Raw genomic sequence first — 144,179 nt, 5'->3', positions numbered from 1 at the left:
TTTGAGTTAATTTTATACCCAGCCACTTTGCTGAAGTTGTTTATCAGCTTTAGTATTCTCTGGTGGAACTTTTGGGATCACTTAAATATACTATCATATCATCTGCAAATAGTGATATTTTGACTTCTTCTTTTCCGATCTGTATCCCCTTGACCTCCTTTTGTTGTCTGATTGCTCTGGTTAGAACTTCAAGAACTATATTGAATAAGTAGGGAGAGAGTGGGCAGCCTTGTCTAGTCCCTGATTTTAGTGGGATTGCTTCAAGTTTCTCTCCATTTAGTTTAATGTTAGCAACTGGTTTGCTGTATATGGCTTTTACTATGTTCAGGTATGGGCCTTGAATTCCTATTCTTTCCAGGACTTTTATCATGAAGGGGTGTTGAATTTTGTCAAATGCTTTCTCAGCGTCTAATGAAATGATCCTGTGGTTTTGTTCTTTCAGTTTGTTTATATAATGGATCATGTTGATGGTTTTCCGTATATTAAACATCCCTGCATGCCTGGGATGAAGCCTACCTGGTCATGGTGGATGATTGTTTTGATGTGCTCTTGGATTCGGTTTGCCAGAATTTTGTTGAGTATTTTTGCGTCGATATTCATAAGGGAAATTGGTCTGAAGTTCTCTTTCTTTGTTGTGTCTTTGTGTGGTTTACGTATAAGAGTAATTGTGGCTTCGTAGAAGGTATTCGGTAGTGATCCATCTGTTTCAATTTTGTGGAATAGTTTGGATAATATTGGTATGAGGTCTTCTATGAAGGTTTGATAGAATTCTGCACTAAACCCGTCTGGACCTGGGCTCTTTTTGGTTGGGAGACCTTTAATGACTGCTTCTATTTCCTTAGGAGTTATGGGGTTGTTTAACTGGTTTATCTGTTCCTGATTTAACTTCGGTACCTGGTATCTGTCTAGGAAATTGTCCATTTCCTGAAGATTTTCAAGTTTTGTTGAATATAGGTTTTTATAGTAAGATCTGATGATTTTTTGAATTTCCTCTGAATCTGTTGTTATGTCTCCCTTTTCATTTCTGATTTTGTTAATTTGGACGCACTCTCTGTGTCCTCTCGTTAGTCTGGCTAAGGGTTTATCTATCTTGTTGATTTTCTCAAAGAACCAACTTTTGGTTCTGTTGATTGTTTCTATGGTCCTTTTTGTTTCTACTTGGTTGATTTCAGCTCTGAGTTTGATTATTTCCTGCCTTCTACTCCTCCTGGGTGTATTTGCTTCTTTTTGTTCTAGAGCTTTTAGGTGTGCTGTCAAGCTGCTGACATATGCTCTTTCCTGTTTCTTTCTGCAGGCACTCAGCGCTATGAGTTTTCCTCTTAGCACAGCTTTCATTGTGTCCCATAAGTTTGGGTATGTTGTACCTTCATTTTCATTAAATTCTAAAAAGTTTTTAATTTCTTTCTTTATTTCTTCCTTGACCAGGTTATCATTGAGTAGAGCATTGTTCAATTTCCAAGTATATGTGGGCATTCTTCCTTGATTGTTATTGAAGACCAGTTTTAGGCCGTGGTGGTCTGATAGCACGCATGGGATTATTTCTATCTTTCTGTACCTGTTGAGGCCCGTTTTTTGACCAATTATATGGTCAATTTTGGAGAAAGTACCATGAGGAGCTGAGAAGAAGGTATATCCTTTTGCTTTAGGATTGAATGTTCTATAAATATCCGTTAAGTCCATTTGGCTCATGACTTCTCTTAGTCTGTCTACATCTCTGTTTAATTTCTGTTTCCATGATCTGTCCATTGATGAGAGTGGGGTGTTGAAATCTCCCACTATTATTGTATGAGGTGCAATGTGTGTTTTGAGCTTTAGTAAGGTTTCTTTTACATATGTAGGTGCCCTTGTATTTGGGGCATAGATATTTAGGATTGAGAGTTCATCTTGGTGGATTTTTCCTTTGATGAATATGAAGTGTCCTTCCTTATCTTTTTTGATGACTTTTAGTTGAAAATTGATTTTATTTGATATTAGAATGGCTACTCCAGCTTGCTTCTTCTGACCATTTGCTTGGAAAATTGTTTTCCAGCCTTTCACTCTGAGGTAATGTCTGTCTTTGTCTCTGAGGTGTGTTTCCTGTAGGCAGCAGAATGCAGGGTCCTCGTTGCGTATCCAGTTTGTTAATCTATGTCTTTTTATTGGTGAGTAGAGGCCATTGATGTTGAGAGATATTAAGGAATAGTGATTATTGCTTCCCGTTATATTCATATTTGGATGTGAGGTTATGTTTGTGTGCTTTCATTCTCTTTCTTTTGTTGCCAAGACGATTAGTTTCTTGCTTCTTCTAGGGTATAGCTTGCCTCCTTATGTTGGGCTTTACCATTTATTATCCTTTGTAGTGCTGGATTTGTAGAAAGATATTGTGTAAATTGGTTTTGTCATGGAATATCTTGGTTTCTCCATCTATGTTAATTGAGAGTTTTGCAGGATACAGTAACCTGGGCTGGCATTTGTGTTCTCTTAGGGTCTGTATGACATCAGTCCAGGATCTTCTGGCCTTCATAGTTTCTGGCGAGAAGTCTGGTGTGATTCTGATAGGTCTCCCTTTACATGTTACTTGACCTTTTTCCCTTACTGCTTTTAATATTCTTTCTTTATTTTGTGCGTTTGGTGTTTTGACTATTATGTGACGGGAGGTGTTTCTTTTCTGGTCCAATCTATTTGGAGTTCTGTAGGCTTCTTGTATGTCTATGGGTATCTCTTTTTTTAGGTTAGGGAAGTTTTCTTCTATGATTTTGTTGAAGATATTTACTGGTCCTTTGAGCTGGGAGTCTTCACTCTCTTCTATACCTATTATCCTTAGGTTTGATCTTCTCATTGAGTCCTGGATTTCCTGTATGTTTTGGACCAGTAGCTTTTTCCGCTTTACATTATCTTTGACAGTTGAGTCAATGATTTCTATGGAATCTTCTGCTCCTGAGATTCTCTCTTCCATCTCTTGTATTCTGTTGGTGAAGCTTGTATCTACAGCTCCTTGTCTCTTCTTTTGGTTTTCTATATCCAGGGTTGTTTCCATGTGTTCTTTCTTGATTGCTTCTATTTCCATTTTTAGTTCCTTCAACTGTTTGATTGTGTTTTCCTGGAATTCTTTCAGGGATTTTTGCGATTCTTTCAGGGATTTTTGCGATTCCTCTCTGTAGGCTTCTACTTGTTTATTAATGTTTTCCTGTGTTTCCCTAAGGGAGTTCTTCATGTCTTTCTTGAAGTCCTCCAGCATCATGATCAAATATGATTTTGAAACTAGATCTTGCTTTTCTGGTGTGTTTGGATATTCCATGTTTGTTTTGATGGGAGAATTGGGCTCCGATGGTGCCATGTAGTCTTGGTTTCTGTTGCTTGGGTTCCTGCGCTTGCCTCTCGCCATCAGATTATCTCTAGTGTTACTTTGTTCTGCTATTTCTGACAGTGGCTAGACTGTCCTATAAGCCTGTGTGTCAGGAGTGCTGTAGACCTGTTTTCCTCTCTTTCAGTCAGTTATGGGGACAGAGTGTTCTGCTTTCGGGCGTGTAGTTTTCCTCTCTATAGGTCTTCAGCTGTTCCTGTGGGCCTGTGTCTTGAGTTCACCAGGCAGCTTTCTTGCAGCAGAAGGGTTGGTCTTACCTGTGGTCCCGAGGCTCAAGTTCGCTCGCGGGGTGCTGCCCACGGGCTCTCTGTGGCGGCAGCAACCAGGAATACCTGCGCCGCCCCTTCCGGGAGCTTCAGTGCACCAGGGTTCCAGATGGCCTTTGGTGTTTTCCTCTGGCGTCCGAGGTGTGTATGCAGAGTGCAGTCTCTTCTGGTTTCCCAGGCGTGTCTGCCTCTCTGAGGGTTTAGCTCTCCCTCCCATGGGATTTGGGGGCAGAGAACTGTTTATCCAGTCTGTTTCCTTCAGGTTCCAGCGGTGTCTCAGGCAGGTGTCCTGCCGCTCCCGGGCCCTCCCCCACGGGAGCCCAGAGGCCTTATACAGTTTCCTCTTGGGCCAGGGATGTGGGCAGGGGTGGGCAGTGTTGGTGGTCTCTTCCGCTCTGCAGCCTTAGGAGTGCCCACCTGACCAGGCGGTGAGGTCTCTTTCCCACAGGGTCTGGGAGCAGAGAGCTGCTGCGGGCCGGGATCCGCGGGTGTGGGACTTCCGGTAAACACAGGACGTGCCCGGTCCTAGAGGAATTCTGCCTCTGTGTCCCGATTTCACCAGGCAGCTTTCTTGCCGCAGACAAGTTGGTCTTACCTGTGGTCCCGAGGCTCAAGTTTGCTCGCGGGGTGCTGCCCACGGGCTCTCTGTGGCGGCAGCAACCAGGAATACCAGCCGAGTATTTCTTATATACATTTCAAGTGTTATTCCCTTTCCTGGTTTCCTCCCCCCTCCCCTTCTTTATGGGCGTTCCCCTCCCCATCCTCCCCCCCTTGCCGCCCTCCCCCCAACAATCTAGTTCACTGGGGGTTCAGTCATAGCAGGACCTAGGGCTTCCCCTTCCACTGGTGCTCTTACTAGGATATTCATTGCTACCTATGAGGTCAGAGTCCAGGGTCAGTCCATGTATAGTCTTTAGGTAGTGGCTTAGTCCCTGGAAGCTCTGGTTGCTTGGCATTGTTGTACCTATGGGGTCTCAAGCCCCTTCAAGCTCTTCCAGTTCTTTCTCTGATTCCTTAACGGGGGTCCTATTCTCAATTCAGTGGTTTGCTGCTGCCATACGCCTCTGTGTTTGCTGTATTCTGGCTGTGTCTCTCAGGAGCGATCTACATCCGGCTCCTGTCGGCCTGCACTTCTTTGCTTCATCCATCTTGTCTAATTGGATGACTGTATATGCATGGGCCACATGTGGGGCAGGCTCTAAATGGGTGTTCCTTCTGTGTCTGTTTTAATCTTTGCCTCTCTATTCCCTGCCAAGGGTATTCTTGTTCCCCTTTTTAAAGAAGGAGTGAAGCATTCACATTTTGATCATCCGTCTTGAGTTTCATTTGTTCTAGGCATCTAGGGTAATTCAAGCATTTGGGCTAATAGCCACTTATCAATGTGTGCATACCATGTGTGTTTTTCTGTGATTGGGTTACCTCACTCAGGATGATATTTTCCAGTTCGGACCATTTGCCTACGAATTTCATAAAGTCATTGTTTTTGATACTGAGTAATATTCCATTGTGTAGATGTACCTCATTTTCTGTATCCATTCCTCTGTTGAAGCGCATCTGGGTTCTTTCCAGCTTCTGGCTATTATAAATAAGGCTGCTATGAACATAGTGGAGCACGTGTCTTTTTTATATGTTGGGGCATCTTTTGGGTATATGCCCAAGATAGGTATAGCTGGATCCTCAGGCAGTTCAATGTCCAATTTTCTGAGGAACCTCCAGACTGATTTCCAGAATGGTTGTACCAGTTTGCAATGCCACCAACAATGGAGGAGTGTTCCTCTTTCTCCACATCCTCGCCAGCATCTGCTGTCACCTGAGTTTTTGATCTTAGCCATTCTCACTGGTGTGAGGTGAAATCTCAGGGTTGTTTTGATTTGCATTTCCCTTATGACTAAAGATGTTGAACATTTCTTTAGGTGTTTCTCAGCCATTCGACATTCCTCAGCTGTGAATTCTTTGTTTAGCTCTGAACCCCATTTTTTAATAGGGTTATTTGTCTGCCTGCGGTCTAACTTCTTGAGTTCTTTGTATATTTTGGATATAAGGCCTCTATCTGTTGTAGGATTGGTAAAGATCTTTTCCCAATCTGTTGGTTGCCGTTTTGTCCTAACCACAGTTTTGTCCTAACCAAAGCTTTGCAGTTTTATGAGATCCCATTTGTCGATTCTTGATCTTAGAGCATAAGCCATTGGTGTTTTGTTCAGGAAATTTTTTCCAGTGCCCATGTGTTCCAGATCCTTCCCTAGTTTTTCTTCTATTAGTTTGTCCACTCTAAAATTTTAAACATTACAAAGATTTACTACCAAGAATGTTGAAATTATTAAATTTGCAGATGAAAATGCTTCCAATTTTTGTTATATCTCATGGAATTTTTTATGGAGATAAAATCCACACAACATAAAATTTATAATTTAAACCATTTTAAGTGAAGAATTGGGTGTTTGGGCATTCATGATATTGTCCAACCATTACTTCAATCTATCCCTAAAGCATTCGCATCATCCCAAAGGAAGCCATGTCTATGAGCAGCCGTTCGAGGGAACTATTTATCTTCTTTCTTTCTCTTTGAGTTTGTCTGTTCTGGACAGTTTATAAAAGTAAACCATACAATTGGTGTTTTGTGACTATTTTATTTCACTGGACATAGGGTTGTCAAGGTTTATCCAAATTGTACTAATATGTTAATATATTAACACCTCGGTTTTTTATATAGCTGAATAATATTCCATTGTATACCAAATTTTATCTGCTCACCAGTTGATGGACAGTTAGGTCATTTTCACATTTTCATTACTAATAATTCAGCCACAAATGTTTATGTCAAAGTTTGAAGAGTATGTTTTCAGTCCTTTGGGTGGGATCACTGGGACATACATGGAGGTCCAGTGGTTCTTTGTTGATTAAATGTTCCCCAGGCTAGTTTAAGCTCTTGCTTAAATACCAGATTTATAAAACATTTATTTTCTCCGTTTTCACAGCTTGTCGACTGCCTTTTGTTTGTGGCGAGATTAGTACTTGGATCCATCCTTCACACTGACAGTTCCCTAGCTGTGGTGACTTAATTTCTTCTCCTTTTTTAAAATAAGAAACATTTTTTTTTAAAAGTTCAGGAAAGGGCAAGGCCTATAACTCAGTGGTGGAGAACTTGTCTAACACATTCAAAGACTAGGTTCAATACCAGTATCAACAGCATCACCCCTCAAAAAAAGGAACATGGTAAGACTCTTCCAGGGAGTGAGATGGCTCAGAAGTTAAGAGCCCTGGGGAACCCAGGTTCAGTTCCCAGCACTCAAATCAAATGGCCAACCACCATCTGTAGTTCCAGCTCTAGGGGATTCAACTCCTTCTGTCTTCTGTAGACACATGCACATGGCGTGTAAAAACTCATGCAAGTGTGCTCGTGTGTGCAAACACACCACAAATAAAAAGTGAATAACACTAAAAAAGTTTTATAAAGCTCACATAATTCAGCATTTTACACCTTTTAAAGATAATTAAAAATAATCTTAATGATTAAAAGTTTTATTAACACCTGGTTTCCCTCTGAATACGAATAAACTTAGTAAGAATTTCTTGTTGCCAATACACTCCTGGTTTTGAGAAATTTCCTCTGTTTCAGACTGTAGTTATGACCCCTGTGGCTCACCATTGCTTTAAGCCTCATACCCAGCAAATGTTTAACAACTCCAGGCACATCTGGGGAAAGCACACGCGAAATGAGTGGGGTGTCCGTTTTCTCCCTCAGGGAGTCTTCCTTCAGATGAACCACTTCTGCTGAAACCAATCCAGGCTCAGACGGAGAGGATCTTGTTCGCATGAATTGGCAAACAGAGTTGAGTTTAGTTAGAGGACTGCCACTTGGTGGTTTGAATTCCAAGCATGTGTGTAATGAAAATGATCTTATTTCCATTTTCTATGAATGGGATCCTAAACTCCTACTGACATTATCTTCCTCTGCCTTACTTCCTGCCTCTGCTGATTCCCATGGACACAAGAGTGTGATTGGTTTTCAGCATCTACTAGAGACCAAAGGCAGAAAAATGTTATTACTAAAGAGATCATTACAGACACAGACACGTAAGTGATCCTGAAATGAAGACTCGACCTCCTGTTATCCAAGAGACCTGAACTTGGTGAGAAGCTGTTCTAAGAGGCACACAGAGAGAAGAAAAGGTCATGTGATGATGCATAAACCAGAGTGCCCACAGTCACCAGAAGCTAGCTCACAAAACAGCCATTTCAAAGAGAGGTAACTCCGCACACACCACATCCTTCTGAGAATGTTCTGGAAACTTTCCTTCTTTGTGTTGCTTGATGATCATAAATAATGACTTTCTGCTACCACTCAGGGTGCTCACCATCATCATACTGTCTTTCTGTCCTGAGCATATTTACAAACAATCCAGTCACTAAATTCCCTGGATCTAGTAACTCAACTGAGAATGTCATATGTTTTCTGCCACATGGTGATATGTGATCACTGTGACTAATTCAGTCTACCCCACCTATTGGAGATTGAGTTCTTCAACTCTATACATGTAAAAGTTATATGCCACCTAACTTGGAAAAGAAATTGGTTAAGGATGTACCCTTCAATACAGTAGCCACTAGTCACATTTCATTAAATCTATCTATCTATCATCTATCACTCTATCACTCTATCACTCTATCATTCTATCTATCTATCTATCTATCTATCTATCTATCTATCTATCTATCTATCTCTCCATCATTTTTCAGTGCTAGGCACTGAACCCAAAACATTATACATGATGTAACTGAATTTAAATTAAATTAAATGATGTGCAACTTAAAAGGCAATCCCTCAGTCACATAAACTATCTTTCAGGTGTGTACTGCTCACATTTGCCCAGTGGCTACAATGCTGGACAAGGCACAGATAGAATAAAATATTTGTGTAACTGTATATTTATGTATGTGTGTATGTATGTATGCATGTATAGTCACAGAAAGAAGCATATCAGATTCTACTGTGAACATCTGGTAAAACATCTGTAGCGGGATCTAGTAGTCATCGAAATATTATAAGGTTAAGATTATCTTTATTATGTTTATTAACCTATAAAACCATTCAATTAAAAACTAATTTCAGAATTAATTATTTTCTAATTATAATGATTGTATTTAATTTATTTATAGTAATAAAAACACTTAAAGGTTTGATAGTAACTAGTCAAACATTAAAAATAATATAGGCATAATATATTAAATTTACTTCAGAATTTCTACATCAGTTTTCTGTGATGACTATAACATTGACCATACACATCTTGGTTAAAATAACAGAAATGAATTTTTTCATAGCAGAGGCCGATGATACAGAGTTTTTATATACACACTAGGAAAGATCCTGTACCTTGCATAGTCTAGCTTCGAAAGACTGAATGCTGGCACTCATGGCTGCATCTGCCTCCCTCTTTATGAAGACCTTTCTCCACCAGCCTGCATATTTGTAGAAGGACTGGAGGAATGGTTCATAGGTTAAGAGCACTTGTGGCTCTTCCAGAGGATCCAGGTTCATTTCCCATGAACTCAGATTTAGCTCCGAGCACACACATCAGCTCACAACTATTTGTAACTCTAGTTCTAGTTCCAGGGGACCTTATACCCTCTTCTAACCTCCTCAGGCACCCACATGCTTGTGGTGCACCATACATAAATCCAATCCCAAATTAATAAGATTATAGACAAAAAGGGAGACATTGATGAAATTCAGAAGATCATAAGGTCATACCTCAAAAACCTATATCCTTAATAATAAAATCTTAAATAAAAGATTTATAAATACCTATGATCTTCCAGAGCTAAATGAAAAAAGATATAAGATTCACAATTGTCTATGAGATTGACACAGTAAAACCATCAAGCAACAAACTCCTCCAGATTAAATCCAGGCCCAGGTGAATTCACTATGGAATTTGACCTGACCTTTAAGGAAGACCCAAACTTAAGACTCCTCAAGCTCATCCATAAAATGGAAGAGGAAGATGTACTTCTAAACCTGAGCTAGCGTTATACCAATGCCTAAGCCAAACAAACAAACAAACAAAAACAACCCACAACAAAAGACAAAAACAATTACAAAAGCAAAAACCCATCAAGGAGAACAATGACCTTGATGAACACAAATGTAGAAGTTCTCAACAGACTATTAGTAAACTAAACTTAAGATCGTATCAAAAAGATCATCCACCATAACCACATTAACTTCATTCCAGAGATGCAAGGATAGTTCAATACGAGTAAATTAATGAATGTCATCCACTGTGTAAATGAACTCAAGGACCAAAACCACGTCATCATCACAATAGATGCAAAGAAAGAGCCTGTGATGGAAATACAATATCCCTTCATGATAGAAGCCTTAGTGAGAAATGGACAGACGGGACATGTCTCAATTAATAATGACTACATAAAACAAGTCTGTAAAGCATGATAAATGGGAAAAACAATTCCACCAAAATCAGGCACAAGACAGGGATGCCCACTATTCTGCTCATATTCAATATATTGCTTGTAGTTTTAGTTAGAATAAAAAGATAAACAAACAAACAAACAAACAAATGGGATACAAATAGGAAAGGAAGAAGTTAAAATACCCTTATATAAATGTTGCTTTTATTTCCTCAGAGAGAGCCGTTACCCAAGCTTTACAAATACATAACTTGGGTCCAGCCAGAACATTTCTATCTACTTCTAGGCCTAGCTCTAGAAGCTGGTTCAACTCAGCCGTTCTGGTTTAAACTCCTCTCCAAGTTGATGGATTGAAATTGACTTCTCTCAACTTCTGACTGTATTGCTCTGTTTGGAAAGATTGATTTTTAATTCAACTATTCCAAACTGAACTCAACCGAACTGAATTGAATTCACCATCTCTCTTATCGTTCTTTAATTAACCTCTCTTTCCTGCCCTTCTGAGAGTGGGTTTATGCTATCTCTGACTCATTCTGTAAAATCTTTCTCTGATTCATCACTTTTTTCTGCCCCTCAATTAGACCTCATCTTTGGGATTAAAGGTGTGTACTAAGGTCATGTCTGTATTCCAGTCAAAGGACAAAAAGGTGTGTGGCCTGCCTGCATTCCAGCTAGATCATATCTTTGGATGTGATCCCTTGTCAGAGTACATGTTGCTGGATTAAAATTCCTCTACGTCCTTATGTGTAGACGATATGAGTCTATACATAAGAAAACCCTAAATACTCCATCAGAAAACTCCTAGAGCTGATAAATATTTTAAATAAAGTTGCAGGATATAAAATGAATATCCAAAAATCAACAGCCTTCCTGTATACCAATGATGAACATACTGAGAAAGAAATTAAGGAAATAATCCCAGTTGCAATAGATGTGCATGTCTGCTCAAACACTTTGGATTCAGGACCCAGACTCCCCTGAGCTGGAATTTCCCTGAAAGCGTCCTTCTTGAGGATTAGCTTCCATGGCACTAGAAGGCGCCATGCAAGGTTCCAGAGGAAGGACATAACCCATGGTCCCATGAAGCTATGATGCCTATGGACCACAATGGCCACTAGCCTGGCACAATAGCTTTAGGAGTTCAATAGTGGAACAAGTACCTTAGTGGTAGTAAGTAGCCCTTTAATTTGAGCTAGGGCCAATTTAACAAAAGGAAAAATCATGCCTGGTATTGGAGACCTAGCCGACACCCAAGGATAGTAAAGTCATGGACCTTGGAAGACTTAAAACTACCACTTTAGTAAACCGACCCAAATCCTAACTCCATTTTAAATATTTGTTCTTATATCCACAGATAAGTGTCATCCTCAGCCTTCATTGAAGGCTTCATTCCCTCTGAGGCAAATGGAGACCACTACAGAAAGCCACAACCAATGAGAATTCAGAGTTGTGCATCCCAATTCCAACTGATATGTCTACAACCCAGCTCCTGCACTTAAGGCTCATGGGCCATTGTGAATAGAATCTCTGTTGTGGGTTGGAGTCCTTTGAGTATATGTCTAAGAATGGCGTAGCTACAGCATATGGGACTCTTATTTTTAGCTTTGAATTTTTCTCAATCTTTTGAGACCATAATGTAAGTATATCATTTCCTCTTCCCCATTCCTTCCTCCAAACCTTCCAATACAGAACCCCTCCTCTCACCCTCTCAAATTCATAGCCTCTTTCTCTTCAATTACTGTTACATGGATATATTTATTTATTACTGTATACATAGATATAGCCTGCTCAATGCATATAATGTTACTTGTATGTATATGATTTCAAGGCAACAGCGATACTTGCGTGTCCATATACGTTGCAGCTCTAGACACAGTAGGGTAGGAAGTGGAATCAGCCTCGTTCACAAACTTATGAATGAATGCTGAAAATATGAATCATATGTACAGTAGGATTCTATTTCATTGTTAAAGAGTGACGCTATGAGATTTTTCAGGAAAATGATGGCACTGGGAAATAGTATACTGAGGGAAGAAACCCAGGCCTGGAAAGACAAACACCATATGTTCTCTCTCATATGCAGATTCTAGCTTTGAATTTTAAGATTTCTGTGTTTAAATATGAGTGAGGATCTATAGAGGTCAGGCACCAAGAAGGGAGCCTTGTGAAGTGGAGATAGTAAAACACAGAAGGCATGAAGATAGTAGGGTTCCTAATAATGAAGTCTTAGACAGGAGTGAGGTGGGGAAATGGGGGAGAAGGATGAGGGGAAATGGTTTTTTAATAGTTGGATATGTATTTAAACAGTCATATAGAACCCTAAATAAATAATTTTAAAAATTATGTTGAAAAAAAAAGGTTTGGAAGGGAGGTACCATTCATTGTGGAAACTGCTCCACTTCTAAATGACACAGTTTTAAATAAGAACCTAGCACCAGAAGAGATAGTACCCTAAGAGTTGTTGGCCAGAACGTTCTCAGAAAACTGCAAAGTATATGGGTCTTGCCATTGCTCTTGCTTGCCCACTAGAACTAGGTGTATAAGACTCTCTTGCTGGAGACACCACACACATTTTGGCTACGGGACCTAGAAGAGTCAAGAATGGACGTGATCTGAAAAATCCCTCCTTGGTGGCCAGCACTCACGGTGCCTGGAGGGCTATGCATCTTCCTAAAGATTTCATGGTTTCATCTCTTCTTTCCCAGCTGAATAGACTGTCACTGTTTTGTGTGATGCATTGTCAATATCTATTCATCCACTGGTACACATGTGTGCTAATGGGTAACAAAGCTCCTCAGTGGTGTCACCCAGCTGTATACCGTGTGTGGTATAATACTAACCCATCACACACGTACCCACTACATTAGCATGAGAATACTGGGGATAATAAACAACTTTGTGATTGGATTTGAGGCTCACTCCATGAGGGGAAATGCATACCTAATGCTATAAACCTGGTTAAAAGCCTATGGAGGGAAAATGCCCAAGGGAGGAAAATATTACTCTTATTTCCCTAAGTGAGCATATTGCCAACCTGACTTTAAGCATTTGTGTTTATAGCCATAGACTACTGGTTCAGCTGTCATCCTGGGGGGAAAGCTAATACAGAAACTTATGTCCAGTCAAAGGGCTAAGGACAATTGACTGGTGAGGGCTCAGTCTTAAATGGGACTCTACTCCCACTTGATGGAGTAGATCTAGAGAGTGTCACAGAAGAGACATTGGAAAGAATTTAGGACCTGAGGCTGGGGAAGAATGTCATCTGGATGAGCCATTGCACGTCAACTGTGAACCCACAGCAGCTAGGAATGCCTGTACAAGTTGGGCATCCTGACTTTCCACCATGGAGGAAGGAAGTACCCATGAGCATCCAACTCTTCTTGAGGAACTGCCAACCATTCAGAGTGCTGGAGGAGGGGCTGCTATATTCTCTAATGGTGTATATAGGTGGTACAACCACTGAAGGACTGTGGGAAGGAGTTCAGAGGGAAAGGGAGAGGGATAGCAAATGATAATGGGAAATGGCAAAACCCACAAATGTATGTGTGTTCAAAAATAACAGAAAAAATAGTCCTGGGCACTGTGAAACATCTCTGTACTCACCACATTTAGTAAAGGCAGGAGGGGGGCACTAGTTCAAGCCCAGCCTGTCTTCATAGTAAGTTCCAACCCAGTGGAGGCTACATAGTGAGACCCTGTCTTAACGACAAGAGTCAAAACAACAACCAAGTGACTAGGAAATGGCTCATTGAGTAGTGCTCCTGGGCAAGTGTGAAGACTTCAGTTTGAATGCCCAGAACCTACCTAAAAGTGGATTTTCTATCACATGTCTACAATACCACCATTCTTGTAGAGAGATGGGAGGCAGAAAGAGAAGCATCCCCAGATGTTTGTAGGCTGGATAGCCTGGCTGTATATGAAACACAAATAAACAAAAGACCCTGTCTTAAACAATGTGGAAGAAAAGGCACGCTCTATAGCAAGTCCATACCCTCATTCACACACAGAAATGAGTGCAGACATACACATGCAGAGAGAGAGAGAGAGAGAGAGAGAGAGAGAGGGTGAGAGAGGGAGGGAAGGGGGAGAGAGAGACAGAGAGACAGAGAGAGACAAAGGGAAAGAGTCAGAGAGAGAGAGACACAGAGAGAGAAGGTGAGAGAGGGAGGGAGGAAGGGAGAGACAGACAGAAAGAGAGAGAGAGAGAGAGAGAGAGAGAGAGAGAGAGAGAATAAATTCTTAAAGTGAAAGATTTTAAAAGGCTTGCAAATTAAGTGGCAGTTCATTACGCCTGCCATCTTTCTCACAGAAGCATCTCAATTGTGACACTAGAGTTGGACAAAAATCTAGTATGGAAACTACTTATGAGCTACAAATTTCAAGAATCATCCCCCTACATCCATGAACAAAGACCCATTTAATGTCAGTGTCAATATTGAAACTTGACTTAAAAGGCCTTGAAAAGACATGGCAGATGGCTTCACAGACAGACACTTAAGAATTACTACAGACGGGATGCTTAGTGATTTCATTTCATGCTTGAAAATGATTAAGTTTATAATTACACATTTGACAGTGTTAAAATATCAACATCTGAGTGGAAGAAATTAATCCTAATTAAATGAGGATGACTTCTAAATTTTAGAATATTATATCGTAGATTTCATCTCGAGTACATTTTGTTAGATACTCATAGATGAGGAGGTGTCTTTTGGAAAAGTAGTGTTTTGTTGTGCGGTAACAACAGAGAGGAGCAGACGTCAAGCCCTTAACCATTGGGGAATTAATGTGAGTCATGCTCAGGGGAGTATTATAGCACAGTGATGTGAAAAGCATGACTGAAAAGACATGCGCACTGATGAGTCACAGTAAGCAGGGGATTGCGTGTGAGCGTACGGAGACGGCACACACAGTGTTTGATCATACAGCAATCTCTTTGGAAAGACCTGATGCCATTGTTCTTGTACATTTCCATCTCTTTCTCTTTGAAACCATGCAACTGAAACGCAGGCCACCATGCAGGCAAAGACAAGGCAGTCATCCAGCTCATTCTCTCTACTGAGGACCACAAGCACAGAGGGACAACACGGCTAACTTAAAAGCCTGCTTTTCACAGCCGAATATTCTAATTGTGTGATGAATAGCAAGCTTGTGATGAAGAGGTCATGTTTTACATTGTCACTCGATCAACAGAAAGTAGCTAAGCCTTTCATAGTTCTTACTGGTCAGCTCCAATGCCAATATTGTATATGCTACTTTGTCCCTTTGGTTGGACGAGAGATTTATCTACAATTAGAAATTGTGTGAAGTTTACAATCAAAGGGTAAAGGTTTAGTTTCCTTGTGTAAAGTAGGAGACCTACCAGTGAGAGAGACATCTGTAGGCTGATTACTTACTTTCCTCATTGTTATCATAAAATGCCCAACAAATACAACTGTGTTGCATAGTTTTATGTCAACTTGATACAAGCTAAAGGAATCCGAGAGACCACCACACACTAGTAGGAAACTAATAATATTTCAGACTTTATATCAGAACTTACCTATATTACATTACAATTTCCCAGCTATAAAAGGCTACTTTGGTGACGTCTTGGGCAGGGAAATATAAGAATCTAATTCTACAAACCAAAGTAAATCTGTAGATCTTTCGTGTCACAAAATGTCATGTTTCAAGAGGTGAAGACTGATACCTTTTACTTTAGCTTTCCCCACCAATATCTCTCCCTCTTTCCCTTCCTGCCTTCCCCTCTTCCTCCCTCTATCCCTGCCTTCTTCCTTCCCTTTCATCTTTCCCTCCTTCCCTCTCTCCTCCCTTCCTCTCTCTTCCTTCCTTTCTCTTTCTTCCTTTCTCTCTTTTCCTGTCTCTATTTCTCTGCCACTGTCTCTCTGTCTCTGTCTCTCTGTGTGTCTCTGTCTCTGTGTGTCTCTGTCTCTGTGTGTCTCTGTCTCTCTGTGTGTCTCTGTCTCTGTGTGTCTCTGTCTCTGTGTGTCTGTCTCTCTATCTCTGTCTCTCTCTCTGTCTCTATCTCTGTCTCTCTGTCTCTCTCTATGTCTCTATCTCTGTCTCTGTCTCTGTCTCTCTCTTTCTCTCTCTGTGCCTCTCCTGTATGCACTCTATTCTAATTGCTTTCTGTCTGTTCATGGGGGACTGTTTTCATATCCATCACTCTATCTGTCATCCCAGGGTCTAAGAAGGAACTGATGGACAAAACTGTGACCACTTATGTAGCTTTTTAAAAGTGCTTTAGCACCATGCCTAACTTTAAGATGTGTGCATATGCATGTGTATGTCTATGTATATAAATGTGTGTGTACATGTGTCAATATAAGTGTTTTAAAAATATTTTGTTGACTACAACTACTTTTAGGAAAAACATATTCAACTCTTAAAAATTTGGAGTTAAAGAGGAAAACAAATGTCCTTTTCTGTGTACTGGTTTAAAGGCGCACAAAGAGGCTGGCAAAGCATGTTTCATTAGAGTATCACTGTAATTTATCTCTTACAATGCATCTGGGGGAACAGCTCATCTCTGTGCTTTCATAGCTTTAAAGAAAGACAACATAATGTAGGCAAAGAGCTGCTAACAGCCAGCACGCCACGGCAGAGACAAGTGGGTGACTCACAAGGTTAAACAAAGTAGAAGTGCCTGGTTTTCATCCTTTGTTTGGTTGGCTTGTGAACCTAAATGAGATATTAATTAAAAATAAAACAATTCCCCATGTATATTATTAGAAGACTCTTGGGCAAACAGCTAGCACATTTGTTAAGAAAGTCAGAACCATTAACATGTTTTGCCTGTATTGATAGTTGTTTGATATTTAAGGTGTCATATACATTGTTTTCTGTGTTTCACAGGCAGTGTCTTGGGGTTCATTTAAGATATAGTTGCTTTATACAGAAAAGAGCATTTTCTGATTTTTCTAAGGAAAACTAAGACAGAAAGAACTGTTAAGATAAAGAGATATAAATACATCTGTGATGTATGTTTTAAAAAGGATTGAAGAAAAGGGTAATGCTTTTAGATGAATGTTTTTACACGAAGAGGTCACCCTTTATGCAAAGGATTGATAATACAGATAGGTGAGGGCAGAACCAGAAAGTTGAGGCATGTCTTGAAAAGATCATGAGAGTCAAAACTTAAAGAAGGATAAAATGGATGCAAATAAATTGATTATAATTGAAGTTCACTAAGCTTTTTGAAGTTCAAAATCCAGTTCCCTGAGACCAATGACTGCCCTATTTTCTCAATAGAAAATTCCCAGATATGTTTAGGTTTGTGTGTAGTTGACAAGACTTAACCAGGGATATAGGATGGCTTAGCACCAACCAAGCAAAGACATGAGATATCAAAGAAATCAAGCACAAACTTATAATCCTATCAACAAATACCAAAAAACATGTGCTGAATTGGAGTTCCTTTCAGGATAAGAATTTCTCTACAGCTTAGGCATACAAGGAATACACCTCAAGATATGAAAGTTGTATATTTAAAACAAAAGCCACTCTCCTCCTTAATGGTATGTGATCTCAGCTTTTCCCTAAATTAGAAACAAGGTTGGGATGTCCATTTTCACTACTCCTGTTTAATAGAGAACTGGAAGTCTTAGGAGAAACAGCAGAAGAAGAGAAAAAATACAGCGATCCTAAATTGGAAAAAGAAGACATTAATTGTCTATGTTGGTAGATGAAAAATCTCTGCACTTAGAAGAATCCAAACTTTGGACAAAATACAAAGTTGACATACCAAAAAATCGGTGGCATTTCGTAGGGGGAGGAGCTGATAACTAAACTCTGGTTGCCCAATTGTTTCTTGACTATGTCAATAAAGACAGGGGAAGCCAATTTCTGGGAGGAAATATAGAGGCCGATTTTCCAGGTCCCAAGAGGAAGAGGAGGTGACAAGACAGAAAAAGGACTTTGGGGCCAGGTTGTGGAGGGAGAAGCATAGACACCATGTAGACCTGGGGTCTATTAGAATCTGGGGCAGCCTCCTCCACCGGATGAATTCTAATATAGACTAGCCAATTAGTTTAGGACAATAGGTTCCGAGCCCAGCAGTTGTGTCATCTGGCTGATTTTAAAATATTGAGACTGTCTGGTGCTTTCCATTCATGATGACTCAGGTGGGCAAGAGAGAGGGCGCAGCTGTGGGGCAGTTGTTGGTGGTTGGTGAAGCCAGTCACGGGGTGCTTGGTTGGTGTAGAGAGATCGCAGCTCCTCCAGAGTTTATGGGAAAGCTTTAGTCAGTCGGCAGGCAGAGCCTAGCTGGAGCGAGGGTGTTTTTAAAATTACCTGCAACACTAATTGTAAAAATTACTCAAAAAGAAATTAAGCAAACAGCCCTACTCTCAATAGCTATAAGATTAGCAGTAAACAAGGCAGTAAAACATGCACCATGAAAATTGTGGAACCCAGATTAAGGAAATTATGGAGGATGTAGAAACGCAAGCATGGTAGGTGTTGGTAGATCAGAATACATGTTTTTAAGCAAGGCTGGAGAGATCGTTCAGCATTTACTGTGCATTCGCTGTTCTTGAAGAGGGCCCAGATTTGGTTCCCGGCACCAGCCTCAGACAGCTCACAACCACTGTTACTTTAGTTTCAAACAACTTGCCACCCTTTTTCTGGTCTCCGTGGGAACCTATGTGGTATATATGCATGTACTCGGGCTCTCTCACACATATAAACTAAAAATAATACAATAAAATCTTAACTGTGTTGTTAAAATGACCATTCTACTCAAAGAGATACAGAGAATCAATACAATTTCCACCAAAAATATAATGTGCTGGGGCTGGCGTGATGGCGCTGCAGTTAAGAGCGTAGGCATCGTCACACACAGGCAGACACGTAAGTGATACTAAAATGAAGCAAACAGGTTAGTAAAAATGGCTTTCGCAATAGAAAAACAATGCTGTAAGTCCTATGAAACCACAAAGGATCCAGACAGCTGACATTATACTGAGAAAAAAATAAATAAATAAACACCAAACACGTGACCGGAATGCAAGGTGATAAGGAAGGGCATGGCACAGGGGGAGGACTTGAGCCATGAAAGGAAATAGAAAGAGGTTTTTCTATCGTCAACTCTTCTGTGGCTTATGGGAACGTGTGAGTGCAAAACAGTGTAAGCAGCAGTGGACGTGTAAAACCCCAGGAGCAGTGTCGCAGCCGCCGCAAACAGATCTTCTAACCGGGTAGAAGCTCACTGGAATAGAAAGAAAGAAATAGAAAGTTTGAGACTGGACGAATGCTTGAATGACTATGTTAATTTAGCTGTGTGATGTTTGGTTGGTGAATTTATTATACCAAAATGACTTTTGTATTACACACACACACACACACACACACACACACACACGTCGGTGCCAGGACACCTGATAAAACTGTAGTAAGCACACTGCTGGTTGTAAGTGCTACACTACCCTTTGGACCATACTGAACAGTTCTTTCTTTCTTTTTTTTGGAGCTGGGGACCGAACCCAGGGCCTTGCGCTTCCTAGGCAAGCGCTCTACCACTGAGCTAAATCCCCAACCCTGAACAGTTCTTTCAACATCACACGCCGAACATGGACTGTGGAAATGGAAAGTCTGAAACACACCAGTGTTTTCAGTAGCCTACAGATTCGCATCACAATGAAGGTTCATCGTCAGAATTCTTTAAAGACGATTTTGAAAAATATTGTATTTTATTTTAATTTTATCGCAGAAACTTCTTGACAACCTGGTGTACAGAAAATAAAGGACCAGGACGAGAAGAATAAAGCTTGAGCATTAGTTCATGACATCACTTGGAGACATGAGGTCCCCGGTGTACTTCACCGCCATAAACAACCAGGCAGGCGGGTGGGTGGGCAGGCACACTTCGCCAGTCATTGTATCAGTGTGAGATGCGGAGAACAGATGTTGCTTTACTACTTTGTTTCCACCAGTTGTCAGACAATACTCTCTGAAACCCTTTCTCATGGCAGACAGCTTTAGTAGCCACAACAGACTTTTCAAGCTCTATAATTTTATCAATTCACTTTTTTTAGCACTCAAATTCCAGTTCTCTGTTCAAATCGTGAGTCTTGGCAAGCAAAATGATGAGAAACACATGGAGTCAGAGATTAATCGAATGAACTCAGGAGTATCAACGGCATTTGTAAAAGTGGAATTATAAAAAAGAAGTCAAAATGTCACCATTTGCAGATGATATGATAGTATACTTAAGTGACCCTCAAAATTCCACCAGAGAACTCCTACAGCTGGTAAACAACTTCATCAAAGTGGCTGGATATAGAATTAACTCGAAAAATCACTAGCCTTCCTCTACTCAAAGGATAAACAGGCTGAGAAAGAAATTAGGGAAACAACACCCTTCACAATAGTCACAAATAACATAAAATACCTTGGTGTGACTCTAATCAAGCAAGTGAAAGATCTGTACAATAAGAACTTCAAGTCTCTGAAGAAAGAAATCAAAGATCTCAGAAGATGGAAAGATCTCCCATGCTCATGGATTGGCAGGATTAATATAGTAAAAATGGCCATCTGGCCAAAAGCAATCTACAGATTCAGTACCATCCCCATCAAAATCCCAAGTCAATTCTTCACAGAGTTAGAAAGAGCAATTTGCAAATTCATTTGGAATAACAAAAAACCCAGGATAGCAAAAACTATTCTCAACAGTAAAAGAACTTCTGGGGGAATAATCATCCTTAACGTACAGCTGTATTACAGAGCAATCCTGATAAAAACTGCGCGGTATTGGTACAGAGACAGACAGATAGACCAGTGGAATAGAGTTGAAGACACAGAAATGAACCCACACACCTATGGTCACTTGATCTTTGACAAGAGTTAAAACCTTCCAATGGGAAAAAGACAGCATTTTCAACAAATGGAGCTGGTTCAGCTGGAGGTCAGCATGTAGAAGAATGCAGATCGATCCATTCTTATCTCCTTGTACAAAGATCAAGTCCAAGTGCATCTTGGACCTCCACATAAAACCAGATGCACTGAAACTAGTAGAAGAGAAAGTGGGGAAGAGCCTTGAACACATGGGCACAGGGGAAAAATCTCCTGAACAGAACACCAATGACTTATGCTCTAAGATCAAGAATCAACAAATGGGACCTCATAAAACTGCAATGCTTCTGTAAGGCAAAGGACACTGTCATTAGGACAAAATGGCAACCAACAGATTGGAAAAGATCTTTACCAATCCTACACCTGATAGAGGGCTAATATCCAATATATGCAAATAACTCAAGAAGTTAGACTCCAGAGAATCAAATAACTCTTTAAAAATATGTGGGGCTGGGGATTTAGCTCAGTGGTAGAGCGCTTACCTAGGAAGCGCAAGGCCCTGGGTTCAGTCTCCAGCTCCGAAAAAAAGAACCAAAAAAAATATGCTACAGAGCTAAACAAAGAATTCTCAACTGAGGAATATCAAATGGCCAAGAAGCAACTAAAGAAATGTTCAACATCTTTAGTCATCAGGGAAATGCAAATCAAAGGAACCCTGAGATTCCACCTCATATCAGTCAGAATTGCTAAAATCAAAGTCAGGTGACAGCAGATGCTGGTGAGGATGTGGAGAAAGAGGAACACTCCTCCATTGTTGGTGGGATTGCAAGCTGGTATGACCACTCTGAAAAATCTCTGGAGGTTCCTCAGAAACATAGTTGGACATAGTACTACCTGAGGACCCAGCTATTCCACTCCTGGGCATATCCAAAAGATGCTCCAACATATAACAAGGACATGTGCTCCACTATGTTCATAGCAGCCTTATTTATAATACCAGAAGCTGGAAAGAACCTAGATGTCCCTCAACAGAGGAATGGATCTAGAAAATGTGGTACATTTATACAATGGAGTACTACTCAGCTATTAAAAACAATGACTTCATGATATTCTTAGGTAAATGGATGGAACTTGAAAATATTCTGAGTGATCTAACCCAATCACAAAAGAACACACATGGTATGCACTTACTGATAAGTGGATATTTGTCCAAAAGCTGAAATACCCAAGATACAATTCACAAATCATGTGAAGCTCAAGGAGAAGGAAGACCAAAGTGTTCATGCTTCAGACCATTTTAGAAAGGGTAACATAAATACTTATAGGAGGATATACAGAAACAAAGTGTGGAGCAGAGTCTGAAAGGCCATCCAGAGACTGCCTACCTGGGGACCCATCCCATATACAGCCACCAAACTAAGAAAATATTGTGGATGCCAGGAAGTGCACGTTGACAAGAGCATGTTGATATAGCTGTCTGCTGAGAGGCTCTGCCAGAGCCTTACAAATACAGAGGCGAATGCTCGCAGCCAACCATTGAACTGAGAACAGGGTCTCCAATGGAGGAGCTAGAAAAAGGACTGAAGGAACTGAAGGAGTTTGCAACCCCATAAGAAGAACACAATATCAATCAACCAGAGCTCCCAGGAACTAAACCACCATCCCAAGAGAACACAGGGATGAACCTATGGCTCCATCTGGCTATTTTGTAGCAGAGGATGGCCTTGTCTGGCATCAATGGGAGGAGACGTCCTTGGTAGGGGAATGTCAGGGCAGGGAGGTGGGAAGGGATGGGTGGGTGAACATCCTCATAGAAGCAGAGGGGGAGGTGGGATAGTGGGTTTCTGGAGGGGAAACCCGGAAATGGGATAACATTTATAATTAATACATATATACATTTATAAAATAAAATTACATTACTACATATATTTTTATATAAAAATAAAGTCTCTCTCTCTTCTCTCTCTCTCTCTCTCTCTCTCTCTCTCTCTCTCTCTCTCTCTCTCTCTCTCTCTGTGTGTTTGTACACATGAAAATGTGCAAGTTTGAGGAGCCCAGTCCTCAATTCCCGAGTCTGGCTCTGGTGGAGAGCAATAGAAGTGCAGAGGTGACGGGCAGTGGAGGTAGAGAGCGTCTGTGGGCACCTCTGCTCTCAGCTTGCTCAGCCTTCCATGGCAGACCTGTTGCTTACAGCCTGTCCTAGAGTTTAGGACCTGGCCTGCCAACTAAGAAGCAAAGGAGAGGAAAACCCAGTCCCCAAACCACTTTCAGAACAGTAGATGAGCAACCAGCAGATATGGAATTTTCCGGTGGAAACTTAATTGTCAAGTTAAGAACGAGTTTTTGCGTCCTCCTATGTCAGATGTGGAAGTCAAGAAGGGAGGCTAATTAAAATTCTAATGCATGCAGAAGTTAGTGAAATAGTAAAGTAAAACCCACTGAGATTTCACAGTTCCCTAAATCTTTCCATTCTCACCTGTCTTTCTTGATGTTCAAGAGATACTGAAAAGCAGACCACAGACCCGCGGCATTAACTTTCCATCTGTGCTTCTATGTGCACCTCCTCAAAAATCAAGAAAATGTGCCTTTATAACTGCTGTGTTATAAATTTCTGAATAATAATTAATGACTTAAAGAAAATAGATGAGGCAGGAGGATCAGGAGTTCAAGGCTATCCTCAGCCACTTATAGAATTTGAGACTAGCTTGGAATACAGAAGATCCCGAGATTTTGCTTCTCCCCTGAAAGAAAATACTTCCTGCTTCTATAGTATCTATATGCATATGAAAAAATATATTAACAGATAAAAATGACATAAAGCTAAACTTGAAGTAAAAATTAAGATGACAAATTAAGTCAGCGACAAAAGCATTAAGCACCAATATACCCTGGAGGTCTTAGTCTGACTTTCCATTCAACCAATTGCTTCACTAGAGCTAAGCAGGCAGAACACCCTGCCAGTCACAAGATTCAGTGTCTATACAGGAGAAATAACATCAATTCTCTGGAGAATATAGCTTTCTCTGTCCCTAAAGTCTGTGTGGAATTTCTCCTTGATATCTTCATGAAGAAGACAGTGTGAGATTTATTAGACAATACACTTTCAAAATCCCTACAATAAATACAAAAGCCATTTTACGCTGCTTCAGTTAACGTGCCCCAGTGGTGGGCTTCAACAGAGAGCCATGGTTCAGTTGAGTAAAAGTCCTCCAGTAAGGGCCAGAGCCTCCCCTCACATCCACCTGCCGCCACCCTCCCAAGACAGAGCATAAAGCCCATTCATTTCAGATAAGCGTTTAATCTGCCTCGCAGACTCCCAGCATCCCAATTCCCCCATTAATAACACAGACCTAATTTTAAAAACTAAAATCCAGCTGTTACTACTTTTAAGTGCTGTTATCCATCGCAACTCAGCATGACACCAAATGTGTCTTTCACATTCATTCATCATTCTTGAATTTGGCCTGGACGCTGGATTTTCTTCCCCCGTTGTTCAGGAGGGGTGCCAATGCCGAAAGCAATCAATCTATGCGGCAAATCAATGTGAACAGCCATCAGGGGGAAGGACAAACCCTGCAACAATTCTCTTTTTCTTTCCTTTTTTTTTCTTCCTTCCTTTCTTTTTTCTGTTTTAATAGCAGCCGAGTCTGTCTTTGGATCTAATGACTACAATACCCATGCACTAAAGGGGGCATCTCCCTACAATGTAAACACACACACACACAACACACACACACACACACACACACACACACACACACACACACACACACTAGCTTTGCTGCGGAGTTCCCAAGATGCGGAACAGCTTGAGGCTGGGGGCAGTGTTCCTGCTCTGACATCAGTGATGCGGGCTGGGCAGCCCAGGCATCTCACTCCTCTGTGCTATGGCATGGATCCTCCTTAAGCACTTGGCTTCCCAGCACTCTGCTACCTACTGAGGCTATCTGTGGAGGTGCAAAAATGCAATTTCTTTGTGTCTTCTGTGAGTGTGACATAGCTCATCGCGTTTTTAAAGATTTCCTCTTGGCTTCTGCTAACAGCCTTTGCTAGCTTCCTGTGGTTCTGCTTAGCACAGGCCTAAATAAACCTGTTTGATGTTGCAATCTCTCAGGAGTCCAACCAGAAAGGATCCTGAAATCATATATTTATGTGCACTGACAGCAAGGAACGATAAAAAAAAATAAAAAATCTGAGTACATAAATAATTTCTTATGAAATGTAAGAAAAGGAATGAAAAGAAAACAAAAATATTTGGGGGAAAGGTGAACGCATCCACAGTGGTTAAAATATGTCCTATTCATACATTGTATGCTTTCCTAGGTAGAACATTTTCATTTTAAAACCCCAGCAACAGCTCCAAGAAACAAATGTCTTTGAAAATTCTTTTTCAAGGAAGCATCCCTGTACGCCTTTAAGATTTTTGCCTTCTGAAAATTATTGCAAACAGCATGACAAACACCAGTTCGGGAAACAGCATCAAGGTAATGGATGCCCTTTAAAAATAGGGAGATAAAAATATTCAAGAAATACTATGCTCAAGTCACTAATGTTAACACTTAGGTAAAAATTATCCCCTGTAGGCAAGAAAGTAGGCAAGATGCCTGCAGCGTAACACATGAAATAACAGTATCGGGGAAATAAACTTAGGCGAGCCTTAGCAGTTCTTGATCACTTTAGAAATCTGTTGCAGAGGGCATCCAGGGGGTAGAGGAAGGCTGTTAGTTAACACTGTACATAGGCTGTGAGTATCAGCTCACCTTTAATCTTCCAGTAGACCACAGAGAATTTTGTTTTTAGCCTATGATACCTAGATTATTCTATTTTCTGGATTATTTAGGAAAAATGTCAATTTTTGCTTTGCCACAAACTCTTCCATACATACTCAACCTTACTTTTATGTTTAGATTTGTAATTAAATACATCGTGAGTATCCCAAGTACAGTCTTTAATTTGAAGTCTTCACATTGAAATACCTAGTGTTGTCTTACTTTTCCATTTCTTTTCTTATTTATTTGCTTCCTAAAATCCAAACCACAAATTATACCTGCTTTGCAGTGACTCTGTCTTGATTGAAGACTCTGTGTTCGGTACCTGTAGATTTATAGTGCAATCAAGGAACTCTCAGTTAAAAAATTAAACTGGAGGTTAAAATTTGGATAGTTGTTTGGAAAAGTTCAAACTCCATGTTTAAGAACAGGATGGATTTGGGATTTAGAGCCCACTCTATAAAGATAACGTGTCATAAAACCCCTCAGTCAAAGTGGGAAAGCTCATGTGGAATGAACTCTGGCAGAAAGGTGTAGAAGTCATTTTTCCTTGCTTGTGATGGATTATAAAAGACATCCTTTTGGCAAACCCAGTGCAAGATCTGGAAGGTGTTGTATCTGATATGCCTTCTTCAGTGCCACGGGGGGGAAAGGAGGGGCCGTTTACTCAAAGAATCCATCAAAACCACAGCCAAAGAAACCAGCCACTGAGATCCGAGAACAAGAGGAAGGTACTCCAGGAAGACGTGGGCATGATTGAAGTTTTTGGCAGTAAGCTGTTCCAATGCTGTTTTAGAAGTTACATTGTATCAAGTACCCAACTCTTACACCGCACAGAGCACCCTTCTGGGACTCATCCACTTCTCCATCCACCATAGCTGAAAGTCTTTTCCCCTCTAATTAAGGGCTTCCCGTTCTTAATTGCCTAAATCTCCCTGGGGCAGTCTCAAGGCACAAATCACAGATTGATTTGTTTGTGGTGGGACAAAATTACTGGTTTCCCTGTAGTCTTAAATTCTTTTCTAAATACCTGTAAGAATCTATGATCAGAGTCATTCTTTATATAAAGTAGTAGTATATTACAAGCGGGAGATTCTTAATTGTTTAATCCATATTTAGACTCACCATAGGCACCAAATCCCAAGTTTTATAATCAGGCTTCAAGACTGGAATAAAAAGAGGGACGGGGATTAGAGAAAATCCTTTAATTCCCTGCATGATATTCTAATTTGAAGTAATAAATGAAAGTGAATATTCACTCTCTTTTTAAAAAATTAAACGTAATCTTTTACAGTTTTTGGAGGGTTGACATAGTGTTCTGAATATACTGGGGAAACTTGTTTTTGAATAGCATGTCCTAGGTCTTCATGGCCAACAGAATATCTTCTTTAAATCTAGAACAAAGACCCCAACTGCTTCATCAAAACCAAATTCTGGTGTTGACGTTGAGATTGCTAGATGTCTGTGGACCTGTTTATCTGACAAAGAAGTGATTGGTTTTTCTGCCACTTCTCCAGCCAAGCAATGGCAAGAACATATTTTTTATTATTATGAGCAAAAAGACATAGAATTATTATTTCAAATACTGGGCACCATGCTAAGAAAACAGGAATTGAGAATACTTTTCCCCCCTTTTTTGAGGCACGATGTCTAAGTATGGTAGTGGTTCTTTGAACATCAGCTACTCAGCCTGGCAAATGTTATTCATTGAAATAATAAGAAATTATTTATGAACTTCCAGTAGTTGATATCATTAGGGCGTCATTTTTAAGCTTTGCTATTTGGGGTCCTGTAGTTCTTAAACATAAGATGATTTGATCTATAATAGCTTAGAAATAACAACTGATGTCAATTGCTGTAATGCTAGCATTTGCAGTTTAGCACAAGTGGTGTGAGAATCATCGAAACTTCCCATGTGCTCATTCATTCATTCATTCCTTTGTTTCTTTGCATGAACAACCAATTAAAAGCCTATGACACAGATTCTCCCAGGGACGAACATCCCGTTGAGAACCCAGCTCCCTGGTTTCATCTGTGGCTCTCCGTCTGAAAACATCTGTGACTCATGTCTTCTCCCCAGGGGGCAGTTCAGCTGCCCATCCCTACTACGTGACCAAGACACTGGATGTACCAGGATCCCAAGGGACTTTCTCCACTCTAGACATTCCCATCTAATCAGTATGAAAAACGTCCATCGTAGTAAATGCCACTTTAATTATAAGCTTGCTTCAACTGGATTAGATTCAAAATAAGCACGCTTAAAAGACAAAAATTAGATCGTAGAAGCAAAATCCGTAATAGAGCTGCAGGGACAAGAGTCCATTTTTATTTTACGATGAAGTGGTTTTCATTTCTAACTCTCACTTTAATATGTAGGCCATTACCCAATGCACACACTGATTCGCAAGTAATTCAGTTTCCTTTTCTGGGACTTAAGGTTTACTGTCTCTCCATTTCCAAGGCACACGAAATTTGGAGGCAAGAGAGAAAGACAGAGAATAAGAAGTATGAACAGGCGCGTTGGTCGGACTTGGTTTCAAATTCTGATTAGGACACTCTTTAGCAAAATAACCCATAGGTCATATTTATCTCTTTATGCTTTGCCTCCTCAGCCCTAGGAAAGCACATGATAACACTTACTTCAGAGGGCGATCTTAAGGCTACGTGAGCAAGTGTCCAGAAGGCCTTTGGTAGATGGACTGGTAAATATAGTCATATCGTCTAAGCTGTTTTAGTTATAGAAATACAAAGGAAGATGCTTGCTAGATTCATGTATAAAGCCCAAATGCAGAAGACAAGCTCCCACTTTATCCCTGGCTTTGTCAGAACTGTGGGACCTGAAAGAGACTGTCTTGCTCGTGTGCTGTCTTACACAGGAATAAAAGGACCCGCGACAGGCGTGGTCCCTAGGTGCCATGTAGACTAACTACAAGCTTCTTCTTAAAGATTACCTCATCTCAACTTACCTATGTGGAAGAAAGTAACCAGGAAATCTTTTTCTGGGATGCCCTGATAATGATTACGGGAACAACTATTACATAAAGATTCTCGGCGGCATCTGTTTTTCTGGCCCTGTGGCTGGGAAAATTTCTAATGAAAACCATTCAAGTTATAAGAAAGCAGACTTCTTACTGCTGGTGAGGGACTGTGGGACTAGAACAGGGAGAGTTATAAACACGTCTTTGTTCTGTGCATCCATTCACAGATTTAGCTATACCAAGAGGGCAGCAAGCCCTAGGCTTGCAGTAGGCTCTAAACCACAGCCGTCTTGCTGATAATGTGGGAGAACCAAGTACCTCAGATGTTCTAAAATGAGACTTCCTTTTCTAGTCAGAGATAAAAATACTATCTAGAAAGCAGCTGCATTGTAACAGGAGTCACAAAAGAGAGCACAGTGGTTAATTTTATGTCACAATGGGACAGAGTTAAAGTAAAGCTACTTTTGGGTACTCATGAGGTTGTGTCTATAAAATGCTCCCATGTGTATGTGTGTGAGATTATGCTTGTAGGGTCTGTGTGTGCTTATAAGTGCTTGTGGTCATGTGTGCTTACAAGTATGTGTGAGTGTCTCTGTGTGCTTGTGTTCTTAAGTGTGTGTGTGTGTGTGTGTGTGTGTGTGTGTGTGACAGACAGAGAGAGACACACACACTGAGACAGACAGACACAGAGACAAACACACACAGAGAGAGAGAGAGAGAGAGAGAGTGAGAGAGTGAGAGAGAGAGAGGGATTATACTTGTTATACTTGTGAGGGTCTATGTGTGCTTGTAAATATGTGTGCACATGTGCTTATGAGTGTATGTGCTTGTGTATGAGAGTGTACTTGTGAGGCTGTGGGGGTAGGGAGAAAAGGAGAGAGGCAGACAGAGGGAGAGAGGGAGGGACGACGGGGAGGGAGAGAGAGAGAGAGACTGCAAAATTGCCCATGAGGCCATGTCTGTGAGTGCTTCAGGGACTTGTGTAGAAGGAACTAACACCTGAGTCAGTGAGCAGAGGACCTTTCCTACCCGGCAGCAACATTAAATCCACCAATGGCCTTAACAGGACATGAGAGTCATAAAGGATCAAACTTTTTCCTCATTTCCATCTGAAGCTTGCCTGAGAGCTCCGAGTCTCTGACCTTCAGACACCAGGGCTCACACCAGCACCTGCCATCGCATTGAAAACCCTGGCTCTCTAGCTTATAGACAGTGAATTTTGGTACCTTTCAACCTCTATCACCACACAGGCCAGTTCCCTAAACACATCTCCTTCTGTGTATTTACCTTCTCTATGCCTTCTGTCCATTTGGAGACCCCTACAGAGACAGAAACCGTTAGGCCTTTGTGACAGTTTTTATTACTCTCCTTAAGTATTTGCTGCTCTGTGGGCAGGTTTCATGTTTCCCTATTTCCTTGGTGGCAGGTTTAGTCAAGCAACGTTATTTGCCCAAGGAAACATGAGCAGTGTGCTCTGGGCAGAGGAGCAGCTTTAAAGGATGACTCAGCACCTTTAAAGGATGACTCAGCACCTTTAAAGGATGACTCTACAGCTTCCTTTGTGGAGGTCAGAAGTTTGTGATGGGCACTGGGCTTAGTTGGCCTCTTGTTGATGAGATAGTGATGCAGCTTTTCATGGTGTATTAGTTTGCAGTTCATACAAACATGCACACACTCACACACACACACACACACTCACACACACACACACTCATGGGCATGCTCACACACATGCACACACATATATACATTTTTCATATATATTTACTTCTCTAGACGGTTGAATAATTCCCTGTCTTTTGTTATGTTCTGTGAGATAATTCAACTTCTTAATGCAGCTGGAAAATGTTGCGCAAATGATACTGTGGTGCATGAAAGGACTCCATCAACTTCTAATTAGAAACTGAACCACTATGTGAATAGCATGATAAAATAGCCTGCTTTTAGGACTGTGCAACAGAAATTGGTTTAGGGGAAAGTTTATTGTAAAGACAAAGGAAATAAACTCTGCTAGGCAGTGGGGGCACATGCCTTTTAATCCCAGCATTTCAGCACTTGGGAGGCAGAGATAGGCGGATTTCTTTGAGTTCAAGGTCAGCCTGGTCTACCAGAGTGAGTTCTAGGACAGCCAAGGCTACCTAGAGACCCTGTCTTGGGCTCTAGGGCTGGGCATGGTGTATTCCAAGCTCAGCACTTGGAAGGCAGAAGTAGGTAGAGATCTGTGAGTTAGAGGCTAGCCTAGTCTGCATAGCGAGTTCCAGGGCAGCCAGGACTACAAAAATCTAAACTGAGAGCAATGAGATCTAATTTAATGTATGTGAAGATTTTCTTTAACCTATAAATCAATATTGTTCAATAGAATTTTCTGTAGTGATGAAAGATTTCTAAATCTATTTTATTTTTCTAATAGCCACTAGCTCTATGTGGCTGTTAGGCCTCAAAATTAGGTATTTGAAACCTAATATCCTAATAGAAACATACAGATACCACGCAGATGATCAACTTTAAGATTACTGGGGTCTTATCTGGAGCTTACGTGAGAGAGTGCTTGCTTAGTATGCATGAAGCATTGGGTCCAATCCCCCATACCATATAAATGAATTGTGGTGGTGAACGCCCTAACCCTAGTACTAGGGAGGCGAGGAACCGATGATCAGAAGTTCAAAGTCACCTTCAGCTCCACAGTGAATTCTGGTCTAGCCTGGGATATGGGAGAACCCACATTAAAAAAAAACAAAAAGCACCCGACAGAATTATATTTACATTTAATACATGTCATAACTACTGAATTAGACAGTATACCTTAAATTCTGTCTAAGGAGAGTATCTTTTCCTAATAACTGAATTTTGGCTTATGTTATTATATAGGGAATCAATAAGCTTGGATGTGTGTATATGTATCATTATCAATCTTAATATTCATACATGAATGGGTTCATAATATTCATAAGGCATGGAGCTGCCACACCTTAGCTATTCAAGGAATCATGCTATTGTAGATCCAAGAAAGTATTGTCCGTTTCATGTCAGGCTTACAAGGGGTACTCTCAGTGGGATGTAATCTAGCTATATGGAGAACATCTCACAGGAAAGCATTTTGCTAAGATATTCCCCATGCTCGAGAGTGTAGAAACAAGAGCACACCCTCAAATTGTCAGTCAATTAGCTTGTTCAATTCTCTTGCTGTTCTAGAAAGAGCCATCCTGAAATTATCCTGACAACTTCTGATGTCATATTAGCCAGGCTTTATATTTCACTTTCCCAATTCTACATTGGAAATTAGACTCATAAATCCTCCAACCAAATTTCAGTTACCCCGGGTCATTAAATTGAAGCTGAATCTTTATTTTGATATCATTGGGTACTTCTGGCAATTATGTCCAGAGTTTTCAAAGGACTTGTCTCGCTGTGAAAATGTGTTTCTGAGAGTCCTTGCAATCGCAAGAACATGGAACCTGGAAAACAGTGCTTCCAGGTCATGAGGTTGTAATTATCTGGGGAGGCCAAAGGCTGACACACTCCGAAGACAGCCTGGGCACTTGCTCTGTGGACTCGGTCTTCCTGGTGGGTAGGTCTTTTCAAGCGGAGAGGATGAGACAGAGCCACCAACCCATGCTACACTGGGCCTGCCTGGGAGAGGCTCACTCACCCTTACTAACTAATTAAGACAGTTACTCTCCCTGAACGCTGCTGCGGTGTGTCTGTCTCCATTCCCGTGCAGGGTGCCAGAAAGAAATGGTCCTAGTGCCAGTTCGAGAATCAGTTCCCCTCTAGACCGTAATACAAAACTACCAATGGTGTGCCCTCAGTAAAAGATTATCAGTATTATATTTATTGAGTTTTAAAACAAAAAGATAGTTTTACCCAAAGAACAATAGTTTCTAACAAGCTCTTGGAATGAAGTTTGGGGCTCTTCCATAGGGATGAACAAACACATTTAACAGTTTAAGCACAAAATACCCTGCTAAGTGTAAGTACACTAAGGTTTCTATTGAGAAATACAGCACGGTGAAATAGAGAAGTTGAAGGTCCAGGTCCCTTCTTCAGATAAGGTAGAGGTGCCCCTCTCAGCCTCTGTTCAGCAGAGAGAAGGGTGTAGTGGGTGTGAGGCGGGTGGTCAGAGGCACTGAATTTCTCTCCAGCATGTTGACGCTGCTCGGGTTCTAGATGGTAGGGGCTTCTGGGATTTAATTAGGATCTGCCTTCAGCCTACCTGGGTGTCATTCACCAAAAGAATAATGTAAGAGTCATTTCCTTCATGAATTTCACAGAACACAGGACAAAACTTCTTTTTTCTTTTTATTGGATTTTTAAAATTTACGTTTCAAATGTATCCCCTTTCCCGGTTTCCTGTCCATAAACCCCCTATCTCTTCCCCCTCCCCCTGCTTCTATGAGGGTGTTCTCCTACCCATCTCCCAGTCCTGACGAGTGCCCTACACTGGGGCATCGAGTGTTTGCAGGACCAAGGGCTTCTCCTTCCATTGATGCCCATCAAGGCCACCCTCTGCTCCATACCTGGGTCTGTCCATGTGTACTCTTTGCATGGTGGCTTAGGCCCTGGGAGCTCTGGGGGGTCAGGTTGGTTGGTATTGTTGTTCTTATGGGGATTAAGTCACCTTTGCAAGAGCCATGGGTCACATAGGAAGCTCCCTCGGTAGGGTTGTGTGTCTTTCATACAGTGAGCAGCAGAGAGCACTAACCACTGTACAGAGTGATGTTTGAAGGGGTGTATAAGTAGAAAATTATGTTAGGCATGAGCCTGGATGCCTGTAAATCCCAGCACTGAAGATATGGGGAATGGGAGGGTCAGGAGTTCAAGGCAACCCTTACATAGTGAGTTCAAGGCCCACCTCGACTAGGCAGGACCTTGTCTCATAAAGAAAATTCAACTGGGCAGTTTTGAAAATACAGTAACCATTTCAAACACAGCCCCTACAGATGTGACATTTTCCACAGCTGCTAACCAGCGTGGGAGCTAGCACAGGCAATGGATTCCGAGTCTCAACAAATGAATGTCAAAACTTGGGAGCCGTTTGCCCTTTTACAACACTTAATGTTAAATGTCTGTCGATCTTCTACGGGTTGTACCCACTGTTAAAGATAACACAAGAAGACTATTTGTTTCCTAAAAGACAGAAGTCGGGAAGAAGTAGATCGAACAGAAATGCATTCTGCCTTTGTTGTGTCCTTAATTCCACGGGGAAAATGTGAAGCTAGGCAGTTACGTCATCAATTTTCATTGCCCGGTGATAGGAATTTGCTCCAGGGAAGGAAATTGGAAATCTCAACCCTTGCTGTTGATGCTGGTTTGTAACTGTTAGCTTCCAGGTGAGGAGCCAGCCGGTGGGAGATGAAAGGAACCTGCTTAGACCTCTCACGAGTTCACCTAAACCCTCGCTCTTCATGGATTTGCTAGGTGTTTGCTGGTTTAAGTATACGTCTGGTTTTCTTATACTGTTAGTTTCGAGGCAACTTGAAAGTTTTCTTATCGAGGAAATATTCCTATGGTCTTTGTGCCTAAGATGTCCACGTATACACGTAGACACAGTTTCATTTTTATATTCAAGCAAAATAGCAGATTATTCCAAGTTGCAGAGTCAGCTCTATCTGAAAAATACCAATTCTCTACACTGCTGATAATAACCCTCCCGCTCCTGCCTCGCCAAATTACGTATTGTTTGGTCTCTTTATTTCTGGACCAAAGGAACGGGTCTATAGGCAGCGAGAAGAGCGGGATTTAACTGTGGAGCATATTGAAGTGTTAGAAACAAGGGGGGGAATGAGACAAGAGCTTTTACATAATAACAGTAGCAATCGTCGGCACGCTCATTTAAATTAATGCATCTAATCAAATAACCCAAACATTATGATGCAAAGTCTAAGGAGAATTTAAAGTTAAATCAACATTCTACCCGGGGGTGGGGGTGTGTGGGGGAGAAACAAAGCAAGGGGAGGGGTGAAATGAGAAGCTACTTTTACATTACCCACATCAGCCCGTCTTTTCTCCCTAGGCTTGTTTTTCATCCTCTGGCAGGGCAATTCTGATTCTCCAGCCTCCCCAGGAAGAAGGGAAAAAAATCTCCTTGAAGCCGAACTAAATTCATCAGCAAACAAAATTACATTCATTTGATAAAATGCTAAGTGGGAGAAGGCAGGTTTATTTTAAGCCGTCAACAGGCTGTTTTAGTTTAACATGCACAGAGCACGAGGCAGGAGTTCGGTTGCTAAGAAAATGGTTGGCATGTTTCCACGGGCGCCATGTGATGGGAAATGCATCTGTTCATTTTAATAGGGAAATAGAAGAAGATTGAAACACGCAGTGCAGAGCAGCTTCCGTGACTCACAGCAGAGCACACGGCTAGAAGGACTTACGTGTCTTCTGATTCCTTTATTAAGCCTCATTGTTACAACGTTAGCCTTTTCTTATACTTCAGAAAAGATCCTTAATTTAATAGTGATGTCTTGTTAAAACATTAATAAATGTTCACTGTAAATTGGAAAAGGTAAGATGACATTCGATTCTGCTTTAACGTACACACAGACATGCACACACACCCGTGTCTGTAATGTAATCTACATGCATAGAAGGGTCTTAATGTTTATTTACTGAACACATCAAAGCATGTTTTAATTTACACATATAGTATACTGTGTATATACTGCTTTTTCATTGAGATGCTTATCACACTAATATTTTATGTTATTAAAGGCTTTTCTTCGGCGTCATTTCGATGGTTTCATTATTATGTAACCCATTAAGCTGTGTGGCACTCCTGCAGGACTTCCTTAGTGGCCAGTAACCCCAGTGGTCAGCACCCCTCAGTGAGCCTGATGCTCTGAGGTACTCATCAAACCCAGACGGTGTAATACTATCAGCTTAGATATCACACTTGTTTCTCTGGTTTTTGAGATACTGAATGAAATTTATGAGCTTTTCTGAGCAGGCTAATCCCTTCTTCAGCCACCAGATAGGAATTTTCACTGCTTAGCCAAGAATAATTGAACCAGATTCAGATATACTAATTTGAAAGACAATGGGCAGATTCAGCAATCTCTGTAGTAACCACACTTACACACACACACACACACACACACACACACACACACACACCATGACAGTCCTTGGAGAAAGGCAAACAGGGACATCATGTCCATGGCATTGGTGAAGTTGCTGCTGTGTCCAAAGAGAACAGGACCAAAGGGCTGTAGTGAGGGAGAAGTGACTCAGTGGGTTGCTGCCAAGGCTGAGGACTCATGTTCAGTTCCTGGTGCCTGGTGCCCACCTGGAGGGAAGGGAGGAATGACTCCTGCAGTTGTAAACTCTCTCTCTCTCTCTCTCTCTCTCTCTCTCTCTCTCTCACACACACACACACACACACACACACACACACTCTCTCTCTCTCGATCTCTCACATACACACACACACACACACTCTCTCCATCTCTCTCTCTCTCTCTCTCTCTTACATACACACACACACTCTCCCCCCTCTCACACACACACACTCTCTCTCTCACACATACACACACTTTCTCTCTCTCTCTCACACACACACACTCTCTCTCTCTTACATACACACACACTCTCCCCCTCTCACACACACTCTCTCACACATACACACACTTTCTCTCTCTCTCTCTCTCACACACACACACTCTTTCTCACACACACTCTCTCTCTCACACACACTCTCTCATACACACACTCTCTCTCTCACACACACACACTCTCTCTCACTCACACACACACACTCTCACATACACACACTCTCTCATACACACACATTCTCACACACACACATACACTCTCTCTCACACACACACACACACACTCTCTCTCTCTCTCTCACACACACACACAGAGTAAATAACAAAGGTTATTTTTAAGAGTTGCGCTACTGTGAAGCATACATTGCAACACAGTGTTTGGATTGCTTTAGAGGCAAAGGTCAAAACACAAAACTGAGAAACAGGAAGCATGGTTGGTCCATCCTAAGAGCCCAACCCACTGTCTTCACTGGGGACACAGGGGAAAGTAGGGGAATTCCAGTTAAAACAAGAGAGGGCGAACAGATATTTGATGATACTGCAGAATCCTCAGTGGGCTGATGACAGGGAAGGATTTTAGTATCAACAAGAAAATTGAGATGCCTGCAAATTCATTATCACAAGGTGATATGAGTGAGGTAAGGCCAGTTGTAGAAAGTGCATCTGACATTCCTCATTGGCGGTGGACAATTATTAACACAGACACTCAGAGACCCAGGTTCATGACGCCCTTTTTCTGCTGCCAGTCAGTAGACACTTGGCCTTTCAGGTCTCATTTGTCTCCAGTCAGTGGATAAGGATGGGGGTGCCAAGAGGGTGTTCTTGTTTTGAAAACTTTGACTGGGAACTAGCATCAATTCCTAGATGCAGACTGTGGGTCTCACTGCAGGGAGGGCAGGCCATAAAGTCTAATTGTACACCCAACAAGAGAAGGGGAAGCTGCTGCTACCTCATATTTTTTTTTCTTTTTTCTTTTTTTCGGAGCTGGGGACCAAACCCAGGGCCTTGCGCTTGCTAGGCAAGCGCTCTACCACTGAGCTAAATCCCCAACGCCTCATATTTTTAAAAAAACTGGTTGTACTGGGAACATTGAAGTAAGCTCTAATTGCAATCTGACAGTACTATACACCAGCAAAAATGCAATTCATGTCTTAGTGAATAAACATTCATTTTAAATTGGGGACATAAAAAGCAATACAATTTCTGAGTCAAATAGGCACACGAACTCTCAGGCTTTTCTTTAAATATAAAACTAACTTTGAAATACTTTCCAGCTTAGACTCCCACATGTAGTATACTCCTACCACGCTGTTTCCTATACTGTTAGTAATATTACACATAGCAATAATATTTTAAACGTTTTTTTTGTTAGAGAAGAGGAAATAATTCAAACAAGAGAAAAGAAAACCACAAGTGAGAGATGAAAAGCAAAGCACCCACTACCAAACCACTAGCACCACTAGAAATCAGAGCAGAGGTATCGTAGTTTTGTTTCTCTTACTGTGATAAAATGCCCCTCACCCCCACTGAAGCAACTTGGGGCAATTATTTTAGCTCAGCACTTCAGGTTATAGTCTATGATAGCTCGGAGGTCAACGTGAGAGAAACCTAAAACAGCTAGGCCCACCCACAGGTTGCTTTCTCCACTATTATGCAATCAATCCCCTTCCTAGGGAATGGTGCTACCCACAGTGGGCGGACCTTCCTTCTTCAGTGAACTAAACTAGGAAAATCTTTCATAGGCCTGCCCACAGGTCAAACTGATCTAACCAGTCTTTCATTGAGACTCCCTTCCCAGGCGATTCTACGATACATCAAGTCTACAATCAAAACTAGCTGGTAGAGGTAAATGCTACTAATTCTCTTTGACCTTCATCCAGCTTTTTTTACAAATAAATTCATAAAAGGCATGCTTGTTTGAATTCCTAAGTTGTAGGAGAAGAATTACTGAGTAAACCTTGCTTCTCCATAGAGAACCTGCAGTGTGTGATGAGGAGAGGGGTGAGGGGAGAACACTGGACATCAAAATGAAACAAAGCGTCCAGCTTCACAGCAGGGTGGCGGGGGCATCTCTCTTCCTCGGAGCTGAGAATGCAAAGACACAAAGATACCTGAGTCCCAGTGACCAACCAGTCTAGCTGAATGAATGGTAAACTCCAAGTTCAATGTTTCAAAGAATAAGACGGAGAGCAATTGAGGAAGACACCCATTGTTGACTTCTGTTATTACTGTACATTTATACATATTCATGTGCACATATACAAGAATGGGCACATATACATGCACACACACACACACTACACACACACACAGACACACACACAGACACACACACATACACACCACATACACACACAGACATATACACACACAGACACACACACACCACACACACACACACACACAGACACAGACACACATACACACACACCACACACACACACAGACACACAGACAAACACACACACACCACATACACACACAGACATATACACACAGAGAGACACACACACACAGACACACACACATCACACACACACACACCACACACACACACACACACAGACACACACAAATTCTGTCATTTGTTGCAAAATGGGTGGAACCAAGGGCATCATGTTAGGCTAAGCAAAGGAGGCTTAGGGCCCAGAGAGATGGCTCGACAGCTAATTGCTGTTCTTGCAGAGGAGGAATGGGTTTAATTCCTAGCATCCACATGGTGGCTCACAACCATCTGTAACTCTAGTTCCAGGGATCTGATGCCATCTTCTAACTTCCATGGCCACCAGGCACACGTGCAGTATATATGCTGGAAAAACATTCATACACATAAAGATAAATAGATCTTTAAAAAAAAGGAGAACAAAAAATAAAGAGGACAGAAAAGGGCAAGTACCATACAATCTATGTTATGCACATAAACCATTGTTTTAAAGTTGTCCTTAAAATAGGGATTACCACAGACTGACTTAGTTTGGGTAGAGACATCATGACCAAGACAACTCTTAAAAAGGCAAATATCTAGTTAGGGCTGGCTTATAGTTTCAGAGGTTCAGTCCATTATCATCATGGCAGCAAGCATGACTAGGAGAGTGTCCAGGAGAGACTGGTTTCTACAAACAGGCAGGAGGAGGCTCTTTTTTGCACTGGGGCAGAGCCTGAGCATGGGAGGAGACCTCAAGGCCCACCCCCACAGTGATACCCTTCCTCTCACAAGGACACACCTGCTGATTGTGCCACTTCCCATGGGCCAAGCATAGTCAATCACCACAGACTTGAAGAGTTGCCAGGGGAGACAAGGTGGGAGGCAGCATTGGTAGGAGGGTGGACTGACAGAACAGTGCAAAGGGCATTCATGTAGGGGAGTATCACAGTGAATCCATTACTACATACAATGAACGAGTTCCTTAAAATAGGTGTTAAAGATCTCAAACTGCCCTTAAAACGGGTGCACTTTATTAAGTATAAACTACATCTCAATAAAGTTGACTCTAATAGAAGAAAATATCAAAAAAAAACCCTGTTAAACTGTAAGTTTCTCTGATTCTTAGTTTTCTCTCATTTTGTCTCTGTTTGGTTTTGTGAGTTTGTTTTGTTTTTGCTTTTGGGGACAGAATCTTGCTTCGTAGCCCTGGCTACTAGTGTAGCACTTGCTATGCAGCCCATGCTTGCCTCAGTACTGTGGCAGTCTTCCTGCCTCAGCCTCCAGAGTAGTGTGGCAACCTGTGCATGTGACACACCTGACCTTTTGCTTTTGCTTTATCTCCCTTGCTCCTTTTCCCTTCAAACCTGCCTGCCCTGACTTTTTCTCTCTTCTTCCATTCATTTTTCCTTTCCTGTCATTTCTAAGTACTTTCTCCTATCTTATTTAACTTTATCTAAAATACTGTTTTCCACACAGACTTTAAACCATCCCTATACCGTGAGCTAGATTTAGTCTGTCCTTTGTAGCATTTGTATTTCCAAACATAGCTAGTAAAGGGCCTGTCTCCTTGTTTTTAAAACTTATTCATTCATTCATTCATTCATTCATTCACGCATCTCAGGGCACAAAGTATGTCACAGCACAGACATGGAGTACAAAGGACAACCTGTGAGGTCAGCTCTCTTCTTCCTCTGTGCAGATCCCTGGGACAGAGCTCAGGTCAGGAGACCCTTCCTTCTCCCCCACCACTTACAGTTTCTGTGAAGGGTCCCTCACAGACTCATGTATTTGAACATCCAGTCTTCAGACACTGGTGCTGCACTGAGAGAATGTGGAATCCTCAGTGTGGAGACAGGTGGAGGGAGTCCTGGGTTGCAGTCAACTCTGACTTGTGCTCTGCCAAGGCGCTCTGCCCTCTTGTGACTGCAGTGCAGCTCTCTGCCCACACCACCCCTGGCAGAAGAAACTGTTTCCCCCTCTGTTTCTTCTTGTTGGAATTTGGTCAAAGCAGTGAGATATGTAGCTAACCATTGTCATGTATTCTTTTCAGTTTATACTTGTTTCGAATTATAATTGAAAGTACTTTTGAGGGATTGTTTATTGTTTATTAAAGTCAACGCTAACAACATTTTTCTTGAAGGTTACTGCATGAGGAGTCCGCTCAACCGTTTATGGCTATTTTATCAACAACCATACATAAAAATACAATGCTTGCCTAAATTGTTGGCTAATTATGCCATCAACGTTTACTATTCTGTGCTTTAATTAAGGGACCCTTTAAGGTTTTACTTTCTGGCCCTCATTCACCAGAGTCTGACTTGGCTGAAGCCTCACCTGATTTTGTTCTAGAAGCATTTGAAAGACAGCTGTATGTGTGTTTTCAGCTTGGTGCCAGCCATAGATAACCCACTTAAGAAATCAATGGATGGCAAACAAACAAACAAACTAAAAAGAAAAAACCCAGACTCTACCCTGGGCTCTTTGCAATGGTCTTTAAAAAGCATTTTATTCATGTGGATGTCTGTGGTCCATGCTGTCCCCAGAAACCACGGGGAAGTTCATAATCCCTGCTCCTGCTGACTGCAAAAGGCAAGGAAGCTTCTTTTGCATTTGGCATGCAAGGCTGCAGACACAGTTGAAAAAAAGAGGGGCATAGAAGGCTTCTGTGACAACCCCTACCCCCACCCTATTGCACTCCACCAAACAGAAACAGCCAGGACAGGAAGCCATTCGACTCTCTAAAATTATGATGAGGTTGCTGGAGTGTAGCTCTCCGCAGCTGATGGAGTCTGGCAGGGGTGAGAGTGGGGAGGACTGATTTTCAGGGGCTGGCCACCAGGAGTTGGACCATGCTCCAGTGAGGATACAGGCAAGACAAGTTGGGCTTGTTTTTGTTGTTGTTCGTTTTGTTTTCTTCTTTTTTGGAGGGGAGGTTACAGAGGTGGAGACAGACCTGGAGGACTAGGAAGTGAGTATCATTAGGGCGCATTATGTGAAATTCCCAAATAATAAATAAAAATATAAGGTTGGAAAAAGAGAAAAATACTTGATTTGTTGTTACTTTGTGTGTGTGCATGTGCATGCGTGTGCATGAGTGCGTGCGTGTGCATGTGTGTGCGTGTGCGTGTGTGTGTGTGCGCGCGTGCGCGCTCGAAGTCAGAGACTAACTTTGAGTATTTGGCTTTCTCCTTCTACTGTGGATCCTGGGGTTCAAATTGAGGTCATCCTTCCTTCACAGGACCCACAGGTCCTCTCTCAGCCCCACCCCTCTCACACCCCACCCAGCTTTCTATTGGACTGTTCAGAAATGCCAGCTAACGTTAGCTTCCACACAACTTTAGCTGGAAGGATAAGTTTTGACAGGTATAAAAATGTTTCCAAAGCTTGTTAAAAGTCAGACATGGTTCCTCAGATCAGCACTTTTGAGGCTGAGGCAGGAGGACCACAACTCTGTCCCAAAACAAAACAACAAAGAGCACCCCGGGAGAGTGACTTTCTTCCCTCTAACTATCTTCTATTCTGCGTTTCAAGGATTACAAGTAGAAGAAAGCTGAATGTTGTTTTTGACAAAATGAAATCCACATGTTCTTCCTGGAACCTGACACCGCTATGATTTTATAGAGTAAGAAATCAGAAGACAGGAGGGATTAAAGGATTACAGAGAACTAAGTAAAAGCAAGCCACCAAGAGGAGACATGAGGAGACAGATTTTTTTTGACTCAGGAATTTAGGATTAGTCAATCAGCAACACACAAAACTTTCTTTTAATGAGGCCCTTCCTTGTCCTGGAGGGCCTAGCTCAGTATTTCACTTAGGATCTCAAAGACTCTCAGACGCCCCACATCTTTATTTGGGGCTGGGGCTGGTGGTGGGTGGTGGGGAGGGGTTAACACATGACCCTGGTCTCTGAAAATGGGATTTTCAAAATTAATTGTTCTTCCGCCATGGCTTCCACCAAGACTTCTCAAACCATCCATGGCAAAGAACCAGGGTTTGTTTCCTAACCGGTCATAGAAAAATTCTATAAATAAACTGAAAAGCTAATTACTGGAATAATAATTTCACCTGAGGGAAAATATGAATGCACATGCATACAAGCTTGCCCTCTACTAATAGTTACAATAAACATCAAATTACTATGTGAACTTGCAATTGAAGTTCATGACGCCGTCTTCGTTCCTTACACACAGTACGTTAGCTGATTGGAATCCGTCTTTCACACTTTGAATGCCATTGTTGTAGTCATTTCTGGCCTCTGCATGATTTCTTTTCAAAGTGAGTGCCTCTGATGACATGAGAAAAGATTGCCATGTGACTGTAGTTGTTGTATATGCAGCTGGAGCAAATGCTGTGACTTCCTGGTTCCTACGCTGCAGGGCGAGTCTCCAAAATATATCTTTGGACGTACTTAGTTTATTATTATTATTTTATTTTTGCTGAAGTTGTATGAACCTGTTGCCTGCACGCATGTATGGTGCCCACGTGTCTGGTGCCCTTGAAGGTCAGAAGAAGGTCAGATCTCCTGGAACTGGACTTACAGTTTGATGTGAGATGCCGTATGGGTCCTGGGAATCAGACCTGGGTCCTCGGCAAGAGCAGCAAGAGCTCCTAACACCGGGCCAACCCTTCAGCCTCTGACATATTTAGTTTATATAAAAATCATAGTCTATAAATAATCTCAAATCCCAGAGGATCTATTTGCATAGCGTGTCTAATACATGTTTTCCACAGTTAAAAGTGTCTTTTAAAATAACACTGCCCGTGGATTCAGTGCCCTAATGGAAGGGACGTGGCAAAGGAGCTGTGCACTCTGGGTTTTGCTCCAAGCAAACATTCTCCAGATTCCCTCTGCCCTGTGGTTTGCTAAGCTGGGGGCTCTGGGTCCCTACCCTGGCCTTATGGAACACATGGCATCCAGACAGGCTCATCCAGGGACAATGTCTTATTAATCTCATTTTGCTCTATCCCCATGACTCCGCCTAAGCTTCCAGCATCCCGTTTATCCCGAGATTCACAGTACCTGATGTGACTGGCCGGGGTGTGCGCTGGCAATCACAGCTACGCTGATGTTATCCTCCATCGTCCTCTCCCTCTGAAATACGTGGATTTCATCTCTTGGAGTGGAAAACACCCCTCCCCCCAAAAAAACCCAACAGCAATGTTTATGCAGTTAACCGCACGATCACCAGTGGCACTCACTGCTTAGATTGCAAAGAATACTTTTCTGCAGCAGGGTTGTTCCATGCAACAAAGTCTTGGCCTTTGGGATAGCTTCCAGTATTTGTAAAAATGAGGCTAAATAAATAAATAAATAAGCCACCTACCCACCCACTGGAGTATAGTTTCTTCAACCACCTTGGACTGTAGCTTGCTGAAAAATATTCACTTGTATGGTCATTATAATAAGCACAGAAATTGTGTAAGGTCTTAGTGTTACGTTCCCTGTAAAATGTCATTGTGTGCTGTTAATTTTGTGGCGGTCTATCTGAGCTCATTGGCCTTCCTGACAGCTCTACCTTGGCATTAACACTGGACCTGACCTTGTTTTTTTTGTTAATTGCTACCATCCTTACCTCCTTAAATCTGATACATTATTGTTTTCGGAAAGGAAAATGTGCTAGTGTAAAGGTTCACACTTATGAGGCACTACTTTGAAAGTATTTGCATGCCAATCAAAGTGTATGCTATGCATGGTTATACATATTAATTAATGACAATTATAAGCAGGGATAATTTCTAAGTCCTCCTTCCAGATAAGCTTTCATCATTTGGCAAGAGGATAAAAATCCATTCTCTGTCTTGAGAGTCTCTCTTGGGCCTGCTTCTGAGAAAAGGCTCTAACAGTTTGGAGACAGAAAGGATCTCAAGATCCAGAAGTAAGACACTCCCCTTGGAGAGCAAAGAGATGATTAGAAGACTATAGTCGGGACAACCATGCCTTCTGAGAGCAAACGGTTGGTAAAATGTGGTTCCAATGTTCCTAGTGCTGCTAGCTGGTAACCTAAAAGGCTTCAGGCTAGCTACAAACAGCACATTTAAGCACCAGGCACCCTCCTCTTGTCTAGGACACAGTCTATCCCCTCTACACTGGATTCCTTCTCTTCCAACCTGGCTCCTCATGTGGAACCTTATTCATCACCCACGACATGTAGCTACAGGGAAATCAAGACTACGGGAGCTTCACTAGGTTCTTGTATCTTATTTATGAAAAGACAAGAGGACCTCCAAGGCATTTATCACCAATCCACACATCTCCAGTGCTCAGAGATGCACAGATAAACTCTCCTTCACACTCACGACTCTATCCAGACCTCTAGTTCAAAGACAGAGCATAGCTAAGGCACCAGAGCTGTCTCTGGAATCTGGTTTGTTGGTTAAACGTTGTTAATGACTAGTGTTGGAGTACGGATTTACTCCATTATTAAAATAATTTCCTGCTCCAGGATCCAGATTAAAATGAAACAATGACTTTATTGATACATATGGCCTGATGAAGGATTGTTACACGATCGATTATATGCTGCATTGCCTCTGGAACTCAAACTCCATGACATATAGGGCATTGCTAGAATGGTCAAGTTGCTCGATTGATATTTATGTTATTAAGTTTCCATGTTTATGGTTTCAAAGGCTTTTCTGGATCCGTATGATACAGATGCTAAGTGCAGAGTGCTGGGTCCTGGGTTGTTTCTGAGCCATGGCTAGTTTAAAGTGTCAATGCTATTGGCTGAGGGTAGTGGTTCAAGGTCTTCTTCCCATAACTTCAGAAAGGGTCATGCATCCCTCAATCCTTTTCCTCTTGCTGCCTACTCAGACATGTTTTAGTTATGGAACACCGTGATTCATGGGAAGATGAGAGTCTGGAAAAGTAATTAAGTGGGATATTCTACACTCATTTTCAGGAAATGAAGTCTCGCCTTCCATGAAGTGGCTTTTAAAAAGGGAGAGAAAAACAGTTTATTTCCTTAAGACCACAAGCTCTCCCAAAAAAATGCTCAACCTGACAAACGAATGGAAGGAACAACTGAGGGCAGTGCTATATAAAAATGTCTCAGGATAAAGCAAAGTCCAGCGCAGATTTACTGGCAAATTAGCTCTTACATATTTTTAGCAAAATGAACAGCCTGCTCTGTATTGACAACGGAGTTCTTTCCTGTCTTAAATGCACAATATTTCCCTGTATGGATCAGTTTTAACTTCCCTTTGAAGATTCCAGACCGAATTAGAAAAGAATTAGAATTAGGTGTGTGGGGGTTGGGGAGCCTTTCTTCCCAGGGTGCAGTGGTTACATCAAGATTTCTGCCTGCCCGAGGCCATGGGAATCCAACCCATTGCAAGCAGGAAATGTGTGTTTTCCAGCCAGCATAACTGAGAGCTCGCTCTCCCATAAAATGGAGTGCAGGGAGTGTCTTCGTTTCCTTCAAGTATGTCTTTGTGTGTGGGATGTGGGAGATCACCAGTGGTAACTAAACTCTTGAGGACAGCTTCAACTGTAAGGAAGTTAGAACGGATTCAGAGTGGTTTGAGGAGCTGCCTCACGGTGAGCGAGCACATGTTTCAAAAGTCTTCCATCTTTCCTGACAGACTTCCGAGAGCTGCTTGAGTTTTCTTTAGCCCCGCCATTCCCCGAGAACGATGCACACAGCCGTAAGGGCAACAGGGCTTCCTGTTCTGCGTCGGTTGGCACGAGGTGTACACCTGACAGTTTTCAGACACCATGCTTGTTTTCTCCAAAGAGAACCATGCGTCCTACTGTGGACTTGTATCCAGAGAAGCCACTCAGGCAGGGAAAAAACGGAGGCAAAGTATAAGCATGTATATAGTTTTCCATTCTTCTCTGCATATACAAAGACATGAATAACATAGATGCATGTAGCATTCATTTAGCAGTTCCACAATGGGCTGCCACTGAGTCGTACGCCTCTAGTGGAATAATAGGCTTCAGGTGACTGCTGCCTTGACTGCCATTAATACCTGAGGACTTCCCCATTGCTGAAACGAGTGTTTAGAAGATAACTAATCACAGGACAAATGCCTACCATCCCTGTTTTTGTTCTGTGTCTGACTCCTTAACTATGGGTTACCTACTCACGGCCTATTCGCCATTCATGGACCGTCAGTCTCGGCATCTCTCATCCCTCCCCAAGGCTGAAGGTACAGGGATAACTCACTGAATAAATCTGCAGTCGTGTTGGACTTCAGAAACAGCAGAACTCATAGGATAGACTCTCCCCTGACTGTCCCCAGGTGAGGGCACAATCCACAGGACAAGGCTGCGACCTGGAATGGACGGGAACCATCTCCTGAGGACCAGACTGATTCCTCAGCAGATAGTGATAAGCACTTCGTAGGGTCACTGCACAGAATCCAAGCTGAAGCGGTGAGTAACCAGCCCACATCCTCACCAGAAATGTTTATGTGTGCGACCTCTCGTCCCCTGTCCCTGTTCTTCCTATTTTAATTTTGAAACTCATGTATGTCATTACCATAGAGATGAACTTGGAAGGGTCAGTGGACCCTTTTAATTAATCCTGTTCCTGATGTGCTCTTGAATCGCTCTCTTCTGTCTGTCACCATTATCCAGTTGGCATATTGGGAGCAGGTGACCGAGTCTAGCTTGAGGAGAGGGGGTGCAACTCAACTCAGTCCATTACTGTAAATAAAATAAAATAAACACCAGTTACATCATGATCATTTCACTGTGTACAATATATCCACATATTGATCTATTTCACATGTGAGTATGTGCATGTGTGTATATGTTTGTGTGTGTTGCAGTGTCAGAGGCCAGAGAACAATGGTGGGTTGTGATCTTAACAAGTGCCTCCCTTAAGACCAGGTCTTTCATTGATGTGGACTCACCGATTTGCCTACACTTGCTGGTCAACAAACTCCAGGGATCTGCCAATATCTCTTCTCCTAATGCAGGGGTTACAGTGTCCACCTTCATGACTGTCTTTCTTTATTCAGACATAGGAAAATGAGCTCAAGTCCTCACGTTTGCTCTCACTTTACCAACTGAGCTATCCCCCTTAGTTCCCAGTGGTGTACCCCACTCAGGCTGACCTCGAACTCGTGATCTCCCTGTTCCCTCCCCTTCGGCATTTGCTCGCCAGTGGTCAGAATGCTCAAAGTATTTAGCAACTAACGTCAGCAAAAAAGAAAATAGAAAAATGATCTCTGTACAAGTTAGACAGGGAATAATTCATTCCTACTGAACCCTTGTAAGTTCTTAGCCAAGGCAAAAATCCTGCAAGAAATGATAGATTAACTAGAGGCAAAACAAAGACATTTATCACTGCCTCTTAACACACAGGCGCCACAGAGAATTCTATTGGACAATAGATCAGAGCAGTGCCTCATGCTTCTGACTTATACAAAATCCTCAACAAAAATTTCTAGAGAAGTGACAGGGCAGCAGAAAACATTTTGAGTTACGTAACAGCAAGAGACTGGAAGGTAAGAGCCTGGGAAGAACCACCAGTATCGTTTTTCCTTTCCCAAGCCCTTGGGTCTGTTTGTTAACTGACAGGAGCTGTCACCAATAAAACAGAATATATATATATATATATATATATATATATATATATATATATATATCCTATCTTTCAGTTTATCTTCTGATGAATGCTCCTTCACTGTCTTTATTTCAATAAACACTTTCTCTACTAGAGGTATATTTGGGTTAACATATTCTGGTGTCTTTCACCCCCTTCAAATCTCTTCTCAGGGATTAATTGTCCATTACTACTATGAAAATGTCAATTTTGAGGTTAATGCTGGTTCCCGCCCATGGCTGCCTAACTAGGTAACCTTAAGAAACCCTGATTTTTTAGAATCTCAGAGATCTGATCTGCTTTTGTAACATCTAATTAAAATAATGGTGGCAATGTGTTTACAGAAGCTTCTGCCTCCTGATAAAATCAGAATAAATCAGAGTGATCCTCAGAGGAGAGATTGGTAGCAAACACAGGAAGTGTCCCAGCTCTTTTCTGCTCCAGCCAGTACTAAGCTGGGTTGGTTCTCATCAGTACTGCTGTCTGACCTTTCAGTGAGTCACCAGCTCTGTTCACACCCATTCGATCTGTTTTCAAAATCCTCTTGTTTGCTTCCAATTCATCTAGTCGTATATGTGTGTGAGAGGACATTGCTTGCAGTGAACATAAAGCCATTTAGCAGTAGGCTGTCCTTCCCCTGAACAGAGATTGTCCTCCCATAAGCACGGCTATGAGGGAGCATCAACCCTCTGCTCTGCGAGCAGGAATAACGTTCAAATTCACGCCCTGGTACACATACACATATGCACACCCACATGCATGTGTGCCTACATGTGTACACACACACACACGGGGGGGGGGAGGATGGGGAAGGGAGGTGGGAGGGAGAGGGAGGGAGGAGAGAGAGAGAGAGAGAGAGAGAGAGAGAGAGAGAGAGAGAGAGAGAGAACAAGCCCACGCTTTGTTCAAATTTCTCTCCAATACAATTAGGACTTGAAATTTCTGGAGTTTCCCCCAAGGCTATTATTAGAATCAGGGAGACATTCTTTCCATTGGTTAGTGGAGTGTGGGTGGGTGCTTGCTGGTGCCACTCTAGACTATGCTGGAAGATGACCTTTGACATGCCTACTGCCTGCGTGTGTGTGTGTGTGTGTATGTGCTTCTGCTTCATTCAAGTCACAAGGACCTTTCCTTTTAAAATCAACTATGTTCATTTTCTTTCACTACTAATAGTAGCATTGCTATTATTATTATCTTATATGTAACATGCACATGAATAGCACTGCATATATGTCACAGTGTACGGTAGAGGTCAGAGGACAGCTTTAGGGGAGCCAGTTCTCCTCTTCCACCTTGTTTTTGAAACAGTGTCTTTCTTGTAGCTTCTGCCAAGTTGTTTCCTCCAGGCTAGCTGGCCTATGAGCTTCTGAGTGATTCTCCTCTCTTTGCCTCCCATATAAGTGCTAAGATTAGGGATTTCTGCGTCGCACGTAGCTTTTAAATGTAGGTTCCAGGGGCTGAGCACACATCCCTCAGGCTTGTGCTATAAGTGCTTTCTACCCACTGAGCCTCACTATCCCCTTTTTAATATCAAGAATAATAAAATACCATCCTCCCCTCCCCCCAAGCAGTTATCCATTGACTAAAGAAATACATCCTGGGCAAGCATCAATTGACTACGATGTTAAGATGATTTGGAATTCTCTGCATCACATTCCCATCTACGTGTCTTTGGAAGTTGGCAGTCACACCTCTGTGTGTAACACTGCAGGTCTTCAGTGAATAGCTGAGAACCCACAGTATCACCATCCCCATGTCTCAGAGACCTACATCCCATAGGCTAGGAACCAATGTCTAAGAGGTTTTTTTTTTTTTTTTTGTGGAGTTTTTAGAAGAAAAATGTCATAAACTTAATCTGAATAGTATTATCCCAACAGGTCTACTGTTCTACTAATGATGCACTGAATTTAAAAAATTAAAATAGTGAGTTGAATGTAAATAGCTGATTGTTTTTGAGATAGAAAGAAACATGGGTTTCTAGGAACTCCAGAGGCTAATTTTTAACCACAGTAGACTGTTCTAGGTCTTGGCATGATGCTAGACGCAATTTAATTCCATAAAGGTACAAACCCAAGGGGACAATGTGTATAATGCTTGAGTTATGTTCAAACTGATCGGCAGGATGGCTGGGGGGATTCCTTTATTAAAATTATTGGACAGGAAAGTGCCTTCAACCGCAATATAAAAGGCAATTTGCAATTACAGCTCTGTTTCTTCCACTTTCTATTCTGAGAGGATAAGCAGTTCACAGCAGCGCGAGCCTTCCCAGTTCTTACATTTCCTACGTTTTCACAGGAAAAGAAAGAAAGCTTTCCATTCAACACTTCCCTGTAACAAAGTGTTCTAAATGTACCTTTTGTCCTTGTTGGTTCCACTGCCAGTAAAGGAAGATGCAGATTCTATAAGGACTAGCAGGTCTGCTCTCTGGAGTCCCTATATGACCACATAAATAATGCCACTGAGCTTTTCAAAGATTCTGAGGAGGAAGGATATTTATTTTAAATGGTGAAAGAGAGCCATTCCTCGAACAAAGCAGTTCTTTTAAAAGTGGAGGCAAATCAAATTTATTTTGATCATTTCAGATTGACTTAGCTCTGGGCTACCTAAAGATGAATTTCTTAATATAAAAAAACACACAGCTGTTCAAAATACAGCCATGAATTTTGCAAGTTAAATGCCTAAGAATTCTAGGGCAAAGAAGCAGTGCTCAAACAATGATGGAGAGTGAAGAATGCTACTATTTCTTCTTTTAGCATTTTAACTACAGACTTTAAAGATGTAAGAAGGTAAGTGTTGGGTGTGTGGGGTGGGGCAGGATTCACAAAGGAACACCAGACAGTATGTCAAAAGCACAGTGCAAATTAAAATTAGTAATGACACTAGTCAACATTTTAGTTTGATTAATTTAATTTAGCTTATCTACAAAATAGCTTATCTACATTTATTCCTTAATTCACCTACTCAGCTAGAAGGTTGGATAGCAATTCTGCAGTGATTTTAGAATTCACCTCTAACCAAGGCAACGGAGAGGCTATGCTGTGGGTTCTGTCTTTGCACCCGATCCCCTCTCTGCCCTTCCCTCATTGTATGACATTGAATAAATTATGTGTCCTTTCATACTTTCACTTCCTTTTTAGTGTAACAGAAATTGAGTGGTGATTCATAGAGATGTTTTGGGATGATTGCTTTGAAACTTTCCCACATGTTAGAAACCCCCAAAGAGGTTTTAAAACCGTCAAGGTAAAAAGAAGCCGGCTCTTTGTTCAGACTGTACACTTTTACCACGATGCACAATGTCACACTGAGGACGCTTAAGCCTTCCTTATTTCAGCTTCTGCAAGAGCCTGATCTAAGGTTGTAGGTGGGTTTCATCGGCGAAAAACTTTCCCTATAACTATTTATAGAGAATAAAAGGTGCAAGATCATTAGAATGGGAAGAAACAAAGACCTCAGTCCCCGGGGATAAATTTTTCAAGGATTCAGAGACAATCTACATAAAGGACAAAAATCCCCTCACCCACCAAGTTCATGGTAAATAGCACTAATGATAATTTAAAAACCCTTACTTTGGCACCAAGAAACTGTCTTAGCTTCTCTGTGGAACAGAAGCCCTGGTGCACAGCATGTGCTGGGAAAGCATTCTGCTGGTATTGCAGGAGGATATGAACTCGAAGCCTAAGTTCACCTGCAGTGACACACAAGCTCAGAGGCAGGTGTGGCCTGTAAGTCTGTGTCAAGGCCCTCCAAGCTCCAGAGGAAATGGGTCTACCATGGACTCCAGATGAGCCTCCACGTTCAGGCCTAAATGCAACAAAGAATTTAGAGCTGGCACCTCCTCCAGGCACTGACCAACAGCAGAGCCGTTGAGAGTTCTGATTAACCTCTGAGGTTCATAGGCAGAGAGGGAGACACTGAATTAGATTCCCAAGCAGCAGCAACAAAATAACAAAAGGCCACACACCCAGGAACTCGCAACAGTATCAACTGGTTATCCTAGGGCTCTGCCAGCGAGAAGTTAGACAATGGTTTTGCAGAGCTAAAATGAATCAAGGTTTAGGCTTATGGCCACCCTTATTCCGGGAGAGAACCCATTCCCTTGTCTCTTCTACCTTCTAGAAATCTATCATCATGTGTCCTTTCTATATCTTCTCAGATAACTTTGATCTCACAACCTCTGTGTCCAGGGGCAGCTCTTTCTCACTCACTTGTCATCCCTTAGCTCTCCCGGAAGTTTCTGTGGTCTCGCCGTGCCCACCCGAGTGCGCCAGGATAATTTCTCATCTCAATAATATTTTACCTAACTGCATTTGTAAAATCCTTCTGCCACGGGAAGTAAAATATTCACGGGCTCTAGAGACAAGGCCTGGCCAACAAGCTCATCATGGAGTGGAAGAATGAAAAGCTGAGGTCCTAGAGGCTGACAGAACTCTCCGCACAGAAGGAGAGCAAAGAAGATGTGATTTCAGGTTTCCCAGCTTCTTTGGGTGGGGCTTGCACGAAATGCAAGGCGGATGAAGTATGAGCCTGTAAATATCAAAAAAAAAAAAAAAGTTCCAGTGGTTTACATTCAAGAGAAAATCCTTAGATGGTATTTCATAGTTCTTTTAAAAGTCAGGGTTAAGTGGGTTAAATTCCCATTCGCTTTCTCTGTTCCCCCAAGAAAGCGGTCCACTGTGGAGGTCAGAAGCACCACAGGCCTTCTTTAACCCTCCCATTCACTCCTGTGCCTGGGCTGCAGAATGAGTCCCCTGGTTTCTTTGGTCTCTAAACCTAAACTGAACTCAAAGTGTTCTTACCTGAGAGTAGAAATCTGCTTGTGCAGGCAGCCAGGACCAGGGAAGGCGGGAGGACACAAGGCCAAAGTTCCCTAGCTCAGGGTTCCAATGTTTTATTCCAGCTGCTTCAAGTACTGCGTTCATGCAGACAACCTTCCCCGACATGAACACATACTTTAAAAACGTAAGGATATTTCAAAGTAAGTTCATTAATCATAATTCCTAAAAAAGTCTTTATTAACGATGAGCCCGATTTGCTAAACATCCCAACAAGACTTAGTTGCTGGGAAGCTAGTGATGTCTGAAGAAAGACTAGAGTATAAAAAGTAAATTAGGAGCCCCGTGCTATACCAAAGCGGACCGCCGTTAAGGATGACCTCAGTTGAATTTGCTTTTCATTCTTACCATAAATACAGGACGCATTTATAATCCTATTTTTGTTATAGTTATTCCTCCCATCTCTTCCCCTTTTCCTTCTTTCTCCACTGCTCTATGGCCACAATTTAAATTCTGAGGCTAAATGGATAATAAAAGGGTCTGGGGATCCCCTAAAGATGATGATCCCACTTTTGGCAAATAACCTCATGTGATTTCAAAACACATATGGTTCCCTGACCTGCTGGACAACTGATACCACTGGAAACCAAATCATCAGAACTATTGAATAAAGCATGCTGCTGCTAATTAAAAAAAACTCACCTCTTCTGTCATAATTTTCATCCAACCTAAAGGTCAATATTAACATTTATGGTAGGAAACTGAAGCAAAAAAAATCATTTCCAAGAACATTTACACTTTGACTTGTAGGAAGAACACTATATACAAAACCATGATCTGCATAAAATAAAAAAATAAAATAAATATTCCAATTTATCAAGGAAACCTATTTAGCAATGCTCTGTGTGGAAGGCATGGATCCGTAGATAAATGAAAAGGTAGTTTTTATTGGGGGATTGTCAGAAATAAGAGGCAAAGTGGATTGGAAAGGCATAAAGTACAACACCGATGGGAGGGAATAATCAAGCATCCACCACAGAGAATCATTCCCCACTTGTGAGCTGTGTTTCATAGCCACTGACCTCTGTGTTCACTGCCACCTCTTAACACCCCATCGCCATCTCATTACTTCCCATGTTGCTGGAATGAATGATGTTGACTGGTAAGTTACTGCCAAACAGAGCTACTGATCTACTCAACTATGGATTACTCTCGAGGAGCAGAGGACGGAAAGAAGCTTTGTGAACATTCGCTGGGGACATAAGCCTTCGAGTAATTTGGTTTAAAGTATTTTTCTTGATTGGGAGTTGGGTGGGAAAAGGAGAAGGAAAATAATGCGAACACTTTAATAATTCTCAAGGATTGGGTGGCTCACAAAGGAAAGAGTGGTGTCCTTTAACGGCTATGGGAGCATTCTGTGGGCATGGAAAATCAAGAAAGTACTGGCCAGATGTGATGGGATATAAAGAATACTACAAAAAAAAACAAACAAACAAACTATAAAGTTCTCAAAATCCATACTTGTTTTGTCTTTTCTCTTCTCTCTTCTCTTCTCTTCTCCTCTCCTCTCTTTCTCTCTATGTCTCTGTGTCTCTGTGTCTTTGTGTCTCTGTCTCTGAGTCTCTGTGTCTCTGAGTCTCTGTGTCTCTGTGTCTCTGTCTCTCTCTCTCTCTCTCACACACACAGACACACACACACACACACGCACACACACAGAGTCTTTCCTCCTTTCAATTAAGTTATCATTGCTCCATAGTCATCTTTCTACTTTACCAGGTTCAGTAGACTTACCTTGTCAGGCATGCTCTCCTAGCCTCCAGATAACCACTGAGAGACCAGTGTGGGTTTCTCCTGCGACCTGAGCTGAGTTCAGGGCTTGGGATGCACAATACCAATCAGCTCTAACAGGTATTCCAGCCAAATCCAACTCCCCTTTGTTCAGAAACTTCTTTCCAAATTCTTCCCTCTCTGTTCCCCCTTCTCACAAGGTCAGAAATTATATTGGAAATGCCTGTGTGGGGCTGACTCTTCCCAGGTAGATTCCATCAGTGGACCTAACACCACCATCAGGAGGAGCAGCATGGACTGGAATTTCTCCAAGGCCTGACTTCAGGCTCAAAGTTGAAACCTCTCCTCAAGCTAGACCATCAGGGTAGGCAAGCTCGCAGCCTGTCTGGGTCCTGTCCCCTTGAATTAAACTGTATTTACCACTCTGGAGGTCTTCCACTTACTAAGGATAGACGGTAGTTAGTAACCAATCCCTGTAGCTGGCACACTCCCCACAATGGTAGCAAATCTCAGGGGCCCTGGACACCCAGTATTGTATGATTATGACTTTTCTGGTTCTCGGCCCTGAAGAGTCTGAGAAGAGAATGGATACAGAACTTGGAATTAATTACTCCGCGTTGTATTTGACTCTTTTGTAGACAGAAACCTGGGATCACATCAAACCTTGATGGAGATACGTTTCCACCTTCCTCTTTAGCAAAATATCAAGTTTTCTTCTCCATTCAGTCTTTTCTTGCGCCACACAGCTCTTACCTCGAAATGGTGGGTACTTGGCACTGCGAGGACAATTCAAGTTTGGAAAAAGAAAGCTTGAGAGTTTTCAATCAGCTAGAGCAGGAAAACAAGCAATTACCTGAAAACTTCTGACCCCCTGATCTTTTGTGTCCTGCGCTGCTCAAAATAACTCAGGTGAAAATGGGACTTCTCCTAAATTATTTCAAAATGGCTTTTGTTGCTTTGCGCTTTTTTTTCCAGCTGAAAGGCATTTCAGGCAACAGAGAACCGCAGAGGACCATTGCCCCGTTCAATAGGGATGCGTGGGCTTTCTGAGGCATGAGTACGGATTGCAGGATTCTCTTCTCAACGATCACTCCCTTCAGCTCAAGCTCCAGGCCCATCTGTTAGGAAAGAAGAGTGACTGGCGACAAGAACAGACTCTGTGGTTGGAGAGACCTGCTGTCCTGTTTCTCGTCGAAAAGGAGTCTGGAGAAGGTTATCGAGATAGTCGGATAAAGCAGCGGGGATCCAGGTTGCCAGGCACGTTTGGGAAAGACAAGCAGTTCTATCTGATTTCCCTGTTTCCCCGCCTGGCAAGGATGGCCATACATCCGTGTTTTCCTTCAGTGTTGGTATAATTATTAACAGCGGACCAGTTGTTATCTGTTAGCGCTGTAAAATATAAGCTTGCTTTGCTTCCGTGTGGAGTTGGTTTTTGACCCGGTTCTGACTCACCTCCTGGACCACAGTCTGTCTTTGTTTGGGGACTGTAGTGGCCAGCAATGAAAGAGGACAGTTGAAGCCAAGGAAGGAAATCTGGGAAAAGCACAGAGGAAGTTCACAGAAGATCTGTCCTCATGAAGCCCAGGCCTCTGAAATGGAAGTTATTCTTTTTTAAACTCCGAAGGTCCCTGTGTTCTCTGGATTGCTTTTCTCTGCACACATGCTTTTGTGTTCTCAAAGACTGGCTTTCAGGTCCACGTGGTACGGGCGTCTCCAGCCTTGAATCATCTTCAGTCCAGCGACACGACTTCCATTCTCTTAAATAAAAGAATTTTTAGGTTTGTCATGAACACAAATACATTCAAAATATACAGCCTTTGGTCTAACATCTGCCTGTGACTAAGTTAGCTGTACCGGGAAAGGAGGGAGGGAGGGAGGGAAAGAGAGAAGGAGAGGAAGAGAGAAGGGGAGAGGAGAGTGGTAATTTAGCATCTTTCAGGTGGAGGTGGGAAGAATGAATAGATGGCAGAGAAGATGGCTCCGTACAAATGCCTCAACTTTGGTTTTCAAGACAAAGTTTCTCTATGTAGCCCTGACTGTCCTGGAAACTCACCCTGGCCTTGAACTCTTGAGATCTGCCTAACTGCTGGGATTAAAAGCATGCATCACCACCACCTTGTTAGTAACACCACAATTTACACAGATTACTCCTAAGTCTCAGACACACTTGTCTACCATTGCTCAACTGGAATGATTGTCGCTCTCCAAGAGTAGAATCAACCCTGTGCTGGGTTTCGTGTAAACTGAGGGATGTGTAAGGTGCTCACATTCGGTAAGACATGAATGTTTTATCAATCTCCTCGGGGACCAAGGACATTAAACTTAGACTTCCCAACTTTTCCAGAGAATTCTTGCTTAGTGCTCTGGGACAAACAATATAAAAACTCTCAAGTCTAGCTTTTAAAATTAGTTCACATTTGCATTTTATAAAATCTGAGTGTCTGGTTTTATATAACTTCCCTCTAATTCTTGGAGAGAAAAAACTGTTCTCAAACAGCATTGTACTCAACTCCTATAATTTCACATTAGGGATGTTAAAGAAAAGACATGACAGCTTACACACACACAGACACAGACACACAGACACACAGACACACAGACACACACATACAAACACACAGATACACACACATACACATACACACCCAGACACACACACAGACATACACACACACACAGACACACACATACCAACACACAGACACACACATACACACAGATACACACACATACACATACATACACAGACACACACACTGACATACACACACAGACTCACACACACAGACACACACAGACACACAGACATACACACATACACACACATACACATATACACAGAGACACACAGACACACACATACACAGAGACACACACAGACTCACACACACAGACACACACAGACACACACAGACACACAGACATACACACAGACACACACACAGACACACACACACAGGCACACACACACACAGGCACACACACACACACACACACACACACACACAGACACTCACACACTCACTCAGGAAGGTTGCTTTCACCCTAACTTTCCTTCTTCGTTTCATATGTGAATAGACGTCTTTCTTCCTCCTTTCTCTGTAACTTCCGCTGGGTCCTTTGGTCCTGCTGGGGCACTCTGTCTCTTCAGTTGTGTCTTAGTATTCTGGAGCCTCAGCATCAAGCTGGACTCCTGTCATTCTGGCAGTTGCTATTAATAGATTCTCTTTCCAAATGTAAATGAAATGTTTCCTACAGCGGATTGTCCCTGGCATTTGCCTTCCTTCCCCTTTGGATTTCACAAACTGGCTGGAAGTAGGAAACGAAAGGGTTACCCACCTAGGAGAGCTGAAGGAGCAGTGTCAGCATTTCAGGCTTGAGTCCAGGGGGACTCAAGAGACTCATTCCTTAGGGTGTTTCAGCTTACTCTTCCTGCTTGGCACTGGTTCTCATGCTTCCCCATCTTTACCCTCAGCTCTGGCTCCTTGAAGTCCAGGTCCAGTGATCAGGCTCCTTTCTACATACATGGAAGTTATGGAGGAAAGTCAGAGGCAGATTTTTGCCGTCTGTCAAACTGCTGAATAACTTTGTCTCATAGAGACCCACAACCCCGGGCCTTGGTCTTCGGATCCCAAGGGCTGCATGCATTTGAAGAAAGAAGCTGTCTCCATCCTCAGGCAGGTTTGCCAAGTGATGTTCACCAACAAAGACACAGCGTTTCTTTTTTCTCTCTTTAAATTCTGCTTTGACTTTTGTTTTTGTTGTTGTTTTTGTTGTTTGGTTTTTGAAAGAAAGATAAAGAACATAAATTTGGGTGGGATGGTAGTTGAAGGAGGGGAAAGAATATGTTCAAAAATATATTTTACGGGGTTGGGGATTTGGCTCAGTGGAAGAGCGCTTGCCTAGTAAGTGCAAGGCCCTGGGTTCGGTCCCCAGCTCCGAAAAAAAGAAAAGAAAAAAAATATATTTTATGGAAAATGTTTTCCATAAAATTTTTTTAAGAATGTGTGTGGCTACATACACAAAAACACAAGGACAAAAGTTCACCCAATGCTTTCTCTCCTTCTGTTTCAAAAACAGAGTAGAGACACAAGCTTAGTAATTCCTTTAAGGGCCATAGATTCAAGATTACGTTGCTATGTACGCAAGGGCAGAATTTCAACTCTTGGCCAGTACTCACTGCCCTCTTTGCCAGCACGCAAGGTGGGATCCTAAGGTGGGGACAGCAGGAAGGATCATGACTTATGAGGGACTAATATCAATAGGAGGGAACCATCTCTGTTCATGGGGAACCAGGTATTAACGAGCCAGCTTTTGATATTGTAATCTTATTCAGTAAATCAGGATAAGTGTTGATTCTCAGATTCATAGGTTTTAGGATCAAATGAGACTCAGTTGATATAAACATGTTTCATGGGTCAAGTCACGTTATATAGCCAAGCTTAAATTTAAGAAAGGCAAGAAGTTGGCTATTTAGGGGATATGAATCTATGATGTCATCACAAACAATTCTTATCAATGGCACCTGGATGAAGGCTAGCAGCTGGGGATTGTAGGGAAAGCTAATGATGATGGAGATATATATATATATATTCCTCATCCCTCAAAACTACATACCTGAGAGTTGAGGATGGACCTGCAGTTTGGGGCTATCTCAGGAACTTTTACAGTCTTGGAAAAAATTATTTTATAGATTTCTTTTATGTCAGAGTATGGTATGTTTCTATAGTATATAAACCTCCTTCTTTTTTTCACTCATGGATGTTGATTCTGAATTTGGAAACTGTTCTGACTTTTTTTTTTTTTTTTGGTCAACTTGACAAAAGCCAGTGTCATCTGAGAAGAGAGACTTCCATTGAGAAAACGTACCCAGTGTATTGGCATGTGAGTAAGTCTGGAGAATTTTCTTGATTAATCAATGATTGATGTGGGAGGCTCCAGCCCATTGTGGGCAGTAATACCCCTAGACAGATTATATATGGTCCTGGGTTATTATATAAAAGTGTGAACAATCCAATAAGCAGCATTCCTTCATGGGCTCTGCTTCAGTTCCTGCCTCCAGGTTCTTACCTTGAGTTCCTGCCCTGATTTCCCTCTTCAATGGACCATCAACTCTAAGCTGAAATAAACCTTCCTAAACTTGCTTTTCGTCGTGGTCTTTGTCACAGCAATAGAAGCCTAAGAGCCACACAAAACGATTAGTTGTCTGTCTGTCCAGGGGGAACTTCATCAAAGCTCTGTGGAATGAGGCTGAGGTCTCCACAGTAGTCCTACTTAAGAACAGCTCTAAGACGTAGGTCAGAGTGGGTAGTGTTGCTAATCAGTTTGTGACATATTATAGTGTGGACTTTATAAAGATGGATTATTATACTATAAAACTACATGTAATCTGTCACCATGTGATCTAGCTAGTTTTATCTTAACTTGATACAAGCCAGAGTCACCAGAGAGAAGGGAACCTCAGTTGAGAAAATGCCTCCATAAGCTCTGGGGGTAGGCAAGTTAATTAGTGATTGACGAGGGAAGGCCTCGCCCATTTTCAGTGGTGCCATCCTGGGCAGCTGTTTCTGGGTTCTGTAGGTAAGCAGGCTGAGCAAACCATAAGGAGCAAGCCGGTAAGCAGCACTCCTCCGTGGCTTCTACATAAGCTCCTGCCTTCAAGTCTCTGCCTTGCTTGAGTTCCTGTTCTGACTTCCTTTGATGATAACTGTGATTTGGCAGCATAAACTGCATAAACTTCCTACATTCCTTTGGCTATGGTATTTCATCATAGCAATAGTAACCCTGACTAAGTCACCACATCTTCAGACTAAGTCGTCTGTGTTCTTTCTGTTGTGTTTTAAAGTTAATCTCTGGGTCTCGAATGGTGTAGGGGGCTTTTCCCTGAGAACAATGGGAAGAAAAAAATTGTAGAAATTACCATGAGCAAATGTGAGAAAGAGCAAAGAAGATACTGAGGGACCACGTATGTGGGAGATGTTGCTCTGCTGTGCTAATGCTGTCTAATGCTGTCTAGCAGCTATGATTTCGTCAGACACAGGGAGGCGATCCATATTCTCCCTCACCTTCTAACAGCCCAAGATGGTGCCAGACTACAGCTTGTTAGCTCACACAATTGTACATCCTTCCCGCTCTTCCCTGGCAGTTTCCAAGCGGTTTATCAGCAAGTTGTCTTTCTGATAACCACATTAAAAAAAAAAAACCAACAACTTAAACAATTAACTGCATGTAATTCTTTTTCTGTATGCATTCTGATTATACTTTCCTTTTTTATTTTGTAGATGGTTTATTCTTTCAGAGCTTTTCCAGAGGTGTTTTACTTTTCCAGAGGTGTTCAGGTTTTTGTGTTTGTTTTAACCTCTGTAGTAATTCTGATCAGTGTATCTTTATGATTTTATGCAAATCATAAATAGGGATGTTGGGCAGAGCAAAGAATCCTTCAGAACTCTCCTGAAGTCTGTCCTCTGTATTCTTTCATTTATTCATCGAAAACATGTTTGCTAAATCTTAAATGCCAGACCTCTTGCATGATACCATTGACTGAATGGTGAGGAATCCATTGGTGGTCCCACCTTTGTGGCGCTTCTGGTCCAAGGATGAGGGAAAGGAATTTAATTGCATTCTTTTTGATGTACTCAAATACCTGACAAAAAGCTAGTCCAGGTTTATGGGCAGAAAGGGTTTGTTTTTACTTAAGTTTCAAGGCACAGCCAACTATGCTGGGAAAGTCATGGCAGCTCTGGGCTGTGGCTGCAGGACTGTGAGGCTACACATTCATACTCTGGGGAATCAAGAACCCAGCTGGGCTCTAGGTCTCCACTCCCACTAACTCCACCCCTAGCGACCTGCTTCCACCACAAAGTCCAGGCTCTTAAAGGTTCCACAACCTCTAAACGCAGTGTCAGAAGCTAGGAACCAAGATTTTAAAGACAGGAACTTGTGGGGAATATTTTATATCCAAAACCATAGAAGACAGAAAAATAAAGAGAGCTAAGAGGTGAACCTGAGAGGACTTCACAAAGTCTTTGACCTGGAAGACAGGACGGCAAAGAGAGGGAGGTCAGCACAAGCAGAGAACGACTAGCTATAGGACATTACAGGTCAAGGTACAAAAGAGGTCCAGGTAGTGTGAGAAGTCAGTACATTTAGAAGTTAGATCTTTGTTGAGAGAGTAGGAGGAAGCTTTGCAAGGCTCTGAACAGAGGTAGTCTTGTACGTTTTTCATCTTTTTATTTGTTGGGTTTTTTTTTATTTTTTTATTTTAAATATTTTCAAACAATATGTTTTGAACATGCTTTCCCCACCTCCAGCTCCTCTCTACCACCTACCTACCCAACCTCATGTTCTTTCTCTTTCTCCTAAGAAAACGAACAAGAGTCAAAATATAAACTTACAAAAGTACATCAACAAGTCAATAACAAAACAAAAAGCACACAAACCCCCACGAAGTTCACTTTGTCTTGGCTAACAAGTCCTGGGTATGGGGCCTGCCTTGAGATATGATTGGTAGTCCCACGAATACAACACTGGAGAAAACAGATTTTTTTCTGTTACAGCATATAACAATTACATATCTCTTGGGTGGGTCTTTCTGTCCACTCCTCCTTGCCAGTGTTAAGATTTTGAACCTGTGTGGGCCATATGTGGGTCATCACAATCTCTGTGAATTCATATGCCCATCAGTCCTGCTGTGTTTGGAAGAATCTGTTTCCTTGGAGTCTCTACTATCTCTGACTTTTACAATATTTCCTCCACCTCTTCCAAATTGATCCCTGACACTGTGAAGGGAGAGCTTTGATGAAGACAGTCTACTGATAGCCAAGTACTCCAGTGTCTCTCACTGTTTGCAGATTGGTCGCTTGTGGATCACTCTGTGTTAATTACCACCACTACATGAAAAAGCTTCCCTGATGAGGGTAGAGAGAGGCATTGATCTATGGGTATAGCAATATGTCATTAGGAGTTATTTTATTGTTACATTTCATTCTGTTAGCAGAATAACAGTAGAGGTTTCCCCTTCGGTTTATGACCTATCCAGTCTCAGGCTCTTGGGCATTTCAGTGTCAGGTACAGTTTCGATCTCATGAATGAACCTTAAGTCCAATCAGAAATTGGTTGGTTACTCCCATTATATTTGTGTCACGATTGCAACAATGTACATTGCAGACACATCACTGTTGTTGGTCACAGCTTATAAGTGGATGATATTAAAGATTGCCTTTCTACTCCAGGAGTATGTAGAGTGTCTTCTAAGTTAAAGCTTCTAGTTTGTCACCAGCTCTATCTATCTCAGTTTGATGACAAAAGTAACTGCCTTTTCCTGAAGACTTAGAAATAGTTCATGGAACAAAATCTCCAAATGTTGTGAACCCTCATTTAGGACACAGAAGCATTACATTCAGTCTTACCTGTTACATTGCTCTAGGCATCCACTCCAATCTTAATGCCCATATCCTTGAAAGACTCGTGAGTTGAAATCTATGCTACTATTAGAAGGTAAACCCTTGAACACTGTTTAAGTAATGTGGTGCGGCCCTCTCAAATGGAATTTGTGCCCTTATAAAAGAAACCAGGAGCCCCCAAGGGCTTCCTCGGCCTCTCTACCATATAAGGTACCACTGATGAACTAGAAAAAGACTCAACTCCAACTCAAATCTGTGAATATAGGCTCAAGAACTTAAAAAAAATACCCTCCTTTTATTTACAAAATACCCAGTCTCTGGTGTTTTGTTACAGTAGCCTGAATGGATTAAAACAGTGTCCAGATGAGATTTTTGCCCTATGAACTAAGAAAAACTATAGTTACATAACCCAATAAATACAGCAACGTGAGTTTAATATACAGCACAATGGTAAGTAAGCTGTCCTGAGCTCTTTGTACACACTAATATGCTGGCTCAGGAAGAGGGCTGCCTACAGGCAACTCATATCTAAATATGTTTGTCCAAAATCGTCTTCCAAGGCTCTTTGTCTGGAAATGGATGAGTCTTCTTAACTTAGTGAGAGGGGACAAGACAGCGAAACAGCCCAAGATAAAACCATGGTGCTCCTGAGAACTAGAGGAGAAGCCATTTTTAATAGAGGTTACTGTTGTTTATCCCATGATCTAAAAGGAAGAGGGAACCCAAGGTCAGGCAGCCGTTGCAAACTCACACATGGAGAAAAAGCTTAATTAAAAGCTATAAATGTCTGGAGGACTGTGAAATATTATTTTCCCACTAGTTCTTTATAAAGTAAATATGATTCTTCAAAGGGGAAAAACAGAGAGAAAGGAAAGAAAAAAAGAAAGAAAGAAAGAAAGAAAGGAAGAAAGAAAGAGAGGACATAAAGGAAGGGAGAGAAGAAATAAAGGAAGGGAGAAGAAAGGAGGAAGGAAGGAAGGGAGAAAAGAGAGGGGAGAGAGAGAGAGAGAGAGAGAGAGAGAGAGAGAGAGAGAGAGAGAGAGAGAGAGAGAACGAACAAAAGGCTGCAGCTGACAGCTTCACCTTCCCAGGCTGGTTCACTTTTCCCATCTGGCTTCTCCTTGTTGGGTCTGATGTGATGATATCATCTCCATTGTTGCCTTTAAAAAAGAATCTGGAAGCCTCACCCCAGGGGACACTGCTCTGTACAGCCTTCTCTCTGGGGAACTGCAGCTGACTGTCAACAGGGCTTCCACTCAGTCTCTGCCCAGTGTTTTGCATTCAACCTTTCTGCTGTTACTTGTTTTGTTTCTTACTTGGAAGCTGCACCTGAGGGAACACTGCTCTGCCCAAGACTCAACTCTACTCCTTCCCTCCCCATGCCCCTCTCCTTTTTTTTTTTTTGACTTGTTATATATTTAATAAACTCACTCACTCAAAACTAAAAGTATGGGGGCTGAAGAAATCGCTCAGTAATTAAGAGCACTTCCTATTCTTCTAACAGACATGAGTTTGATTTCTAGTCTCCATGTAGGGCTGCTTGGCAATCATCTATATTCTAGCCCCAGGGGATCTGACACCTTTTTCCAATCTCTCAAGAAATCTGCACATATGTGGGGTGCAGAGCGGGAAGGGATGTCTTTTAAAAAAATAAAAATAAAAATGAATGTGTACGGTAGGCCATTCCCTAGACTGTACATAACATTCCTTTTCTGAGGAGGTAGCTTAAGTTATATCCATTACTGAGCAAGACAAAACCTAAAAGCCTCCTGTAAAACACTGCTCCTAGGCAAGTATTGTACAAGCTTGTTGAGGCAGTACCTTTCAAAAGCTTGTGTAGATAGCCACCTTATTATTCTTGTCTTTCTCAGAGTCTAGTAGGGCTCTTCTGTCACACACAGAGCAAAGGGACTTTAGAAAGAGTTAACAAAAAGCCAAGGGCCTTGGAGTTAGGATTTTAACCCAGACCTTCTGGGGAAAGTGCTCAAACTTTATGCTTCAGAGCAGCACGGCACCGATGCTTGCTCCTTTTGGACTTGCTGGCTTGGTGGCAGGTTACTTGGCCACGTGTTCTTTTACATATTCAGGGTTATGCCCCACATTCCAACAGGCTAACATAAGAGCCCAGAGCCTCACCTCACCTCGTGGTTCTCATTTATTCCCTAGCCCTAGTCCAGGGGATTTACCTCTCAGAATTTCCTACTAACTTCCGAGAAAGTCACATTTGCCATCTGCACTGTAAGGATGTGTGTAACTAGACCAGGCCAGTAATAGAAACTGTGTACGTTGTCAGGGCCAGAAACAGTACCCCAGTTACAGCGACTGTGTCAGCATCTCCAGAAGGACGCCTCCACAAATTGTCCCTTCTTTGCCTTTAGGTAAAGCGGGTGGTTTGTATCCATAGAGTTTGTTTTATTTCCACAAATGTCAGACCTATGTACCAAGTGCTGGCTGCTATGTATCAGAGGTCACTATGCAAGCTGAAATGTAAAAGCCGCACGGTCCTCGAGGACTGTCTGCTTCTTTTTCTTGTAACTACTTTCCATCCCTCCCCCTGCTCCCTCTTTCCTCTCTTCCACTCTTTTCTTTCCCCTTTTAAAATATCCATTAGGCAAATTCTTGAACCAAAACAGATGAGCCAAAAATTGTTAAAAGAACAAATTAAGTGTTGGGTGGGGATAAAATCAATCAAACCAAGTGAACACGACTGGAGAGGGAGGGTCTGCTGAACTGTAGACAGTTGTGAGGGTCAGACCAAGGCGCTTGGGAGGGTAGTAGGAACCTGTCAGAATTTTGTGCAGGTCATAGTATTGCCAGAGCTGGCTTGGAGGATGGAAAGGACTGGAACATTTAAGAGTTGAGGATGAAGACAGACGAAGTTCACCCAAGTCAGATCAGAGTCATTCAGTTGGCACTAAAACCAAACAGACCAAAACACCACCACCAAAAACAGGGAGGCCAACGCATCTTATTAAGCATGTGGATTCTACTGGGAAACACTCCACTGTCTTCCTTAAGAAACCGGTGGGAGAGAAAAGGAGGAAGAATGAATTGGCGAATGTATCCCCTCCTCTCAACTCCCCCCACCCACTAGACAAATGTATGCTGCTGTTGTGCATGGCTGCTCACATCGCCTTCTCTGCAAGGTCTGTGGTTCCAAAAAACCACAAACGGCTACAAAATAACAAACGGCTCCTGCTCATTTATTGAATATAATGTAAGTAGGGGAGGGGTGAGCTTTGCTACCCTAACAGACAATGCTGCAGAGAGAAAAACGGACGAACAAACAAACACCAAAAAACCCAGGAGAACTAGAAGCAGCCATGAGCAGTGCTGTTCAGGCAAGGGAGGTTTCCAAGGTCTCCTCTCACCGAAGGAGCCTATCCTTGCGACCTCAGCTCCCCCATCACCACCCCTGGCTTATTTCAGAAACTTAAGCCTGGTGTCCAATGAACAATTTACTGTTTTGACTGAAGCAGGTGTGAATAACTGAAAGTTGTCTATAAGAAATTCTGGGGACCTCTTGCTCCTGTCAGGTTCTAGTGGTCTCACTTGAAGCAATGTGTGGCGCTCTATGGCCTACCCTGTGGTCACTCAAGAAGGTAGACAGAGAGGAAGAGAGAAGCGTAATCGTAATCGTGTGAACTCGGAGGCAGTCGAATCTGTGGCTAGCTTCCTAACAGGTACAAAACAGGAGTGGTTTCTCATTTCTCTGAAACGACATCAGGCTTGTGTTCTGGATAAAGTTGCCAAGTGGGCGGGCCTAGGTATAAAATAACGAGGCAGAGATTTGAGGCCAACGTTAGAACCTACTGAGCACTCAGAACAGTGCTACTCCTTCAGACGACTCCAGAGATGACGCCAGTGTCCAGGGTGGAAGTTCCTTGCAGCAACTGACTGGACGGTCAGTTTGCCACGGAGCGCTCTGTCACTACGCAAACCTGCTGCGCCCCATCTCCAATGCTGTTCTGTGGAGGAGCGGAGCAGGAAGAGAGTGGAAGGAAAGCAGCTTCCAGGTACTTATCTGACAAACTAGATGCTATCACCGGAAATGTCCGGACAAAATACCAAGGACAGTTAGCATCTTTTTAGGGACCCAGCTGGGATCTTTCGTGTGTTATTCCCAGAAGTGTGGTAAATTCAGGAGAAACTGCAGTACCATGGTACATGTTTGGGGCTTGAAAGGCATCCTCTGCTTTGTGTTCCCGACCCCTCCCCTCTCCCGCCCCTTCACTGATCCATCGGTTTAATCAACTGATCTATTTACACAACATCATTTGTACTACCTCATTTTTTTTCTCAGAGTCTGGAAGTTTGGTATGTGCTAGGCTGAAGGAACAAGCTTCGGATGTAGACTTGGGCATGGAGGCTCTAATAAGTGTCCATGGTAGACGCCACTCCCTGCCTGTTGTCACATGATTTCTGGAAGAATTGTCTGCTGGGAAAAGGCTCTTGGATGTCTGTCTGCCTTTCCCCCGCACTTCACCTGCTGTATCTTTTTAGCCTGAACTGATCTCACTTGTGCCTGTTTGCTTTTGTGGTTTTAGCAGGAAGTCACCACCATGAGTGCAATTATGTGCTGATTTCTGTGAATTCTTCCAGCCAGGCAGTCATCAGATTCGGAGCTGCTCCTTTCTCACCGTCCTTTACACTTACAATCAAGCAGCTGATAAGTTCCCCTTTAACCCGGTTTTCAGGAGTTTATTGAACAGGCTTCAGAACAAAGAATACCAAGGTGAATAGAGACAAAGGAACTACAGAGATGTGGATAACAACATGTACTGCTCATGCAGAGAACCTGAACTCCGTTCCCAGCACCCACGTCCCTCACGACCACCTCCACCTCCATCTTCAAAGTCTCTGTAGATACCCGTACTCATGTGCACGTACACAGGTATGTAAATGCTCACACACATGTTCACACACATACACACAATCTAAAATTTTTTTTTAATATTTAAAGACAGGATAATAAATTTTTATTCTAACCTTACAACTCTCCTTGAGTTTAATATATGAGGATTTCATTATCTCTCTATAATATTTTTAATTACTGTACATTTTGAGATATCTGTAGTATCTAGCTTGAGTTTTTTTCTTTTTTTATTCTGAAGATGGTCAAGAATGAGCATCTCGATAATTACCAAAATTTCGTGCCTGACTGATGAGTTTTTCAAGTGCTGTGCTGTGATTTCCTTCACCTTGAACCATGCCCGTGACAGAAGCTGCTCAGATGTTTGTAAGTTGCGGGAAGTTCATGGGGTTGTGAGTCTCGTCAGGCCCTTCCCATGGCTGTCTGAGCAGTGAGCGACTGCAGGGCTGTGATGAACAAGAAGCCAGCACCACTGAGGCAAAGACCTTTGTTTTATTGGGACTATGGACGGTGGTTATCTAGAGCTGAGAAATTAGCAGTGATTAAGAGACCAGCATCACTGAGGTAAAATCTTCTGAGAAGTCTTTCCTCAAGGTCAGCACACAGAAGTTGTGGCCCGGAGTAAGCCAAGTTTGTAGTTTGTTCTTGCAGCTGACCTTGGTAATGTGTAAGAGTTTGGAAGGTGTTCTGAAGGAATGAAGGGTGAGAGGCCAGGAGAGTCCACTGAAGAAGGTGTAGTTTCAGTTGAAGTAGAAGCGTCAGGGCTGAAGGAGTCATGGAAGAAACCTGAGGCCTGGAACCCTGAGGCAGTGTCAGAGTGCCGGAAGAGACTCCAGGAAGCCACTAGTGAAGGTGCAGCCCAATTGCCATAGAAACCCTAGCAGTTTGGAGAACCCAACAATAGATCGTGAGTTGTGTGAAAATAGAGAAAGTGAGGTAAGTCCAAGCATGCACACATCCATTCTCTCTCTGCTTGGTGGATATGACTAGCTGCTCCAAGTTCCCTCTGCCATGATTCTCCCACAGCGATGGACTATATAACCTGTCAGCTAAAATAAACCTTCCCTCTCTCTAAGTGGCTATGGTCAGTATATTTATTCACAGACATCATAGAGGAAGTTAAGATAATATCTCCCCAGGAGAAGTCATAACACTAACATTGCAGTTGGACCACTATTCTGCCACATTCCAGTTTGCTGAATTTATCATTGTCATTCCGTTCTCAGTTACTTGCCTTCACTTTAAATAACCTCTTATCTGCTAATGTGCCTATATACATATGTTTACATATGCATATGTGTGTATACATGTATATGTATATATACAATACATATATATGAGTATATACATAGATTCATATACTCATATATATTTGCTCCTTTATTTCTTGGCAGGTCTCAAAAATATGTATATATACATATATATCTCAAGTGGATATATATATATGTATATATATATATATATATATATATATATATACAAACACACACAGATAAACACACACACACACACACACACATGTTTACTTATCTTTGAGGTGTGGTCTCAGTATGTAACCCTGGCTGTCTGGAACTTGCTATGTTGACCAGGCTTGCCTGAGACTGGCAGAGCTCCGCTTGCCTCTGCTGTAACGAAGGTGTACAGTATCACGCCCAGCTCTACCTCCCTATTTTTAACAATGGGAACATCCAAAATAAAGCCATATTCTTCTTTTAGCACATATACATAGAAAGATGCAGAGAGAAGCTACTTGTGTTATTTTAACTTGATACTTTAGTTTCACTTAACATAAAGACGTATCTTTCTTTCCTACATCTTGCTGGTCTCACAAAACCTTCAAATGCAAGTGTGAAACTCTTTTTAGGAGGCTCTGAAAGGTTTTTGAGCAGAAGATAAGCAAAAAATGATCATGGTGTTTGTTCCCTCCAAGCACTTTTGATGGATTTTAGGCAAAAAATGATTTTATAACTTATTAATGTGTGTGGAGATGAGTGTGTTGGGTGTTCACATAATTCAGAAAATGGAGTGAGATTTGCTGGAGCTGATGTTACAGGAGGTTGAGCAATAAGCAATTATTTGTTCTGTACTTCCGAGGAGATCCTGGAACCCAGATCACTGTATCCCTGACATATTCCTAATACCACTGGCCTCTGCATCTTTGTAAGGGTTACAAGGCAAGGCCAAGTGAAGGGTAAGGGACATCTTCTTCCACATATTTCAAGTGGTTGATCTAAGGGTAGCCAATGTGACCTAGTTCTGGCTAATAAGTCATAAAAGAACTCAGCTGAGAACATCAAGAAGAGTTTACTTTTTACTTTTTTAATTTTCCTTAGGAAACACATACATAAAGAAAAGCTCTTCCTCCTTTTCTGTTTTAATCACAATTGGGAAAGGGTTTCATTTCTGGAAGTAAAGTAGCTACCATGTGTCCAGGGAGCGATAAATGTAATGATAAAAGCAGACGCCAGGTGGAAAGGGTCTGGATCGTTTATGACTGAGTCGATCCACCAGGTCCCAGGATACTGACCACGTGGCCCTGAGCTCTCTACAGTCGCCTGCACCTTTGCCTGCAAGGAGGTTGTTTTAAAACAAGTGCATTATGGGCAAAATTGTTTGCTTCCCCAAATTCCTAATAGAAATCCCATCCTTCCGTACTTAAGAACATGACTATATTTGAAGATAGATGTACAAAGAAACAATTGGCAGGGGCAACGGCTCAATCAGCAAAGGGCTTGAGCCTGAGACTGAATGCCAGGACCACGTGAAGAGAGCTGGGTGTGGTCAGCGCTTGCACCCCCAGAGCTTGGGAGGCAGGGGCAGGTGGACATTTGCTAGCCCAGTCAGCTTAGTCTACTCGGTGAGCCCTAGGCCCAAGAAAGACGCAGTCTCAAAAATTAAAGATGGACGGTGTATAAGGAGCGATACCTGAAGCTGTCTTCTGGCTTCCACACACAGGCGAAAACATGTATCCATGCATAAATCTGCCTACACACTCACATGAGCCTGCCCATGCCCCATATGCTCACACAAGCACATGTACGAAAAGAAATCAGTGAATTTCAACGAGATCACTGAGGTCGGTCCTAATCCAGTATCCCCGAGGTCCTCACAGACACAAAAAGGATGGCCATGGCCGTATGAGGACAGAGCCGTGTGGGAACAATCTACACGCTACTGGGGGAAGACGTCAGAGGAGACAAACCCTGCTGAACCCCTTCTCTCAGACTCTGGCCTCCAGAATTAGGAGGAGTTAGTATGGTAATGCCACCCTGTCTACAGAAGTTTGCTGTGGCAGAAGCAGGATTAGGATGCAGAGTCCAGGTCTAAAGAACCAAAACTGGAAAACCAGAGCAGGTTCTTGGTGGTCAGTCCAGGGCAGGTGGGGTTTTTTGTTTGTTTTGTTTTGTTTGTTTGTTTTTATTGTTGTTGTTGTTTGTTTGTTGTTTTGGTTTTTTTTAACATTTTCTCACAGTTTCTGCTTCTTGACCTGGAAAGACATCAATCACAGTAGTTTGACTGTCTCATTGCCTCGAGTGTTTTCATTTGAAGAGACACGGCTGTGACACTAAAGATCACTTCAGTTGGTAGACAGACCCCACCCCAGATTTGGCAAAGAGGGCTTAGTTGTAACCAAAAATCTATTTCCATAAAAGTTGGAATAATTAAACATTTTGGCCATTTTTGAAATTCAATGAGTTGTATTCATGATTCCAATTCACTTACGTTGAGTAAGCAAAATAATTTTTGCTTTTGTATTTCATAAACATGATTTCAACACATTTTCTTGGAATTAAATAAATAAATTAAATTAAATTAATTCTACACAGTAACATATGGCTAATTTTCGTAAATGGGTCACATTAGAATTCCTTAACAAAGCTCAGTGCGTATCTACACACAGAAAACAAGCAACCCCTCTTATTATAAGGACTGGGATACATCGAGCAGCTAGGATTTGGAGGTTCAGTGCCTTTCCACTGTGACTTCTGTGAGGTCCAAGCTTCATAGGACAACACTTTGCTTCAGTTTGGTCTCATTGTCCGTTCATCTCTCCTTTAAATGTACAAATTGTCAGGGTTTGAATACAAGAACCCCACACTTCCAGCATCCTAGGTACGTCCTGCCCATTTGTAAACCTGGAACTTACATAGGATCATTTTTACTATGTAATAAAGTATTTACCACACACTGACAGCCACTGCTCTGGGCACTTTCAGAACCAAATAAAGCCAGCGTAACTTACACAGCACCACAGCCATTTCTGTTAGGCAAACTCTTTGTACCCATTAGGCCCAAGGAATAATAAAAATTAGAAAATTTTAACTTTTCATATATATTCTTCATGAAGGAAATGCAGAGAGAAGAGATAACGAATTAAAATGGTAAACATTTTATTAATGTTATTGTTTATATAAGTGTTGTGTCATGAAATATTTTAAAAGTTATTAAACCTTTGGCTGATGAAGTTTTTTTGTTTTTGTTTTTGTTTTTTTTTGTTTTTGTTTTTTTTTTTTTTGGCTTTAGAAGTAAGGTTTTCTGTTCAGGAACCCACATATAAATGATGGGCAGTTGAGAACTTTCAAGGTTGCCTTATACAATATCTATCTGGGGTTCACATTCATACATTCAATAACTTACCCATATTCTGATTTAATCTTGGTCTGACTGGAAGATATAAGGGAGGAAGAATATTTTTCCCAAAGGTCTCTCATCTGAGGGAAGCTCAGATGAAACTGGATTTCCTTGCTATTGCCACCGTCTCTGACTATTCTCTGTCCAGCTGCATGGTTCTAACACCCAGGATTTTTATGTTTGCTTGTTTGCTTGATCTTTGCTTTGCCTGACAAACTCTGCAAACCATTGTGACCTTGGGCCTTAAGATGCTTGTCTCTGGGTTGAGTTATAACAGGACGTAGGGGTAACAGCGTGGATGTTCACTGAGAAAGGACCCAACCATGTGGTCTCTGGTTTCGTTCTGTGATTCCAGGTGTGTGAGCCTCTCACCTTGGAGGATCTGTGTGGGTCAATGACAAATTCTGCAACAGAACAGTTACCAGGATTAAAGGGCCCTGTGCAATAACTACTCCTTCTCATGTTTGCTAATGCAAAACAATTTTTGACACGTTTTTCAAAAACTGTAATTTCCCTGGGCTGTGATACTCTGAGTTGTAAGGGCTGTGACTGATTTCCTTTGAATAATTATTATATTATCTCACGACTGTTATATAATTGTATAATGCTCACTGGATGAGAAATAAACAAATTAAACAAAAGTAGCTAGGATGTGTCAAGGCAACGTTTTGATGTTAAGTGAACTACACAAAGGGAAGGGGTTATTTTCATTCACTCATCAAACAATCCTGGAGAACTGTGTTAAGCAGAGCCTGAAGATCTCCTGTCCATAGTAGCATTTTTAAAATGTTTTATTGATTTTTTGGGGGAATTTTACATTATACACCCCAATCCATTCATCTCCCTGTCCCTTCATCTCCATCCCCCATCCTTGCAACCTCTCCTGCAAACCAAAATCATGAAAACAACAACAAATCTATCTTTGGGAGCTGTGGTGTGTCACACAGTATATCCTTTTGCCTCAGTAGCTTTATTTGAAAACATTTGTTGCAATGACTCATCGGTCTGGTTGAAGACCTCTGGCTTCTGCTACATTATCAATACTGGATCCTCATGGGGACTCCTTTCAGAAATCCTGTCGTCACCCTGTATCCTGGAGATCCTGTAGCTTCGGATCTGCACCACCTGTCCCTTCACAATTCACAGATATCAGCACAGACTCTGCCTGTGGTAGGGCCACAGACCTAGACATGGCCATTGGCAGCAGTCGCCTGGACATTCCTTTGGCCTCTGGTTTCTGGTATCTGCCTGTTCTTCACCATCAACGTGTCTCCAGTCCACCTCTTTCCACAGTGCTTGAATCACTCGGTTTTGCTTTCCCACTCATCTCTCCACTCAAGACTTCATATTTCCCATCTCTTCATCACATATTTGCTCATCGTGGTGGCAGGCGTCTTTTGGGTGTCCTTTTTATGGCTGCCTGGGTTGGCCTCATTTTTTTCCACCATGAGAAGTTCATGGCCAAGCACTCACAGGACAGTCACGGAGATAGCACCAGTCAAGCTCAGTAAAGAAGAAAAGATGTGGTGAGTAAGAAAGAACAGCGCCTTGGCTTTAGGAGCACTTGGACGGCTAAAAATACAAGAGACGCTCAAAACTGAACACTCAACTGAAGGCTCAAGTGTGTTTTCTCTCTTCTGCTTGTCTTTTCCCTTTTCACTTTCCAATGAATCTGCCCATGTGTTTTAATTCTTTAAGGAATCACATTAAGTCAAGAGCACTGGACAAGTTCCAGCTTACCATGTGGCTGGCATCATTTCTTTTGAATGAAGAAGGAGTTTAACCTTTTAAATTTCTTCAAGGATACAAGAAAAATTAATTCTTTTCATACAAAACATAAGACTACGAACTGAATTCTGTGAGTTAACTGACTAATTTAGTGCCTCCAGTGGCGCGAGTACACTATTCATACAGTGTGCTAAAGACTGGATGGTGTCCTAAAGGGCATACTGAATTTAAGTCATTGCTGCCCTCAGAGAGCAGAACACTCATAGAACAAGGTCAGACAGACATAGAAATACTTGGTAATAATTGTGGGAAACATATTATAAGGAAGGAGTTAATTTATGCATTGTCAGATATGCAGAGGGAAACTGTCATTATTGTAAGTGGATCATAATGACAGCCTCACAAGGTGTTAAAATTGCCTATAGAGCCAGGAAATAATTAAGAAAATGTCTCCAGTGGAAAAGCAGTCATTTCCTAGTTATTACCCAGGCTCCTACCACTTAGCTTCCACAAGTGATCTCAGAGGTTTTTGTGTAGTGATGGTGATTCATCTCGTGCTCTGGGCAGTATCTTCTGGAACCTTTGTTTCTCTCTAAGCACGGTGCACAGACTGTGTTCCAATCCAATAGTAATGTTGTGCGTGCACAGACATGTTCTCATTACCTGCCCTTTGCAGCTGAGTTGTTGGTTCCTCTTATCATGCAAGAAGGGGATAAGTGTAATACCCAAGCTGTTTTATTTTAGCCAGAAGGGTCATAGATCTGCCTTCCATGGAAATCGTGCAGTGGTTTCAAACCTCGACCTAAATGCAGCCTGTTTTGTCAGAGATGCTTGACGACTCCTTCAAATGAAAGTTTACACTTGGCATTTACAGGAAGGAGCCTCTTGGTTACAGCACTTTCTGAGAGACAGCAATCTCTACTCAACATGTCAGCTTCATATGTATTATTACATGTACGTGGTATACACAAAAATGTAGAATGAAGAAGGTTTAGGGAGCTAACCAAGACCCAGCTTTAAGAGTCCTTTGAGGACCAAGAGATAACTAAGCTACCTCATGATTCAGACGCCGTACATTTTCTTCCACAGTGTTCTTAGGTGGAGGAAGAACTAAAGTTCTTTACTTAAGTGTGTTAGCATGCAATATGGGTGACTTCGAGAGCTGTAATACGCAGCTTTCCAGAACCTTTAGGACCACAAAACTACTCCCCCCCCCCCACTAAGCAACTTTTAGCAGTTTAAGGTTTACAAAATGGTGCTTTTCTGTATCGCCACAAAGAGAGCCATTCCCCACTTTCTCCTCATTAGAGCCTTTCAAATTTCATCCAACCTTCCCTTTGAAAACTCTTCAGTTCAAAAGTAAGCAGGTGCTATGTAAATAAATTCCTATCTTACACATGTGATATATCAATGTGATTCTGCTAAATGGTTCTTCGCCTTAGGCTATCACATGCTTATAAGATACGACTTCTTATTCATCAAATTTGGCAGTTCATGGAAATTAATTGTTGAAACCATATGACTTTACTGATGTGGAATACTGAGAGTACTCATACACAGACAGACAGACAGAAGATAGAATGACGGACTTGACTGTTCATGGGAGGAGGCAGGGAATGAGGAGATGATGTTTAACTCCTAAAAAGATAAGGACACTGGGGTCTGGAGAGATGGCTCAGCAGTTAAAAGCACTGACCGCTCTTCCAAAGGTCGTGAGTTCAATTCCCAACAACCACATGGTGTCTTACAATCATCTGTAATGGGATCTGATGCCCTCTTCTAGTGTGTCCAAGTACAGTGTCAGTGTACTACATAATGAATGAATGAATGAATTAGTTAATTAATTAATTAATAAATAAATAACTCTTTTAAAAAAAGGAAAAATCCCACACCAAAAAACGTAGGGATATTTACCTTCCCAAAGTAAAAACATTCTGGATTTTGGCTGTGTGATATGTGAACGTGCTTAACATTACGGAACAATATATTTAGCAACAATTGTGCTTTCCAATTTTTCAATGTAGTTTTATATTAAATTTTACTAAATACAAATACAGAAATTTAACTGTTTAAATATTTAATAAATTTCCTCCTGGAGAGTGAATTATACTGCAAAAGGGAAATACTTCTTGGATTAGCACAGTAAACTGAAGCTGTCCCTTAAGGGAGTTAATGGCAGCAGAGGGAAACTGTAATGTTGTGGATTTGGTCTGGTGCTACTTATGTTAACTTGGTCCCCCAAATTACACGGGAATCTGCATGTCTGCACATGAAATGCTGAGGGACCCTGCCCCCAGTTGGTTTTGATTGGTAATAAAGTTGCCAGTGGCCAGTGGCTGGACAGGGGGACAGAGATGGGACTTTAGGATTCCCGGACAAGGGACCAAGGGAAGAGGAAAGGAGTAGCAGCCATGATAGAATATAGATGTAGAAGTAATAACTCAGGAATATCCGAGGGTAAGTGTTAGCCACATGGAGGTTTGGGAATGGCCCAGTCATTGAGCTGTTTAAAGCATATTAAAATATAAGGCTGTGTGTGTGTGTGTGTGTGTGTGTGTGTGTGTGTGTGTGTGTGTGTGTGTTTCATTCGGGAACCCAGAACATCAGGGTGGATAGTGGGGAACACATAGCCACTGCAGGTTCAAGTATATTATATAAAAAATCCATTTGCAATAAAAGAAATAGTTACTGGCAGTTCAAATACTTAGGGAAGCCCTGGAGAGATGACTCTGGCACCGAAGACTTAGGCTCACAAAACAAAACGAGAAGGATTTAAATCGGGAAAGAAACCAAGATTGGACTATAAAGAAAAAGAGGCCTACTTTTATTTTTTAAATATTTATTTCTATTATAAAACTAATAAATAATAAAATAATAATCATATAAATAAATAAATAAATTGTGTGTGTGAGTGTTGTGTACCAGTGTAGGTGCCTGTGCAGTCCCGGAAAGGGCCTGTGTTCCCTGGAGGTAGAGTTACAGGCAGTTGTGAATCAACCTGTATGGGACCTCGGACCTGAGCACGGGTCTTCTGAAAGAGCTGTATAGCTCTGTTAACTGCGGAACTCTCTCTCCACCCTATTTTGAAATGCTCATTTATGGTTTTTTTTTTTTGCCACAAAATGTAGATTCAGACTGGTTATGCATTAAATTTATATTAATTGTATATTAATCTCTAAGTTCAGAAATTAATCACTGATGTTTTACTTTTGGCCTTCCAAACTTCTATACCATTGCTATTAAAATTTCTTACATAACTCACTTCTGGCTAGATTGCCACAGTCATTCGTTGACCTTTGGTAAGAAGATGTCCCTTGTAATGGGGAGGTCCATTTCTTTGGTCTCTTTCCTAACTGGGCATGCTTTGGACATTTTTGCCCTATATGTATGTGGTATAATTCCCTTAGGAAGTAAACAGGAAAACCAGAGTGGGGCTTAATGGTCATGAGTAATAGCACTGGAAAGCAAGGTACACCCTTCTACACACTCTCCTCCTACCCCCGTGAATGGAACTCTGGTCAGGGACTCCAGGGAAACAGCATGAGGTTTTCAATTAATAAATGACAAAAGAAATATTAACAGTCCCACCACATGACCGACTCCACTCTGTATGAACGAGGACTGTGTATAGTGCGCAGAAACAGAACAATAAGCCACCATGCTAGGTAGTAATTGAAGAGGGAGTTGCAGGAAATCTAGGTGAGAACTGCAGGCATATTTGGCACTTGTCTTCCTTATGGTCCCAGAATGGCACTTGAGAAGCTGTTTGTATGATTAAGAGAGGAAACCTAGGAACAGCGACAGAGTCAATAATGTAGGAGCAGGAGAACCCATGGAGGCTGCGGGCTGAGAGATGAGATCAGGACAGTGCAAAGGCCCACTGTAATGAAGAGAGCATCCCTGGAGAGGCGCAATCAGCGTCATCAAAACGATTAGAAACGTTCACCGCGCTGCAAAGGATAGGTGTTCAACGTGTGTGTGTGTGTGTGTGTGTGTGTGTGTGTGTGTGTGTGTGTGTATCTGGAAAAAGTGAGAGGGGACATCAATTTCAGCCAGGCTGCTCTAAGGTGTAGAAAAAATATTGCGCTGGGAACTTCACGGGCTGTTGTGAATAGGAAGTTCCAAAGAACTCTGGGAAATATTTCCAGCTCTTTCACAGTGCAGGGCAACCAAGTATGAGTACCACAAAGGCTTTACAGCCCTGAGGGTACCAGCACCCCACTACTGGTGTCTTCTCCTTTCCCTGCTTCAGAGTTTTTAAATTACAAAAGTGGGAAACAAAAAGGATACGTTTATATATAGCTAGATAGAGACCGTTAATTCTGGGTTGGAGGAAATCAGAAAAGCTAAGGGAATTACCAGATAATTCAACAAACAGTCTTTAGAGCAATGGCAGTTGGAGAGGGCAAAGGCAGCCAGGCACTCCACATCTGGGAAGAGCAGGGGCCATGGTTCCACCCAAACAGCTTCCACGTGGACCCCGTCAGCCATAGACAGAGTCTTACTTACATGGTTACTGTTTTTCAGATGTGCTGCTACAAAGCGAGGATAATTGAGTGATTTCTACCAGATACCCAGACGTAACGGTATCATTTGGTGAGCCTAGCTGTAAGATTAAAAATGGAGATCCTGTTTTCTGCATAAGACAAATAAAGAAAATTTCTAAGTGTTAGTGACCCTGCAGTTTCCCTTTAACTGAATCATGTCAATCGAGTGGTGCTTAGAGAAACCTTTAAAGATGCCCTATCCAAGTACAGGATACACTGTTAAACACGTTATCTGAGCCAATAATAGCACAGTGTAGGTTCTCTTTTTGAGGCGAGCCCCTGATTCCGTATTAGAAGTGACATCAGGCTAAATGTCGTTGTTATTTTCTTCTTATGCAGTTAGAGTTTATTGGGCTTCATTGCTTCCTGCCAAGGCGTCCTTTTATATTAGTTCCCACACAGTGCGATTTGAAAGGTCTGCCTCCTCGGAGGGTTCCAGAACACATTGTCCTTCTTCCTGTCGCAATTTTCACTGTTTTCTGGCACAATTCCCCCCCACTACCTACCTGGAAGTGTCTGGCAAACCTCTGTGTGCTCCAAAGCACCCACGCATTATGAAGTATGCTAACACCTATGGGTTTATTTTTATTTTAAACTAGTTTTGCCACCGGCTTGATTGACACTGCAGGATCTGGGGGTCACTTGAAAATTCTGCCGTTTTGTCTTTTCCCCTGTCTCCTGGATGAGAACTTCCACACAGGCACTGTCCGTATGGAATTCTTCTATTAGGAGTGGCATACTGATGTCTGATGGGGCCCTGAGCAGTGGGTCTTCATGTGTTGTGTCTTTCATGGGGTGTTAGGCTGTGCTGGGCTACATTAAAGGCCTCAAGGAGGAGCACTAAGTCTTAAGCAATGGTACCCTCATGCTGAGTCAGCATGGAATAATATTACCTTACAGGGAGCCTTCCACGACAAAGATGGAGAGAGAGAGTGAAGGAAGGAGGAAGGAGGGAGGAAGGGAGGGAGGGAGGGAAGACGAAAGAGAGGGAGGACAAAAGGGAAGAAGGGAGGGAGGGAGGGAGGGCAAGAGGGAGGGAGGGAAGGAGGGAGGGAGGGAGGAAGGGAGGGAGGGAAGGAAGGAGGGAGGGTGGGAGGAAAGGACGTTTTGTTACATATTTTCCCACTGTTTTAGATCTCTAAGGACTCAGAAACAGTACTGCTTGATGTCCCGTGTAACCTATGTTGCTGATACACAGCTCCGTGTGCTAAGGCTGTTTAGAACCCTGATGCTCATCTCTCTTGTCGAATGGGAGGTTATCTTCTTTAAAAACTTTTGCGTCTCAATTTTTTTTTTTGAGATTTTTTATTGTCCTGTCTCCTTTTATGCCACTATCATTTCTGAAATTCTTTCCGCCACCGCCAAATGTATGAAGCTGTGTTACTGAGGGTTTTTTCAAGTTGACTTCTATTATAACTCTAGTTGATATATGGTTACTGTTTAATTATATTTAGTTTACCTGTGAGTAGATAATAAATAGGGATATTGGTTTTCAAATATTTCTTAAAATTTCTACTACAAATAGGCGATTTTTATCTCTTTTGTTAGATATTTTACAGGGTTAGTATATTTAATTTAGTCTAATGTTAAATTTTATCGCTTTTATGACCCAGGCAAAATTTCATAATACAAGTTAACTTAAAAAGTTACAAGTTGATGACAGGTGCTAGTAGTGCATGCCTTTAATCCCCATACCCGGGAGGCGAAGCAGGCAGTTCTTTGTGAGTTCAAAGCCAGCCTGGTCTACAGAGTGAGTTCCAGAGAGGCCCTGTATTGAAAAACAAACAAATGAACAAAAAACAAAAGTAAAAACAAAAAGGTGAAAAGTCAAACCCTAGGAACATTTGGAACTTTTTGTAAAAATTACCTTACTGTTTCCTAAAATACATCAACTTACATTGCCATCTTTAGTGTATAAATATACTTAACAGAACCTTCCTCTAAGAAATGATACATTACCAAAGATTAGGGGAAGCTGTATGTAACACAATTTACCCTTTTAGCCATTTTAAATATATATTTCAGGGCCTTTACACATCCATACCCCTGGACAAGACCATTGTTACCCATTTCTATAAATTACTTATCTCAAACAGAAACTCCATGCTTATTAAGCTACTGCACATTCATTGGATCACAAAGTATTTGCACATACAAGGGGCTATACAGTATGTGCACATACATGGAACCCCACAGTATTTATACATACAGAGTAATGTACAGTATTTGTATATATCAGGGATCACACAGTATTTACACATACATGGGATAATATATATGTATACATATATATAATATATACAGCATTTACACATAGATGGATCATACATTATTTGCACATACATAGAACCATATAGTATTTATACATATAAGAGCTTATACAGTATTGGCACATAGATATAATCATACAGTATTTGTACATATAAGACCTCATACAGTATTTGCACATACAGGTCTCCTATACTATTTGCACATACATGGGATCACACAGTATTTGCACATACAAAGGATCATACAGTATTTGCACATACATGAAATCATCTAGTATTCATGCATGCATGGGATAAACAGTATTTGCACATACAAGGGATCACACAGTACCTCTCTTTGTGAAATTTGTTCAAGGTTCATCTACATTGTGGCTTCCGTGAGCATCTCCACCCTTGCCAAGGCTGAATAAACTGCATTGTATGTGTACACATTTCCTCCACACACTTCTTTGTCCTTGTATATTTTCCCATACCTTACAGTTACTGCGAACAGTGCTGCTATGAGCGGTAGTGTGTCCATGTCTGAGTCTCTAGCTTCAGGTCTGTTAGGCAAATACCAAGAAGTGGATCACCTGGCAATTCTGTGCTTAGTGCTTGAAAACGTTGTGCTGTCAGCGCTTAAGTAGTTCTTTCCTTTTGAATACATCATTTTGGTGCTAATTTCATTTTTTCTTGTTCGAATGTCACTTCAGCCGCATCGCTTTGCTTGTTTGCCTGTGCATCCTCAGGTCGAGTCCTCAATTTATTGACCGCCCTTTCTTCTCGCTTTCTTTCCTTAAATACAAATGAAACTTGGGGCAGACATCTGTTCATTTTGCCTACAGAGAGTCTTTCTCTTGGTGCACAGATCATCCCTCCAGAATTGCGATCTTCTGAGGGCTGGCTAACCCAGAGAAGCATAGCGCATGCCTGCATTCTCTGCCTAAGCAGACAGCCCTTGGAGCTTGACTTTTCAGAAACGTGAAACTAGAATTAAAAAAATGCTAGAAGTCACATCACAACACCTGAAGTTTTCGGAAAATATTCCCAGAAACTAGAGTTTTTCCAGGTTGACATCGGCCCGCTGGTTTTCATTCATACCAAGGCCTATTTTTAATGTCACCCATTTTCAACTCTATTTTATATAATTATAACAAGGCTTTATGTGTACAAATTAGCAGCAGTTGATTTCTGTTGCTTAAGTCTGACTTAATAGGATACCTATCTACATCAATCCATAGACAAATTTTATAGTTTCCCCCAAATTTATTTATTACTTTTTTTTTCCGGAGCTGAGGACTGAACCCAGGGCCTTGCGCTTGCTAGGCAAGTGCTCTACGACTGAGCTAAATCCCCAACCCCTATTTATTACTTTTTATCTTTATCTTTGGTGATTTTTTTTTTGAAATTTTCAATTTTGTGCAATTAAATTTTCATCGATTCCTTTAAAGCTAAAATATTTGTTTTGTCCAGCCTCACAATTTCTTCACTTTCTGGTTGGAATACAACTAAATCGCTCCAATTTATGCCCAACTTTCATCAGTCTGAAATACACGATTCCTTTCTGTTTATCAGTGACAAGCGACTTCCATGGCTAACACATTTTTATAGCTCCTGCTCTCCAGGTCCCTCACTGTGCTTGATTCCACGGTGTAACCCGTACTTTTCACCTATTGAGAAAATCTATCCCAAAGCTCCCAGGAGAACAATTCTGCATTTTAGAAAGCAGCGGAAACATTTAAATAGTTCTTCTTTTTATTTCCAGTCTTCTGCCCCCCTCCCCCGGATAGCGGAGCAAGAATGAGAATTATACTGGTGGTTGGAGAGGCAATGAACTACTGGAAAGCCATGTGTACGTCAGGGGCAGTGGCTACGTGGGAGAATGTGGAATTAACTCAGGGTTAGTGACAGAAACTCATCAGTGGCTCATCCTGAATTCATGCTACGGGCGGGCATTCTTAGCCCGGATGCTTAACAGAGACAGGCAAAACTACACACGATAATGGAGAAGCTTCTCACCACAAACAATGTCAGGTAGTGAGAACCTCCAGCAGGTCAGGGCAGAGCTGCCGAGCGAAACCCAGCCCGGCTGATCTCTTTATACTTCTGCCGTATCTGAAATACTACTGTGGAATTTTAGGGCTCTCTGGGACAAGATTTAAAAACAACAGATTTAAAAGAGGAAGAAAGAAAAAAAAAGACATACCACCATCATAGTCTATGCCCGGGGGGAGTGTGCTGACAATAGCTTAAATAACACAGCTCCCTCTGAGGTAGTTTTAGCTGGAACAGTGATCAAAGGACCTGAGATGTCCTGGAGGAATTTTATACTTCAGAACACGTGGAAATACTGGTCAGGGAGGGAGGTGTTGACAGAGGCAGAAGTAACTCAATTGCTCTAAAATCACCTGTGTTGTCATCCATTCCCTGGATGAAGTGATGGCCACCAACAATTTACTGTGAGGCATCTTCACAAGAAACTTGATACCTTTCAGGAGGGCCATGGTGCCCTGATCCCACAAATCAATCCTACTCACGCCAACCAGGGCACCCGGAAAACTAATAATAAATACACATTCGAAATAATTCCCAAAAGACTGGGAGAGGAGAGCAAAGTTTAAATCCAGTGAGATTTCAGGTTTCCGAGGTGTCGATCAAACGGGACTAACACAATTAAAAGGGAGAGCGGAGAATATTTCGTGTCTTAAGAGCCTGACAGAGGCCTTTGTTTGTGCTCTCAGCCAAAGAACTGAATGTTCCATAATGTCACTGAAGAAAAAATGTCATCTGGTGGAATTAATGGGTGATACATTTAGAGCAAGTGGAAGAAACCATTACTGTGTGCTACATTTAGACAACCTGTGAAACCCACTGCCACAGGAGGTTATGAAGTTGAATGCACTGCGGTTGGATTTAAATGGAATGAATAACTTTATGACTAATAAACGCCAGTTCCAACTCTTCACGCTAAGATAAAAAGGGGTAATCAAAGCGCATATTTGAGAGCCCAGGCCAGTTGCTGCAGGGATCGGAATCAGGGCCCTCTCCCTTGTAAACACTGCAGTATAATTAGCCATAGAGAAACCCAGGACATATTTTCCACCTCTCTGCCAACTAGGCACTGCCCCCTACAGAAACAGTGTTTACTGGCTGTCTGAGGGAAGGCTCCTTTGGAATGAAGCGTGGGGGTTGGTCATGGGGTGATGGGTAAGCCTTCGCAGCTCAAGGTACTCTGTACATTCAAGGAAGCAAGCAGGATATTCCTCTGGCCTTGCCCCTGCCCTGGGCTTCCGTCCTGCTCACAAGAATGGTGAACAGGCCCTCACGTTCTCCCTGAGTGGAGATTCACTTCCTGCCACTCTGTTCCATGTCTCAGGATTCTCAGTGCCTGCTCCAAGTTGTCACATTCCCCCATCCCAACCAAATGCGTGAATCATAACATATGGGAACTCCCTCGACTTTTAGTCAGGGCGTTCAAAAATCAAAAGCCTTGATGATACAAGAACAAAAATATGTGCATAACCCAGTACAGAACATTTAACTTCCAGAAACAACTGGGCATTCTTCAATTTTTTTCGTTTATGTGTATTTTTTGTGTGTGCACACACACATGCATGCACACAGGCACACCCCACACACACACACACCCACACTAGAGGAAGGCATCAGAGCCCACGGAGCTGGAATTACAGGTGGTTTATAAGCTGCCTCTATGCATACAGAGAAACAAACCTCTTAGCCACTGAGCCATCTCTCTGCCTAGCCCTGTAAACATTTCTTACTTATGCTAATTAGAACTAAATCACAAGTGTCCTGCACGATGTAAACATGTGCAGACACAGAAAACTAGTCACAAGACAGTGAGGAAATTTAATTTCCCAACAGGCCATATTTTGTTCTCTGGATCATATCATAATGTTATATGATTTTTTTTCTGATAACTCTGTGTCCAGTCAATCAACACGAGAAAGAAAAATTGAATGGCCGTTTATTTTCAAAGCAGAAAACTTTAGGCTCTATATTCAATTCCAAACAGAAGCTGAGCACAGATCTGTAACATAAATGTCAGGGAAGCTGAGACAAGAGGATCTCAGGCCTGGGTCGCACAGTGAAATCATCTCAATGACAACAAATAATGAACTGGAAACCTAACTTCTTAAGTTCTGTTCTTCCCATGTGAAATTAGAAAGCTATTTTTTTCCAGCATATGTTTCATAGCCTGCATTTCTCTGTGAAATAGATAATGCAGCCTTGAATCCCTTCAGTGTAGTCAATATTTAGCTTTATTCTGTTTCATAATGGACAACAGATGCTCCCGACTATAAACACTTCCAACTTTAGTCCAGTTTTATATTTAGAAGAACTAGTCACAAGACAGTGAAGAAATTTAATTTCCCAACAGGCCATATTTTGTTCTCGGGATCATATCACAATGTTATATGATTTTTTTTCCTGATTAACTCTATGTCCGATCAATCAACACAAGAAAGAAAAACTGAACGACAGTTTATTTCCAAAGCAGAGTTTGAAGTTCAGAGAACCACGGTGGTTGGAATGAGAGTTTGAGTCACGAACACACGGTTTTTCATACAGTTCCTTGGTATAACTGTTTAGGAAGGATTAGGAAGTATAGCTTTGCTGGAGAAGGTGTATTCCTGGGGGTGGGCTTTGAGTTTTAAAAAGACTGTGTCATTTCCACTGTTCACCATTCTCCTGACTGTGTCAAGATGCTAGCTCTCAGGTAATGTTCCGGGGCTTCCTGCCTGCTTCTCTCTTCCCTTCGTGACAGAGACTCTAACCCTCTAAAATGAAGCCCCAAAGTTAAATGCTTTCTTTTTTTAACTTGCCTTGGTCATGATGTTTTATCATAGCCATGGTAAAGCAAGTAAAACAAGAGCCTTGTTTGGACTTGAATAACTGCTTCGCTTTGGTGTTTGGGGACATTTTGTGACCATGCTGGGGAGAGACACAGCTCAGGACTGAAGTTGACATAAAAGGCAAAGAACGGGGACAGAAACGTTCTGTGGCTTTGATGAGGTGATGTAAGTACAAGATCAAACCACGTTTTGTTTTTTTTTTTAAATCACTGTACTTCTAGAGTTTCTAATTGTGTATGTTTTATTTGTGGCAAACTTATATGTGCATTTTATGAAGTGTCATAAACTTGGTTATTTTCCAGAAGTGTGTTAGACTACGTAGAAGTCCTGTCAGAAGCAAGAAAGATAATAATTAGGCTTAAGAGAAGCTTTGCTCAGTGGTTATGACCATGTCTTGATTTTGTAAATGACCCAAGTTTGTCTTGATATCTGTATTAGGTGTGTCACGACTGCCTATAACTCCAGTTTTGGGGATCCAAACCCCTCTTTGGGCCTCTGTAGGCCTTTGCACACATGTGTCATTCACACACACACACACACACACACACACACACAGAGACACATACACACACAAAATACACCTAAAAACAATCATTATCAATTTTGAGACTATAATAAGGGTATCAGAGAACAAGTGGTTTCAAAATACTTTTTCAAGATGTAGCTGAACTGGCAGTTACAAAGTGAGGCTAGAGTTGGGGGCACAGTGAGGAAGAGTGAGTTCTTGAAGATTAGCTGAGCCCTAGAGCTGGTGCTATTCTGAGGCTCTTGCCAATGACTGTGGCCTCAGGTTTGAGTTTTAATTGGCTTTGTGGGAGGAACAGAAGCCAAGGCCAGGAATCAGAATACAGAAGAAAGTAGGATCTGGAATAGGTGAAACAAGGTCCGCTTGAAGCAGGCTGCTCTGGGGAAGCAGGCTGCCCTCAGGAGGGATCCACAGCAATGTGACCCACGGAAGCAAAGACACCAGGCTCGGAAGCAAAGACAACCGACTCACCCTTCTCTGTGGAAGCAACAGAAGTAAAGGAAAATTGCCCTAGAACTTGTTAAGCACAAGCTATGTGTCTGTGGGCTTCCTGCTGAAATGCATATTGCCTGGAGAGCCTAAATTAGACATTGAAGTTTTGTTTTAGTTTGTTTCTTTTTATAGTTCTTGGAATTGTACCCAAGTCCTTGCACTAGATAAGCTAGATAAGTGCCCTACCGCTAAGCTCCCAGAAACTGAGTTTAAACAGATCCCAGATTACTAATGACATAGGTACTGACTGTGGTTCATGAAGAAATGCACTTTAAACACTGGCATTGAAATAATGTTCGCAAATTTATGAAATGACAGTAAAAAGAAATTGCTTAACATGTATGAAAATAAGTAACCAGGAACAGAAGCCAGGTTTCTCTGTATTTCTGTAGAAGTCACTGTATATTAATAAAGACAAGACACTGCCACCTCTTTAGCAGATGGCCAAATACCTGCAGAGAAACCTAAAATAGAAAATACTTACATGAGAACTCTGCAAAACTCAATGCCCATGCGCTTACCTTAAAACACCAGAAAGAAGAGAGCAACACAGATCTTGAAAATCTAGGAGTAAAATAACAAAAACAAATACACAAAAAAACGCACTGTTGTTGACAAAAACAACAGTGGTTCTGTGAGACTGATGGCTTTGGGGTTGGGGATAAGCAAAACTGAGTTAGAAAACAAAGAGAATGCAAAAACAGATACACTGAGAATGGAAGGCAGAGATAGTAGGCCGAGATAAAAATGGCAAAAGGGATTTATAAGTTAATATATATTATATATTATATTTATAAGTTTATATATATAATATATATGTATATATAAATCATTTGGAAATAACTCATTTGGAAAGTTCACTGAAGTGAACAAAATATTTAAAACTTTCCTAAGTGGACTCAAAATTGGTCAGGAAGCAGCAAGCAGAGTCCTCATAGGTCACCTTCCAGGGACAACAGAACCTGATGGCTTCCCAGGAGGGTTCAAGACAGAGTCCAAGAAAGAACTCCAAACCTGAAATTTCACTAGCAAAAAAGACATTCCGGACAGAGCAGTTATTTATTTAATCTCATTTGTTATCAGAGCAAGAGGAAAAGATAGGAACAAAACCAACACAATCATTACTGCAAGAGCAAACATAGGTAGGCACAGGCAGACAGACAGACAGACAGACAAATTGCAAATTAGGAGTCTGGTTATTAGGCTCAGTCAGTAAGGTGCTTGTGGATCAGCCATAAGGACTGTAGTTTGGTGTCAAACACCTATGTAAAAGCTGGGCATGTAGGCACCTGTGTGTAATCTCGGTGGTGGCAATTCGGTGAGGAGGCATTCTGGGGCTTGCTGACCAGCCAGTTCTGCTAAATCAGTGAGTTTCAGGTTCAGTGGAGCAGGATTCAGGTGGCAAGTAACTGAGAAAGTGACCCCAAGTCAACCTGTAGCCTCCTGATACACATGCACACACAAACATGTGACCCTGTATACAAAACATACACATGTACACAGCCATACGAAAACAAGAGTTAATTGAGCTCATCAGTGTAAAGACAGTAGACCACCACGAAGCAGGTCTATTCTAGATATAGAAGTTAATTTAATGTTAGAAATCTGTAGTACATCAACATGTGAAAGAAAGAAACAATTTCAGGAGGCTACGGAATGAAAACAGTTGATAATATTTAGAAGTCATTTTAGAGACAAATTCTCAGGGAACAAGTTACTAACGGGAATTTCATTGACCAAAATGTGTGAAAAGAATTTATAGCAAGTTGGTAAGTTATTGTAATAACCTCCAATATAGCCATTTATGTTCAATTCTGGAATTATTACAGTATAATGAGAAAGGTGTGAACTCTAAGGATTGGAAAACAGTTATTATTATTATTATTATTATTATTATTATTATTATTATTATTCAGAGATAATAGTGGAAAAGCTGAAGGAATTCTTCCCAATGTGGAGATACTAGAATTGGGCTAACAATAATTTAGCGAATTCACCAAATACAAGATTAGTAAGTGATAATCTTAACATTTTTGTAAAATATCAGGAAGTAGCTATACAATTAATACTTTAAATATGCTATTCATCTAAGTAAAAGTGAAAAAAAGAGAGCTTTTAAGTTCATTTTTAACCTATTCCTTAACATAAAGCAAACAGAAATCTTAGCTATCATCCGAGTAGAATTTCAGAAGGGAGAAAAGGTAAAAAGAGGTCTTTTAAAAGCAAATCAACAACTGGTCCATCTTAGACCCCACTTCTAAACGACAAGGTCCACATCCTTAGACCTAAGCCGATTAATGAGTATCTCGCTCTGCCTCTGCCACAGACACATGCACACCCACCATTCCCATCTGTAGCAGGAACAGTGGGTGTCCTCTATGCAAATGCTGAGGACCAGCCGCAAAAGCAACTCCTGCAGGAGGACCTAATTGAGGACTGCGTTAGAGACCAAGGATTGCTGGTGCAGACAATGCCAGCCAATCAGGAACTGCTATTTAGAAGCGATGCTTTCTTGGGACCAATAGGGGTGCAGGTGGACGGTATTAAAGGAGCTTGCACCAGTGTTTCTCACCGGCACATAGAGTCTGTGTTATTGACTCTGTGTAGTTCAGGGCACAGGCAACAACCAATGACTGACAGGAACTCATAGTCCTCTATCTCCTCCCTGTCCTCTCCCGGTATCCTGGAGAGTTTGCACTTTCCACCCCTCCGCCTAGTTCCTCACTGTCTTGGACTTCCCAGGAGAATGTAGAAGCAAGTGTGTGGAGTTAATTTACCATTCAAATTTTTTGTTTATTTATCATTATTGTTGTAAATGTTGCCCATGAAACATGTAGGGGAGGCCAGAGGACAATTTTAGGTATTGCACTCTTTCCACCGCGAGTTTGGGGGTTAGAAATCACAAGGTCGGGATTGCTCAACAAGCACCTGGACCCACTGGGCTTTCTCACCAGCCCACGGTTAACTAGTTTTTTCCAGACCTCTGTTAGGACTTCCCAAAAGCTTAGGTCTGGTGGAAATAAGGGACTTACAGGGAACTCAGGACCTCACAGAAAAACCGGGTAAATCAAATACGTATTTGGAAACTACAGGCAGACTATGCCCTTTTGGCCGCAGGGCAGACGGTTCTGATGAACTCTAACCAGTAGACCGCAACCACACTGATTGGCTGAGCTTGGACGCCAAGCATGCCAGTGAGTGAGAGTGAAGGATACTCCATGGCTTCAGGAAGATGTCAAAATACTGTTTTGGGGGTGCGATTAAATATGACCTTTCTCTCAGAAGTAAGGTAAGGGAGTCTGAGGTGCCGTAGTCGTAGGATGTCCGTGTTCTTGCATGTAAGTTCGCTAGGCATGACAACAGGGATAGTCAATCCCCTTTCTACCCTGTGCCTGAGGAGATATGGGAGCAGCGAGCTGCCTTTCAGATTATCTTTTCACACTGTTGGCTCTTGTTGTGCTGCACAGACTCCCGATATTACAAATGGAACCCAGGGTGGATATGTTCACAACCACGCAGTGTAGAAATACTTTTTAATGATGAGCTTAAAAGATAATAGTAAAATAAAGGAAAAGAAAGGAATGGTCTAAAGAGCATCACTAATTTAGGCAGTGGATCCATTAGCTATAGCAGAACAAAATTGCATTCTAATTGTTTGCAAAACGTGTAACTCAGCACAAAATCAAATTTCATCTTCAGGTCTTCATCCCTGTGTCCAAATCCCTCTAAGATTTCCTTTCCATTTAAATCTTGCCCTTTTCTCGAAGCCTATCAGGAGGGCTTTCTAATGGACATTAAACACTTTCAATCTTCAACAATTAGTCTTGTTCTTATGACCACAAGGCTAGAAAGTCAGACTTTGTTTCTAAACTCATCATAAAGGAACCCTGTGTTCTTGGGACGTGCCCTACCTCTGCTTTGTGAGTGAACACTGTCTATAATCAGAAAGCAACAATCTGATCTTTATTGCCGTCTTTGGAAGTAAAGGGATGTCTATGGGGGAAAAAAACCTAAAGGAATCAGTGTGTAGTAGTCCAAAATTTTTAATAATTTTATTATTGTAGGGAAGTCGTGCTTGCCAGGAGGAAGATACGTTGGGTGAGGAGGGACCACATTGAACCCTTCCAAAGCGCTCTGGACACAGGATTAGCAAGGGCTGGCTTACGTCGTAGTGGGACTAGGGCAGCATCAGAGAGCCATCAAGTGCTATAATTCTGCTTTTTAGTAAAGAGAGATTCAAATATAACAGCTGAAGGCTCACACTTAGCACAGAGGTGTCAAAAACAGCCAGGGAGCCTCAGACCCACAGCCCAGCATTTTGCTGGTTAGCCTTCTCCCACCTCTGGAGTAAAATAAAAATTCAAACAAAACAAAAAACAAAAACAAAAGCAAGCAAAGGCATGCTTCTGTTCTGATTTTCTTCATTTCAAAAATTACTTTTGGGTTTGTAAAAGTCCACTGTGTCTTGAAAATCTGTACAGATTTGTTTCCACTGATAGTCTCTGACCACACAACTTCAGCGAACCAGCGAGGGTTGCAAAAGCATTTTGTGGCACGGTGGTGGTGAGTGGAACAATTAGCTTTGTTACAGTAACATAGTGACTAAGACTTCTGTATCTTTATGGTGAGGGTCTCCAAATGCCAACCGAAAATAGGACCACTGCCATTTTGTATTAGAGACCAGGTAGAATATGATTAGATTTTAGAAAGGGATTATGTCTTCAACAAATGAAAGAAATGACAAGTCACTTAAAAGAGTGACAAGACCTTTTAAACGTCACAGGCTAGGTGTCCATTTTAAGAAGCCGATAACTCATGAAAAGCATAAAATAAAACATTCTTTTACTTAAATCACATTCTTGGCACTTCGCTAAAAGGAATGAAATGCTGTTTTATTTCTCCCCAGAGTAGCTTATACCCTACGGAAGACTGTCGCTGAAAATGTCCGGCATTAACGCTGTATCAAAAATCCTGTTACAGTCTTGTGTGACCTTCAGGGGAGAGTCATTAGGAAAGGCTTCAGACAGGATCTCGTGTTTGAAACACACGAAGGTTTGATTGTGTCATGTGCCAGCCCATGACTCCACACAGTAGAAACACAATAGCGTGGCATTCCCCTTCTCTTCTGAACATTGAAAAGTATCTTTTATTAAGCTTCTCTCAAACAATTATTCCCAGGAAATAAACTCCTCACTCTCTAGTTTCTCCAGCTGAGTTAATGCATTTCTTTTCGTTCTTTCTTTCTTTTTTTATTTACTGTTTTGTCAGCTTTTCTGTTGAGAGTGTTTTGTGATTCTGACCATTTTTTTCTACACCTCCAATTTGGCTAGAAGCCTCTTACAATGCCTGTGTCTACATTTCCCTCTAAAGAATCATTTATATTGTTACGTATGATTCACATTCCCTTTCATGCCTCCCTCCCCTTTTTTGTATAAAACTGCATCTTCTTTATTTTGCATACTTTTAATTTCAGAACAAAATAGAACAAACAAAAAACCACAATACAGGACATCCAACCCTGCTATTCTGGGAGGGGATCTTCCTGCCTTAAGGCACAAGGACAGGATAGAGATTCTTGTAGACATGAGCAGAGAGCCAGGTGGGTCAGGGCCTTAAGTCAAGGCTGTTGGGGGAGCCACAGGGATACTATACAGAGGGCAGGGGCTTCCCAGGAGCCTTTAATCCACTTCTTCCATGAGAGAGGCATCCTCATCACCCTCCAGTGGGGGATCTCATCGGGAACAGCAGCACTGGGCTCTTCTGCAGTGACCTCATCTTCATCAATGCCCAGGCTTGTTTTAATCATGCGGTAGATGCAGTTGGAGTGGGTTTGGGGGTCCTCAAGTGAGAAGCCAGAGGAGAGCAGAGCAGTCTCAAACAGCAGCACCACCAGGTCTTTGACAGCTTTGTCGTTTTTGTCTGCCTCAGACTTCTGCCGCAGAGTCTCCACCATGGGGTGGTCAGGGTTGATGTCTAGGTGCTTCTTGGCCATCACGTATTCCATTGTAGAGTTGTCTCGCAGTGCCCGGGCCTTCACGATCTGTTCCGTGTTGGCTGTCCAGCCACAGGTGCTTGTCACAATGCAGCAGGGTGAAGACACAAGCCTATTGGGGATAGTCACTTTCTCAACCTTCTTGTCCAAGATCTCCTTCATGAGCTTGCAGAGGTTCTCAAACTTTGCCTTGCTCTCCTCCATTTTCTTCTTTTCTTCCTCATCCTCTGGTAGCTCCAGGCCCTCCTTGGTCACGGAGACCAGTCATGGAATTCCTTGAGCTGCTGCACACAGTGCTCATCAATGGGCTCAGTCATGTACGCCACCTCAAAGCCCCGTTTCCCACACACTCCACAAAGGCAGAGCTGGCCACTTCCTCTTTGCTCTTACCAGAGATAGTAGATGGACTTCTGTGTCTCCTTCATGTGAGACACATACCCTGACAGGGAAGTCATCTCATCTCCAGACTGTGAGTAGCGAAGAAGCTCAGAGAGGTGGCGACGGTTAGTGGAATCCTCATGAATTCCAAGCTTTAAATTCTTGGAGAATGCCTCCCTCATAAAATTTCTTGTAGTTCTCTTCGTCTTCAGCCAACTCAGAGAAGAGCTCAAGGCACTTCTTCACAATGTTCTTGCAGATGACTTTCAGGATCTTGATCTGTTGAAGCATTTCTCGGGAGATGTTCAGGGGCAGGTCCTCAGAATCAACCACACCACGGACGAAGTTGAGGTACTCAGGTATCAGCTCATCACAGCTGTCCATGATGAACACATGACAGACATATAATTTGATGTTGTTCTTTTGTTGTTCTCAAAGAGGTCAAAGGGAACTTGCCGGGGAATGAAGAGCAATGCCCTGAATTCCAACTGCCCTTCTACAGAGAAGTGCTTGACTGCCAAGTGGTCTTCCCAGTCATTGGTGAGGCTCTTATAGAATTCACCATATTCCTCTTGAGTGATGTCATCAGGATTTCTGGTCCAGATGGGCTTCATCTTATTCAGCTCTTTCTGGTCAATGTACTTCTCCTTGATCTTCTTTGTTTGCTTTTTCTTATCTTTGCCGCTCTCATCCTCCTCGTCAGATCCCACATCCTCAATCTTAGGCTTCTCCTCATCCTCCTTATCTTCCTCCTCTTTCTCCCCCTTCTCTTCCTCTGCCTCATTATCACTGATCTCCTTCTCTTGTTCCTTCTCCAGGTAGAGGGTGATGGGGTAGCCTATGAACTACGAGTGTTTCTTCACCACTTCCTTGACCCTCCTTTCCTCTAAGTACTCTGTCTGGTCTTCTTTGAGGTGAAGGATCACTTTGGTACCCCGGCCAATGGGCTCACCATGGTCTGAACGAATGGGGAAGGATCCACCAGCAGAAGACTCCCAAGACACCAAACTACCCAATCATGGAGATGTCTGCACCAGCCTGGAGAGCCTCCCTGAACACCTTTGTACCAGACTTAGCAATGGTTCCCAAGTTATTTATGAGGTCAGCCTTGGTCATGCCAATGTCTATGTCCACCAAAGTCAGCATGCGCTCCTGAGGGGTGGGGATGATGTCAATCTTTAGCTCTTTCCCGCTGAACAACTTGAAAGGGTGGTCAGGCTCTCATACCGAATCTTGTCCAGGGCATCAGAAGCATTGGAGATCAACTCCCAGAGGAAAATCTCCTTGTTTGAGTAGAAAGTGTTGATGATGAGGGACATCAGCTGGGCAATTTCTGCCTGAAAGGCAAAGGTCTCCACCTCTTCCTCTCCATGGTACACGTCCTCCGGAATCTTGACGAGAAAGCCAAGTAGTAGTACAGAGAGCATGGTGGGCCTGAACCACGTCCGACTTGCACTGCAAGCCTAGGCTGTGTGGGGGTGACTCCATGCCTCCCCCCCTTTTTTTTTGGTTCTTTTTTTCGGAGCTGGGGATCGAACCCAGGGCCTTGCGCTTCCTAGGCAAGTGCTCTACCACTGAGCTAAATCCCCAACCCCTCATGCCTCCCCTTTCTATCTCTTTAATTTTATTCCTATTTTTTGTAATATTTCAGTACTTAAGTTATTCAAGAACTTGAAATTTTTACCGACCCTTGCCAATAAGATGACTCAGAGGGTGTGCACTTAGCAGACCAGCCTGGTGCCTTGAGTTTGGTCCCCAGTATTACATTTGAGTCTCTCCTTACTAAAAGGCACAGTTACAGCTCTTGGCTTGAAGATGCTCTCAGACACACTGTTCTGCCACCACTGTCACATAATCCAGGCTTTCCTAAGCCTGTACCCAGAGCACTTCAGATGGGTTCAATATGGTCCTTCTCCACCCAAAATTCTTTTCCCCAGCAAGTGCTGCTGTAGGAAAGGTCTGGTAGGCATGCATGCAAGTGTGCATAATCATAAATCATGCTTTGTAGGGCTGGGGGTGTGTTATATCTGTTGGTACAAAGCAGCTTTGAGCTGGTGAGACCTTAACATTAAAGGGATTAAAGCTTGAGTTGGTATGAGCTGACAAAACAAGAATTAGATGTAAAGTTAACCGATGGAACGCTCAAGAAAACAAATAGTCAGAGAGAGAAATGAGAATAACTGAGTACGAGATGCTTGCTGGAATTGTTTCCAACCCAGCTGAGAAATGTTTCATTCAGTATCTCTAGACGTAGAATTAGCACCAATTCCCATCCACGACTTTAGGATATGGCAACAATGCCTTAAGTGGAGATACTCATCTTTTAAACTAAGTATTATAAGACTGAAAACTTTTTTTTTTGAAAAATGATTGACCCTAGCACCTGAAAAACATACCAATATTAAAAATCAGGAAGATCCCTTAAGTCTCAAGAGGCAGATTTTTTTTTCTGAGCATTTTAGTGAGATAATTACTTTACAGGTCTGAGCATCACAGGTTAAACCTGACTGGGAGTTCTTTGGCAGGAATGAGGTTCATCCCAATGTGCCCTTAGTGAGGTGCAAGTGGTTCTTATAACCCAGACGTAAATATCTGAGTTCCATTCCACCTACACCATGGACCACCCATGGTTTCCAGACTGAGAGTAGAGCTTATACAAAATGAAAAGTTTGGTCCCCACTCTAGAGCTACTAGTCCAGAAGCTGAGTGATGTTTAGCAGTAAGCACTCCAGCTGACTCTCATGCTCTCCGAGGTTGAGAGGCACGCACCTACCTTACAGTCGTTCTCCATGTTCCCTAGAGCACACTCCATTCATCTCCACTAGTGGATTACTTCTGACCTTGTCTGCACGGGGCTGGGGATGCTCATTACTTAAGTTCAAGGTTCTTACTGACGTCACTGGAAAATTTGTCTCTGCTCTGAGAAGTCACAGGGTAAGCCTGGAAGGTTCAAGGACAGAATAGAAGGTTGGTTTCTCTTCTCTTAGGTAGTTCTGAGAGTGGGGAATGACAGTTAAATATCGGCTTGTTAACACTTTTAAGTACATTTATTCTCCTTTCTCCATCGCCTGCTGTTAAGTATAAAGATTGTTAGCTTCCTGGATAATCCTTTGATTCATATAAGCTGTGTGCATGAAACATAAAAATCGTGGTTTTTTTTACATCTTTAAAGTCTCTAATATCCAACTGAAGTTCCCCCCTTGTTTATAAATTCTTGTATCTCTAGGCTTTGTAGTGTATATTCCGTAACTTTCGGTATTAACAGTTATTTATATACATTTCTTTAGTACAATTGTATTTTACTGGTTCTGAGATGCACTTTCTCATATTTTACTTGTGAGAAATCAGGATTGTCATATTAATTCTTTGTGTGTGTGGTTTTGTGCTTTTTAGATTTATTTATTTATTTAATGTATATGAGTGCACTATGACTGTCTTTAGACACATCAGAAGAGGGTATCTGATCACATTACAGATGGGTGTGAGTCACCATGAGGTGGTTGGGAATTGAACTCAGGACCTCTGGAAGAGCAGTCAGTGTTCTTAACCACTGAGCCACTCTCCAGCCCCTGTCATATTAACTCTTACTAATTCACTCTAAGCAACTGTTAAAGAGATCGAATAATCCTTATAAAGTTAACAAAGCAAATAGCAAATACACACACACACACACACACACACACACACACACACCTAACTGACACTCATATTTAACAAAGTTGAAAGGCATACACCTATTTCGCGATCATTTTCTATGTTCTCAAAAGCAGACTCCTCTCATCAACTGGTAAGCTGCTTCCAGGGTCAACACAGAAGACACAACATCCTGTTTCATATCAAATAGGGTACATAGTTTCATGTGTGTCTTTGTATTTTCTCTTTACCCCTAAATTTATGACTCTATAAATTATATTTCTTCAGAAATTAATTTGTTCTAAATTATGTGCATAGGTAACTTCCCTTTGGGCTAAAGAATGTTGTCCATGTTAGAGGCTTTGAAAAACCACACACATCCCCAGAACCAGACAGAGGGGACCACCTTTGACAATTCAACTAGTTAATACCAGCTTGTGATGGGTCAAAGCAGCCACAGATAACAAGTTTTCTAACTCTTATAAACAATGTAATTCATTATCTGGGAAACATTAGCAACAGACAGTTCAAGAAGATAACGAGATTAATTATCTTTTTGCCATAATCAAAGTGTGGTATCCCACCCTCAGGCTTGTGTGTCTGAACACTTGTCCCCAGTTGATTGTGCTATTTGAGGAGGTTTAGGAGGTGTGTCCTCGCTGGAGGAAGTGTGTCACCATGTATGGGCTTTGAGAGTTTAAAGGCTCTAACCACTTCTAGCTGGCTCTCCCTGCATCGTGCTCGCCACTTAAGATATGAGCTCTCAGTGCCCTGGTCCTGCTGCCTTGCCTGCTGCCTTTGCCCTGCAATCACAGATGCAAACCCTCTCAAATTATCATCAGGCAAACTAAACCCTTTCTTCTAAAAGTTGCCTCACTTGTGGTGTTTTATCGCAACAGAAAAGTAGCACACAAAAGTTCCACACTCGAAGACTCAAGTTGTTGTGTTAGAATGGCGACTCATCCTGACAGATCACACCAGGCCAGTACACTTCCATGGAAGAGAGGTTTATTGTGGGGAAAGGACAAAGAGGGCGATGGAGAAGAAGGAAAAAGAAAGCAAAAGTTGGGAATGGTCTGCCTTTTATTTGGGCTGTGACATAACCGCTCGCACAGTTGGCACAAGTAAAGGTGGATGCTGGGAATGTATGGCGGTTGCCATGGCAACAGATGTGTGGATCCTTGTCGTTTATGAGTGACATCACCTTCATCACTGGATTTGGAGGTAACCTGTGACCATAAAGCCTGACTGTAAAGCCAGTTCCTGATGCCAACACAAGTAGTCTTATGTTGGCCAAAGACAGACCACACACAGCAGTGGCCCCAGAAGGAGCGGAAAAGTCCCCATCTCCTGGTGAGTCCATGGCCATCTCACTGAAAGCAGGGTGTTTGCCTGTTTGGGGTAAAGAAACTTACTCTGTCATCGTTAGTAAAGAACTACTTCATCTGCCATTCTGTAAAGTGTCTGATGTCTGACGATGACGATGAGTGACTCTCAACTAGTATATGTATCAACTACAGCTTGTTGTTATTATAGAATATATACTTCATACTTACAAACAGGGGAAAAGATAAAGTACAAAGTAGCCTCGGGGGTACTCTGGAAGTGCTAAGGAAGGTCTCATTGTAAAAGCTGATGTCAACCTTAGGAATGTCTGTTGTCCCTGACGGGCATCCAGTGGCACAGTGGTAAAGGTGGAAGATGGTGACACTGAAGGTCCTGAGCCCATGTATGTGTAGTGCAATGCATGCTTTTGTATCTCTGATTTCATTCAAGTAATAAATTAATAATAAATAAATATTAAATTTAAATGTATGAAGAGCTTATAGAATAAAGAGCCATGCAATATTTTTGTACTTTAAGCTAAGGATTAAAGGTTAAAAGAAATGTAAAAGCTTATAAACTGAAAAACTTGCAAAGCTGCAATGTGTGCTATTTTGGTACCTTGTGGAATGTTGTTTGAACATCTGGCTCTGGAAGTAGAGCTGATGTTGGTCTCAAAGTGTGTGGGGCTCGGCTGAGCCCCTAACTCTGTGAGGGGATGAGACAATAACAGCAAGACGTTCCAAGAGTAAAAACAGCTGGAAGATGAGCCATTTCCAACAGTTACTATTGCTCATTCATGACATAGTACTGCCTCCCATGGAAAAGAGAAGCCAGAAGTTCAGTCACAAAAGGCCACCCATCCTTAGAGAGGGCAGAGATGACCATACTCAAAGGGGAGCTCAAGAGGACTGCTTCAGTTTCCCCAGTTGGTTGTTACTGGATGCTACTGTCAGATCTAATGATGTTCTCTCTCTCTCTCTCTCTCTCTCTCTCTCTCTCTCTCTCTCTCCCTCTCCCTCTCCCTCTCCCTCTCCCTCTCCCTCTCCCTCTCCCTCTCCCTCTCCCTCTCCCTCTCCCTCTTTCTCTCCTATGTGTTGCTTTGCCTCCTCCAAGAGGACACTCTGCCTGGGACTCTCTCCATCTAGACTCTAGCTGCTGCCTTAAGAGAGCTTCCCCAGTGGTTTCTGGTGGACATTTATTATCTCTTGATTTCCTGATGCTAACTTTCAGCTGTTACTTGTTCTGTGTCTTGGAAGCCTCACCAAAGAGACTTCAGTGACTGTCTCTAAGGCTTCCCCAATCAATTTCTACTAAATACGGTGAATACAGTATTTGATGATGTTTTGAAACTTGTCTGTCTGTCTGCCTGCCTATCAACCTATCATTTACTGTTGATTGTTTTACTTTGCTTGCTATGACCTGATAAACTCAGTCACTCAAAACCAGATAGACTATTCTCCGGACCATGCCAATGTCTCAGAACAGTAGGTTCTATCGTGTGGCCAACGGGCATAGCAGGCTGACCCACCTAGGTTTGCATGTGCATAATCTACACTGTTTCTACAATGGCGAATCGCCTCCTAGCACATTTCTTAGAGCCCTTGTCACTAAGCAAACAAGACCATTTTACTCCCCTAAGGATACTACCCTTCATGGGGCAAGAAGAATTTTGATTTACAAATCTCATTGTGCCACGATTCTCACAGAGAAGAAGAATCCCCATACTTTAAGTCAATAGGCACGCTGTCAATCATGAGGTTTCAGAGAAAATGTACTGCCTACGTCCATGTTGATGTGGAGCATCTGATCCTGGAAACACCGAGATGTGGCAGACCATTAGGATGAGAGAGGAGAGAGATTGCTACTCTCCTTTGTGTCTCCTTCCGTATTTCTCCTTAACACGGTGATTTAGTTTAGTGCGGCAGTATGTACATGCGTTTAAACATCGGACTGTCTGACTAGCTGCACGAAGTACACTCGTAGGTCCTTATAAGCGTGTGTGTGTGAACCCAATGCCATTCGCCCCTCCTTCTTCATGCTCCTGGGATTTGGAGCCACTGGCTGGAAACTCAGCACCTTGAGTCATGATGCAGCTTTAAAGATGAGGGGACTTGCTCAAGACGGCAGAGCAGTCAGGTTGAAAGAAGGCCCTGCTTCTGCTTGCCCCATAGACATGACAGCACTGCCTACATTTCAGACTTCTTAGAAGAGAAGTAGGAATTGCTCTTCTGGATATATGCACCTCGCCCTATCTCAAATAGAATGTGCATTAATTCTGTTTTCATATTACCTGATATCAGGTAGGAATACCTATAAAGGTATTATGGTAACTAGAAAGAAATATCTCTTGTATTAAGTTATAATTTCCTCCTGATTTGGGCATTGGTTTCCTTTGTGTCTTGTAGGTCTGTTCATAGCAACTCTGGGGGGAAAATGAAAGAGGGAATTCTACAGAATTGACAGACATCTTAAGTTAGATGTATAATCAGTTAGCTGGATCCTTCTCTCTCCTTCTTATATTTAGTCAAATTCTTTCAACATCGTGTGCAGCTCATCTTATTCTATGCAGATGTAGAATTCAGCACAAGTTCAATAAATACATTTTACATGTAAGAAACAGAACGTATTTAAGTTTTCATCGCCTGAAGCCTAAAGACTAGGAAGCATAGAGATAAAAAGCCATCTAGTGTATGAAGAGAGGCTGAGCTGGGCTGCTTTCTTCAGGCAGTTTCCTTCCGGTGTAACAAAGCCTTCCGGTGTAACGAGCTCAATGGCTTTTAAAAGCAGATGCTTGTTACCCATTCAGACCCTGGTGGGCTCTCTGGATTTCTGCTGACTTAGCTTTAAGATGCAGCTTAGTCCAGGTCCACACCACATGCCTCTCAGCCTTCCTACGTCACACTACCCTGAGCACACCTTTCTCATCCTAGAGTCAGGAGTAAAATCCACATCTGGCCTGTGTTTGTATCACATCTCAACCCTCATTGACCAAAGCAAATCCTGCACCATAGCCTGAGGTCAAAAGGAAGAAAAGGAAGAAAAGGATACCTTCATCCTATGGATACTGTGGATACTCAGTATTAATATAAGAAAGTCAAGAATTGAACATAATTATTCATCATGCCACAGTTCTTGATAAAAATCCCATTAGACAAATTTGTAAATTTGTGACAGTGATTTTACCTGATATGTATTGAAGCAGTCCAAGTGGCCAGGCAAAACAAATGCCAGACAGTACTGCGCGTGCACTAAAATTCAAAGAACTAGAATGTGGAAGGACTGGGGCATAGCCACATTTAGATATCAGTTAACCAGTATGTGGTCAGAAAGTAGAGGGAGCAATGAGAACCAACGAGGGAATGAGAATGAAAAACCTACACTTCCATCCCAAGAAAACAGCTGAGCAATGACTCAGTGCGGACGAATCTAGAATGGTATCATTTTAACCCTTCCTTAAAGGAAGTTATCATTACTCACATGGAGCGATCTCTTACTGGTTAAGAGCACTGACTGTTCTTGCAGAGGTTCAATTCCCAGCAACTACGTGGTACCTTACAACAATGTGTAACTCCAGTTTCAAGGGATCGGTGTCATTTGGTGGCCTCTGTGGACCCTGGAAACACATATGGTGCACAGGCATACATGCAGACAAAACACCCAAACACAGAAGACTTTTAAAATTTATCATTATTAGTTGACAAGTATTTCTGTTTAGAATCACACCTCTGGTTTTTAATGAAACTCATTGTTTCATTTGTGGGAATTTATTTTGACAAAATCCATCAGCATTGCTTTAAAATAGTGTAACAGCGAGATGAACAGAAGACTAAGTCTTCCCGGGTGGTTCAGTAACATCCAGAGAAGGAGAAAGAAAGACACGAAGCCTAAGAGTAACTAAGATTCATCAGAGGGAATTTTGTAGTTAGAGAATACCAGTTAAGTTTACGGTTTTAAACTTAAACTTTACTGGTTCTTTCAGAAAATACTTTCAAAAATAAACAACATTGCATTTTTAAATAAAAAATAACATAGAAAACAATTCTTTATGGTCCTCAATTGGCTGGCCTGGGAAGGCCACTACCTACCATTGTTGAAGGCTGAGCTCAGTGCCTGCCTGCCCTGGCTGAGGTACCACATCCATCACATCTGCATCCAGCACATCTGCATCCAGCACATCTGCATCCAGCACATCTGCATCCAGCTCATCTGCATCCAGCACATCTGCATCCAGCACATCATCTGCATCCAGCCCATCTGCATCCAGCACATCTGCATCCAGCACATCTGCATCCAGCACATCTGCATCCAGCACATCTGCATCCAGCACATCTGCATCCAGCACATCATCTGCATCCAGCACATCTGCATCCAGCACATCATCTGCATCCAGCACACCATCTGCATCCAGCCCATCTGCATCCAGCACATCTGCATCCAGCATATCATCTGCATCCAGCACATCTGCATCCAGCACATCTGCATCCAGCACATCTGCATCCAGCACATCTGCATCCAGCACATCTGCATCCAGCACATCTGCATCCAGCACATCTGCATCCAGCACACCATCTGCATCCAGCCCATCTGCATCCAGCACATCTGCATCCAGCACATCTGCATCCAGCCCATCTGCATCCAGCCCATCTGCATCCAGCACATCTGCATCCAGCACATCTGCATCCAGCACATCTGCATCCAGCACATCTGCATCCAGCACATCTGCATCCAGCACATCTGCATCCAGCACATCATCTGCATCCAGCACATCTGCATCCAGCACATCATCTGCATCCAGCACACCATCTGCATCCAGCCCATCTGCATCCAGCACATCTGCATCCAGCATATCATCTGCATCCAGCACATCTGCATCCAGCACATCTGCATCCAGCACATCATCTGCATCCAGCACATCTGCATCCAGCACATCTGCATCCAGCACATCATCTGCATCCAGCACATCTGCATCCAGCACATCTGCATTAGCACACCATCTGCATCCAGCCCATCTGCATCCAGCACATCTGCATCCAGCTCATCTGCATCCAGCCCATCTGCATCCAGCACATCTGCATCCAGCACATCTGCATCCAGCACATCTGCATCCAGCTCATCTGCATCCAGCACATCATCTGCATCCAGCACATCTGCATCCAGCACATCATCTGCATCCAGCACATCTGCATCCAGCACATCTGCATCCAGCACATCTGCATCCAGCACATCTGCATCCAGCACATCTGCATTAGCACACCATCTGCATCCAGCACATCATCTGCATCCAGCACATCATCTGCATCCAGCACATCATCTGCATCCAGCACATCTGCATCCAGCACATCATCTGCATCCAGCACATCTGCATCCAGCACATCTGCATCCAGCACATCTGCATTAGCACATCTGCATCCAGCACATCTGCATCCAGCACATCTGCATTAGCATGTGAGTGGTCTCAGGATGACAGGCAGAGAATGTTCTTTTTTCTTAGTTGAATAAAGAACCAGTGGTGGCTGCGGTGGAACAGGAAATGAAGAGAGATGGTACCCAGTGAGCTTACGCTCAGAAATCCTAACGGGAGTATCACCTGAAGGTGTCCAGAGCCATTCAGAATTTCAGGTCGAAAAATGACAACAAATAATGCTGGTGATGTGAACGGAGAAGGGCCCTATAGCCCTGCTGCTGGGAAGGGGAATTCACTGAGGCAGGATGGAAGCGTTTCTAAAAACTAGAGACAGATCTATCAGATGAGCCAACTATGTCACTCCTAAGACTCCATTCCCAAAGGACTCCAGGCAAGCACGTCACTGAGATCCTCGGACATTTACTACAGCATTCTTCACAATGGCCAAGCTATGAAATCAATACAGCTGTTCAACAGCATAGAATAGATAGAGAAGATTGTTATGTATTCGTGAATTTTTCTAGCTGTGAAGAAGAATTGAGTTGGTCACCAGAAGAAGGAACATGGTTGCAATTGGAGAGGATCATATTAAGTAACTTAAGCCAGTCCCAGAAAGATGTTATGTTCTCTCATGTGTGGTTCCCTAGATTTAACATAGATGCGGAAAATCATGTGTATGCATGTATGACGTGAATGTAGAAGTGAAACTGTCTGGAAGGACAAAAGGAATAAAGGAGGGGGTGGAGCAAGAAAAAAGAAAAGGGGTGGGAACACTCAGTGGGAATACACAATGGGAACACACAGTGGGAACACAGGATGGGAACACACAGTGGGAACACACAGTGTGAACACCAGGTAGGAGCAGGGTGGGAACAGAGAGTGGGGATACTTACATGGAAAGTACATATTCTATGTACTAAAGTATTTCAAGAAGAAGAAGTTCTTAATTCGTCTCTTCCTGGCAGTTGAAAGGACAGGTCCCCAGAAGGCAGTCAAGTGAATTCAGTCTTCGGGTACATTTCGCCAAGAAGGTAAGCCATGCATCGGCTGACTCAAGGCTTCAGCACATGTCTAAGCTCAGAGATGCTACTGATCTCTGCCATGTACTTGTTCAAGACAGAACTATGCTGCTGAACTCCATGCCAATGATCTGCTTCCCAACATAAAACTAACTTGGAGTTTGGAAGAGGCACACACTGAAATCATTTTCCTCCTAAGCAAGAGAGCTGCATTATAGAACTTACATTAACTTATCACGGTAATGCTCTTAGAATCACTCTCTAAACCCACCTTTCCCCTAAAAGAATACACCATCTTTTAATACTCCCCTACCCTGACTCAACAAAAAATAACCATAATTTTTGTTTTAATATATACTGAAATTATTTTTAGGTGGTTTGTTAGTGATTTGTAAAACTCTTCTTTTCCCCAAGGACATTATAATTAGCTTGGGCTCACGGTGAGCCGCCATCACGAGCTCAGAAGTGGACTTTACCCATCTCGTACACAAAGCAGTGTTTGTCCCAGAATAAGATGGATATGACTCGTACACAGATGAAGAACCTTGACGCCTATAACGCACATGATAGAGGGTAGAAATAGAAGATGGTGCTGGGCATTCTAGATCGACCCTTTCTACAATTAACAATGTATTTCTTTAAAGACAAGTCTTTGTGACTCATGACGTGACTGCACTAAAACCTGGTGTTCATGAGATGGCACGAAAACAGCCAAATGAGGACAAACCTGGAGAACATCAGTGTCCTTTTTGATTTTCTCTTAGACTACATGCTACCTCTTCTAGGAAGCCCTCCAAGAGTTTTCTAAATAGAATTAGCTTCATTCTCCCTTGTAAATCTTTAAAATTGGATTGTATACTAACTCTGACCCTTCTGACATTAATTAATAATAAAACAATGCCATTAATTAATTAATTAATTAATGCATGCCACTAGATTTTAGGTTTGGGAGACAAGGTATTGATTTAAAAATAATGTATCATGTGACATTAAAACACTTGCATAATTCATATATAACCTCCACGTACATTGTTGTTGTTCTCTCTCTCTCATAAAAGCTCTGGAAGTACGTAGTGCTAGAGACATGGCTCAGAAGAGAAGGGTGCTTTCTGCTCTTCTGGAGGACCCACGTTGGGTAACCAGCACCCATGTTCACCAGATCACAGTCTCCCCTAATTCCAGCTCCAGGGGATCTAACCCCCTCTTCTGGCCTCCATGGTACCTTTACTAATGTGCACGACACTCTCCCACACATACTTAATAAAAAGTAAAAGTTAAATCTTTAATAAAAAAAGTCCTGGGAGAGTTTTGCATTGTTTTCAGCACTACTTATTATATTCTGCAGAATTATTAGGGGCTTAATTAAAATAACAATGGGAGGCAGAATCATAATACTTTCAAAATATTTATGTTAAATATTTATCTTATTTTTAATTTATGAATGTGTGTGTATCTTTCCGTGTATTTAGGTGCCTGCAGAGGTCAGAAGATCCCACTGAGCTGGAGTTAATGAAGTTTGAGAACTGGCCAACATGGGAGCTAGGAACTGAACCCGGGTCCTCTGGAAGAACAACAAATGCTCTTAATTCCTGAGCCACCTTTACAGCCTCCAAATACTCCTTTTTCATGGTTTGCTGGAGTCCAGGTCAGTACTGCGCAAGCTTCGTACATATGGTGTGTTCGTTATAAGAAAAAAAATGATGAACCCGCCTTCCTGAAACTCCGCCTTCCAGTGACCTGGAGTCAGGTTTCCCAGTACACGGCTTCCCCATAGCCTTTTTCTAATTGAAAAGTAAACTGAAGCCATCAACTCACACAGCTGTCCTTCTGTCATTAGCATCTTGGACGATAAGTATGCCCACCACAAAGAAAATGTCCTCATCCACAGTGCACTAGGGTCACCTGACCTCTGTGCCGAGCCTCTGCCATTTTCAGGCAGGATATTTAAAAAACAACAACCGAGGGGCAGTTCACCTCTTATTTGTTCTATAAGCAGATTCTGCTCGGTGTCAAGTTCTGCGTCTCCGTTTTACTGCATCCAAGTTGCCTGTAGTTCTTTGGAACATAGAAATAATTCAAAACGAGATGAGATGACAGATGGATAATCTCTAACGCAAAATTTTTCTTATTAAAGACAAAACTTTAGAACAGTCGTAAATACTATTATTCAAACAGGATATGAAGTTAGTAGAAAGGAATCAAAATAGATACCAGAGAGGGAAGGAATGAATTAAGTAACTAATGGCGCTTTCTCCTTAGAATATGCGTAGGAAGTACCAAAACCAGTAGTCCTAGGGTTTCACCTACAACTTAGGCTTTCCTCCAGTGAGCATTAAGAACGCATCAAATGAAAGTAAAGCTGCCAACACTGGCGGCTGTTTCTCCACAGACCAGATCCCGGGTTAGCAAATAAGGAGTAACAGGATAGACATGGTTAGATCTGAATATTGGAAGGGCGCCCCCTGTCAGCACTGCAGAGAAACTTCAGGAAGGGAAAGACCATAGTGAAATCTACTGCTATTGCAGTATTCCAGGAAAGAAAAGTCAGGGGCCAGTGATTGGAAAGTGTATTGAGAGGTAAATTCAAATGGCAATACAACATCTGAGCCAAGGTAGGTTTAAAAATACATGTAAGTGAAATTAGGATGCTAAAGTACTATCGTGACAGTTTTGTGCTTGTCACTGTCACGTATGTCATGATCTTCTGAGACACAGATATAGAACATAATGGTCAGGAATATCCTACGTTACCAGCCCAGAGGAAAGGGAATAACCAACGGCAGTCAAACGGCATGACTGAATAGCACCGCATTCTCCTCGCAGTGCGGTTCTCAGCAGCTGTCCTCCCCACCAGCCTTCTGTAAAAGGAAATAAACATCGCATTCATAACAAGGAAACCCCAGCCCATCTCTGCTACACCTGGCATTCTGGAAGGCAGCCACTACTGCATCTCATCCGACAGAGGCCCACTGACCTGTAACCACCCCAGCAGAAGCTTTGGGACCCCAATGGACCCTTCCGTGACCATATTAATTTATATTTACAATGTCGTGTCCTTCTGCCTTTTATAAAGGAACCCAGCATTTTATAGGTCAGGTCCAGCACCTGAACTGGCCATTCCCTCTGCTGCTGTGAGAATGACTTCCTCCCACACCAGAGGGGGAAAAAAGCAGTCTCCCGCCTCCCTGGTCCAGTTTATACTGTGCCGTACTGGTAAACGTGAGATTTTCAGGTGTAGCTCTTTAGCGACAGAATGGCATTCAGTACGGACAAAGGCAGAAATCATGTGTTCCGTCTACGTGAAGCTTACATCATCATAGATAAGTCATGACCACATGCATTCATTCCCCAGCCAGCCCAAACTCTGGGACGAGTGCCAGGCGTCAGATTCAACCTTTCCCCTGCCAGGCTTCCTTTACGAGTCATCTGTGACCCTTACTGCCAGCTGACCTCACACCAGGACACTTTAGTAATAACAAACACTTTAGTGACACTGAAACTCAAAGCATTGGGATCTCCTCATTCCTCCCCAGATTTCTGGGCTCCCATGAAACCCCACTAACTTCTTTCCCAAGAAGACATCAAGTATATTAGCCCTGAAGGGAAAACAGTCATGTGCCATCTTCCCAGAGCTCAAACTCCATTGGTTTCTTACACCATTTCTGCACAAAATTTAGCCCTTGTTAATCTTACATCAATGCAAACAAAATGGCTTGTTACAATGTTTCCCCCTAGAACAAAGAGTGGTGATTTCAATAGCATGTCTCCCTAGATATGCATATGTGTTTTGTAACTTTCAAAATAGCATAATCTCATTTTTATACTCTCTGTCTGCATTTATCTTACACACACACACACACACACATACACACACACACACACAAATCTTAGACCCTTAAAATTATGATTCAAAGAAATACCCTCGAAAGAATGCATGGGCCATAGATAAATCTAATTAGAAACATGATTTGAAGCACACTAGAGTTCTCTGTGCTTCAGGGACTTGGGAGATGGCTTTAGAGACTTCATCTTCCAAAACACTACCTTGATCTTTCCAAACACAGGGCAGAAATCTCTGGCTGTGGATTTGCTTGCGGATTGGCCTTAGCCTAAGGTACTTGAATAATCAGAAACATCACAGCGCCAATGGAAGTCAACGCCTCCCGGTCGCCTCCGGCACTGACACAGCTCCTCTAAGGACAGCAGCCCTGTAACTGCTGCTGTGTGTGCTGTGCACGTACACACCTGGATGGCAGACACCCAATGTCCGCCGTCGTCTTTAATTGCTTTTCATTAACCTGGAACTCACCACGGAGCTGGGTGGGCTGCCCAGCAAGCTCCTGGGATCCACCTATCTCTGTCTCTCCAATGTCCACCATGCCCAGCTTTTGCACAGGTACTGGGAATCTGAACTGAGTTTCTCATGTTTGCACAGCGAGCACTCCTCTAGGTGTGCAGTCTCTCCAGTCCCTGCATTTGATATTTGAGAAAACTTATCAAGACACCTTTCTAAAATATCTTTTCTTCACCTTAAAAAGCTGAGTTGGGTTGAGTTATGCACCACGCAAGAAGACTTATACAGGAGTAGATTCTCTTTACTTTTAAGTGTGTGCCCATTGGTGAGGTTTTGTGCATCACATGTGTGCAAAGGCTAGTGGAGGCCTGAAGTCGTGAGCTACCATGTGGGTGCTTGGCAATAAGCACTCTTAAGTACTGAGCTATCTTTCCAGTGTATTAATAAGTAAATCCTTAAATAAGTTATAGTTCTGAAAGGTCAAACAGAAAAATATCTAAGAACTTTGTTTTCAAAAAGTAAAATAAAAACATCCTCAATAAACCATTAAAATGATTTATAAAATCACTTGGAGAAATCCTAAAATGTGTTTTCACCCCTACAATAGCCTAGCAGTTTTCTAAGATCTTGATATGTACTGATTTATTTAGTCCCCATAACCCTACACAATCAGTACTACTCTTCTCACCTTAGGGATAGGTAAACTGAGGCACGATGCAGTTAGGTAAACTTTCCAATGGCTATATATGGCAGAGCCAGAGTTTGACTCTCGTTGATTTGGTCTTAGAGGCCACACTTACCTGCTTTGCTCCATCACAGGGTGTGATGATGGTTTGTATATTCTTGGCCCAGGGATTGGCACTATTAGGAGGTGTGGCCTTGTTGCAATAGGTGTGTCACTGTGGGCAAGGGCTTTAATACCTTTCCATCCTAGCTGCTTGGAAGCCAGTCTTCTCAGTAGCCTTTAGATGAAGATGTAGAACTCTCAGCTCTGCCAGCACCATGCCTGTCTGGATGGTGCCATGTTCCCATCTTGGTGATAATGGACTGAACCTGTGAACCTGTAAGCCGGCCCCAATTAAATGTTGTCCTAATAAGAGTTGCTTTGGTCATGGTGTCAGTTCACAGCAGTAAAACCCTAACTAAGACACACACCTCAAATGTCACATTCCCACCCTGAAGGCTCCCACTGCCCTTCCCAACCAGCAGTGTCTCTGAAAGTAGAACTTGTATTTCAGGCTTGAAAACGGGAAGCCATGCTTTGGAGAAAGTCAGTATGGTCTAAATGACAACTCTGTTTTCACAACATAGATCCAAAGTGTAATCTAGAAATGAAGACTTACCAAACAGTCAAAAGAAGCCAACAGCAGAGCTAGTCTGAATCGAAGTAGAGGTTAACTCTCCAGGAAACAGAGAAAATATATAGGTGGGAAATGAATGTATCCAACCCACATTGCCATGGAGTCAAGGAATGGAGTTCATATCGACATAACTTTGAGTTTTTGATTTATACCATTGTGCTCCAAGTTTTTTAAAGACAGAAAGAAAAAGAAAGCTGTTACTATCTTCCTCCCCCTCCCCCTCCTCTTCCCCCTCCTCCTCCTCTTCTTCTTCTTCTTCCACCACCCTCCTCCTTTTCTTCTTCTCCCTCCTCTTCCTCCTCCTCCTCTTTCCTGCTTCTCCTTCTTTTACATTTTTCTGGCAGCTGATGTGGTTTTCTCTCCCATGGGTGTCAGAGCTCATTGTAGGGGTCTAACAAACCAGGAGCCGTCTGTTTACTATTTGAAGCCACAACGAGAATAAAGCAGGCAACAGGCTGGAGCTCAAATGTCTTAGGAAGAAGGGCTTTCCTCCGCCAGGAAGCAGCTGCTTCAGTGCTTCTCCATCCTGGGTAGACACAGCCCTGAAATTTGGCTGCACTTCTTTCTAACAGATACCTGTGCCTCCTCTGGTACTGCCCCCTGGCTGGTGCTCTCCCCTGGCTGGTGGCTTATGTTTCCTGGGACCTCATCTAGAGGACTTGGTCTCAGGTCAGTGCTGCATTTCTGACTTCACTGTCAGCACTCCATGCTGATTAAGTTACCAACCTCCTTATCACTGTCCTGCTTCATCCAGCCCTTTGTCTCAGTTCCCTCTGTTTCCAGAGTTTCAGTATCTTGACCTCTTAGTGGTTTTACTATGCACATATTTTATGAGTCCTCCAGCTCTTGTCAATCTAAGATCATTGATTTTTGTCTTCTGGGTGAGCCCTGACATTCGGGTTGGCTGATGGTGACTTCTCTTGCTTGACAGTGCCCCTCTGGCTTACACACACACACACACACACACACACACACACACACACACACACACTGCAGATGTAAGGGAATTGAGTATGTATTTGCACAGACACTGAGTTAGTCCTCCAGCTTATTTATTCTCCTTGAAGTTATTTAAGCTAGTCATTTGCTGAGATAGTTTTAATCTCTTGCTTCAAGCCACAGTATTATTAGCCTGCTCTGAAAATGTTACATTGACCTTTTCCCGTGTAACTTAAATCCTGTTTGCACTTCTAAATAATCAATTAACGTTAGAATTTTCTGGTAAAAGTTAAACTAATGGCAGCAATTCAATATCCCCCCCCCTCACCCCAGAGATGGCCACTGCCATCGGCTCCCACTCCATTTACTATGCAGACTAAAATTATATTAAAACACAAATGACATCATAATATTAATTTTCTCTTTCAACAAAGGGTGGGCTGGGAGTATAGGTCACTGAAAGAGAATCTATCTAACCTGCACGAGGTCTTGGACTTGATCTCTGGCACCACATACTCAAAATATAATATAATATAATATAATATAATATAATATATAAATACTAGTAGTATAAATATAATACTAGTAGTAAATACTGATAATAAATAATGATAAGGCATTAGAGATTTGCCTTTGATTACAAAGTATACCTTGTCCTATTCACTGTTACACAGTAAAGACTGTATTTATATGTATTTTGTTTTATGCAGTTGTGACATTGCTTAAGCAATGGCCATGTGCATCTCTTCTCGTGAGTGTTTAGCTGACCAAGAACTTGCTGATCGTAGAGGTGCAATGAGAATCCTCACAGAGCACATTTACATCCCCGTCAAGTTTCTGTACCTTGAGGCAAGAGATGATTGTCGTGTTAACGGTCGTAAATTCTCCCAAGAGGACACATGGTTATAATAATTTATATATGTATTAAATATGCAAAATAGTACATATGTCTGAGGGGCTCTATGTAATATTATACTTCAGAACAGAACAATGTTTATCTCTGGGGAGAGAAATGAGTAAAGGAGGGGTACCTAGGAAATGCTAGTTGTGTTTAATTTCGTGATGGGATAAGTAGGCTCATGAGTTCTTCATAACATCCTGTGGTCAAAATAAAAATGAAATGCAAGCAGGTAAAAGATGAGACTTGCTCTTCTTAATTCCAAGTTTGGAAGCCAGAGTTACCTATGTTCAGGTCAAAAAAATATATAGCTTCAAAAGTAAAGCAGTCTGTAATTAATGTGAGGCAACAGTTATCAGCCTGGGAAGTCTGGGGATAGTGAAGAACTCCAGAGAGGAAAACACACTAGACCCAAAGGCCTTACAAACACTTCCTATAAATCATGGGAAAGTGAGGAACTGGTTCCTACACCCCAGACAATGATGCTTTCGGGACACGGTGAGTATCTGAAACATTATATTTACATACATCTATTGGTCTATGTGTATGTGGATTTTATATGGTATTAATTAGGCCATTAACACCACAGTGTGTTGTATCTAACTTGCTAAAATTTAGAGGACAGATGCCTTAAATGAGAGTGGATATTTTTAGCTTTCGGGTCATCAAAGGACTTTGAGGAAGTGACTGTTCCCTCAAGTATCACAACCTTGAAGTAAATAGACGCAGGTTGCTGCTTTTCTCTTCCTCTCTTCTTCTTAGAACTGTTCAGTGGAGTTTAACCTGTCAGTTTAAAAAGGAAGCCAAATGGAACAGTAGTAACACAAATTTCCAGAAGCTCAAGGGTTCTTGCCAGACAAAAAAAGGCTGACCTCATTCCTGGATCCTGCTCTAACATAAATTTCTTAGTCATGGGACATTTCAGAGAATTTTACATAAAACAAGAAAATCACACTCCACCCACACACGGTCTTGACAGAATCATCTTGTGACATAGAGGTATTTTGTATTACAGCCGCTGGAAATGAATAATCTCCAAATGAGAATCTGGGACTTGCTGAACTTTATCAAAAATGAAAACACAGGCACAGCTGGAATCAGGTTGGATTCGACAGCAAAGGGACAGACTCAGAAAACAACTGGGGAGGCTCAGAAGAGAGCTGGCATCTCATGGAGTTGACCTTCCAGAAACAGCCAAACACCAAAAGACGTGCACATTCATGCTTGAATGTGCACTTGAATTTTATACGGAATTAATAAGCCATTAACATCACAACCGATCATATCTAACTTGCTAAAATTGAGAGGACAGATGTCTTAAACAACAATGGGTATTTGAGCTTTTATTTTGCAGAATTCTGGGTCATCAAAGAATTTTGAGTAAGTGAATATATTAAGAGTGTAATTTTAAGATTAAAATGCAAGTCCACAAATATGCAGCTAGGCACACGATATTCTAAGATAAGCTAAAACAAAAAAAAAATAGTAACATTTGATTCAGTTAGCTACTCCTTCTGACAGGAGATTAAAGTTGCCTGGAGATTTCCGTGACACGTGACTCACTTAATTCATTTAGACATTACCAGCCGAGCAAGCTACAACAACACAGATCCACTTCAACAGGCCCACTCCTGACTGTTCCAATGAGGAAAAAAAACTCATTGAATTGCTGATTTTGATTTTTTAAAATGCACTCAAGCATTCAAGTATTTGGCTTCATATATCAAATAAATTTAAAACTCTTTATCACATCATCTTCTTGCCCATAGTAATGAAAAATAACTCATAGATTTAACTCCAGGAATCTTTTAATTTGAAATATATTTTGCATGTTTTTTTAACTTGGATTTTTTTTAAAGTATTTTATTTATTTACATTCTTGCCCCCAAGTTCCCCCTCCCACAGCTCCTTATCTCATTCTGCCTCTCCCTTGCCTCTGAAAGGGTGTTCCCCCTACTGGGAATCCCCCTTCCCTGGGGCCTCAAGTCTCTCAGAATTAGGCACATCTTCTCTCATTGAGGCCAGACCAGGAAGCCCTCTGCTATACACATGCCTGGGGCCTCAGACCACACTGTGTATGCTGCCTAGGTAGTGGCTCAGTCTCTGGGAGCTCCCTTGGGACCACGTTGGTTAAGATTATTGGTCTTCCTATGAGGTCACCTTCCCCTTCAGCTTCTTCAATCCTTCTACCCACCCTGCAGTCCTCCATAGGGGGTCCCAGACTTCTGTTCAATGGTTGGGAATAGTATCTGCAGTCAGCTCTGGTAGGGCCTTTCACAGGACAGCAATGCTAGGCTCCTGTCGTAAACACATCATAGCATAAGTAATAGTGTTAGACCTTGGTGCCCCCCACTGCCACGAGATGGATCCCAAGTTGGGCTGGCCACTGGATTGCCTTTATTGCAGTCTCTTCTTTATTTTTGTCCCTGAAGTTCTTATACATCAGAATAATTTGGGGTCAGAAATTTTGACTGTGGGTTGCTAACCTTGTCCCTCCACTTGAGGCCCTGTCTAAGCCTCTAGTCTACTAGAGATGGACTCTGAGTTCCCTCCCTCCACTGTGGGCATTTTGCTAAGGTCACCCCCCATTGAGTCTTGAAAGTCGCACACCTCCCAGGTTTCTGGGAGTTTCTAGAGAGTCCCCCCATCTCCCACCCCCAGAAGCTGCATATTTCCATTCACTCTTCTGAGCCTCCAGGCTTCTCTCCTGTTCCCCCACCATACCTGATCAGTTCCCCTTTCCCCCTCCCTCTCCCCTCTTCCACCCAGGTCCCTCCTTCCGTCTGTCCATCCCTCCCTCCCTCCCTCCCTCTCTCTGCCTCCCATGATTATTTTGTTCCCCCTTCCAAGTGAATTGAAGTATCCTCACTTGGGACTTCCTTCATGTTAAACTTCTTACAGCCTGTAGGTTTTATCCTGGGTGTTCTGTAGTTTTGGCTAATATCCACTTATCAGTGAGTATGTACCATGCATGTCCTTTTGGGTCTGGGTTACCTCATTCAGGATATTTTCTAGTTCCATCCATCTGCCTGCAAAATTCATGCTGTCCTCGTTTTTAATAGCTGAATAGGAGTCCGTTGTGTAAATGAACCACATTTTCTGTGTTTATTCTTTGGTCAAGGGTCATCTGGGTCATTGCCTGCTTCTGGCTATTTCAAATAAGGCTGCTGTGAACACAGTGGAACATGTGTCTTGGTTATATGTTGGAGCATCTTTTGGGTATATGCCCAGGAGTGGTATAGCTGGGTCTTCAGGAAGAACTATGTCCAATTTTCTGAGGAACTGCCAGATTAATTTACAGAGTGGTTGTACCCATTTGCAATCCCACCTACACTGGAGGAGTGTTCTTCTTTCTCCGCATTCTTGTCAGCATCTGTTGTCACTTGAGTTTTTGATCTTAGCCATTCTGATTGGTATAAGGTAGAATCTCAGGGTTGTTTTGATTTGCATTTCCCTGATTACTAAGGATGTTGAACATTTCTTTAAGTGCTTCTTGGCCATTCAAGATTCCTCTGTGTAAATTCTATTTAACTCTGTATCTCATTGTTTATTGGGTTATTTGGTTTTTTGGGGGGGAGGGTTAATTTCCTGAGTTCTTTATATATTTTGGATATTACCCCTCTATCAGATGTAGGGTTAGCGAAGTTTTTTTCAATCTGTAGTAGGTTGCCAATTTGTCCTACTGACAGGGTCCTTTGACTTACAGAAACTTTTCACTTTCGTGAGGTCCCATTTATATTGTTGTTCTGTTCAGGAAATTTCCCCCTGTGCCCATGAGTTCAGTGCTCTTTCTCACTTTTTCTTCTGTTAGATTCAGTGTATCTGCTTTTAAGTTTAGGTCCTTGTTCCACTTGGACTTAAGCTTTGTGCAAAGTGATAAATATGGTTCTACTTTCATTCTTCTTCATGCAGACCACCAGTTAAACCAGTACCATTTATTAAAGATGATTTCTTTTTTCCACTATATGCTTTTGGCTTCTTTGTGAAAGATCAAGTGTCCATGGGAGCGTGGGTTTAATTCTGGGTCTTCAATTCTATTCCATTGATAGACCTGTTTGTCTCTGTACTAATACCATGTGGTCTTTATCACTATTGTTTTGTAGTACAGCTGGAGGGCAGGGATGATCATTCACCCAGTAGAGCTTTTATTGTTAAGAATTGTTTTGGCTATCCTGGATTTTTTGTTTTTCCATATAAGGGGAGAATTTCTCTTTACATATCTGTGAAGAATTATATTGAAATTTTGACGGGGATTGCATTGAATCTGTAAATTGTTTTGGTAAGATGATCATTTTCACTATGTTAATCCTACCTACATGAGCATGGGAGATCTTTCCATCTTCTGAGGTCTTCTTAAATTTCATTCTTCAGGGGTTTGAAGTCCTCATCATACAGATCTTTCGCTTGCTTGGGAAGAGTTACACCAAGATATTTTAATACTACTTGTGGCAATTGTGAAGTGTTATTTCCCCAATTTCTTTTTTTTTTTATTAACTTGAGTATTTCTTATATACATTCGAGTGTTATTCCCTTTCCCGGTATCCGGGCAAACATCCCCCTCCCCCCTCCCCTTCCTTATGGGTGTTCCCCTACCAACCCTCCCCCCATTGCCGCCCTCCCCCCAACAGTCTAGTTCACTGGGGGTTCAGTCTTAGCAGGACCCAGGCCTTCCCCTTCCACTGGTGCTCTTACTAGGATATTCATTGCTACCTATGGGGTCAGAGTCCAGGGTCAGTCCATGTATAGTCTTTAGGTAGTGGCTTAGTCCCTGGAAGCTCTGGTTGCTTGGCATTGTTGTACATATGGGGTCTCGAGCCCCTTCAAGCTCTTCCAGTTCTTTCTCTGATTCCTTCAATGGGGGTCCTATTCTCAGTTCAGTGGTTTGCTGCTGGCATTCGCCTCTGTATTTGCTGTATTCTGGCTGTGTCTCTCAGCAGCGATCTACATCCGGCTCCTGTCGGTCTGCACTTCTTTGCTTCATCCATCTTGTCTAATTGGGTGGCTGTATATGTATGGGCCACATGTGGGGCAGGCTCTGAATGGGTGTTCCTTCAGTCTCTGTTTTAATCTTTGCCTCTCTCTTCCCTGCCAAGGGTATTCTTGTTCCCCTTTTAAAGAAGGAGTGAAGCATTCACATTTTGATCATCCGTCTTGAGTTTCATTTGTTCTAGGCATCTAGGGTAATTCAAGCATTTGGGCTAATAGCCACTTATCAATGAGTGCATACCATGTATGTCTTTCTGTGATTGTTTCCCCAATTTCTTTCTCAGCCTGTTTATCATTTGTATAAAGGAAGGATGCTGATTTGTTTGAGTTAATTTATATCCCGCCATTTTGCTGATGTTGTTTATCAGCTGTAGGAATTCTCTTGTAGAATGTTGGGGGTTGCTAATGCATACTCTCATATCATCCACAAATAGTGATGTTTTGACTTCTCATTTCCAATTGGTATCCATTTGATCTCCTTTTGTTGTTTAATTGCTGTAGCTAGAACTTCAAGTACTATATTGAACAGATAGAGAGAGAGTGGGCAGCCTTGTCTAGTCCCTGGTATTAGTGGGATTGCTTCTAGTTTCTCTTCATTTACTGTGATGTTGGATGTTGGTTTCCTATATATTGTTATTATGTTTAGATATATGCCATGATTTCCTCTGATTACTCTAAGACTTTGAACATGAAGAGCTGTTGGATTTCGTCAAAGGCTTTTTCAGCATCTATTGAGATGGTCATGTGACTTTTTCCTTGAGTTTGTTTATATAGTGTACTAAATTGATGAATTTTTGTACATTGAACCATCCCTACATCCATGGGATGGAACCTACTGGACTATCGTGAATGATGGTTTGATGTGTTCTTGGATTTGGTTTGTGAGAATTTTATTGAGTATTTTTGCATCAATATTCATAAGTAAAATTGGCCTGAAGTTCTCTTTCTTTTGGGGGGGGTTGTATGGTTTAGGTTTCAGAGGAACTGTGGATTCATAAAATTAATTAGGCAGTCCTCCTTCTGTTTCTATTTTGTGGAATAGTTTGAGGAGTATTGGCATTAGCTCTTCTTTGAAGGTCTGGTAGAATTCTGCACTAGAACCATCTAGTCCTGGGCTTTTTTTGGTTTGGAGCTTTTTGATGACAACTTCTCCTTCCTTAGGGCTTATGGGGCTCTTTAGATAGTTTACTTGATCTTGATTTAATTTTGCTACATGGTATCTATCTAGAAAATTACTCCTTTCATCTAAATTTTCCAGTTTTGTTGAGTATAGGCTTTTGTAGTAAGTTCTGATGATTTTTTTTTAATTTCCTCAGTTTCTGTCATTATGTCTCACTTTTTATTTCTGATTTTGTTAATTTGGATACTGTCTCTGTGCTCTTTAGTTAGTCTGGCTAAGGGTTTATCAATCTTGTTGATTTTCTCAAAGAACCGGCTCTTGGTTTTGTTGATTCTTTGTATCCTTCTTTGTTTCTAATTGGTTGATTTCAGCCCAAGATTGACTCTTTCCTGCCTTCTACTGCTCTTGCTTCTTTCTCTGCTGGAGCTTTCAGGTGTGCTGTTAAGATGCTAGGATGGGACCTCTCCAATTGCTTTATGAGGGCACTTAGTGCTATGAATTTTCCTATTAACACTGCTCTGATTGTGTCCCATAAGTTTGAGTATGCTGTGTCTTCATTTTCATAGAATTCTATAAAGTCCTTGATTTCTTTTTGGGGGGGGTTACTTCATTCATTTTAATATTTTCTACTTCTGTCCATTTAACTGAAATTTTCATGGTTTCACTTTTCTTTACAATTGAATAGGGGTAGTATTAGAGGATAATGCACAGAGCGGCAATGGAGGAAAAAACAATTAAGGATTTTTTTAAACAGTTGCAGAGAAACATACTATTTTATGTTTATTTCAAATTGCATATTAATATATATGGAAAAGTATATTCTAAATGACTATAATTTTTAAAATGACATTATGTGGGATAAGTAGATTTTTAGAGATGAGATTGTACAATATTTTAAATATTAATTCAAACTCCATTGCAAAGCAATCCTTTGTGCAAATGCTTATCATGTTTACTTACAAGCAGTTAAAAACAAAGATTTGGGGGGAATTTTCTTGGATTACTCCAATTATTTACTTGAAGAGGGCTTCTCATGTGTAGCTTTGGAGTTTTGTTCAATAGACTGTGGATTTTTTTGGGACCGTTGTCAGCATAAGTGACATAACTTCATATAAAGTACATATGTACACACATACAGTTAAATATTTTAGTTAGATAATGTGATTCCTCATGGGATTTTTGAAATATATTTGGTGTTAATTTTTTTCTTTGTCTTTCTTTTTCTGTATAGATCTCATTTCCCTTCCCCAACAAAAGCCCTCCCTCCCCAAATGCTTATTCATTCCCTATTCAGATCTCTGGCATTGTGCTACTGCCCTCTCTAGTGCTCCCTTCTCCCATGGAATCTTTTTTAACTTGTCTGGTTCTTGGGGTTACTACAGGTTACCTACTCACATGAGAAATGTTTGCATCTAGGAAGCAGATGAAAGACAACATGTGCCATTTGTTTTGCAGGCTCTGTACTACCTCACTCAATACAATATTTTCTATATCCATCCAATTATCTGCCAATTTCATGTTTTATCTTTTCTTACACCTGAGTATGCACCATATTTTCATTATCCATTTATCAATAGAAGGATTTGAAATATTTTTCATTTCTGAAACCTTATAAAACTGAGAAGTTTCTGCACAGCAAAGATATGGTCATTCAAACAGAGAAGCAGCCTACTGAATGGGAAAGGATTTTTTTTTTTTACTGGATATTTTTTATTTACACTTCAAATGTTTTTTCCTTTCCCGGTTTCCCGGACATAAGCCCCCTATCCCATCTCCCTCCTCTTTTTCTATAAGAGTGTTCCCCTCCCCAACCAACCAACCAACCCCCTTTCTGCCCCCGCCATGACATTCCCCTACACTGGACGGGGGTGGGTCCAGCTTTGGCAGGACCAAAGGCTTCTCCACCCATTGGTGCCCAATATATGCTGCTGGAGCCATGGGACAATCCATGTATAGTCTTTCAGTGGTGGTTTAGTCCCTGGAAGCTCTGGTTGGTTGACATTGTTGTTCTTATGGGGTTGCAAGCCCCTTCAGCTCTTTCAGTCCTTTCTCTAATTCCTGTAGTGGGGATCCTGTTCTCAGTTCAGTGGTTTGCTGCCAGCATTCACCTCTGTATTTGACATGCTCTAACTGTGCCTCTCAGGAGACAGCTATGTTAGGCTCCTGTCAGCATGCATTTCTTAGCTTAGTGGAGGTTCTTGATCCACTTGTACTTAAGCTTCCTACAGGAAAATAAAAAGGGATTGATTGCATTCTTCTACGTGCTGACCTCCAGTTGAATCAGTACCATTTGTTGAAAATGCTATCTTCTTTTCCACTGGATGGTTTTAGCTCCTTTGTCACAGATCAAGTGACCATAGGTGTGTGGGTTCATTTCTGGGTCTTCAATTCTATTCCACGAAACTACCTGCCTGTCTCTGTACCAATACCATGCAGTTTTTATCACTATTGCTCTGTAATACTGCTTGAGGTCAGGGATGGTGATTCCCTCAGAAGTTCTTTTATTGTTGAAGATAGTTTTCACTATCTTGAGTTTTTTTTATTCCAAAAAGCTCTTTCTAACTCTATGAAGAATTTAGTTGGAATTTTAATGAGGATTGCATTGAATTTGTAGATTGCTTTTGGAAAAAGGGCCATTTTTACTATATTAATCCTGCCAATCCATGAGCATGGGAAGTCTTTCCATCTTCTGAGATCTTCTTCAATTTCTTTCTTCAGAGCCTTGAAGTTCTTGCCATACAGATCTTTCACTTGCTTGGTTAGAGTCACACCCAGGTATTTTATATTATTTGTGACTATTGTGAAGGGTGTCATTTCCTTAATTTCTTTCTCGGCCTGTTTATCCTTTGAGTAGAGGAAGGCTACTGATTTGTTTGAATTAATTTTATACCCAGCCACTTTGCTGAAGGTGTTTATCAGGCTTAGTAGTTCTCTGGTGGAACTTTTGGGTCACTTAAGTATACTATCATATCATCTGCAAATAGTGATATTTTGACTTCTTCCTTTCCAATTTATCTCCCTTTGATTTCCATTTGTTGTCGGATTGCTCTTGCTAGGACTTCAAGTACTACATTGAATAAGTAGGGAGAGAGTGGGCAGCCTTGTCTAGTGGGATTGCTTCAAGTTTCTCTCCCTTTAGTTTAATGTTGGCTACTGGTTTTTCGTATATTGTTTTTACTATGTTTAGGTATGGGCCTTGAATTCCTGATCTTTTCAGGATGTTTATCATGAAGTTGTGCTTAATTTTGTCAAATGTTTTCTCAGCATCTAATGAAATGATCATGTGGTTTTTTCTTTGAGTTTCTTTATATAATGGATTATGTTGATGGATTTCCATATATCGAACCATTCCTGCATACCTGGGATGAAGACTACTTGATCATGATGAATGATCGTTTTGATGTGTTTTTGGATTCGGTTTGCAAGAATTTTATTCAGTATTTTTGCATCAATATTCATAAAGGAAATAAGTCTGAAGTTCTCTTTCTTTGTTGGGTCTTTGTGTGGTTTAGGTATAAGGGTAATTGTGGGTTCATAGAAGGAATTGCGCAGTTCTCCATCTCTTTCTATTTTCTATTATCTAATAGTTTGGACAGTATTAGTATGAGGTCTTCTATCAAGATTTGATAGAATTCTGCACAAAACCCATCTGGTCCTGGGATCTTTTTGGTTTTTTTTTTTTTTTTTTGGTTCTTTTTTTTTTTCGGAGCTGGGGACCGAACCCAGGGCCTTGCGCTTCCTAGGCAAGCGCTCTACCACTGAGCTAAATCCCCAACCCCTTTGGATGGGAGACTTTTAATACCTATTTCCACTTCTTTAGGAGTTATGGGACTGTTTACATGGTTGATCTGATCCTGATTTAACTTTGGTACCTGGTATTTGTCTAGAAAATTGTCCGTTTTCTCCAGACTTTCCAGTTTTGTTGAATATAGATTTTTGTAGTAGGATCTGGTGATTTTTTTAATTTCCTCAGAGTCTGTTGTTATGTCTCCCTTTTTATTTCTGATTTTGTTAATTTGGATACATTCTCTGTGCTCTTTGGTTAACCTGGCTAAGGGTTTATCTATCTTGCTGATTTTCTCAAAGAACCAGCTACTGGTTTTGTTGATTCTTTGTATATTCCTTTTTGTTTCTACTTGGTTGATTTCAGCTCTGAGTTTGATTATTTCCTACCTTCTACTCTTTTTGGGTGTATTTGCTTCTTTTTGTCCTAGAGGTTTTAGGTGTGCTGTCAAGCTGCTAATGTATATTCTGTAATATATGTCCTGTTTCTTTTTGGAAGCACTCAGAGCTATGAGTTTTCCTCTTAGCACTGCTTTCATCGTGTCTCATAAGTTTGGGTATGTTGTGCCTTCATTTTCATTAAATTCTAAAAAGTCTTTCGTTTCTTTCTTTATTTCTCCCTTGATCAAGTTATCATTGAGTAGAGTGTTGTTCAGCTTCCATGTATATGTGGGCTTTCTGTTGTTTTTATTGTTATTGAAGACCAGCCTTATTCTGTGCTGATCTGATAGGATGCATTGGATTATTTCAATCTTCTTGTATCTGTTGAGCCCTGTTTTGTGACCAATTATATGATCAATTTTGGAGAAGGTACCATGAGGTACTGAGAAGAAGGTATATTATTTTGTTTTAGGATGAAATGTTCTATAAATATCTGTTAAAGTGTCTTCTGCCCCTGAGATTCTCTCTTCTATCTCTTGTGTTCTGTTGGTGATGCTTGCACTGTGACTCCTGATCTCTTCCCTAGATTTTCTATCTCCAGGTTTTCTCCCTTTGTCTTTTCTTTCTTGTTTCTATTTCCATTTTTAGATCCTTAATGGTTTTGTTCAATTCCTTCATCTGTTTGGTTGTGTTTTCCTGTAATTCTTTAAGGGATTTTTGTATTTCCCCTTTAAGGGCTTCTACTTGTTTACCTTTGTTGTCCTGTTTTTCTTTAAGGGAGTTATTTATATCCTTCTTAAAGTCCTCTATCTTTATCATAAGATGTGATTTTAAATCCCTATATTGCTTTTCCGGTGTGTTTGGATATCCAGTATTTGCTTTGGTGGAAGAACTGGGCTCTGATGATGCCAAATAGTCTTGGTTTCTGTTGCTTGGGTTCCTGTGCTTGCCTCTCGCCATCAGGTTGTCTCTGGTATTAGCTTGTCTTGCTGTCTCTGACAGTGACTTGCCCCTCCTGTAGGCCTGTGTTTCAGCATTACTGTACCTGTTTTCTTTCATCTGGACCTGGGAACAGAGAGCTGCTCCTGGGTTTGGGAGACCTGAGGCCTCCAGGCAAGTTGCTTGGTGCAGAAGAGTTGGTCTTACCTCTGCTCTCAGGTGTGTAGGTGCTCCTGGTGACTGGTTTTCAGCTCTAGGTACAGGCAGAAACCCAAAGGGTCCTGCCCTTGACTGCTTCTAGATTCATGTGCCTAGAGGGCACAGATAGCAATAGGTGGTTTCCTGTTAGGTCAAGAATGTGGGCAGAAAGTAGGTGTCTCTTCTGAGTTCTCAGGATTGTCTGCACTTCTGATGGTCCAGCTCTCTCCTCCAAAGGATTTGGGAGCAGGGAGCTGTGGGACCAGTTCAGTTCAGTTCCGAGCACAGGCAGAAACCAGCCAGTCCTTGTTTTCTTTATTTTTTCCCTGACCAAGTTTTCATTGAAGAGAGAGTTGTTGAGTTTCTATGAGCATGCTGTGTTTGTTGTTGTTGAAGACCAGCCTTATTCCATGGTGATCTGATAGAATGCATGGGATTTCAATCTTCTTGTATCTATTGAAGCTTGTTTTATATTCAATTATATATGGTCAATTTTGGAGACGTTTCCATGAGGTGCTGAGAAGAAGCTATAGTCTCTTGTTTTGGGGTGAAATGTTCTGTAAATATTTGTTAAATCCATTTTTTCATAACTTCTGTTAGTTTCATTGTGCCTATGTTTAGTTTCTGCTTTAATGACCTGACCATTGGTGAGAGGAGGGTGTTGAAGTCTTCCCCTATTAATGTGTGAGGTTCAATGTGTGTTTTGAACTTTAGTAACGTTTCTTTTATGAATGTGGGTGTCTTTGATTTGGGGCATAGATTTTCACAATTGAGACTTTCTCTTGATGGATATTTTCCTTTGTTGAATATGAAATATCCTTCCTCATCTCATTTCATAAATTTTGGTTGAAAGTCTATTTTTTGTATATTAGGATGGCTACTCCAGTTTGTTTCTTGGGACTAATTGCTGGGAAAATTTTTTTCTAGCCCTTTACTCTGAGGTAATATCTGTCTTTGTCACTGAGGTATGTTCCTTGTATACAGCAAAATGCTGGCTCCTGATTATGCATCCAATCTGTTAGTCTGTGACTTCTTTATTGGGCATTTGAGTTCATTGATGTTGAGACTTATTAAAGATGGACGATTGTTAGTTCCTGTTATTTTTATTGTTGGAGGTGATATTATGTGTGTGTGTGATTTTTTTCTTTTGGGTGTCTTGTGGGATATTTAATTTCTTGTGTTTCCTTGAGTGTTGGAATTTTCTTTCCAGTATCTTTTGTAGGGCTGGATTAGTAGAGAGATATTGTTTAAATTTAGTTTTGTCATACTATATCTTGGTTTCTCCATCTATAGTCATTGAGAGTTTTGCTGGATAAAGTAGCCTAGGCTGGCATTTGTGTTCTCTTAGGGTCTGTATGAAATCTGCCCAGGATACTATGGCTCTTAGAGGCTCTGTTGAAATATCTAGTATAATTCCTAATAGGTCTGCCTTTATGTTACTTGGCCTTTTTCCATTACAGCTTTTAATATTCTTTATTTGTTCTGTGCATTTAATGTTTTGATTACTAAGTGATGGGAGGATTTTCTTTTCTGGTCCAATCAATTTTGTGTTTTGTCGATCTCTTGAACATTTATGGCCATCTCTTTCTTTAGATTAGGGAAGTTTTCTTCTATGATTTTGTTAAAGATATTTCCTGGCCCTTTGAACTGGGAATCGCCATCCTCTTCTATTCCTATTATTCTTAGATTTGATCTTTTCATTGTGTCCTGGATGATTTGGTTAGGAGCTTTTTATACTTTTTATTTTCTTTGACCAATGTGTTGATATCTTCTATGGTATCCTTTATGTCTGAGATTCTCTCTTCTATATCTTATATTCTGTTGGTGATGCTTGCATGTGCACCTCCTGATCTCTTTCCTAAGTTCCCCTGTCCAGAGTTGCCTCAATTTGTGATTTCTTTATTGTTTCTATATCCATTTTTTTTAGTCTTGGACTGATTTTTTCAATTCCTTCATTTCCATGATTATATCTTCCTTAAGGGATTTATTTGTTTCCTATTTAAGGGATCCTACCTGCTTGCCTGTGTTTTCCTGTATTTATTTGAGGGAGTTACTTATGTCCTCCTTAAAGTTCCTCTGTCATCTTCATGAGATGGGAGTTTAGGTCAGAATCTTGCTTTTTAGGTGTGTTAGGGTACCCAGGGCTTACTGTGGTGGGAAAACTGGGTTCTGATGGTGCTGACTTGCACTGGCTTCTGTTGTTTATGTTCTAGGGCTTGCCTTTTGTCATCTTGTTATTTCTGGTGTTAACTAGCCTGGATGTCTCTGACTGCAGCTGGTTTCCTTAGAGGCAGACAATGCTATCTCTGGTTGAGTGGGGGGGGGGTAGCTCCTGAGTTCCTGGTTAGGGCAGACCTCCTCGGGTCCCTGGTTAGGGCAGACCTCTTATGTTCCTGGTTAGGATTAACCTACTGGGAGACAGGCAGCCCCTGTTACAGATGAAAGTATAGACTGTGTCCTCAGTTACAGCAAAACCCCTGTGTCTCTGGTTATGGCAAACTTCCAGAGCAGCCTGCCAATGTGGCCTAGGTGGATGAGCAGACCAGAAGGAAGATGGAGTTGGGGGGGGGGGTAGGTTCCAAGTTAGCTAGGCTCTTTGGGTGTTCCAGATGGCATGGATATTTGGGCAGGAGTCTCCCCTGTGTCCCTGGTTTCAGCAGACTTCCTGGGAGACAGGCAGGCTGTGTGGTGTGGGAAGGTCTGCCGATCTGGCCTTAACTTGGATCTTTAAATTAAAACTTTAGCACCTGATTGGGAGTTCATACCAATCTAAGCATACAGCTCCATATGGATAAATGAATCTGCTGATGTTAAACATAGCTTAAGTTAACATATTTCTCAAGAGGCATCCGCTGCAGCAGAGAGGAGTCAGCCTCTGTCAGAGTGGGCCATATGTAGAGATAAACTAGCAAGCTACTATCCACAGATATGTTTGATTCAGCCTCCATACTGTGGTGTAACACGTCTGATTAATAAATATGAAGAATGGTGTATGTATAAATTAAGTTAGTATACAAGGTTTTACACACACACACACACACACACACACACACACACACAACTTAGAGTGAAAATACCTGAACACTCCTGCCTCTGTTGGCACTAAAGTAATCTTCACTTGGATTATTAGTTGACAACAGACTATTAGCCAATGTGTGTCTCATTATTATGAGATAGCTGAACACAGTTGCATCAGTGCACGGCAAGCCTGCCTAACCTTGGTCTCTGGATGAGAGAGAAAGGAGAGTATTGTTGCTAAAGCTGCCTCTTGGATCTAGAGTCTTAGATATCATCTCATTTAAACCTCACAATAAGGCCAGAAATTAGGGGCTTATAGGCAAGGAAAGAAAAGTAGAGAAAAAAACAAACAAACAAACAATTTAGTTCATGTTAGGCAGCTACTATGTAACAGGCCCACCATACAGAAATCGGTACTAGTGACTTAAAAATCCATATGCTATCAATTTCTCATTTCCTTGGAGAAATAAGCTCTCTACAAAAGGAAAAGAATGTTATTAGTCATTAGACTCTCAGAGGTATGCACCAAATTAATGATCCATTTTTTAATGTTTGAGATTCTATGGGGAAATAGTGGCCTATAACACAATATTTCAAGCTTTAAAATATAGATAACTTTTAAGTAAAATGATGTTATTATTTCCCAGTGAGCACTATCATTTCTTGTTCAGCAGCAGACATATTAGAGACTCAAATTAATGTGGCCCAGCCAGACATAGTTTTCTCTTCAGATAATTGTCTGTGAAGAAGTATTCTAGGGCTGCTATGGTGGCTTCGTGTGGGCAGGTCCCAGGCACTCATCAATTCCACCACCGTGTCATGGAGTTTCCATCACATGGTACAAGACAGCCTCCTGCAATGTCTGTAAACCAGGCACAAGGTGGAGGTAGGGAAAAAACACTTCCTTTTCAAGGATATCATTTTGAAACTCACACATTATTTTCACTTGCATCTCACTAACAAGCTTAATAAAACCCGAGGAATGACTCTATTAGCTAAGGTGACATGTGCAAAATTAAAATTGTATCATGAAAGAAGGAGGAGGAACCAAAACTATGAGGCAACTAACCATCAGACACATCGTATAACCCTAAAAAAGATGGGGCCACCACTTCACCAATGTGGATGCATATTTTCTTACTCTTTGCCATGCCTTCTGTTTCGTTAGATTGGCCAAGGTCCTCAGACTTTTCAACAGATCATTGGTTCTTATACTTGTCCCAGAGATAATAATTCTAGTATATAGATGAGTTTCTCCAAGCTATCGCTCCACAAATAGTGTTCTTGCAACATGTATCTAAGTAGTAAATAGCTTAGTGTTAATTCTAAGAATCCGTGACTTGGATGTTGCCCACAACCATGCACACAATTAGGAATATCACCAGAACATAACCTATCTCAAACAGAGCCTCCCTGGAAAGTAATCATTTATACCGAAAAACAAATATATGACTAAGGTCTGCCTCATAGGTGGGAGATTTGATACTCTTAGCTGGAAAACTCTCCTTATGACGAAATGCCAATAAAAATGACAAAAGATAAAGGTGATGGATGGGTGCTCCTGTGAAATTTAAATCTTCCCAGTTAGTCACAAATACATTATTGCGTGCATCTGAAGTGTCACCCAGTGTCTAGGATTGAGAAAAATAAATGGTTCATTCAATTTAGAAAGTATCGCTGCAAACAGCTTGTGTCAAACACTGTAACAAATGATAGGAATATCTCAGTAAGCAGGGAGAGTGTTTTATAACCTCATACGGTTTATAGCTAGCAGAATTGAGTCTCTACCATAAAGCACGACACCCACGGTCTCACCTTAAAATGCCTCAAAACAAGGTGGATGAGTTAGTCGCCCATCTTCTCTTTCTTCTCCTCTCAGCTGACGGCTCCAACAAACCTACACGATATTGATGTGTTCGCTCACAGTTCTTTATCTAAGAATGCCAAACCTGAGAGGTAAGCTGAAGTATTTTTAGTTTATTTTAAATTTTATGCTAACAGGTATTGCTATTATTGTAGCATAAGCAGTTTTCATACTAAAAATTACTTGCCTATCTATGATTGCAATTCAAATAGACACTGTAGACACTGCTGTTTTAAGAATGTCAACTGTAATATCTATGTGAGTGTGTATACGTACATGTTTCTAACTAGTAAAAGCCGTGTCTTAAGAAACCCAACTTCTTAAAGAAACTTCTATGGTGATCAGTAAATAAACTACTATTCTAAGTGATTAAACATAACCATTAGTGATTTAAGATTAATAAGCCAATTAAGTGCTAAGGCAATTACTCAAAATGAGGGTGTCCAGTTAAAGTAGCTGAATGGAAAGCCACCATGATGAACCACAGCAGGCTGCCTGACGAACTCCTCTGGGGCCACCGACAGTTCAAAAGAAGAAACAAGTAATTAGGAATTGCTTCAGGACATGTCTTACAGAAGTGGGATGACCAAAAAACATCATAGGACTAAAAAGAAGAAGGTAGGAAACAAAAGAGAAAATATTCCTTGTTTGTTGTTATGTTTTGAAACATGGTCTCACTAGGAAGTCCTACCATTCCCGGAGTTCACACAGTAGACCAGGCTGGCCTCAAATTCACAGAGATCCTTCTGACCCTGCCTCCCAAATTCTGGGACTAAGTATGTGCCACTGTGTGTGGCCTATTTCTTTATTTTGCTCTAATAAAAGTAATGCCTTTGGGGCTGGAGGTTTGGCTCAGTGGTAGAGCGCTTGCCTAGCAAGCACAAGGCCCTGGGTTCGGTCCCCAGCTCTGGAAAAGGAAAAAAAAAAAAGTAATGCCTTTGATGCAGTTAAATTCAGAGCAAGGATTCATTGTCTGCTTGCCCTTGGTTCTGGAAGCACTCCAAGTAGAATGATGTGAGATTTATTTTTTTCTGGGCATGGTTGAGAGTCCATGACTTGGTTTACATTTCAAAGACAAAGATCAGGTCACTAACAACTACAAAGAGCATTGCTCAGGGAGCAGCCAACACAGGGGATTGGTGAGTGTTCCTATCTTAAGGCATTTCCTCTCTCTGATACAAGGAATCACAGCATGAATTTACCAAGTCCCCTCTCTCTCTTCCTTATTTATTGGTATTTATACCACCAGCACTGTTTTTCTTACATAGATTTAAAATTATATTTTAGAATTGTTTTCCCATTTTGATTAGCATCACTTGGTTGTGGATTTTACAACCAAAATAGTGGATTTCAGTATGATATTTCACACATACATATAATATATTTAAGATTTTTTTATTTGTTTCTTATTTACTTTAACCTTATTCGTGTGTTGATTCATTTATTTATTTTCACATTTTGAGTTGCATCTTTCATGCAGGCTAAACTGGCTTGCTTCTGACACTCTTGCTTTTGCATTTGCCTTGCATGTCCTAAGCTTACAGAAATGTACCACCATACCCAGTCAGGCACCTCCTCCTGCAATCAGAAGTAGGAAAAATGAGAAAGTTGGAGGCTTCTTTTGGTATTTCACAAGCTTATCTTCTGGCTACTGCTTTGCCAGTCCAAGTGGTGGACTGTCGCCATCTGAAATTTGTCATGCTATCCCAAGTTGGGATATGTCATCAACCAGCTCCACACAGAACTCTGGGCCTGGGAGTGAGAGAAGGGAATCTTGGTCAGGACAAGATATGATGCTCCTGGCGAATAAGCTGCTCCAGGAGAAAAGCAAAAAGCTGGGCACAAAAATCCCAGTCCTTGGAAGGTTGAGGCAGGAGGATGACAACTTCTATGTCAGATGGGGCTACACAGAAAGAAATAATGTAGGATATGAATTTAAGAGGATGGCCATTATAAGGGCCACAGAATGGGCTAAAAGACCATGGAGGGTACGGGTAAAACAAAGACTGGGGATACGGATCTCCGGAAAAGCATTTGTCTACCCTGTGCCTCCACATCTCCAAAAAGGAGAAGGAGCAGGCTGCAAGTCCAGGCATTTGAAACCACAAGAGAACAGTAAGAAGGCAGAGGATTAACTTGGCAAACATAACACGCAGTCGGAATCCCTGAGAGAGAAATAAATTATTAAACTGAAAACAGCAGGAAGGAAATCTCTACAGGCCAGAGACTGAGCTAGCAAGTGCTGGTCCAGAGGCTCAAAACTCTGCTTTTATTAGGATGGCCAACCATGCTCCCTTACTTCTTTTCCATCTGTATTCAGGATACTTTCTCGTTCCTCATGTTTAGCCTTGGTCTAGGTGATCTTCAACATTCCAAATGCAACAGCTGGTTTTAATCGTTGTGCAAGGTCCTCATTTATTCTTCAGTGCTTTTAATTTTAAACCGAGAGTGATATTAATATCACTCCTGTCTTTTTCATGTGCATTTGTTTGCTGTTTTGGCTATCTGTTTTACTATTGTTGTTGTTATTAGTTAGATCTTTATTAGATGAAGATATCATCTTGGTATGTAGTGCAGGCCTGCTTTGTTAGCATCCTTGGTACCAGGATTATGGGTGCAGACTTCCATGCCTGGCTTATCCTTCATTGTTTGAAAATCTATTTTCATCCTTTTATTCTAAGTTGTTTGCCATTTGGTTTTGTCTTTTAACTACTTTGACTGTCTGTGACTATTAATGGAGAGAGAAAAAAAAATCAGTCCATTGTCTTTGTGTTTTTTGACAGACTGCCTTGGACTTCTGTGGTAGGCGACAAGTCCTCTCTAAGAACAAGAGTGTTAGGAAGAAGGGATGTGAACATCACTCCCAAAACTCCAGGGAAAGTCGGACCAACATGACAGTGAAAATTATAAAGCAAAATGTACCGGAAATGGAAGAACTTCCAGGCCCGCTGGTGGACACCTGTAATCCCAATGTCTGAGCTGCAAAGGGAGCAAGAGCTCAAGGATCTCAAATTTGAAGGCAGACTAGATCAAAAAGAGGCTGAAATAGAGTTCTTCCAGTATCGACTCCATTCTGCAGACAGATCAGTACTAACTTCATTCAACAGATACATGGAGACTCTGAAGTCCCTTTCAGTAAACAGCATTCATGATATATACGCAAAATCAATCAGGCATTTGGCCAAAAAGAAAAGCTCAACACACTGAAGCTGGAAGGAAGAATGTGTAGTTGTTTCCAGTTTGTCTACTTTAATCATACATAGAAAAAGAAAAGGTATAATGTATGCTTTAACATTTGCAAATTTATCATATAAATCAGAAAGACTGAAAAAGGTAACATCGCATTCCGGAGAACACCCTGGAGTAGAACAAAATGAACTGCACTCAAAGCGAACGCACAGCTTTCTTTAAATAAACTAGGAAGAATTAATCGCAATAAAAGATGAAAATAAGTACATTAAAAATAAAAAGCCAAAACAAAGCAGAAAGGAAAAATTAATTTAGAGACCATTTTTCTTTTTTGAGACCAATAAAGCAGATAAACTCCCTATGAACCCAATTAAAGAGAGAATGCACACACGCGAGGCACTTTTTAAAAAATAAACAGGCTTAGAACTGAAGAAATAGACTCGGAGATCCAGGAGAGTTCCAAAGACTTACAAGGTATGAGGCTTCCAGTTCATTGGCTGCAAATTGGAACACACAGAGGAAGTGAACAATTTCCTAACAAAATATAAATTACTTAAATTGCCAATCACTGAAGACATCTGCATGATGATTAAGAATGATTCTTGGAAAAAGGAACAAAGACCAGATGGGTTTAATCTTTAAAAAACAGATGATTCCAGTGTGATTTAAATATTTCCAGGCCATGGGGGAAAAATATCTCCTCAAGTCATTGTGCAAAGACAGATTAATTTTGATTCCAGAGTGTGATGTGGACATAAAAGAATATGTAAGATCCATCTCGCTTAAGAATACAGACATAAAAAATTTTAACTAAGATGCTAAAAATAACATGTTGTTGTATCTTTGACTCATATCAGACACATGGCCCTAGTCTAACTGAAGATTTCTTTTAGAAGCACCAGGTAAAAGTAAATGGGCAAGGCTTGGTGTAGGGAGAGAAGCTGACTGTGGATAATAAAGGTACAACTGTGGATAATAAAGGTAGCGATAAGCACCATGTCTCATCAAAGTGTGGAACTGCTCATAGACCATTGAGTCCTCCCCAAGAGCTTAGCTACCAGCCATAGCACCCTCTGTCTGATACTTGGGCAGCTGGGGAAATAATTCCACTGATACAGAAACCTGAGAAGGATACCTCAGCATCCATCATGCTCCAGTGACTAGAGTTTCCGAGGGATACAGCATGAATTAGAATTTATTCTTGATTGCAAGTGTGCTTTGCCATCAGAAGAAGCCTATCATTATAATTCTATGCATCAACAAACTTGGAAAAATATATTAAGACTTTATAATTAGGGCTGAGGAAATCGCTCAGGGGTAGAGTGTCTGCCTAGCATGTATGAAACTCTGGGTTCAATTCCTTGATCGACATACAAAAATTATCATTGCTATTAGATGCTGAAATCGGGCACGTGCTCCATTTGTCAATCTTTCAACTCCTTCCTGCCTGTTATTGTTTCCTCGTATTGATCTTAGTAGAGAGGATGAATAGGAATATGTATATATATATACATATACATATATATATACATACATACACATACACATACACATACACATGCACATACACACACACACACACACACACATATATATATATACATATATATATGTATATATATATATGTATATATATATATATATATGATGTGATCCCGGCTCTGAGAAATATACTTACATTTGCCCCCAAATGGTTAAGGAAGCATGCACACTTAGAGGTTTCTTTTGTGTAGGCAAGTGCTACACAGTTCTCATTTAATTAAACGGTCTCTCCCTACACCAGTCTCTTGCTCTCCTCTTAACACACTGCCAATATCCCCTGGAAACATTTAAGTCTGGAAGGACCAATGTAATTGAGAATACGGGAAATTTTAAAAATGAACTATGATCACTTGCCCCGAGACAAAGTGTGTGTATTGCTAGAAGGTTGGTAAAAGGATACGCAGAGCAACACTGGGTGGGAGGGGCATTGAATGAGGGCTGTTCGTACTCCAGTTAATGTACCTTAGCAATGGCAAGTATCAGCCCACACACAAGCACACATGCACCCGCACACATGAATGCACACATATGCATGTACACACATGCATGCGCACATCCATGCTCCTCCCTTCATAATAACAAAAGTTTAAAGTGAGATGTAATGAGTGCTAAAGCTTCAGTGAAGACTTTCAAAGTACAACAATACGAAACCTTAAATACTAAAACATCTGTGCAATCTAAGTCTCTTGCAGATGCAGAACACGTCTCAGAGATGAGCCTGAACTCTTGTCTTTTCAGATTAAGGGAGAATCTCCCTCTCTGGAAAGACTGAGTTCTAAGTAGCTTACACTAGTGATGGCTAGACCTGCCCTGTCTAGGATTCACCACCAGTTCTCAGAGTACATCCATGCTAGCCAAACACAGTTTGACCGGCACACATTTGGTGATCTGAGGACAGCATCTCGGGACTTGGTTCTCTCCTTATCTTTGAAGCAGAGTCTCTATTGTTATTTCTGACGCTGTGCTTCATAATCTGTGTCCATTCTGTCTACACCTCCTAGCTCATGATTGGAATGCTGAGATCACAGGCCCACGTCACCACATCTAGGGTGTTTCTGTGTGGGTTCCAGGTATCCAATTCAGGTCAGGTCCCCAGGTTAGCATAGACAGTGCTTTTACCACCTTACCCAGGTATAATTTTTTCAATACTTTCGAGTATTGCTAAAAGTTAATCAATTCTTTTACATACATGCATGCATGCATACATATATACATATATGAGTAGTTGGAAAATTTTTAGTAAGTTGCTGGTGGTATTTTCTTGGTATTCACATTATGTGAAATAGTATACAGTAGACAAAGACCATAGTAGGTCTACACACATTTTGTTTGTTTGCATTTGTCACTAGGGAGATAAAAGGAAAGGGCGGGGCATTGAAGAGGATTCTCTAAGGCAATGAAGAAGTTAAGCAGCTGAGGAAGGCATCTGGTTGACACTGAGCTCTGGTCCAGATGAGCTCCTTGGATTCTTTCCCAGCCTCATTTTGCCAAGAGATACCCTGTCACATAATGTTCTATGGATAGCCAGAACATTGCTAAAGAAACGTAAATAATTCTGACATACAGCAGATCTCGAATGCTTTATGAGAGACAGACATTTGTTGGAACACCAGATAATTAATCACGCATTTTCCGTCTATTTTGTGTGATTTCTCAATCGTTTCTTTTCACCTTAACTTCATATGACATGACTCCTTAGGTGGGAAGCTGTATTATTACACTTGACCACAAGAGGATGGTGGGTATACAAATTTTGCTTTCACGACATTTTTCATACCTTTGTTAGCTCGGAGTGACACATCTCTATCAAACCGTCCTAATATCCTAGGTCACATGGTTAGGCTGTAATGCTAAAGAAAACAAAACTAAACTAAAAGTATACATCATTGAATCATTTTTTTGCAAGTAGGGTTGTCTTTTGTTTGTATCTTACTCATTTAAAAACTAACAATTGGGTGTCAGCAAGATGGCTCAGTAACTTTGTCCTCCACTGCATCTGTGGGTTCACGTCTTTATGCAGGAAGGCAGGTACAGGATAGAACGAGGCCTGTCATTGGATGAGAAGGAAGGATGAGCAGGAGAAAAGTTTAAGAAAGAGGAGGAGTGAGGAGAAGGAGCTGGGAGAACATGGCAGCAGATGTTAAGATTCTTCTCTGTGTATAGATACAGGTTATTATGACTGTTTTTAAGGGATAGGTGTGTACAGGATTTTGTGCTGTCTAGATGGGCAAGTTTTATCTTGTCAATTGGATCAGAGGTTATCGTGTGGTGTGTTCTTTCATGTGGCGACTTAAGTTCAAGAGAAGGTGCAGTGGCAGGATGCACCAAGCCCGCCACAGAATTGGGATGTGTATGCCTGGCGTGATAACAACCGGCCAAGGGAATTGTGAGTGGAAGCAAAGTAGTGTGACAAGGTACCATGCTGGAATGGCTGGTGGACCGTCCAGGCTAGAGAGTACCATGGGGGTCATCGTGGAGCCGCTGAGATAAATTAGCGCTAGTTCCTATGGCCTGCTGGAGCTGGAACCAGCGAGAGAACAACTACCTTGGTACATCTGGTCGCACATTTTTTATTTTTTACCGATACATGGATTTGGGCTACAAATTCTCCCTTCTTCTAACTCTAGCAACCTGTGATCAGACTGGGCTTCTATGTGCATTGGACTGCATACATAACTGCTTTAAGCAATGAAATAAATTTCTCCTTCCCTTAACAACATCAAATGAAGAGTTTTCATTCCAACATACTCAGTTTTATCCAGTGTAAGGGTAGAGGGACTCATCTGGCCTAAACTAATTCCTGACACACCGGCAATAAGACAAACTCTGTCCTCTGAGCAAACTCAGAGAAAAGGCCCTATTTACCATCTAAAGCCTACGCAGAAGGTTACAATCAAATGCATTGTGGGAAACAGCATGTGCAAGGAGCAAAAACTTATATAACCTAAGCCCATCAATCAAATTAGAGAATTACCTTCACTAAGCCCCTTAATAACCAAACTCCCCCAACACTAATCAGGCTTGTGGCGGTTTGAGTGAGAGTGGCCTTCACAGGCTCATCTATTTGAATGTTTGGTCACCAGGGAGTGGAACTTTTTGTAAGGATTAGAAGGATTAGTAGGTGTGGCCGTGTTGGAGGAAGTGTGTCACAGGAGATAGGCTCTGAGATTTCAAAAGCCCATGCCAGCCAGACACCTCTCTCTCTCTCTCTCTCTCTCTCTCTCTCTCTCTCTCTCTCTCTCTCTCTCTCTCTCTCTCTCTCTCTCTCCTCCCCCCTCAATGCACCTATCAGCTACTGCTCAGGGCCATATGTGTCCTAAACTACCGCACCGGCGAGCGAGCCCTCAGCTAAATGCTTTGTTTCATAAGAATGGCTTCGGGCCCGGTGCACCAGAACAGTAAGTAAGACAGGGCTTTTGAGGACTCTCTTAGTCATGCGGCTCGGTGTCTGACAGCACAGTCTGATCTCTAACAGTCGCTTTTGGATAAAGTTTTCTTGCTTCTTTGTAATCTCTGTGCACATTTATTATAGTTTATATTATATTACATATATTATATACATAAATTGTCATGTATTCTACGTAGTTAAATATTTCTATATTAATATATTGTAATTTAATATCATCTATTTTAATTTACATTATATAATTTGTATAATATAATATATAAACATATTTATCATATACCTATATAATTATATACTATATAGTCATATATTTATATATCATATAAAACATTGTATATTATAATTCTTTTTTTTGCATATCAGCAATAGGACAGAGTTTTATTTAAAAGGCTAGTGGCTCAAATGCTATTGCTTGAAGAGCTCTGGCAGGTATAAAAACGTAGTAACACATGTGGGGGAGCTGAAGGCCAGGCCATAGGACTAATTCATCCTTGGTCAAGAGAAACTACAAGCGCCTGCTGTAGGAGTGACCTAATGGACTCATTTGGACCATAATCCTATTCTCTGAGGATCACAGGAACACCTGGGTCAAAAATGTTCTTTTTACACACAAAATTATGGCTTAATTAAGTCTCCTTCCTAAAATTATACTCAGTTCAGAAAACAATGTCTTGAAAAACTCAAGAACTTGGGCTACTAAAAAAGTAAAAGGGAATTTCGCTGTAGTAGACAATATTGGTAAACACCGTGTGTATTTTCCTGTTGCTAATGAAGACATGATACATTCATGATGCTGTGTGTTAAATTCTACACAGATGCTCACCAGGAAAAAAAACACTTCAACTTCTATCTTTCTCCGTCAGGTGGGTCTCAGCACAAACCAACAGTTCCTCTAACAGCAGATAGCCTAGATTACAGACAGCTATTGAATGTGACCATTGAGCAAAACCATTGCAGAGCACATTCAGTGAGTTACCTCAGTCCCCGACCTGGTCCAGTTTGAAATGTGTGTAGATCGTTTATGGACAACCAATAATGTATTATTTTCTCAAGCTGCAGTTTGCATAGCTCAAGCAAACCAGACGCAATGTAAGGAGCTCTCTTGAAATCTCGACCAAGACACTAAATCATATAAGGAGCCTTAAACGATCAGTGAGCCATCTCCATGGTGGTGCCCGCCTTTACTCTCAGTCCTCAGGAGGCAGAGGCAGGCAGGTCTCTGTGAGTTCAACACTAACCTGGCCTACAAGCAAACTCCAGGCCAGGCAGAGCTATACTGTGAGACCCTGTCTCCTGGACCAAAAAAGGAACCTAGTTTATCTTTACTAAAATGGTAGAATAAAGATAGCACATCTAAAGCCAGGTGTGGTGGGAACACTCCTTTAATTTTAGCGCTTGGGAAGCAGAGGCAAGTGCTCCCTGAGTTCAAGGCCAGCCTGGTCTACAGAGCCTCAGGATAGCCAGGACTATACAGAGACACCCTGTTTCAGAAAAGAAAAACAAAAAAGGGGGAAAAAAGAGACATAGATAGCACATCTATTGTGAGAGCAGTTTCACTGTTTCCGGTGGGGGGGAAAACATTTTTTTACTGATAGAATTTAAGAATTAAACCAATAAACAAACAAACAAACAAGCAAACAAACAAACATATCTCGGGATTACCTCAGTGGCAGAGCACTTGCTTAGTATGTGCTAAGCCCCGGGTTTGATTCCAGTACTGTAAAATATATCTATTTATATATAATATATATAAAACGAAAACAAACACATACACCTTAAAATAATATAAAACTTGAAATAACATCAGGCATTATGGAATGGGAAACAATTTTGACACCACCCCCCACCTCCTACAAAACAAAGGAAAACAACAGGTTGGGGGGATGGTGACAAGCAGAACTCTGGTGATTAACATTACACAGACCCTGCATCCCAGAACACCACAGAGTGAGTTATATATTAGTAAGATTGTCCTGACGGCAGTGCAAGTCCTAGATCAAAAATGAGATGAAGGGGAAGCAGAAAGGCTGCATGCATGGGTCTATTACAGTCATGATATTGAGCAGCAGTAAGAACTCTATCCCAGTCCTCAGACATTGTTTGCACTGCTTAGGACTGAGAGGAACAAACTCACTTGTAACTATAGCATTTCGCATAGTGGAGTGACAAGCATGTTTAATCTGATGCTCGATGTTAATAAAAATACTGAGCATACATGAATCAAACAACACAACACAACACACTAACTCATGAGCCTTAAAACTGGACCAAAAATAAGTTTAAAGCCAAGTAGCTGTGATAATTATCACACATGACATAATCCATAGAAAAAAGGGCCAAGAAAAGAATCTTCATATTGTACTCTTGCTTGATGTTGTCCTAGGAAAAACAGTGATAATTCTATAAGTGTGACATAAACAACTAAAAAGTCCCCTTCTGGTTTCAAATGAATCTTCCTTGGCTAATTTTTCTCCTCTCTCAAACAAACCTTTACATACAGGACCAATTTAAATCCTTCCTCCCCTTCAAACCTACAAGCACCCAGGAACATTGTACAGTGCAAAGTGCCTTAAGAAAGGATTCTGTAGTGCCAGTGATCTAACTGATCTGAGGAAGCTGGGATGCTGTTAACACTGATGGGGCCAGTCAAGCAATGGTGGTCTGCTTCTCCTCTGGTGTTTCCTCCAGCAACTGCATGATCAGTTCGTGGAGGGGATTGCAGATCTTTGCATAGCCCCCTCCTGTGAGATGAAGTAAATCAAACATGTCATGGCAGGAGATGGCACCATCCAAGTGCACGAAGCCCCCATCTATATCCAGGAGCTGCACCTTGGCAAGCTTCGGCAGGGAAACCTTGAGAAGCTGGTTCACCTTGGCATTCTTTTGTCTTAAAGGGTTGGGCTTCTCACCTCGAGGTAACAGACCTTGGCCTGTGGCTGCCGCGTGTTTATAAGTTGTACAATAGCCTCAATTCCACCTGCTACTTCTTCTGCTGTATTTTCATGGTTGTTTGTTCCTACCCAGACAACAATGGCTTTAGGCTTAATGTTCTCCAGCTCTCCCTCTTTTAGTGTCCATAAAACATGTCATGTGTGTCTCCCCCAGTTCCGAAATTAAGAGCATGAAGTGGGGAAAACAGCTCCCGCCATATCTCGTAATGCTGCATTAACTGTACCACGGAGTCTCCCACAAACAACACGTCCGGCTCTTTGTCTTTACAGTCCAGAACAAACCTATTATGCTGAAACATCCAGCTGTCACCTCCTTGAATATCTTCTGCTGCATGTGGAATAGCTGCTGGGTTCGAGTCTCCTTGGCTCATTCAACACAGAGGCAGAGGGTCCGTACTGGCCCTCAGCGGGTATGGTGCAGGCTGGCTGCGCTTCAGTCGCTCGCTTGATCCCGATGGCTGCATCCCCTCCTTGGACCCTAGCACCAACCAGCAGTGCTATAAATTCTTTTAATAACAAGCCAAGAACAAGAAACAGTAGAAGGTCCCAGGTCCCCACTACTGCCAGCAGTACTGTGAAGAGAGACTACCAGGGTAGATGATAAATAATTCCAAGCACAGACAGGTAAGGAAAGAATGAGGCCATGAAGTGTGGTTGATAGGAGTCATCAAATTTCATTAAATACTGAGTAAGTTGCATCTTTTGGACAGATGTTTGTATATTAATTACAATTTAATTACTAGATAATTTAAGTACTAGACATGCTTCTGCTGTGAGAAATATGGCTGTGGATGATAAATTCCTGAGGACCTGCCATGGAACTGATCTGTTACTGATCTCCACACCTTTAAATGGCTCAGGAGCCTGCGGTGTGGGACTCGTGTCTTCCAGGAATGATATCAGCATGGTCATCTCGAACCCAGAGCAAATGTGGCTAACCATACTCAGGAGAGCCTTAAAAAGCTGGGTCTATCTGTCAGCATTCCATCAAAGAAAAAGGATGTACGGAGAATCATTAGATCCTCACCTGAGACTCCAGCCACTGGACTCTTCCTGCCTCCCCTTATCCCCCATTTCATATATTCTTGCCCCATCTGCATGTGATCTTAAGGAATGGTACAGTAGATAGGAGTTGAAACATTAGTTGGAGAAAGAGTCCAAGGAGCTTTCTAGAGTCACTAGCTCTGCTAGGGGTGGGCTTTTTAGTGAGGCAGCTGAGAGAGGCATCCATGGCCCTGTTAATAGTCCCTCACCCACACTCTTGTAAGTAAGCCCAGTAAACTCTGGCTCACTGAGATACATTTGGGAAGGATCATCTCTTTGGTATGTCATTGTCCTTCCTGTCTGAGATGAATAAACAGAGTCCACAGAATACATCATGAAAAATAACTGTATTGGTTACTTTTCTCATCACTGTGACTGAAGCCAGGACTGACCATCAGTTAACAGTGGTATACTTTATTTTGACTCACAGTTTCAGAGGGGATATCTAGTTCACCACAGTGGAGAAGGAATGGCAGCCAAGCAACTCTATTAGAGGCAATGGGAGAACTTGGCAGTGGTTTATTAATATGGCAACAGAATAGAAGAGTTAAATAATTCTCTGGGTTTCCAGCATGATTTTTAATATTTAAATCCTTACTGGTGAGAGTGAATGTAGGTGATATGTCAACTTTTGTCCATTGGGGACCAAGTTCTCCCCTCATTTCCACTCAGTCACTTCTATGGAGAGCCCTTTTTAAAAAGTACCAATTTAGATGAGCCACTCGAGTCCTAAATTCGATGATTCCACCTGTCTCTGTCTGCGTCCTTAGCTGACCCTGTGCCACAGCTCTCTGTACCAAGATCTCATGGGGGAGAGCTGCACTCCCAGAAGTGCTGTCACACAGGCTTACAGGAGGATCAAGCCACTAATGGAGACAGGAAGACCACCTAACACCAGAGATAACCAGGAGGCAGGATAAGCAGGAGGCAAGTGCATGAAACTAAGCAACAGAAACTAAGTTCACCAGGCATCTTCAGAACCCAGTTCCCCCACCACAGCAAGTCCTGGAAAACCAAAACACTGGAAAAGCAAGGTTTTGATTTAAAATCACATCTCATGATGATGTTAGAAGACTTTAAGAAGGACGTAAAAAACTCCCTTAAAGAAATACAGGACAACACAAGGAAACAAATAGATGCCCTAAAGAGGAAATACAAAAATCCCTTCAAGAATTACAGGAAAACACAACCAAACAGATGAAGGAATTGAACAAAACCATCAAGGATCTAAAAATGGAATTATAAACAATAAAGAAATCACAAAGGGAAACAACCCTGGAGATAGAAACCTAGGGAAGAGATGAGGAGTGAAAGATACAAGCATCACCAACAGAATACAAGAGATAGAAGAGAGAATCTCAGGCAGAAGATGCCATAGAAAACATTGACACAACAGTCAAAGAAAATGCAAAATACGAAAAGCTCCTAACCCAAAACATCTAGGAAATCCAGGACAAAATGAGAAGATCAAACCTAAGGATAATAGGCATAGAAGAGAGCAAAGACTCCCAGCTCAAAGGACCAGTAAATATCTTCAACAAAACTGTAGAAGAAAACTTCCCTAAGCTAAAGAAAGAGATGCCCATAAACATACAAGAAGCCTAGAGAATCCCAAATAGATTGGACCAGAAAAGAAATTCCTCCTGTCACATAATAGTCAAAACACCAAATGCACAAAACAAAGACAGAACATTAATAGCAGTAAGGGAGAAAGGTCAAGTAATATGTAAAGTCAGACCTATCAGAATCACACCAGACTTCTTACCAGAGACTATGAAAGGCAGAAGGTTGTGGGAAGATGTCAAACAGACCCTAAGAGAACACAAATGTCAGCCCAGGCTACTATATCCAGGAAAACACTCAATTACCATAGATAGAGAAACCAAGATATTCCATGACAAAACCAAATTTATACAATATCTTTCCACAAATCCAGCCCTACAAAGTATAATATATGGAAACCTCCAACACAAATTGGGAAACTACACCCTAGAAAAAGCAAGAAAGTAATCTTCTTTTAACTAAACCAAAAGAAGACAGACTCACAAACATCATTCCACCTCTAACAAAAGTAATAGGAAAAAACAATCATTGGTCCCTAATATCTCTGAACATCAATGGACTCAATTCCCCAATTAAAAGGCATAGACTAACAGATTAGATATATAAATAGGACCCAGCATTCTCCTGCATACAGGAAACACATCACAGTGACAAAGACAAATATTTTCTCAGAGTGAAAGGCTGGGACAAGAGTTTCCAAGCAAACAGTCCCAAGACACAAATGTGAGTAGCCATTCTAATATCAAATAAAATCAACTTTCAACCAAAATCTATCAAAAAAGATATGGAAGGACACTTCATGCTTGTCAAAGGAAAAGTCAACCAAGATGAACTCTCAATTCAGAATATCTATTCTTCAAATGCAAGGCCACCCACACTCATAAAAGAAACTTTATTAAAGCTCAAAGCACACATTGCACCTCACACAATAATGGTGGAAGACTTGAAAACCCTACTCTTGTCAATGGACAGATCATGGAAACTGAAACCAAACAGAGACACGGTGAAACTAACAGAAGTTATGAACCAAATGGATTTAACAGACATCTATAGAACATTTCATCCTAAAACAAAAGAACATACCTTTTTCTCAGCACCTCATGTTACCTTCTCCAAAATTGACCATATCATCTGTCACAAAAAGGGCGTAAACAGATACAAGAAGATGGAAATAATCCTATGCATGCTATCAGATCACCATGGACTAAGGCTGGTCTTCAGTAACAACAAAAACGACAGAAAGCCACATACACATGGAAGCTGAACGACGCTCTACTCAGTGATAACTTGGCCAAGGAAGAAATAAAGAAAGAAATGAAAGACTTTTTAGAATTTAATGAAAATGAAGGCACAACATACCCAACCTTATGGGACACAATGAAAGCTGTGCTAAGAGGAAAACTCATGGCTCTGAGTGCCTCCAAACAAGAAGTTGGAGAGAGCATGTATTTGCAGCTTGACAGCACACCTGAATGCTCCAGAGCAAAAAGAAGCAAATTCACCCAGGAGGAATAGGCTGCAGGAAATTATCAAACTCAGAGCTGCAATCAACCAAGTAGCAACAAAAAGAACTATACAAAGAATCAACAGAACTAGGAGCTGGTTCTTTTAGAAAATCAACAAGATAGATAAACCCTTAGCCAGACTAACCAGAGGACACAGAGAGATTATCCAAATTAACAAAATCAGAAATGAAAAGGGAGACATAACAACAGAAAATATGAGATCCTACTACAAAAGCCTATACTCAACAAAACTGGAAAGTCTGGAGGATATGGACAATTATATAGACAGACACCAGGTACCAAAGTTAAATCAGGATCAGATAAACCATCTAAACAGTTCCATAACTCCTAAAGAAATAGAATCAATTACCAAAAGTCTCCCAACCAATAAAAGCCCAGGACCAGATGGGTTTAGTGCAGAATTCTATCAGACCTTCATAGAAGAT

General features: G+C 41.6%; 4 long non-coding RNA genes and 2 pseudogenes across 10 annotated transcripts; 2 read left to right on the top strand and 4 right to left on the bottom strand.

Moving 5' to 3' along the window:
- Positions 1 to 17,607: 17,607 nt before the first annotated feature.
- Positions 17,608 to 34,783, bottom strand: LOC134480082 (uncharacterized). Its single transcript, XR_015627352.1, has 3 exons — positions 34,569 to 34,783; positions 26,730 to 26,770; positions 17,608 to 19,252 (listed from the first exon to the last, which is right to left on the bottom strand). It is a non-coding gene; the product is annotated as an uncharacterized LOC134480082 (long non-coding RNA).
- A 10,225-nt stretch (positions 34,784 to 45,008) lies between these two features.
- LOC102554337 (uncharacterized) lies at positions 45,009 to 58,300 on the bottom strand. Of its 6 annotated transcripts, none has more exons than XR_015627347.1 (7): positions 58,014 to 58,300; positions 54,678 to 56,431; positions 52,911 to 53,063; positions 52,412 to 52,638; positions 47,044 to 47,210; positions 46,729 to 46,837; positions 45,009 to 46,394 (listed from the first exon to the last, which is right to left on the bottom strand). It is a non-coding gene; the product is annotated as an uncharacterized LOC102554337 (long non-coding RNA). The 6 variants fall into 6 exon arrangements; XR_015627346.1 differs by lacking the exon at positions 58,014 to 58,300 and adding an exon at positions 56,728 to 56,838; XR_015627350.1 differs by lacking the exon at positions 58,014 to 58,300 and having other exon boundaries at positions 52,911 to 53,042.
- Positions 58,301 to 66,368: 8,068 nt separating this feature from the next.
- Positions 66,369 to 69,022, top strand: LOC102554276 (uncharacterized). The gene is made up of 3 exons (XR_015627362.1): positions 66,369 to 67,092; positions 67,774 to 67,970; positions 68,191 to 69,022. It is a non-coding gene; the product is annotated as an uncharacterized LOC102554276 (long non-coding RNA).
- Positions 69,023 to 85,815: 16,793 nt separating this feature from the next.
- On the top strand, positions 85,816 to 134,478 carry LOC148004274 (uncharacterized). Of its 2 annotated transcripts, XR_015627361.1 has the most exons (5): positions 86,055 to 86,147; positions 106,222 to 106,397; positions 110,980 to 111,076; positions 128,549 to 128,625; positions 131,317 to 131,967. It is a non-coding gene; the product is annotated as an uncharacterized LOC148004274 (long non-coding RNA). The 2 variants fall into 2 exon arrangements; XR_015627360.1 differs by lacking the exon at positions 110,980 to 111,076 and having other exon boundaries at positions 85,816 to 86,147; positions 131,317 to 134,478.
- On the bottom strand, positions 92,629 to 94,826 carry LOC148004275 (heat shock protein HSP 90-beta pseudogene; annotated as a pseudogene).
- A 4,420-nt stretch (positions 134,479 to 138,898) lies between the features above and the next one.
- On the bottom strand, positions 138,899 to 142,553 carry LOC148004273 (platelet-activating factor acetylhydrolase IB subunit alpha2 pseudogene; annotated as a pseudogene).
- Positions 142,554 to 144,179: the final 1,626 nt, after the last annotated feature.

The sequence above is a fragment of the Rattus norvegicus genome, chromosome 8 (genome assembly GCF_021556685.1).
Source record: "Rattus norvegicus strain SHRSP/BbbUtx chromosome 8, alternate assembly SHRSP_T2T, whole genome shotgun sequence".
In the NCBI taxonomy this organism is placed as follows: Eukaryota; Metazoa; Chordata; class Mammalia; order Rodentia; family Muridae; genus Rattus; species Rattus norvegicus.
This window is presented reverse-complemented; position numbering and strand designations above follow the sequence as displayed.